Genomic DNA, 144,179 nt, shown 5'->3' with positions numbered 1-144,179 from the left:
GATCCTTTTTCCATGGCAGCATAACAATTGATAACTATGGATGACTCTTTTCCCTAAAAAAGATATTTCCTTCATAGTATTTCTGCTTTCTGATTTTTTTTTCTTTTCATTTTGTGGTGTCAGTTTCTTCCTTACAGTTTATTTGGCCAAAGTTAAGGCCTTTTTTTTTCTGTGTTCTTACCCAGCATATACTCCAATTATCTTTTCATTTATACTGGTGGTTTTATTATTCATTTCAATGCACCATATAATACTATTCCTTGTTCTGAAAAATCACCAGTATTTACACTAACTTTACCCCCAGCAGTGCTCCTGTTTGGCTAAAATTCTCAAAAATATATATTCTGGATAAAACAACTTTATCACACTTTGTTCATTTTTCTTTTTTTTTTATTTTTTTTAACGTTTATTTATTTTTGAGACAGAGAGAGACAGAGCATGAATGGGGGAGGGGCAGAGAGAGAGGGAGACACAGAATCAGAAGCAGCCTCCAGGCTCTGAGCCATCAGCCCAGAGCCCCACACGGGGCTTGAACTCATGGACCGCGAGATCGTGACCCGGGCTGAAGTCGGTCGCTTAACCGACTGAGCCACCCAGGCGCCCCCATTTTCCAAACCAAACATAAATGAGACTATATTGAGGTTTAGTAAAACTATGATTAACTTTCCTTTTAATTATTTTCCATTTTTATGCTACTTTGAGTTTTCTGTTACCAAAAAGGAGTATAAAAATGCCAACATATTAAATGGATTTACTTCTTTAACCCTTATTTAAGTAATAATGGAAGTACCCATAAACTTACTAAAAACACTTCTTCAAGGGATGACACCCTAATTTTTAGTGGCAATAGATCTGGGAAGCAGTGTTAAGCTTAATACCTTGCACATTTGGAGTAGTCACTTAAATTTCAGAATGTATTTTGGAATAAAAAGTTCTAGATTCAGAAGACGAAGGTTTATTGTGCTGGCTCTGCTTTTATCTAGATGTAACTATTTCTATTGGAGACCCAGCTATTACTAAAATAAATATACATATTTTGGAATTTACACACAAATCTCTAAGACCATTATGGAGCCAATATTGTCTATAACATCACAAGAATAATAACAAAATGCATCAACAATTGTAAATTAATGTGCCTTTTTTTAAAGAGTTTTCACATCATCCCTACGAAGTAGCTAAGTTTTGTCACTCTGACAATGAGAAGTGATCTAAATCCCACCAAATTGATATCTGCATTAGGTGTACAACATCCCCACCAAGGAATCATACAAGTTATAACTGAGTAATATAACTTCGGTAATAAGGAGCTCATTAGTCTTTCAATCAGCTGGTTACATCTTGGCACAGCTTGGTGAGTCTAGTAAGCTTTTCTTAAAGCAGGATCCTATATGCTTCAGAGTTACTTAAGGTCTTTTGAAATAGTAAAATAAAAAATTTCATATTTTGGTAGTATTTTTATAAAAAAATCTGTCATATTCTATCATATCTGAACTATGTCAGAGTATGAGCTATTGCTGATAATTTATGTATATTGCTAAATTATCCACAGTCCATCCTGTAATTTGCAAAATTAACTCCTACTTGTAGAGGTATTAAACATTAAACAGTGCAACTGTCAGCCATGTGGACCCCCATGTGAAGAATGGGGTTTAAGAAAATTAACCAAAATTACAGAAAAAGATGTTGACAAAAGACACATCAAAGAGATCTGAGTGCCTCTGCAACAACTAATTATGTATATCATTATTTGCCTTTTTAAATACCTTTTTTAACTTAAGTTTTTTAGAGTTTTTCTTACTGCATATAAAGTAACTAATACTTAAAGCCATTGTATTCAGAAGACATCAAATCGCTACACATAGATGTCAGTAAATATCTATTAAATGAATTAGTAAATGAGTAAATTAATGAATTTATAATTAAGTACATCAAGATAGGATAAAATTATTACTTCATGGCTTGTAACTGATATGAGACTTCCCTCTACTGCCAACTAATCCCTGCCTCTGAAGAAAATGGTGATTTATAATCCCAAATCAAAGTGTGGAGACTTCCACATAAGATATGTTCTTTCTTACTGTTCTGTTTCTGATTACCTCGTTTATTTGGATGGATGATGAAAATGAATGCTGCATATGTTTGATTTTAATATTTAGAGAAAATATTAATGGCTGTAGAGAAACTTCACAAAATCTTTAGAAAACAAAAGACAGGATTTTTTTTTTTTATGTCGCAATATATTTTTTGAGATTTAAAAGGTAAGATTGGTTGCTCTCATGCTAACTCCTCACCTCTTATGGCAAGCTTAAGAGTATAACTAAGACCTTTACTGTCATATACCTACTTTGGTGGTGGACCAGTGAGGAGCACACCCCAGTGCTCAAGACAGGAAGTAGAAACTTTAAAAGAAGGTTATGTCTTGTCATATCCTCTGCTCTTTGAGGGACCCTTTGAAATTTCATTCAGTTTAAGCTATTCTGAAATAAACCACCAAATTTAGGGGCACAGCTCTAGCTAAGCAGTTATCCGTGAAGACTTACTACTACCCACTGCATCTATCACAAGTTATACCCATTGCAAATGGGTATAAGAATATTCTGTTTTGGGTTCTACTATGATATGTCCCAGGCATGGCTCTTTACTTCTCTTCCTTAGTGATGTGTACTATAGCAACCAGTTTGTGTAAACATTCATTTACCATTTTGTTTTTCTACTAGTCACTAAATTCAACATCGTCAGAGATGGAGTATATTATGTACACTATTAAATCTCCTATATCCTATATCCGTGATAATCCTATCCTATATACAGGAAAATGAAAAAATTGAGTAGTGAAAAAATTCAGGCATAAATAGGCTGTTTCTATTCCTTCTTTTCCCACTGCATGCCAGCAAACAGATCTGTTCCATAAAAGCCACAGTGTTTAAAATACTGGATTCAAAACATACCTTTTATTCCTTTTGCCAGTTACTCATTATGCCATGTATTTTGAATAAGACCATAGAGAGAACGGATACAATATAATATTATACTAGCAGTATGGTTAATATTAAAAAAATCATTATATGGCTAGGTAATGTATAATATATAACAATATACTATATCATATAGCATACTGCTGGCCTAATAGGAGTTTTTGCCAGTAACTTAAAATAAATTAGAAATGCATTTTAAAGTAGCAAGTCTATTATTTATATTTTGCTGAAGGTTAGAGTGTGTGAATGCACGATAATTATCAGTACAGATAAAAAGAAAGAAAATTTCAAAATTTGGTAATATTTTTATAAGGGAACTCTATGTCACATTCTGTCACTTGTCTGCATGTGTCTACAGAACACAAGTCAAGCATTATCCTCTTGGGCCATCAGCAATTTTCAATTTTCTCTGTATGTACAAATGTTTGCTTCAACTAGCAGTTCAATTGTTTAAACAGAATTCGTACAGTTGCTTTTTCAATTGTTCTACAAGAAAAACTATCCACTTTTTCCAAATGAAAATACACCAGAGCAAACAATCATCTGCATCAGCGATTATTCTAATTTATAGATCCCAGACTGAACTATTTCTGCTTTGGAAATTTCCACACATTGTATTTCTGTTTTGTGATAATATTTATCAAAGATAGCATCTCCACCTAACATAAATTATTTTATCAGTAAAGGATTATTCCAAAATTGCATTATTTCACTATTTTAATCATATTATTTATTTTATTGTACAAATAATAATGTATACTTTCCTGCTATTTGACAAGCTAGCTCATTCAAATATTAGTTTACTTAGTGGCTACTCTGTCTCATGTCTAGTAGAATTCAAAAGAATAATAACAGATATACAAATGCATCATAGATGGAATTCAAAAGCTGCTTTGTAACCAGTAGTCTCAGCATGTTTTGTTTTAGTGCTCTAAAATAAAAAGCAGAAGTTCTAGCTATTTAGGAAGTAAGAAACTATTACTTAGAGGGACAATCAGATTGATAGTGACACGCAAGCTCCAACTATTGAACCACCACAAACTCTGGCACTTGCAATCAAGGAGGTTTTGAATCAAGAAAATGAATACTTGTATTACAGAGACATAATGTGTGCCTCAGATAAAAGTAATTGCTAAAGACCTAGAGGGATGATTACATAGTTGAATGCAATTTTGTTTTCTAAAACTTAAGATTTTTGTAGGCCAAAAATCTCTCTTCTTTCAAAGTACTAAGCAGACATAACCTAATCATATGAGTAAAATTTAAAAGAAACTTTAGAAATGGAATTCATCAGGGATCTATTGTTTTCTGACTCAATCTTGCACTTAAAAACATTTAAAGTGCACAATGTTCTGCTTTTCCAGTAATTTACTAGCTTCCTTAAAAAAAAAATGGTGTCCCATTATTGTTACCCACGTTCAGAGAGAAAGAGATAATTGAACTCAAGGAATATGGGTATGATTAAAGTGGTAGAGGCCAGAGGATTTGTATTTTTCATTAAACACTAGAATGGTAAATGGTAGACTGAGTTCAACATGGTTATTTTATCATAACATAAACTGTGCAATGTGAACCTCAAGATATTTTATGTTGGCCATTTTCCATATATTTTACGGCATATAGAAATAACAGAAATTTCCTTAATAGCAACAGTTCCAGAAACCTGAAAAAATTCTACAGTTAGTATCTCCTTTCATCACTGCCTGCTTTGTTTTAACAATAATGAATTTTGAAATTCTGTATCTCCTGTCAAATGTCCACATGTTCAGTTCTTTTTATTTTGATGAATAACCTCAGTACAGTGTATATTAAAGGAATAGTTAGATATCAAGATATGTCATTACTTTGTGTTAAGAAATTTACATATAGTCTTAGTCTCAAACTAATTAGTTCTGAGAGACACAGAGTACAAATAATGGGTCACAGATACACATGTGGCTATAAATCTAGAGAAGAAATACTGCTAAAATAGGAGTAATTCAAATTTCAAATCAAAGACAAAAAATACATATTTTTTTAACATGTAAAGAACTTATATGACAAAACTGTGTCTGGGTAAAAGAAAAAACTGTAAGAGAAGCAGTAAGGGAAGTAATGTTCACTGCGGGCTTTCTGATTCAGGCATCAGGCATCTATGAAGATGCCTTACATTGTTTAATTTTCACAACTGCTATGTGGGGAAGAAATTAATATACCCATTATGTAGACAAGTAAATCAGAATCTTGAAAATTGCTTAACATTCATAATTCATGCATGGCACCTGAGATTTGAATACATACCTGTCTGAGTTTTAAATTTTGTTTTCCATTATACATTATGACTTATAATGTATCTAAAATATTTTGCCTCTTAAGAATGAGAGACACTTATTCTAATAAATCAAATTGACTTATTTTGCCTTTCTGCGAAGAGTCAGTCTGTATTGGGGGATGTGAAGGGAGAATGGTAGTAGGAGAGAGCAAGCATGCATTTTTGAATGAGATGTTCATAGTTTAACATCCAATTTCAAAAGTCTCAATACATTTCAGCTATTATAAAATGTACTGGTTTTGTTATCATGCATAGTATTTTTTGGGGAAAAAAATTGTGGCCATAAGCCACCATACTCTCCTTCTATTGCCTCCAGTCTGTTGAATCATATTGATTGGACACTAAGAGTTTAATCTAATTCAGCAAAAGTATAACGTTTTGTACTAGCCTTTGCCATTTGGAGGTGTGCAGGGATGGGCTATCAGTATACCTGGGAAGTAATCATGATATCAAAGTTTTGTTTTTGTTTTTTAATACTCTGGGCAGTTTTCCAAACACCACCTAAATTAGAGAACATTCTCATTTTCTGATTTCAAGTCACTTGTTGAAATATTTTACTTAGAATTATATTGGCCTGAGTTTAAAAATACATCTGGCTTCAAAAAGTCCAATCCTGTCACTTAGAGCCAGAAGTAATTTGATATTTTTAATGTGGAAATAAAATATGAAGATTTCTTAGGAAGCCAAACTGTAGTGCAGATAACATAATGTTTGATGATTTTCTTCATTTACCAGAGAAAGCACTCAATGGCATATCACAGAGCTCACTTAAAAAAAATCCAATTGCTGCAATCCGTGTGAAGAAACATTTTCCAAAGTTAAATTCCACCAAAGGACAGATTAAGAATCTATTATTGCTATCACTCAAATTGAAATTTTCATCTTCTGGTTTTGAAATTGACTTAGTATGATATGGAAAATTGAAAATATTTCTCAGTGAAAAGATGCACTAACATTTCTAGGTTAAATAACAAGATCTCTGTGACTGTTACTTGCACTTTCAACATCTTTATACATCAGAAAATTGTTCCTTATAAAAAGCATTAGTTTTTCAATTCAGTCTAACCATATATTTTTAATTGGAGTATTTATCCCATTTACACTTAATGTGATTGCTCATAAATTTGGACTTAAAATCGAATATGTTACTATTTCTATAACCACATTAGTTATACATATTTTCCTATTTTCTTAGTGGAAATCCTAAAAATTTATATTTTTTTTAAAGTTTATTCACTTATTTTGAGAGACAGAGACAGTATGAAGAGGGGCAGAGAGAGACAGAGAGAATCTAACTAAGCAGGCTCTGTGCTATCACACAGAGCCCAACACGGGGCTTGAACTCACAAAACAGGAAGATCATAATGAGCTGAAACCAAGAGTCAGATGCTTAACCAACTAAGCTACTCAGGCACCTCTCTATATATTTTTAAAGTTTATTTATTTATTTTGAGAGGGAGAGAGCGAGAGAGCGAGAGAGAGAGAGAGAAAGTGAGGGAGGGGCAGAGAAAGAGAGAGAGAGAGAATCCCAAGCAGACTCTATACTGTCAGCACAGAGCCTGATGCAGGGCTCAATCCCACTAAATTGAGATAACGGCTTGAGCCAAGATCAAGAGTCAGATGCTCCACTAACAGAGCCACCCAGCTGCCCCTAAAAATTTCAGTTTTTATCCTTGACCTTAAATCTTGATATATATTAGTATTTTTTACCACTATTTGTGCAATACATTAGAATATATTATCTACATTTACAATCCCCATGAATTCTATAATAATTTGCCACATGTGCTGAATTTATGCAAATTTTAAGTGTCACAAGATATTACTGATATACTTTTATTAAATTAATATTCATTTAGATTTACCCAAATTTGCTATTTTTATTACACTCTCATTACCTCCCACATCTCTGTACTTATATTTGGGAGTATTTTTCCTCTAACCAAAGATCACCCTGTAGTAATTAGTAAATTCGATGCTTACAAATTATCAAAAATTTTTGTTTGTTTGTTTGAATATGTTTGTTTAATTTTCTATTTTTCATATCTATCTATCAGCACATTGTAGGACAGGAGATACTTTAGCATACCAGAATATTCCCTCCTACCCCTAGTCATCTCTTCTATGGATAATCTCTTCAGATTTCTATAACATTTGTTTTACCCTTTTGAAAACTTCGCTATAAATGAAATTATACAGGTTAGGACATTTGAGTTCCTGCCTCTTTTACTTAAGGTTTAAAAGAAGGAAGAAAGAAGGAGGGAGAGAGAGAGGAAAGAATTGTAGGAAGAGAAAGAGAGAGAAGGAAGGAGGCAGGGAGTAAGGAGGAAAAAAGAATCCTAGACCTTTGAAAGTTCTAATGGACCTAAAACATGCTACCAATCAGTCATAATTAAAAGAGACGACGAAATCTGTATTGTATTTATGCTGTTTTCGTGGGATCTCTTAGCCTGTACTCTATTTAATTCATTAAATTTAAAGTTTGTAGTAGGCTAGTGATATATATATTACATTTTAGAAATTTTAATCTAATTCTAAGAGGTAAGTAGAGGCTCTTCTGTTTTATTTTTAATTGCAACATTTGATATAGAGATGAAAGCAATCTTTTGTTATAAAAAGTAGTGTCCCATTCAGGTTCTGTTTTAACTTCCAAATTCCTGTTGATGTTAACACATTTAGTGGATGGTAATGATGTTGACAATGCTATATTTTGTGAAGCTAGGTTATCCGTGTGCTGAAGAATTAATGCACAATGCCACAGGGGAGAGTATGCTGAACCTTCTATTCAAAGACTATGCCTGGACACATCAGGATGGAAACAAAGTGATTTCAAGTGTGGGGTAATTCTCTGTCATTATTCATTTTAGCTTCAGATTTGTTTCAGGTATTCCTAGTATGTTTGCATCAGTATTTCTTAGAAAGTGAATACCTTCTGGAAAATAATGAATATAATTTAATTTAATTTAATTTAATTTAATTTAATTTAATTTGTAGAAATAAAGAGGGCAATGAATAGTACCACATTTCCTTATTCCTCAAATTAATAATTAGGTAAACTGTATATTCCAATAATTTTTGACATGAAAACTTAAAAATTTAAATATACTGAGGTTGAGTTGACATATTGCCTTAAAACAACGTCTCCCAATTGATTTTATTTAAATTATAAATTCAAGGTTAAATCTGGGACTAGTGTACAGGGCCAGCGAAACAACATTTGATTTATATTTGCCATTCAAAAATGAAAACCATATTTCCAAAGCTTTCTGTCATATGAAAGTTTTAGTTAGAGTGTATTCATTCCATATTGTAATTTTAAAATATTGATACCTTCATGTGTTATCAATTGTGTGGATTTTACCCAAATATTTTGTAAAATGGTATCAAGGACTTATTGTGATTTACATGGATATTCAAAATAAAGAAACTTAAGTAGGTACCCATCATTCTCTATAACTGTATCAGAACCGTATTTTATTTATTTCTTGAATTCTATTAGTGTTACAAGTTTCTGATTTACCTAAAATATTCATTAAAAAATAATACCATCTTATTATTTATTTTAATTTTCTCATTATGCAAAATCAAAATAAAATTTAAATTTAATGTTTTTTAGGGTATCACCACTTTCTATTTAGCTATTCAACTTCTATTTAGCTGAAGTATAATCTAATACATCTATGCCTTATTTTAACTCGAATAAATAAATACACATATTTCCTTTTCATCACAAAATAATAAAATATTTTAACATTTTTATTCAAAATGAAACATTTAATTTGGAATAAACAATAATTTTTTAAAGAAACAATAGTCTATGTAGCAGCTGATATATGACATATAGGCTGGTGATATGCAATGTTTTTTGGAATGTTGAAAATATCATAAAGAGAAATATCTTTTTTTATAAAGTGTTTGGAAGATGCAAAAAAACAAAACTATAATTATCTTGTAAATAAATGAAGTTGAATATATTATCCTAACTGAATAAAACACATCTTTTAATATAAGCATTATCATAGAGAATATAATATGGTCACTTTTCTGTAAATTTCAACAAGAAGAATAATATTTGAAAAAAATTTTTGAATACCTCAATAGCAAAACAAAGTACTACTTTTTGTTAGCAAAAATGCAGTTGCTGTTTTAGGAAGGAAAACCATGTAGGGGACATGGATAGAAAATTACTATATCAATCAAAATGTGAAATACTAAAATGTATTAATTAGTCCAGCAGTAGAAACAAAAAAGAAGAAACAAAAGATCTATTTGAAGATGAAAAGTGCAGCATCTAAAACTGGTTAGACATAGAGGGGTGTAGAAATATAGAAAAATGTGAAGGTTTTGAGCCAGCAAGAATGATACTTTAGTTTTCTCTCCATATTGGGGCAATACAACTTGCACAAGAGGGAACTTATGACTAACATTTTCTTCCTTTCTTTCTTAACTGTAAGCAATTAATATATTTTATTTTCAAAATGCCTTTTCAGAGACTCACACAAGAAAATTTGAAGGTAAAGTTGTTGTTAGGCCGTCTATTTGCATCTCATAGAATGGATTGTAATTTTTTATCAGCTACACATAGAAACTTAAAAAAATAATCATCATAGATGCAACACACTACAAGTTCATTTGCCTTCATGAATATGGCCTCCCTTACTATCATGAGATTTTTGTTTACATCCTAATTATTATTTAGTCATCTACAGATATTAACTGAGCAATTGGGTTGCATCACTGAGCCAAGCAGGCCAAAAGCCCTGTCATCATGGGTATCACATGTTAACTGGGAAAGCAGACTGACAATATTATAAAATTTATATTATATAATATATCAGAAGGTGATAAAAGCTTGGGAAAAAATATACTAGGTTTAGGATGAAGGAACTGTTGAAATGGGTGGTAATGAATGGATACAACTTTAAGTATCCCATTTCCATGCTGTTATCTCATTTCACTCTGGCTAACCCCATATAAGGCATCAATTTGTGAGTTAGAGTTATCTGTAACTTGCATAGATTATTACCACCTATTCATCCCATAATGTGGGTTATTCATCCTTATTCTTTAGCTCCTGTTTATTGTCCTTTCCTTATAGTTTTGGGGAGCTCTTTATATATAATAGAGACACTTCCATATTAAGCAGAATGCTGTCTTTTAGTCTGAGATGGATGTATCTGATCATTTTAAAGATGTAACTATCTATTCTGTTATTATTGATATTTGGAAATCAAGAAGATCTATTTTTTCCAAATACTTCTGGTAATTATTGGTATAATCATAGTATTTATTTCCTATGATTTACTAACGATAGTCTGTTTTGGCAGCTTTCCTAATACAGAAACATCCTTGCATCCCTTAAATAAAACCTAATCAGCCCTAACATCTAATTCTTTCAATACACTGCTAATTTATGTTTGTTAATATTATATTTAGGATGTTTACTAGAGGATGATTAGGATATTTATGTTTATGAAAAATTTGAGTGAAGAATTCTCAGTTTGATTAATAAATTATCGAGTTCTGTATTAACGTCTTCAATATTTTCCCAAGTATTCAAAGACCACTGACATCATTTATCTTAAAAATGTTAGCAGAATTACCTTGTAACAACATCTGATTCTACTGCTTTCTTGCAGGAAGGTTTAGAAACTCTCTGACACCTTTTTTTTTTTTTTTTAATTTTTTTTTCAACGTTTTTTATTTATTTTTGGGACAGAGAGAGACAGAGCATGAACGGGGGAGGGGCAGAGAGAGAGAGGGAGACACAGAATTGGAAACAGGCTCCAGGCTCCGAGCCATCAGCCCAGAGCCTGACACGGGGCTCGAACTCACGGACCGCGAGATCGTGACCTGGCTGAAGTCGGACGCTTAACCGACTGCGCCACCCAGGCGCCCCTCTGACACCTTTCTTAATAAGCAACAAAATTGTCTAAACTTTTTATCTCTTCTTATGTCTTTTTTGAGAATTTTTGTAGAAAAGTATTCAATCAATTTGACTGGGATTTCATATTAATTTGTATAAAATTAATCAAAGTTTGTTTTAAATTTATGAGATTACCTCTACCATATCACTTTTTAAATTATTACTGAACATTCATTCTTTTAAAACAAAGGAATAGCAAGTAGCATATACATGTATCACTGGAAGAGTGGTTGTAGAAGAAAACAGATAAATACAGCACCAGCAACAGATTTGCAAATCCACCATTCATTGTAAGGCATCACACAAAGCTCTAAGAGTACTGAATTTCAGTACTCCAAAACCAGAACCTGATTCTTGGCTGTGAAATTTTGAATTTGTATTTAGGACACATCAGTTTTTTCTGGTATGAATAGGAGTCACCACTCAATAACAGTATGATACGGCATAAGCTTTGCTATATACATATGTATATGTGTGGGGTGTGTGTGTGTGTGTGTGTGTGTGTGCGTGTTTGAGGCTGTGGAGATACTGAACTCACTCTTGGTAAGATCATCTGGGAGTTTATGCCTTATAGCTAGAGGAAATGGCAATAAGTGGAAGGATTAGCCATGCATGACATTATTTACGTTTGGGAAAGAGACCTGTCCCTCCCCTTGTCCTCTCAAGGGTTTGAAGAGTAAGTCTGTTAGATGACTAGGATTGAATACCTAAGCACAGGCACATGTTAGGCTTCTGTGAAGCTTTATAGGAGGCCAACTATAGGAGAGTTAACCATTATCTTTCATTCCTTTTACTTGATTTGGCCAAATAGTATTTTATTTTATTTTATTTTATTTTATTTTATTTTATTTTATTTTATTTTAATTTCACTTTACTTCATTTTACTTTATCTCATAAGTAATTTTTTCTTATCTGAGTATTTCTGTCTCTCTTATCTTCCTTGTTTATAACTTCTTAAAAATAATTTGTGTCTGTCTTTTTATGTGTGTATATAGATAACCCTAACACATCTTCACTATAAAATGTAACTTTCAGCATTATAAAGGCTCTTCTCTGTTTTATTTAATGTTTTGGATGTGAATTCTAAAGTGTCTGATGTCATGTTAGCAACACCTGTTTTCTTTTAATTAGCATTTACTTGCCATATGTTTGTCCTTTAATTGTCGATCTTTAGAAATCTCTTCTTTTAAGTTCTGTCTCTGGAATGCAGCATAAATTTTGGATTTTCTGTAACATCTATTTATTTTTCTGTAGGAATTAATATTCCTTTCTATTTGTTTATGAGATTTTAAATTATATATCACTATGACATCAATTTTCTTCTGTTTGTGGTATATGTGAATTTTGTGACACTTGGAGATAGTTGCATTCTTTATGTGGTGGTCACTTTTTAAATTTTAACTCCTTATCTGATATTTCTTTTGATAATAATAGGAGGCTATTAGTAAGCTATGAGCCATGATTAGATCGGTGGATTACCTTTTCTTCCTTTCCTCGCTTCCCTCATTTCCATACCTGTTTACACGTCATAATACAGTATGTAGAATATATATTTTTCTTAGTATTTAGTTTGTACTGAAAATACACTTTCCCCCATATTACTTTACATTTAATCAATGATAGGTTTATTGTGCCCTCCAGATTACTGATGCATAATTGATAAATAAAATTGTGATACATTTAAAATGTACATGATTTTCAATATATGTATGCATTGTGAAACGAGTAACACAGTCAATTACCCACTCATTCATCACATTACACACCTATTTTTTTCTGTAAGAACACCTAAGATCTACTCTCCCAGAGAATCACAAACAAAACACAATACAGTATTATTAACTATAGTCTTCATGCTGTATGTTAGATTCTCAGAACTTATTCATTTTATAATCTAGTTCAACTTTGTACTTTGTTTAGAACCTTTGGCCCATTCTAGGTCCTTTATATTTCTGTATAAAATTTAGGGTCAGATAGACAAATCAAAAGAAAAGAGTCTGCTGAAATACTGATTTGGATGTCATCGAATTTAGAGATCCATTTGGAGAAAATTGATATGTTAAAAATACTGGACTGTCCCTTATTTGTTATCTGGTAGAGATCTCCATTTCTGTATGTCGGTCTTAATTTCTAGCATCAAAATTCTAAAGTTTTCAACCTACAAGTCTTGTATGTATATTGTTAGTTTTATCTCTATTTCATTCTTTAAACAACATTGTAAATTGCCATTTTTTCAGGTCTAAGAGTTTGTTTCTTAGAGTACAATTACTCACTTGATTTTTGTCATGCATATAGGTGCCATCACTGCATCTGATTCTGTTGCCTATCTCCTGATAAAGTGTTTTCTTGTCTCTTCTTGTCTTTTTGTGTATCTAATAGGATTTGATTGAATGTTGGGCAATGTTTTTAGAACAGTGGATACTAACATAAATTGGCTTTATAACCAGAAATGGGCAAATCTATTCTGCATGACTTAAGGTGGGAGGTGAAATCAATCTAGTCTACATAACTAGACTAGAAAGGTTTCTCTTTCATTGTTCCTGTCATCACTGTCACAGTCCACAGAGAGGTAGGTTTCTCCTACCTTTACTTAGTGTAAGACCTGTGGGGCCAAAACTTTTTCTTCAGCATTGCTCTTCTACCTTTAGCTTTCAGCATACCCGCATGTGTGTATAACAGAAGAGGTCTCTCTCCACACTGTACCTCTACCAATTGTCGACTGAAAATGCTTACTACCAGAGTATAGACATGTGGTGGGGAGGGGGAGGGCATTCTCCCTTCTCATGGTCCAGCCTGAGGATTAGTCAGGCTCTCTGTACATGGTTTATTTATTTGTTTGTTTGTTTGTTTGTTTATAATTTGAGAAAGACAGAGACAGGACAAGCAGAGAAAGGAGAGAGAGAGAAAGAGAGAGAGAGAGTACATCCTAAGCAGGCTCTGGTTGCCAGCACAGAGACCAACGTGGAGCTTGAATTCACAAAACTGGGAGATCATGACCTGAGCCAAAACCAAGAGTCGGATGCTTAACTGCCTGAGCCACCCAGGCGCCCCCCTACATGGTTCTTGTAATGAGGCTTTCTCAGTTTATTTGCCCTACTACTATGTCAGCCATATTTGGCGATATGGATTTGATTCTAATTTTACAATGATTCAGGAGCTTTTGTTAATTGTTGAGTGTCCAAATAATACCTCTTTACTTATTTGAAGATTTCATTTGCCAAGAATTTTAAATATTCTACTTCCACTTGATATGTTTCAGGTGTTTATACACTTAAAAAATTCTTTACTTTGTAAATACATATGCTTGAGTCATACTTTTTCCAAAAACTTTTCCATTGTACTCATTACATATATGGCTAAACTTCTCACATTTCTTATACCTCAATATAGTCTAATTCACTCCTTTCTTAAAAGCTTACTTTAGGTGTTCCTTGTCCTAACTATGTAAAAATTACTTTTAAAGATTCTTTAAAAGTTTTCCTTCCTAATTCATTCCCCTTAATTCATTGAAACTGTTTAACTATCAATTAAATAATTGCCAAATTTAGTTACTTTTATATAATCTTCAGCATTTTTTATCACTTACGGCATTTTACATTATGAATCACTACCTCCTTCCTTAAACCTCTTCTTTCTTGATTTCCATGTTATTCTTAAGTTTTATTTATCTCCTGTCTTTCTCCTTGTCTCTAAAATTGCAACATTTCAACCTCATGTCCTCCAGATACATATCTTCCCACAGATTCTTCTTCTCCACTATAAACTACTCTATTGTATTTCCATTGTTTCAAATAATACTACTATGGACTAAATTTTGTCCCCACCTCCAAACAGTCAAATGTTGAAGCCCTAACTCTCAATGTAACTATATTTGGAGATAGGGCTTTTAGGAGGTTAAATGAAGTCATAATGGTGGAGCCCTAATCTGAAAGGGTTGATGTCCTTATAAGAAAAGGAAGAGACACCAGATCCCTCTCACTCTCTCTCTTGGCCCACACACTGGAAAGGCCATGTGTTCCCACAGCAAGAAAGCAGCCATTTGCAAGCCAAGAAGCTTGCTTTCACCAGAAACATAATCTGCCAGGACTTTGATCTGGGATTTCTAGCATCCAGAACTATGAGAAAATGAATTTCACCTGTTAAAGCCACCCCGTCTGTAGCATTTCGTTATGGCATCCCAAGCAGAATAGTAGAAATACCTTAACATAGAGTATTCCATTTCCTTATCAAGAACTCTTCAAGAGTTTCAGTTGTACATACTATCTGCCTTTTTGCTTTGATATGTTTATCTATTTCTAAACATTCTCTATTCTTCCACACAAATATTTTCCTCTTGTCAGTTCTTCATTTAATTTTTTATTATTGGTAATAATACCATTAGCATATCTATTGGAATACTAACCTTAACCTCTGCCCACTCCCTTGTATTTAGTCATCAAATTGTTTATTCTTCCTGCAAAATATCTCTTTTGCCCATAAAATAACTTCCATTTTCATTACAGTCAACAGAAATTAGGGTCCTCCTAGCTATTTATTTGCATTTCTAAATAATCTTTAATAATGTCAGTTGTACTTATTCCTGTTCTCTACTGTCACATGAATTATACTAATGCACTACTCTGTCAAAAATATTTATCGAATTCTTACCAAATATAGAAAATATTCTAAGCCTCTTAGCTTCAGAGTGAACATTTTCCATGATCTCATCATGGCCTGGATTTTGCCTTCTCTTTAACTCTCATCCTCTACACATGCCCTACCTTCTGTTGAATTAGACTACTACTGATTTCCCAAACACGACTTAGACTTTTTCCACATCCCTTATATTTGCTTGTGTTCCTAAGGTTTGGTTTATATACCATTTATTACCTTCTTTACATGTTTCACATCTGTCTAGGTCCAGCACAAATTTTAACTTTTTCATGAAAATCTTTTTATCAGTATCATCAATATTTACTAGGAATCAATATTTACTATTTTAACCCTTAATAACTTTTAATAAATACACTTACGATAATATAATAATATAATTAATATAATGAAATTTATAATATGATATATAATGTATATAATAATATATAATTATATAATACAATATATAATATTTTAATAATAACACAATGACTTTTTAATAATACACATTATTCCTTAGGAAAGAAACCTTACCTAGATAAGTTCTTGGCACAAATTTAGGACTCAATAAATTTAATTGAATTTATATTGATATCTATATTTAACTTATATTAGAATTATTTCTGTACATATTTAAACTCATCAGAATTTTAAGTCCTTGACCCTCTGGAATATGGTATATTCATATTTTGACCCACATTACTTAATAATTCATGACATAAATGCATAGATGAATAATTCATTTCCTTAGTAATTTTTATTTTCATTTCTGTCCATTTTCTGAATATATTTGCCAGCTTGAGTTTGTTTCAATTTAATGTGAAATTTCAGAAATTATCAGTTAAACATTTTGATTCCAAACACAAGTCAACCACTAGTAAAATGTTTGATTTTTTGAATTATATAATTATCTCACCTCTAAACTCATATATTATCTAAGATAATTTGTGAAGTTAAATCAATCCAATATTTGAATAAAAGGAAGGCATAAGTGATTGTCAGGCATATTTTCAAAACACATTTGTATGTATCTATCCTTATTAAAGACTGATCCCAGTGTTTAAAATACAGATCATTATGTGTTTGAAAAATCCTTTATTTTTCATAATCTAATTTGATATCATTGTTAAAAATCAAAATTATACAAATAACCAATTTCAGATTTATTAAATAAGAACAGAGCATCATAGAATTTCCCGTTTTCTGAAAATTTATAACTTAACAAATCATAATCCAAATATTCATTTTAATGTAACCCAATTATTGCAATAATTTGTAAAATAACATTTAGATTTCATTAGTTTAATATTCTTCATCTAATTACTACGGTAAAATTATTTTTAACATTAAAATCTTCACATAATTAAAAATGCCCTTTAATTCTGACAGCAATCTCCTTCAGGATATCAAATTATATGATAAAATCTCCTAACCAATCTAAGTCCCTCCCAAAAAGTGTCCACTTCAAATCACCACTTTCAAGTAAACATTTGGATAAACAGATGGGATTTGTATCATGCCATGAAGGTCAGAACATTTAAAACTCCAAACGAGTGACAGTTTTTTAGAGTTAAGAATCCCCTTCAATGGTTATCCTTCCCCTATTCCTCCTGAACTTTTATTTTAAATTTATAATTAAATATGCTTTAAGGTAATTGTTATTGAAATTTGACACACACAAAAAAAGGTCTATATTAAGGAGAGAAAATCCATAAAAACAAATGCATTAGTGAATATCTATATATTTTAAAAAGTATAATTTTCACAGTGTTGCTAGTAAACCAAGGTATACAGTTCAATCAGTATATTAAGGCTCGAGTTACTAAACAAAACTTCCTGGTAATTAGGCATCCAGTTGACGAATATACATAAATATCATAATAGTGGTCATTACAGAGTATATAAGACACTCTGGACCGTTTATTGGCCCAAATAACTGATTTTTCAGTCATATTAAAACTTTCATCTTATATCATTTCAATGATTAATTTCTAACAATCAAATTTACAATCTTGCTGCTATGCTTTTATTATTAAAATAAATCACACACAACACATTGAATTGACAGTCTCTAAATTTAATATTAATAGGAATGATAAAAATGTTATTTATAATCTGTTCTAAAATTTATAAATCAATTTTATAAGTGAAAAGGGTATAATTAGGAAGCATTTGTTTTTGTAAATAGTTTCATCTTTCTTTGATTTCTTAAATCTTGGTTATTTCCTTTTTCTTGGGCATCATTGAATGAACTTTGCAAACAAGGTAATAATTCTTATTCCCTTTATCAGATACCTGCAGATTTCAAATAGAAGAGTGAGATGGGATAAAGTCTTCGTAAGTTAGCTAATTTGAACATCTGATTTCAGTTAAATGCTTAGGTTTTTTAGGTTAATCCACTTTTCCCACTGTTTTACTCTTCTAAACCTTAATAATAATAGAATCTCAAACAGTTGTTTCAAAATATATTCTGAATTTGTCCAAGGTGAATGAAGTGTGTCTAGCAAAGGATATTGTATTACAACCCACTAATCCAATCCATTTGTCAATATTTTAAAAGTAGATGAGACTCAAAATGTACACTTAGTGTCCAAACTGAATTATTTAAATGAATAAATTTTAACTAAATATTTCTATTCCCCTCAAAAAGTTTGAATAGTATATTTCTATACAACAGCAACTCTTACTTTTTCTTTTAAATAACCACTTATAATAGTTAATATATATTTCTCTTTCACATCCATATTGCTATTATAGCTACAAGAGTAATTTCCAGTTATTGATATAGACAGCATCTCAAACTATCATAAAATTATTTAATAGTAAATGTTTTAATATCTTGTCACAACAGTCACAGCATATGATGTCCAATACTCTCAAGTTTTCTGCTTCCCTTGATAAACAGTGATCATTTTGAAGCACTTAAAATAACTCATGTTTTATAAATAATAGTTCATTTAATCCCTGTAAAGCAAGAAGTATTACTTCACAAAAGAGACAACCTAATGCCAAAAAAAGAGGGAAAAATTGCATAACGTGGTACAGTAATTGACAGAACATAGATTTCCCTTCGTATGATGACAAAGCTGGTGCTTTCGCCTTCAATATGCCTCTTAGAGACACTCCAAAATAAAAATGCAAATGTTACCAAGCCATGTAAGACTCTATTAGAGGTCTGTACTTGAGAGACAGAGCTTGATTCTTCCATATACTGACTTATGAACTCTAATCATTTTCCCAACTAAAAAATATTAAAACATTTAACAAGACTTAAGTTTATCAATGCTCAGGGAAGTTTCAAAAATTCCTAATGTCAACTTAGGCTACGGTTCTAATAGCTAGTCATCTCGTCACTGGAGATGTCTCATACTAGGCATGGTCACGGTCCCACTGCTCTAAAAGACATTCAATCTCGAGCCAAAATCACATATTTGTCTTCAAAAATTATCATGAAGTAACTAATTAAACTAATTAAAATAACTAATTAAACAGGCATATTGTTTTTATAAATAGTATCTAGAAATTAATTTACCTAGCTTTTATTAGTTAGTTACCTACCTTTGTCACGAACTTAGTGTGAAATGTAAAACTACTATATATATTGTGAATACATCAATGAACTGAATGTTTCTTATGACGATGCATTTGTGTGTTTCTTTTTAAAAATACTGATGTACATTTTCAGGAAATGCACATAAGCATCATGAGTTTTAAATTCAATGAATTTTCATAAACTGAATTAAATCCAAGTAAATAAAATCCTGATAAAAATAGGCCACTGTCAGCACATCAGAAACCCTATCCCCTCTGATTCTTTCTATCATTAGCCCTCATCAAAACAGTATGATGCTTATAAAGGCATAGATATTTATCTGATTTTATATAAAAGGAGACATAGTCTTCTGCACCTGGCTTCTTTTACGAAGTACTACGTTTGTGAGATGTGTCATGCAATAAGGTCATGGATGCACACCCCTGGCACCATATGCTACAAATATAACAGATTTTGTGGGGCAGGAGAGGGAAAATTAAAAAGCAGACAAGTAGAAGAGTGCCCAGAATCCTAACTCTGATTATTCCACAGCACCGGTTGGGCAAAGATGATCCTTGTGCACCACAGTCAAGATTCTAGCTAAAAGAGATTTGAGGTGAGAAATATTTCAAGAATGAGAGCAAGCCCCACACAGACACTGGAGTACATTTGTGAATTCCTGGCCAAATAAGGCCTTAGGAAACACCTGGTTTTCTAAGTAACAAGAAATATATCACTGGATCTCTTGCTCAGGAACAGCATGTGGGAGTGTATATAAGGAGTATCAAGGATTGCGTACTAAGGTTAGGGAAAGGACTCCACCAGATAAGAATGCTGACATTAGTTCAGCTGGGCCAGCTCTGCATGAAGCAACCAAAAAGAGAAAGGAAATGAGGCTCTGTGGCCATCTAGGTTTGTCTCTCATTATCAATCTTATTTTGTGTAGTTGTATATTGCTCATTATCGACGCCAGGTACTATACACTCTTGTGTGACTAGAAGACCATTTATTTATCCATTGTACTGTTGATGAACCTTTAGATATTTATAATTTTGGATTTTTTTAAGTTTATTTATTTATTTGAGGGGGGGAGAGACAGGGAGAGGGGGTGAGAGAGAGAATCCCAAGCAGACTCCACGCTGTCAACACACAGCCAGACATGGGGCTCCATCCCACGAACCCAGAGAACACAACATGAGCGGAAATCAAGAGTCGGCCACTTAACCAACTGAGCCACAAGGCACCCCTGTAATTTTGAATTTATAGTGTTGCTAAGAACATTTTAGTACATGTCTTTTGATTATTCAATATTTACATTTATATTGGACTTTTTGGAGTATAATTCAAAGGTCACAGGGTATACACCAATTAAGTTTTGTCAAATAAGGCCAGAATTTCTCCAGAGTAATCTAGATTCCATTAGCAGTTAATGAAAATTTCAGTGAGACCACATCTTTTCTGACCATTGGTATCTCCTCCCTTTTTCATTGTATTCATTGTGATGACTGTGTAGACCAACTGAATTATGATGACTAATGAAGTTCATCACCTTTTTATATTTTTATTGGCCATTTGTATATTCTTTTTTTAATCCAATATACCATTATTTTTTTATTTTTTATGTATTGATTTTTGAAATTTTTTAATACAAATACTGGACATGATCCTTTGCTGAATATCTAGAGCAAATATCTTCAATTCTGATATTTTTCTTTGTGGTCTCTTAATGGCTGATTTTGAGTAATATATTTAAATATATAATTTATATATTTAGGTAAATTTGTATGTGCAACTTAAGTCATATGAAACATATAAATAAGTGCAATTTGACTTATTATTTTACTGTTAGTTTTATATAAGAAATCTTTGTCAGTTCCAAGCAATACAGATACCCTCTTGTCTCCTAAAATTTTGTTTTTTCTATTCTAATTAAGTCTAAAAGTACAGTAAAACCTTGGTTTGCTAGCATAATTCATTCTGGAAACATGCTTATAATCCAAAGCACTTACATATCAAAGTGAATTTCAAGAACCAGTGGATCACTTGGGATCATGTGACATTTGGCGTCACAAACTACTCGTACTGCAAGATATCACTCATTTATCAAGTTAAAATTTATTAAAATGTTTGCTTGTCTTGCAGAACACTCACGGACCAAGTTACTGTATCTGAAATTGATTTTCTTCTTTTTCTTTTTATTTCAGCGTAACTGTGTGTATATGATGTAACGTAATTTGCAAAATTATTATCTCATTATATTTGATAGATATTTCAAAACTATATTTCATAGTCAATTCATCCAGCACTATTTATTAAAAAGGCCATATATCTGATAAATGTACATATCTTAGAGATTAATTCTTAATTCTCAACTTTGTTCTTTTTGTCACCTTTGTTGCAATACATTAATTGCTATACTTATAAAATATTTAAGAATTAATATGTGTTTTTATGATTTCTTCAGCTTTGTTCTTCAAAATTGCCTTGATCATTCTGAATTCTTTTCATTTTTGTATGATTCAAAACCAGGATGTCAATTTCTCCTCAAAAAATTAAGATTTTTACCTGTACTTCCATGAAATTCATGTCTGTTGGGGTTACCTGACATGTTCACAATACTGAGTATTCAAATCCAAGAACATGGTACATTCCTCCATTTATTCAGATCTCCAATTTCTTTCAACATTATATCATGTTTTTCAAAGTAGAAACTGTGCACATCTTCTTTTAGATTTTTTTCATCTTTAATAAACCTAGCATTTCAATATATTTTCTTACTAGCCAACATATAAAGGTAAAATAGATCTTTCTCAAAATTTTGACTTTATAACCTTATCAGTTTTACTTATTAAATATAGTAGTTTCTGTACCTTTTAGGGGATTATGTTATGTATAAGTGAGACAGTTTTGTTTCTTCCTTCCCTTTGAATCCTATTGGTCAGTGTTGAATATAACTAGTATTTATGAATGTATTTTATTTTTTTAACCGAAGATAATATTTCAGTATAAAGTTTAATAGGTATAAATTCTTTCTTCTATCCTTTATTAGATTGAAGAAATTTCCATCTATCTAATTTCTTGAGTTCTAACATTCACTGAATATTATTTTTTTTCAAATAATTTTTTGCAGTGGGGTGCCTGGGTGGCTCACTTGGCTGACTTAGACTCAGGTCATAAGCTCACAATGTGTGAGTTGGAGCCCCACATCAGGCTCTGTGCTCACAGCTCAAAGGCTGCAACCTGCTCTGGATTCTGTGTCTCCCTCTCTCTCTCCCTCTTTCAAAAATAAATAAACATTAATAATGATAATAACAATAACAAATTTTTGCAGCTATTTGAAATGAATGTTTTGTTTTTTTTTTTTTACTTTTGTGTGTGTGTGTTTGCATTGGATTTTTTTAAGTCTTCAAATGTGAAACCAATCTTTTGTTTTTGGAATAAATTACATTTTGTTATTTTTATCACGGTGTATTCACTGAATTTTATTTGTATTGCTTTTTATGAGATTGTGCACACATATTCATGAAAAAAAAATAGGCCTGTAATTTCCTTTCACACAATGTTCTCAGGTTTGGTATCAAATGCTAACTTCACAAAAAAATGTTTCTCCTTTTCAGGTAAAGATTTTATAAGTTGTTAGTACATGTTTCCTTTAATAAGTATGGTAAAGAAAATCATAATAGGGGTTCCTGGGTGGCTCAGTCAGTTAAGCATCTGACTCTTGGTTTCAGCTCAGGTCATGATCTCATGGCTTGTAAGTTTGAGCCCTGTGTCGGGCTCTGTCCTCATAGTGTAGAGCCTGCTTGGGATTCTCTCTCTCTCCTTCTCTATCTTTGTCCCTCCTCCAGCCTCACTCTCTTTCTCCAAATAAATAAATAAACATTTAAAGAAAAAGAAATCACAATAAAATCAGATAGAGTAAAGAACTAATTAGCTCTACCAGTAACATATTTTGCCAGGTCAAGGCAGTGTTTCAGTTTCATTAAGATTCAAACCACTTCTAGGGATAAATCTAACCAAAGATGTAAAAGATTTGTATGCTGAAAACTATAGAAACCTTGTGAAGGAAATTGAAGAAGATATAAAGAAATGGAAAAACATTCCATGCTCATGGATTGGAAGAATAAATATTGTCAAAATGTCAATACTACCCAAAGCTATCTACACATTCAATGCAATCCCAATCAAAATTGCACCAGCATTCTTCTCAAAGCTAGAACAAGCAATCCTAAAATTCATATGGAACCACAAAAGGCCCCGAATAGCCAAAGGAATTTTGAAGAGGAAGACCAAAGCAGGAGGCATCACAATCCCAGACTTTAGGCTCTACTACAAAGCTGTAATCATCAAGACAGCATGGTATTGGCACAAAAATAGACACATAGACCAATGGAATAGAATAGAAACCCCAGAACTAGACCCACAAACGTATGGCCAACTCATCTTTGACAAAGCAGGAAAGAATATCCAATGGAAAAAAGACAGTCTCTTTAACAAATGGTGCTGGGAGAACTGGACAGCAACATGCAGAAGATTGAAACGAGACCACTTTCTCACACCATTCACAAAAATAAACTCAAAATGGATACAGGACCTGAATGTGAGACAGGAAACCATCAAAACCCTAGAGGAAAAAGCAGGAAAAGACCTCTCTGACCTCAGCCGCAGCAATTTCTTACTTGACACATCCCCAAAGGCAAGGGAATTAAAAGCAAAAATGAACTACTGGGACCTTATGAAGATAAAAAGCTTCTGCACAGCAAAGGAAACAACCAACAAAACTAAAAGGCAACCAACAGAATGGGAAAAGATATTTGCAAATGACATATCGGACAAAGGGCTAGTATCCAAAATCTATAAAGAGCTCACCAAATTCCACACCCGAAAAACAAATAACCCAGTGAAGAAATGGGTGGAAAACATGAATAGACACTTCTCTAAAGAAGACATCTGGCTGGCCAACAGGCACATGAAAAGATGCTCAACGTCGCTCCTTATCAGGGAAATACAAATCAAAACCACACTCAGATATCACCTCACACCAGTCAGAGTGGCCAAAATGAACAAATCAGGAGACTATAGATGCTGGAGAGGATGTGGAGAAACGGGAACCCTCTTGCACTGTTGGTGGGAATGCAACTTGGTGCAGCCACTCTGGAAAACAGTGTGGAGGTTCCTCAAAAAATTAAAAATAGACCTACCCTATGACCCAGCAGTAGCACTGCTAGGAATTTACCTAAGGGATATAGGAGTACTGATGCATGGGACACTGTACCCCAATGTTTATAGCAGCACTCTCAACAATAGCCAAATTGTGGAAAGAGCCTAAATGTCCATCAACTGATGAATGGATAAAGAAATTGTGGTTTATATACACAATGGAGTACTACGTGGCAATGAGGAAGAATGAAATATGGTCTTTTGTAGCAACATGGATGGAACTGGAGAGTGTTATGTTAAGTGAAATAAGCCATACAGAGAAAGACAGACACCATATGGTTTCACTCTTATGTGGATCCTGAAAAACTTAACAGAAACCCATGGGGGAGGGGAAGGGAAAAAAAAAAAAAGAGAGAGGTTAGAGTGGGAGAGAGCCAAAGCATAAGAGACTGTTAAAAACTGAGAACAAACTGAGGGTTGATGGGGGGTGGGAGGGAGGGGAGGGTGGGTGATGGGTATTAAGGAGGGCACCTTCTGGTATGAGCACTGGGTGTTGTATGGAAACCAATTTGACAATAAATTTCATATATTGAAAAAAAAAAAAAAGATTCAAACCACCTCTAGCTTTCCCTTGTTCTTGTGCCTGACCCTAATGAGATTTGTTTCTTGTTTGTTTGCTTGTTTTTGATTTTGTTTTTTGTTCTTAACTTTGTTTTATTTTTTTTAATTTCAGCTTTATTGAGATATAATTGACATATATAATTATAAAATATTTAAAGTAGAATATATCATGGTGACTTGATTTTTTATGTGTCAGAGAATGTTTAAGTTCTACTCTCAGAAAATTTCAATCATATATATAGTGTTAACAACTACAGTCACAGATTTTACATTAGATCTTCAGACCTTATTTACCTTACAGCTGAGATTTTGTACCCTTTTACCACTTTCTCCCAATTCTCCAAAACCCCAGCCCCTGGCAATCACTTTTCTACACTCTGTGTCTATGAATTTGACTATTTATGATTGTTTATATTTTTTAAGATTCCATATATAAGAGATACCATACAGTGTTTATCTTTCTCTTTTTGACTTATGAGCTTTTGAAAGAATTCCAGGAAAATAGTTACCTCTTCAGTTCTAAAAACCTATGAAAATAACAAGCATTGTTTCCAATGTTGCCTTGCCTTTCAATCTACAACTCTACTCACCTTCAGCTTTTGTCAAATGTCTTTATAAGGAGATTGGAAAATTCTTGTTTAAGGCCCATGCCACCAAGGTTTTTCTTTCCTTAGCATGATTACACTTGAAAATATTTTGCTCCTCATTTCCAAGCTTTCAGCATAGTTTTTATCCTACCTGGAATTCTTGATAAGCTCCTATTTTTCTTAACGATAATTCTCTTTCTTGAGACAAGAATTATGTTTTTATATTTTTTTCAGAAAAGCATGTTATATCTAAATGTGAATTCCATAGTCTTGTATAAATCTATTCAATTCTATTAAAAAATTAAAAATATGGTAACAAGATGAAGAATGCCTTAGTTAGACTCATCAGTAGAATGAACATAACTGAAGAAAATAATCAATGAACTTGAAGATAGTTAAAAGAAATTTTCCAAAGTGAGTATCATTGAAAAAAACAAAAAAATAAATAAATAAAAAGGATTTGAGGGAAAAAATGAGACTTAAATAGAGCATAGCAGCCAAGGACTATAGGGCAATTTCCAATGGACTGACATAAGTACAACTGAAATCTCATATGATTAGAGACAGAATGTGGTAGAAGAGTACTTTAAAAGATATTGGGTGAGCATTTTTCAAAAGAAATAAAAGACACAAAATCAAAGAGCCAAAAAAGCTCAGACAACACAAAAGAGAATAAATAATAATAACAGCAACAACACCAGCAGCAATAACAATACAACTAGAAAAAATTATAATTAAAACAATAACATACAGGGGCGGCTGGGTGGCTCAGTCAGTTGAGTGTCCAACTTTTGACCTCAGCTCAGGTCACGATATCACATTCGTGAGACTGATCCCCATGTCAAGCATGCTGACAACACAGAGGCTGCTTGGCATTCTCTCCCCCTCTCTTTCTGCCCCTGTGTTGATCGCACGCATGTGTGTACTTTTTCTCTTTCTAAATAAATAAACATTTAAAGAAAACAGTAAAGTAAAATGATGAATAGAGTATCATGAGACAGCTAGAGGAATAAAAGCACATCACCTATAGGCAAACAAAAATAATAATTGAAGCAGACCTGTCATTAGGAAGTATTGTTGAGAGACAAATTCCTTGTCTCTCATATTTCTTCTTCTAATCAAAGGCATTAACAGCTTCTGATTTGGACAATTTTTTCAATATTATTTGTATACTAAATAGCTTTGGAACATAGACAATGTCTCTCTCAATAGCAGAATGCATATATGTTTGTTTTCCAAGATAATAAAAATATACTCCCCCCAGGCACAGTTTGGGCAGGTTTGCTTACAATCCCTTGTAACCATATTACCAGTGAAATAGATGAATGTTTCTATCATGAATGTTCTGGATTATAGTGATTATACCTCATTGTCTTTATCTTATCAAGAATATTTTAGAACTATATTCTGGTAATTTTATGTATTGCATTTTCAATGAGAAAGTCAGTTAAAATAGTTCAACTTGTCATATCCCAGAAAGAGAAGTCTGTATGCTCCTTTTATCTGGATTACTAACAGTACTTGGCACAGTGTATTTCTATCTTAGGCACTTGATAAACACCTATTAAATGCATCAAAGAATGTGTTTAAGTTCAATATGGCAACATAGGAAGATCCTGAACTTATGTCCTCCCACAGTCATACCAAGCCCAGAGTTACATATGAGCAATTTCCTCTGGAAACAATAGAACAATAACTACACACTGAGCAAATAAGAAGAAAACAACACTGAAGCAGGTAGGGACATAATCTCATGATAAAGCCAACCAAGAATGGCAAACCACAATCAGGAGAGGACTCAAGACCAAAGCTTCTCCCTGAGACCTGAACAGTTTGAACCTCATTTTGGGCAACTCAACTTTTAAGAACTCCACCTGAAGGAAATGCCCCCAAAATATCTAGCTTTAAAAACCAATAGAATTCATATCCATAAGACCATGGACTATTGTAAATGAGAAAAGGCCCCTAGATGGCCCCCTAGATGGCTTATACACTAAGACTCACTAAACCCAGGACCCAGCTCAGGGGCAAACAATCATGTTCAAATGTTAAGAGAAACAGGTTCATTTGCTCATGTTAATGTATTGGCCTTAGGGGCAGGCATCTAATTTAATACGAAAATCTAGTAGACTACTGGAATATCTGTCCCAGGGACAGAGACTGGAAGGCACCAACTTCGTGCTCTCCCTACGTCTGGTAGGTGCCAGAATATTTTTTTTATTTTTCTGGTATTTGTAAATATTTATGTACCCAACATAGAAACACTTAAATATATAAAGTAAGTATCAATAGATCTAAAGAGAGAAATAATCAGCAACACAATTTTAGTAGGGGATTTTAATATCCCACTTACACAAATGGATAGATCATCCATACAGAAAATCTATAAGGAAACAACAGTCTTAAATGAAACAATAGACCAGATGGATTCAACAAATACAAAACTTTCAATCCAAAAACAACAGAATACACATTGCTCTCAAATACACCTATAACATTCTTCCAGATGGATCAGAAGAAAAGTATTAAGAAATTTAAGAGGACCGAAATAATCACAACCATCTTTTCTGATCTCAATGGTACAAAAATAAAAATTAATTACAGAAGAAAACTCAGAAATCACTAATATGTGAAAATTAAACAACATGCTACAACAAATGAGTGGGTCAAAGGAGAAATCAGAGACAAATTAAAAACTACTTTGAGACTAGTTAAAATGCAAATACAACATGACAAAATAATGGAATGCAACAGAAGCAGTTCTAAGAGCCATTCATAGAGATAAGGCCTAACTCAAGAGACAAGAAAAAATCTCAAATAAACAACCAAACTTTACACCTCAAATAACTAAAATTGCTGGAACAAAGTCCAACATTTGAAAAAAAAATAACAAAGATCACAGCAGAAATAAATGACATGAAGACTAAAAAGATGATAGAAAAGATCAATGAAACTAAGACCTGGTTCTTTGAAAAAATAAACACAATTGACAACACTTCAGTAAAACCCACCAAGAAAAAAGAAACGACTCAAATAAATAAAATCAGAAATGAAAAAGGAGACATTACAATTGATACCACAGAAACACAAAGGATCATAAGAGACGACTATGAACAATTATACACCAACAACCTGGAAAACCGAGAATTGAAAAAATCCTAAAATACACAACCTACCAAGACCAAATCATGAAGAAACAGAAAACCTTAACAAAAGTCATTGAATCAGTAATCAAAAACCTCCCAACAAACAAAAGTCCAGAACCAGACAGTTTCACTAATGAATTCCACCAAACATTCAGAGAAGAATTGATACTAATTATTTGGTAAACTCTTCTAAAATATAGAAGACAGAATCCTTCCAAACTCATTTTAGAAAGCCAGCATAACTCAGATACCAAAATCAAACAAGGACACCACAAGAAAAGAAAAATACAAGCCAATAACCCTAACACATATGAAAAATCTTCAAAAAAATATTAACAAACCAAATTCAACAAAACATTAGAAAGATCACACACCATGATCAAGTGGGATCTATTCCAGCGATGAAAGAATGTCTTTCAACACTCACAAATTAATCACTGTGACACATCGCATTAACAAAATGAAGAATAAAAAATCATATGATCATCTCAATACATGAATAAAAAGAATCTGACAAAATTCAACATCCATTCATGATTAAAAACTCTTAAGAAAGTGATTGTGGAAAGAACATACCTCAACATAACAAAGATCATATATGACAAGCTCAGAGCTAACATTATACTCAATGGTGAAAAGCTGAAAGCTTTTCCCCTAAGATCAGACATAAGACAAGGATTCCTATACTTACGACTTTTATTCAACATAGTATTGTAAGTCCTAACCAGATCAATTAAGCAAGAAAAAGAAATAAAATTCATCCAAATTGGAAAAGAAAAAGTAAAATTGTTATTATTTGAAGAGGACATGATATTATATATAGAAAATCCTTAAGACATACCATAAAAATGTTAGAATAAAATAATCCAGTACAGTTGTAGGATACAAAATCAATATTAAAAATCTGTTATACTTCTATACATTAATAATAAAATTATCAGAAATAGAAATCAAGAAAAAAATCCCATTTATAATTTCATGAAAAAGAGTAAAATACCTAGAAATAAACTTAACCAAGGATATAAAAGACCGATACATTAAAAACTACAAGGCATTACTGAAAGAAATGGAAGAAGGGGCACCTGGGTGGGTCAGTCAGTTGAGCAGCTCACTCCTGATTTCAGCTCAGGTCATGATCCCAGGGTTGTGAGATTGAGCCCTGCATTCGTTTCTGCATTGAACATGGAGCCTGCTTAAGATTCTCTCTCTCTCTCTCTCTCTCTCTCTCTCTCTCTCTCTCTCTCAGGCCCTCTCCCCCACTCACATTCTCTAAAATAAAATAAGAGAAAATAAAGTAAAATAAAGAAGACACAAATAAATGGAAAGAAGTCCATGCTCATGGATTGGAAGGATTAAAATTGTTAAAATGTGCATACTATCCAAAACAATCTACAGATTCAATATAATTTCTACAAAAATTCACAATACCTTTTCCACAGTAAAAAAAAAATCCTAAAATTTTAGGGAGTCAAGAAGACTCCGAATTGCCAAGTAATCTTGAGAAAGAAGAACACAGCTGGAATTTCCAACTATACCACAAGGCTATAGTAAACAAACAGTATACTACTGGCATAAAAACAGATACGTAGATTAATGTAACAGAATAGACAGCTGAAAAATAAAGGCACACATATATTATCGATTAAATTATGGCAAAGGAACCAAGATATAAGTGTATGAAGAACAGTCTCTTCAAAAAATGGTGCTTATAAAACTGGATAGCTACTTAAAAAAAAATGAAACTGGACCACTAGCTTACACTATACGCAAAAGTATTAAAGATTTGAACATAGGGCGTAAAACTATAAAATACCAATAAGTTCTTTATCACCAAAAGGAAAAGAAACAGTGGGGCGCCTGGGTGGCGCAGTCGGTTAAGCGCCCGACTTCAGCCAGGTCACGATCTCGCGGTCCGTGAGTTCGAGCCCCGCATCGGGCTCTGGGCTGATGGCTCAGAGCCTGGAGCCTGTTTCTGATTCTGTGTCTCCCTCTCTCTCTGCCCCTCCCCCGTTCATGCTCTGTCTCTCTCTGTCCCAAAAATAAATAAACGTTGGAAAGAAAAATTAAAAAAAAAAAAAAAAAGGAAAAGAAACAAAAGCAAAAATAAACAAGTGGGACTAAATCAAACTAAAGATCTTCTGCACAGCAAAGGAAATCATCAACAAAATGAAAAGTCAATATACTGAATGAGAGAACATATCTGCAAATCTTATACCTGATAAGGGGTTAATATCCAAAATACATAAATAACTCTTATAGCTCAATGTAAAAAAACAAACAACCCCATTAAAAATGGGCAGAAAATCTGAGTAGACATTTTCCCAAAGATGTTCAGATAGCCATTAAAAGATATTCAACCATCATTAACAATTAGGGAAATGAAAATGAAAGCCACAATGAGATATCACCTCACACTAGTTAGGATGGGTTTACCAAAAAGACAAGAAATAACAGGTGTTGGCAAGGATGTGGAGAAATGGCAACTCTTGTACACTGTTGATTGGAATATAAACTGGCACAGTCACTATGAAAAGCAGTATTGGAGTTCCTCAAAAAATAATAACTAGAACTATCACATGGTCCAGCAATTCTGCTGCTGAGTATTTATGTGAAGAAAATGGAAACACATAACTCAAAAAGATATATGCACTCCTATGTTCACTGCAGCATTATTTACAACAGTCAAGATATGGAAACAACCTAAGTGTCCATCAACAGATGAATGGATAAATAAACTGTGATACACACACACATGCACATACACACAATGGAATATTATTTATCCATAAAAATGAAATACTGTTATTTGTGACAACAGGGATAGACCTCTAAGGCATTCTGATTATGGACCTCTGAGTGAAATAAGTCAGATAGAGAAAGAAAAAAAAAAACATCTGGATCTCATTTCTATGTGGAATCTAACAAAACAAAAGCATAAACAAAAACAAAAACAGACCAATAAAAACCAATCTCAAATACAGAGAACAGAGGCAGGGTTAGGGAGACAGAATAAATGGGTAAAGAGGATCAAAAGGCACAGACTTCCAGTTATAAAATAAACAGTCATGGGGATGTAATGTACAGAAAGCTGACTATAGAAAACAAACTAGATTGCATACTGAAAGTCGCTAATAAAATTTCTCATCACAAAAAAAAATAATTTTAACTGTGTAAGGTAATGGATGTTAACTTATGGTTATCATTTTTGCAATGTGTACACATCAAATCATGCTGTAAACTGAAACTCTTATAATGTTATATGTCAATTATACCTCAATTTTAAAATATCAAGGGGTGCCTGGGTGGCTCAGTCGGTTAAGCGTCCGACTTCGGCTCAGGTCATGATCTCCCGGTCCGTGAGTTCAAGCCCTGTGTCGGGCTCTGTGCTGACTGCTCAGAGCCTGGAGCCTGTTTCGGATTCTGTGTCTCCCTCTCTCTCTGACCCTCCCCCGTTCATGCTCTGTCTCTCTCTGTCTCAAAAATAAATAAACGTTAAAAAATTTTTTTAAATAAAATATCAAAATAATCAAAGAATGTTTCTCCCTTTCCTTTTTTGATTCTATTAGAGGCAAAATTCCTATTTCATCATGGTGTATGTATGTGTACAAAAGCAACTCACGTTAAAAGAGAGCTGTGGTTTGGTTGTTGGTATAAGTGACATGCTGCTCCCTTAGAGTTAGTATTTAGCTCGCTCATATGAAAACATTATTAATGACTAATAAACTGGCCAGGCTTTATTAAAATTCAGTAGTGTGATATGAATTAACAGGAAAGAACAGTTATGTCTTTCTGGAAGCTTCCCATTTCCCATAAGAAATCATTCTACATCATTATTGAAGATATAATACATTAAACAGAGGTATGATAGGCAGCATTTAAGCAATTAAAAAATAACTCTTATTTATATTGAAAACTGACAATAAACTATGACTAGCCTAATTCAGAAAATACATATGCATATAGTATGCACATATATGTATAAATATGTATATATATTCAAAAACAATCTGCTAAAACTCACTTTAATTGTGTAAAAAAATAATTTTGCAAAGGCTTTCCCTTAATTATGTCTACAGCTGATAGAGATGAAGAAAATAAACAAAGGGGAATTGGAAAGCACACAAGTATGTTTAGTATTTGCCTATTAACACCTGGCAGATCAAATGGTTTAAGTAATAATTTCATCCAAATACACAGCAAATGTCTATTAAATCTAACAGAGTTATTTGCAAAAAAGAAAAATTCACATCTTGGGATAAACTCTATTGCAGACACACAATTTGAAGTTGAAATTCAAGTCAAACACCCATTTATCCTTATTATGGAAATGAATAAATGCATACTAAATAGCTTAAATAGTATAATAGCGCTCTAATGTATTTGAATGTGTTTTGAACAATTTATGATTTTATTAGGAAAAATGGATAGAGTGAGAAGCTGTGCTATAAGGAAACAAGTTATCGTGTATTTATTTAAGTTCTAACAGGTGGGTGACAAAATTCAAACGCAAAATTTATAACAAAATTATAATTTACAGAATAATACAGAAGCTAACTAATTATTTCAAAAGGAGAGAAAAAGTTGTCAGTTAAATAGTAAACATGAATTACTTCTTAATTGATAAAATTGCTTGCTATGTTAAGTGGTCCTTTCTTTTATAGTTAAATGGAAAATAATTAAGTCAAACTTCTGTGGCTAGTCAGTAAATAAATTAGGCTATGTTTGTTTGTTGTAATTTTATCTTTCACACTATAGAATAGTTGCCCAGGTGAAAAAAAAGCTACAAAAGCTTCTTAAGTGAGGTACAAACTAGAATATAAATGGAATCCCCTCTATCTGTTTACCCCCAAGCATTTTTAATAAGGGATTCTAAATAATAATACAACAGTTATTTTTATCATCTAAATAACAAAAACAAAAACAAAATCTATTATGCTTGTTCACTATTAGTATTTAGTAGTAACAATTAGGAAAATCTTCCCAAATTGTCTTTTAAAGCACAATAACTAAAGTAATAAAGGAAAACTACCAAAACATACTTTGTGATAGGCCTTCCTTGACAACTTTAATATTATCATATCTCCAGAACCTATTTAAGTGTTCTGTTGGTATTTAAGAGGAGAATTTTGAAGTGCTTGCCCATTGGGACAGATAATTACCAAAAGCATTTTCATTTTCAATTTGGGTTTATCCCCCTAAAGTAAGAGACTATGAACCCATCATATCAAAATAAGTATGAATCCTTCAGTACCTGAAGCAATAAAGAGTCTTAATTGTGGTATGTTATATTATAAGTGTCAAATTACCATGAAAAATGTATTGTTGTTTATTAAATATTTAAAGCATATATTCCATCATCCTCTAGATTCAGTTATGCTCATTTAAAATTTCACACCTGAATGCTATTTATACTTAAAAATACTTTATAACTAGAAATGATATGCTATTAGAGAACCTATTCATGACTGGTTAAGTTTTCCTTAACCCCCTTATAAACCTAAGCATTTATATATATGCACTTGCAATGAGATTGACTATTTCACATTAAGCTACTTTTTATTGAAAGATCAATATTTATTCAATATTTATTCATCATCAATTCTGGGTCTTTCTATTTAGATTTACTTATTATGATTTAGTAGGAGGCTTAAATATATCATGTATATTACCTGTCACTATTTGTCAATGTTTTCTAAGAATCTGCTCATATTTTTGTACTACTAAAGTTACATAGCAGAAAGTACAGCTGACCACCATGCTCTAAAATGCCACCCCAACTATTTGGAATAAGGTGGAGAAACTATCCCAGATTTCAAGCCTACTGAACTATACACAACAGTTAAATATTAATTTTACATATAAAATTTTCAACAATTCATAAACAATTTCTTTAGTCATTATTCTTGACCAAGCTCTATTATGACATACATGCTTTTTAAATGTAGTCAGAAATGTCCTCGTGTATTTACTCAGATAGCCATGAACCAATGCATCTCAAGGACTACAAAAACAATTTTAAGAATCAATTTTTGAGGAGTAAAAAATAGAAAAGGGAACACTATGAAGAGTTGAAGAGCCATCTTCTAACACAAAAAAAAAACAGAAAAATCATATTTACTGACCTTTGTAAGGAGTATAAATAAGATCAACTGTTCATTATTAATAGATTATGAACACACACATACTCACACATTTGTGTGCACATATACACACCACGACCATGGTTAAGTTAGTATTGTTGACAGTAATGCTATACATACTATTTTTTTTAACATTTATTTTTAGTGAGAGACAGAGAGAGACAGAGCATGAGCAGGGGGAGGGGCAGAGAGGGAGAGACACAGAATCTGAAGCAGGCTCCAGGCTCTGAGCTGTCAGCACTGAGCCCGATGCGGGGCTTGAACTTGTGAACCGTGAGATCATGACCTGAGCCAAAGTCAGATGCTCAACTGACAACCACCCAGGTGCCCCTGTACATACTATTTTAAAGCTGAACCATCTTTTTCACCTACAGGAAAGACTGAACTACAGTATAAAGGGTGAAACTGGATACTCTCTGATTTTGTTTCAATCCCCATGCATTATGACTGAGTTTAGACATCTGTTAAAGAGCCCTCTTAGTCTTTATTGTTACTTATTTTTACTTTTTTTTGTTTTAGGATAGTATTTAAAAAGTATTGTATTTCTTCACATTCTTGGAAATAATTTGGCATTGCCATACATCAATAATCTGCATAGTCCACTAAATAGAACAATTTTGTTGTAGCCAATATTTTCTTGTCATCACATTAGAATTCATTACTAATTAGGGCCATTACAAGTGGACCCAAGAAAATACATATCCTAAGTTATATGTGATCGTGTAATTGTACAACAATTTCTAATGAAAACCTGATGGAAAACCAAGTTGCCCTGTGCACATATGTCAAACAAATATTAGAAAAAGGAATGCTCATGGGGCGCCTGGGTGGCGCAGTCGGTTAGGCGTCCGACTTCAGCCAGGTCACGATCTCACGGTCCGTGAGTTCGAGCCCCGCATCGGGCTCTGGGCTGATGGCTCAGAGCCTGGAGCCTGTTTCCGATTCTGTGTCTCCCTCTCTCTCTGCCCCTCCCCCATTCATGCTCTGTCTCTCTCTGTCCCAAAAATAAATAAACGTTGAAAAAAAAATTAAAAAAAAAAAAAAGAAAAAGGAATGCTCAAATATTCAGGACAGGGAAGCTCAACTCTACCTGTAAAGAGACAAGATGACACTAACCACCAAAGAAACAAAATAAACAGTATTAGCCAAAAATGTCCTATTCACTCACTCAGATATCAATGAACCATGCATGCATCATCACTTCAAGGATTGTAAAAACATACTCTTATGAATCAAATTTTGGGGGAGTAAAATTAAAAACAAGAGACATTATACAGTGAGCTGTAACCATAAGCCATTAACAATCAGAATGTAATTGCAGATGTTTTTGAAGATTGGCTCATGAGACTGAACACTAGTAGAGTAATAGCCTTCACTCTGGGATTATGAGTTGCAAGATGGAAGAGAAAGTTTTCATTGTCCTTCACTCCTCCCCAAAACCTTTAGTTTTGTTCCAAGAGCAATCTTCTAGATAAAATTATGAAACACTGAATAGTGAGTTTCAAGTAGAGAGCATATATGTCTATTACATGTGGATATTTTTTATAATATGTATTATATGTATTTTCATATTACTATACACAGATATAGATAGTCCTGTAGAGGACATATGCTTAACTGTGTTTCCTTTTGAAATGATGCATTCTTAGCTTCTGGTTTAAAATGATACTTACCACCAAAAGGAAAGGTAGCATGAAATAGAGTTCTACATTAGGATATGGAGTCAAAACAATAGCCAATATAAACAGTACAGGCATACTTTGGTGATATTGTGAGTTTGCTCTGGACCACTGCACTAAAGCCAATTTCACATTAAAGCAAGTCAAACAAGCCTTTTGGTTTCTCAGTGCACATAAAAGTCATGTTTATACTATACCATAGTCTACTAAGCATATGTCTAAAAAGCAATGTGTGTACTTAAGTAAAAAACGCTTTATTGCTAAAAAATGCTAATCACCACCTGAACTTTCACAAGTTGTAATGTTTTTGCTAGTGGAGGGTCTTGTCTCCATTCTGATGACTGCCGGGGGTTCAGAGTAGTGCTTGCTGAAGGTTGAAGTGGCTGCAGCAATTTCTTAAAACAAGAGGACAGTGAAGTCTGCCACATCTATGGACTCCTCTTTTCATAAATTATTTCTCTGTAACATTCAATGCTGTTTGATAGCATTTGATCCCACAAGTAGCACTTTCAAAACTGGAGTCTATCCTCTCAAACCCTGCCACTACGTTATCAACTAAGTTTATGTAACTTTTCAAATCCTTTACTGTCCTTTCAAAAACCTTCACAGCACGTTCACCAAGAGTAGGTTCCAGGAAATAGACTCAGCGACAACCAGTGTTTCAGTTCACCTAAGTCAAGGAAAAGATGATGTTTTTTCTTCCTGGAAGAAATCTCTTTTGTTTATCTTCATAATGTTTATTTATTTTGAGAGAGAGAGAGAGAGCGAGAGCGAGCAGGGAATGGGCAGAGAGAGAAGGAAAGAGAGAATTCCAAGCAGACATAGGACTTGAACTCATGAGCTGTAAGACCATGACCTGAGCTAAAATCAAGAGTCAGATGCTTAATTGATTGAGCCAACCAGGCGCCCCTGGAAGAAATCTCTCTTGTTCTTTTTTCTTCTTAAATGTTCCTTTTGAAATGCAACTTCAACATTAAAGCCATAGGGGACTGATGTTTTCCCTGTGGGAAAGTATTTTACAATTGATTGATGGATTAATTCAATTTATAGTATAGGAAGTTCAGTGTTTTCTTGTGTCAGTTTTGCTAGTTTATTTCTCTAGGCATTTTTTCATGTGATTTAAACCTTCATGATAATTTTTAAAAAGATTGTAATATGCACTTTTTCTGGCATTAGTTTTGAGGGTAGATGTCAATTTTTTTATGTTTAATGTAGTTCGTGCTTGCATTATTTATTTTTTTACTTGATGAACTTCACAGCTGTCTATCAGTTATTTTAAGGATTTTGGCTGCCTAATTTTTGTCTTCAATATTTTTTACATTCCTCATTTGTTTGTTCTTGCAATTCATATATCTTTACATGTTTTTCTTAAGTTTTTTTCTTCTGAATTTCAGTTTCATTCATTTTAATGATTTCTTTAAAGGAATGATGTTGTTGATTTTCAACTTTGATTTTTGAATACATTCAATCAAGTCTAAGAATTCTTATCTGAATCTGTCTTTAGTTAAATCCCACAAATGTAAAGTTTTTTCCTTCTCATTCAATTCATTATATTTTCCAATATCCATTGTGATTTCTTCTTTTATCTTTGTGATATTTGTAAGTGTATTTATTATTTTTGAATGGCATGGAGATCTTCTATTTTTCCTTTTAGTTAATGATTCACATCTTAATTCTATTGTGTCACACAATATTCTTTGTATGGTTGCAGTCCTTTGGATGTTTTTGAAACATGTTTTATGGCTCAGCATATGGTCACATTGTAAATGTTTCATGTGTGCTTAAAGATAATGTGTAATCTGCAGTGGTATGGATGCAGTGCCCTCTAGCCTCAATTATGACGGTTTTGTTAATATTGCTTTTCAAATCAAGTATATCTTTATAGATTTTTTACTCGTTTGTTCTATTCATTTCTGAGAAAGATGTGTTAAAATATCCAATTTCCTTTACATGCATATATTCACACTACTGAATATATATATTCTGACTACTCATATTTTTTTCTCTTAAAGTCTAATTTGTCAGATGTTAATATAGCCTGATCATCTTTCTGTTGGTTATTATTTACTAGTACAACTCTGCCTTTCATGATACTGCACATTTAACTTTTCTTTTGTATAATACTCCATAACACATTGTTAATGTATTGTGTAATGAATATTAATTTATGTTTACTTACAGATTTAAAGTTTTAGTCTTCAATCCGTATCTTTGAGCTTCTATCTGTAATCATTTTCTCTCTGCCTAAAGAAAGCATCCAGTGCTTTCTTAATTCAGTCATGTTATCTCTGTATTTGCTTGAAATTATTTTGTTTATTCACTGGCTGTAGAATTCTAGATTGACAGTCTTCTTTTAGCACTTAAAAATTATCCCTTGATCATTTGGCTCTGTCTCTATTGAAAAGTCACACATTAGACCGATCTGCATGGAGGTAACCTATTATTTTATTCTGGCTACTTGAGATTTTTGTCCTTTACTATGTATGTCAATAGTCTTGTTATGAGATTCTAAGTTCTTTTCTTTTTTTTTTTGAACATAGAACAAATAATCGTTTATTGAAAGAAATTATGAGTCCTCCAGATTCCATTGTCCCAGAAAGGTTTACTCATGCAAGTATTTTGGAAGGAAAAATGGAAAGGAAAGTCCGAAGTCCGTATGTTTTGAGTTATTTTCTTTGTAGTATTCCTGCTGGAAGTTCATAGTGCCTCTAAAATGATAGCAGAAAGACTTGATGTTTCAGCAAATTCTCAGCAATCATTTTTGAAGGTTTTGAGTCTGTGCTATTTTCTTCCTTTTATCCTTCTAACACTCCATTGGTGAAAAATTAGAATTACTTTCATTATCTTTTCAGTTGTATCTCATCTGCTCTTAACTCAGGTTTGTTAAGGACTGTTATTCTTGCTTACACTTATTTTGTCACTATATTATTATTTTATTTTGAAATTTAAAATTTACTCTCTGGTTCTACTTTGTAATTTCTAAATATTGGCTGATTTTCAAATTTTATTTAGTTTAATAATAAACAAATATTCTACAATTTTATTTCTCACAATTCAAAGAACTAGAGTCTCATTATTTAGGTGTTTTTTTTTTTTTTTCTTATACAATGCTATGTTACATAATGGAAATGTACCGATAATTGTCTGTGAAAATAATTTGACTTCAGGTGTACTTACATTATTCCAGAGATGTTTTATGTATGTTTCTAGACAGTTAGGAGAGGGAGCAATAACCATCCTGGCCATATTCTAAATAGGGTATGAGATGATTTGGTGTTTGATTTCAATTGCTGTGAAGGATAGTCCTTTCTAGCTTACCATTAATCCTGTACCAAAGGCCTTTGGGCTTTTGCATCCAAAATATTGGGGTCTATCAGATCCTTTTCTTTTAGTTATTGAACTCTAATTTTTTATCCCTTTAGACCTACAAGTCTGCCAAACTTCTACTCACTTATTCCTCTCTGCAGTCTCATTTAAAATTAGAGACATATTGGGGTGCCTGGGTGGCTCAGTAGGTTAAGCGTCCGACTTCGGCTCAGGTCATGATCTCGCGGTTCGTGGGTTCCAGCTCTGCACTGGGCTCTGTGCTGACAGCTCAGAGCCTGAAGCCCACTTCGGATTCTGTGTGTGTGTGTCTCTCTCTCTGACCTTCACCAGCTCACACTCTGTCTGTCTGCCTCTCTCTCTCTTAGAAATAAATAAACATTACAAAAAATTAAAATTAGAAACATATTTGTCAAAGTTGGCATAGAGCCACTGTAGGTTTTCATATTTTCCTGAATCTTGACCTATAATTTTTATATTCCTTGTTAGTTCGACAATTCATCCATCAAGATATTTTATTAATATTATATCCGCCTTTTTTTTTTCCATAAGAGGATGGGTCAAATTTACTTAATCTGCTATTAGGACAAACATATTCAGCAACCTTGAGTTTAAAAAATGTATTACTACTAGATAAACAATTTATAATACCATCATTTTCCTAGTCATAGTGCAGGTTTTAAAATACTGGTCATAAGCCTCTTCCCTCTTATTTTCCTGATACATCCTTGGCAAGTATATATATTCACCCTGTATCTGGCAATGAAGGCAGAGAAAGTGAAAAATTAGAACATGTGAAATCAGAGTTTTGTTGAACTGTTGTGCTTACTCTTTCCCTGGTTTAAGTTTGGCATTACTGGTTTTGTATGATAACATATCAATCTATTCTCCAGAAACCATAGCATTCCCTTATCCCCCATACACCCCAAATAAACCATTATAAGCCTCTTAGAGGATTAGAGAGAGGGTCTGGATAATTTCAACAGTATTGTCCAGCAACACAGAAATCTCTGCCCCGAGGAATTTAGCTATTATAAAATCAGACAGTGACAGGAGTATCCAGAGATCAATTTTTAGCATGTTGAGTTGAGACACTTCTTGGACATCCCAGTGAAAATGTTCAGTAGGTCACTGAATAGCTAATTCAAAAACAGAACGAAGTCTGAGGTTGCAATAAGTACTTCATAATTGTCAGCTCCATAGTTGTAATAAAAGCTGTGCTAGTGAATATGAACACTCATCCAGGGGAAAACTGAAGATTACTCTAGAAGAGTAAGTGAATAAGAATGGCCTGATGGAAAAAGGGTAGGAATAAGAGTGTGATATCTGAAAAAGGATGGTAATAGTAGTCAAAGGAAAAGGAAGGGATCTGTTTATCAAATCCTCTAGAGATGTATACCAATGATTATACACACCTGGACATCTTCTGTGATTGAAAAGGCTTGTACAGTGATATTAGTAGAATCATTGGACAAAAGGCCCTGAATGTAGCTCATCTACACCAACGCCCAAGCAAAATGACAATGATCATCTATCTGATGATCAACAACCAAACTATCTGATAGAAAAATTATTTTTGCCTAATAAATACTGAACATATGACTAGAACTCACTTGCAAAGGTAAAATAAGGTGGAGGAATCCTTTCTGTATATATTCTTCACCTAGCTCATCTCTGGAAAAATATCATAACTAAATTGAATCATACAAGTAAGTTACTGATATAAGAAGTTCGTTTTTCAGAGGACATACAGTTCTTACTAATAAATTTCATCTGTTAGGAACTGTAGAATTCCTTGATGATTCAATATTTTCTAAAGCTGAAAAGTATATCTATAAAGGTAATATCTTATTAATTAGTAAAATCTCTCCAGTTGGAAAGCTTAATTAAAAAATATTTTATAATAGTGATAGATAATAATTTGGAAGAAATCCTGATATACTATGATGTGTACTGTGATGGTGTGATAGTTTTAACATAAGAAAGTCATTTATGTTATTCAACACAGTGTTGGATACTATGCCTCAGCAATCAGACAACGCAAACAAATAAAAGGCATCCAAACTGGAATGGAGGAAGTCAAACTTTCACTCTTTGCAGACAACATGCTACTGTATGGAGAAAACCCAAAGACTCCAAAAAAACTGCTAGAACTGATTCATGAATTCAGCAAAGTCGCAGGATATACAATCAATGTACAGAAATCAGTTGCATTTGTATATCCAATAATGAAGCAGCAGAAAGAGAAATCAAAGAATCAATCCCATTTACAATTGCACCAAAAACCATAAAATACATAGGGATAAATCTAGCCAAAGAATTAAAATATATATACACTGAAAACTATGAAAAGTTTATGAAAGAAATTGAAGAAGAGACAAAAAAAATGGAAAAACATTCCATGCTCATGGATTGGAAGAATAAATATTGTTAAAATGTCAATACTACCCAAAGCAATATAGATATTCAGTGCAATACCTATCGAAATAACACCAGCATTCTTCACAGAGATAGAACAAACAATTAAAAATTTGTATGGAACCAGAAAAGACCCAGATAGCGAAAGTAATGTTGCAAAAGCAAACCAAAGGTAGAGGCATCACAATTTCAGACTTCAAGCTGTATTACAAAACTGTAATCATCAAGTCGGTATGGTAGTGGTGCAAAAACATACACACAGATCAATGGAACAGAATAAAGAACCTATAAATGAACCTACAAACATATGGTCAACTAATCTTTGACAAAGCAAGAAAGAATATCCAATGGAAAAAAGACAGTCTCTTCAGCAAATGGTGTTTGGAAAACTGGACAGCAACAACAGAAGAATGAACATGGACTACTTTCTTACACCAAACATAAAAATAAACACAAAATGGATGAAAAACATAAATGTAAGACAGGAAGGCATGAAAATCCTAGAAGAGAAAACAGGCAACAACCTCTTTGAACTCAGCCACAGCAATTTCTTACTTGACATGTCCCCAGAGGCAAGGGAAACAAAAGCCAAATGAACTACTGGGACCTCATCAAGACAAAACAAAACAAAAAACAAAAAACAAACAAAAAAACACAGTCAACAAAACTAAAAGGCAACTGACAGAATGGGAGAAGATATTTGCAAATGACATATAAGATAAAGGGTTAGTATCCAAAATCTATAACGAATTTACCAATCTCAACACCCCCCCAAAAAAACATATAATCCAGTGAAGAAATGGGCAAAAGACATGACTAGACACTTCTCCAAAGAAAACATCCAGATGGCTAACAGGCATATCAAAAAATGCCCAAATTCCTCATCATCATCAGGGAAACGCAGATCAAAACCATAATGAGATATCACCTCACACCTCTCAGAATGGCCAAAATTAACAACTCAGGCAACAACAGATGTTGGTAAGGATGCGATGAAAGGGGAACCCTTTTGGACACCTGGTGGGAATGCAAACTGGTGCAGCCATTCTGGAAAACAGTATGGAGGTTCCTCAAAAAATTAAAAATAACACTACCCTACGACCCAGTATTGCACTACTAGGTATTGATCCAAAGGACACAGGAGTGCTACTTCAAAGGGGCACATGAACTTCAATGTTTATAGCAGCACTATTGACAATAGACAAAATACGGAAAGAGCCCAAGTGTCCATTGACTGATGAATGGATAAAGAAGCAGTATATGTATACAATGCAGTATTACTGGCTATCAAAAAGAATTAAATCTTGCCATTTGCAACAATGTGGATGGAATTAGAGGGTATTATGCTAAGCGAAATAACAAATATCATATGACTTCACTCATATGTGGAATTTGAGATCAAAACAGATGCACATATGGGAAGGGAAGCAAAAATAATATAAAAACTAAGAAGGGGACAAACCATAAGAGACGCTTAAATACAGAAAACAAACTGAGGGTTGCTGGAGGGGTGTTAGGTGGGGGGGTGGGGGGAAGGGCCAAATGGGCAAAGGGCACTAAGGAGGAAACTTGTTGGGATGATCACTGGGTGTTATATGTAAGTGATGAATCACTAAATTCTACTCTTGAAATCATCATTACACTCTATGTTAACTAACTTGGATGTAAATTTAAAAACAAAAACTTTGAAAATAATTTTAAAAAGTAAGAGTAAATGTGTATGTAAACAACAATAAAGAAATGATACTGTATTGTGCATGTTGATAGGCTACCATTACATTTACTAGTATACCACTTATCAGAGAATCAATTACTTGAGCAAGGAGGGCAAATATGAACAAAAATGATAAATTTGAATTAGTGAACAGAGATTTGTAATTCACATCAAGGCTCAAAATATAATTTCTTCTTCACTAGAAAGGTTGCTATCCCAAGTGGTAGAATTTGGGCATGGCTTAGTGTGTGCTCTTTTTGGGGCTCAAAAAATCTGTGGATGAAGACTTCTGTGAACATTTTGGTTGGTATCATAGGGTGAAATGTGTGGCCCTCAAATTCACATGCTGAAATCCTAATCCCCAGTATGTCAGAATGTGACAGTATTTAGAGAGAGGTTCCTTAAAGAGCTGTTTAAGATGAAGTGTCATTGGGGTGAGTCCTAATCCAATATGACCACTGTCCTTGTAAGAAAAGGAGAATAGGACACATACACAGATGAAAGGACATGTGAGGACACAGGGAGATGATCACCTGCAAGGCAAGGAGAGAGGCCCGAGAAGAAACTGACCTTGCCACATCTCGATCTCAGCTTTCTAGCCTCCAGAACCAGTAGAAAATATATTTCTGTTATTGAAGCCCCCAGGTCATGGTTACTTCATTATGGTAGCCCTAGCAAACTAACACAGTTCATACCTACTACCTTTAGGTTTCATGGTGTGGCTGTTTAACCATCTCTACAGGTCAGTTACAGACCACATGCAACCTCTTTCTGTGTCTTAATACCAAGGTCGTGAATTTAGAGAAGTTACAATCTCCACGGTCATTAATTACTAAAACAATTATTTTTAAAGAAGACTTTCCCAGCCAGCCAGAAATACACGTTAACGCTGAATTCTAGTTCTTCCTTCAATCCTCAAAAAGGAGTGATTGGAATAAATGAAAAAAAATCCTATACTTAATATTAATCCTATTTCACTTGGTCATTGATAAGAAGTTAGGTTCACTCTTTAAAAAAGTCATTTACTGCTAGTTTGGAAAGGCAAAAGTGAAAAAAAAAACAGTGAATATACTATAAAAAATGCAAATACAATTTTGTATGCTTAAGTAACTCAGATGACAGGTAAATTAATGTAATTAAATATATTCATTTTTACATAAATATAGGTTGCTCCTAATATGTGAAGTAAAATTATTATTTTTGAAGTGCAAATTTCAGAAAGACCTCTGAATCTGCTGCCCTTTTTTAACATTCCAAATTAAAAGAAAAATCACTTTATTGATTAAGTTTCAAAAATGGATGAGGAAGGGGCACCTGGGTGGCTCAGGTGGTTAAGCGATTGACTTTGTCTCAGGTCATGATCTCATAGTCATGGGTTCAAGCCCCGCGTTGTGTCAGGCTCTGTGCTAACAACTCAGAGCCTGAAGCTTGCTTCTGGATTCTGTGTCTCCCTCTCTCTCTCTGCCCCGCCCCCACTTGCAGCCTGCCTCTCCTCTCTCTCTCTCAAAAATAAACATTAAAAAAATTTTTAATAAAAAAAAATGAAATGGATGAGGAAGAGACAAATGACTTGAATCACAATTTCAAAATCAATCTTTGCAATGTAAAGAGTTTTTAGATTATTATTTGAACAAACTCATGAGAAATTAGCAACAGAAAGATTTTTTAATCTTTTCAACATTACTGGTGATCTTAAAAATGGTGAACTGATTGTGGGTAGCCAACTATTGTCTCGATGCTTATTGCCATAGATTAATTTGGTCTCTCACCTCAAATATCAGGCAATCCAATTTAATTCCAAGGTCATATGAGGTCAAATTTAGTGTAAGAGGAGTAGCATAAAGCACTGGCAACTACATATTTTCTCAAAAAAATTTTAGTCATGGAAATGTTCATTTGGTTAATCATTGTGACAATTTTAAAGGTTAAAAGTAAAGTAAAAAGTACTCATAGTAACACATGAAAACTGGGAATGTAGAGTAAAACATAACTGCTCAACATTGATTTAATTTTCATCATTGTGTTTCTCTTATTTATAAAGCTGATTTAAACTCTGCAATGGCATTTTAGATACTTAACTCTTAAATCAAGATAAAAGAGTGGTACACAAACCTCCCTACTATATTTACGGTAAGAAAGAATCCTACCAAAACTAGGCATTGACAGACACTGACTTAGGAAGAGAGGCTTTGAGCCTTTACAGATTCATATACAGATTTAGGATTTAGAATTTAGGATTTAGAAACCCCAGATACTACAATCCAACAATCACACTACTAGGTACTTACCCAAAAAATACAAAAACACAAATTCAAAGGGATACATGGACCCCTATGTTTATTGCAGCATTATCTACAATAGCCAAAATATAGAAGTAGCCCAGGTCTCCACTGACAGATGAATGGATAAATAAATAAATTTATTTATAAAAATAAATAAATATTATAAATAACATATACATATATATGTTATTATTCAGCTACAAAAAAGCCGTCAAAAAGAATGAAATCTTGCCATTTGCAAAGACATGGATTGATGGAGCTAGAGAGTATAAATCAGGAAGAGAAAGGCAGATACCATATGATTTCACATGATACCGTATGTTTGAGAAACAAAACATAGGCACCTGGGTTTCTCAGTTGGTTAAGCATCCAACTTCTGCTCAGGTCATGATCTAGAGGTTTATGAGTTTGAGCCCTTCGTTGGGCTCTGTGCTGACAGCTCAGAGCCTGGGACCATCTTCCAATTCTGTTCCCCCTCTTTCTGCCCCTCCCATGTTCATACTCTGTCTCTCTCTGTCTCTCAATAATAAATAAACAAAAAATTTTTTTAAAAAACAAAACAAATAAGCAAAGGAAAAAGAGAGAGAGAGGGAGATCAAGAGAGAGAGAGAGAGAGAGAGAGAGAGAGAGAGAGAGAAATGAAGAAACATTCTTAACTATAGAAAACAGGGGCACCGGGGTGGCTCAGTCAGTTAATCTGACTTCATCTAACTTTGGCTCAGGTCATCATCTTGCAGTTCATGAGTTCAAGCCTCACCTTGGGTTCTGCGCTGACAGCTCAGAGCCTGGAGCCTGCTTCGGATTCTGTGACTCCCCCTCTCCTGCTCACACTCTGTCTCTCTCTGTCTCTCAAAAAATAAGTAAACTTTAATTTTTTTTATTTAACTTTAGAAAACAAACTGATGGCTACCAGAGGTGGGTGGGTGGGGAGGTTGGGTGGGGAGGATGAGTGAAATAGGTGATGGGGATTAAGAGTACACATCATAATAAGCACTGAGTAATGTACGGGATTGTTGAATCACTATATTTTACAACTAAAACTAATATAACACTGTGGTAGCTCTACTGAAATTATTTTTTAATAGTACAAGAATAAATAAATAATTTGGAACTCTATATGTGTTTTCCTGTGGGAGAAAAAAAAAGGAATCCCACATACTGAGTAAAAACAGTATGGAGTAGAGGGTAAAATAAGGATCAAATTAAGATCTATCAAGAGTAGATTACTCCTGCCAACCCTTCCTCATTTGCTGGCTTTGACTTTGACCCCATATATGTAGACAATAGCAACCAAAGTTTCCATATCTGTAGTCTAGCAATAGCTATCCTCCATTGTGGAGGTCTGTTTTCCACTCTACCAGTCTAAATTTAAAAATTCCAAAAAGGCCAACAAACCTATAAAGAACTCATAAGCAGCTGTTTAAAGGTTTTAGACTTAAATTTGAACAATAAACAAGGATTGCCAATGTACTGAACATTTTTCAATCATTTCAGTTTTCCAAGATTTAAATTCTTTCATGCTCTCTGTGTCTCCCTCTCTTTCTCTGTCTCTGTCTCATCAGTGACAGGTTACACTTTAGATGGTCCCTGGGTTAATTTCCTGACAGAGATGTCAGAAATTACAATATAATTGAAATTTTGGATTATTTCTTTTTCGGAGGTACTGTTTCTGATAGCTTAGACCAAAGGTCCTTGGCCCTCAAAAATATATTGAGTTACTCAATATTTAATGAATCACTTAGTTAATAATATATAATAAGCTTTGATCATTTACAATTAAGACTGTTGACTGATATAAAAATTGTAACTGGATTAATTGTGGGTCAGAAAACTTTAGGAACATGATAGGAAGGTGGCATTTGTTTTATGGTTTGTGGCTAAAGGCAGAGAAGATTCCAGTTGGATTAAGACATGGGATTCTGGCAGCCCATGACATTTAGCGGAAAAACAGCTAATTAAATTATTACCTGTGGTCACCTAGAATAAAGTGTCTATTAATGACAAGGCTTTGAGAGATTGAGTCACCTCTAAAAAGAACAGAATGAAGAGTATGAGGAATTCAAGGCTCTAGGGTGGGCTGGTTGCTTTTAATTTTTCTGAATAGCTTAAAGAAAACTGTAACAAGCTCAAGGTTCTAAATTCTCAGCTCAAAACTCAGACAGACAACCAAGGATTTTCAGTATCTCTCATTTCTTTTTGCCTCTAGGCTGAGATAGATGAAAATCAAACTAAAACTTGATCCTAAGGGTTTTCAATTTATGTAGGTTGAATTAACAACCTGACAATGCATCAAATGTGACAAAGCTTTGATAAGGAAAAGAATAAAACCCTGAATGTAGGCATAAGGACCTATTGAGAGATTTGGATGTCTTAAAATACACCAAATATCCAGACTCTAACCTTTATTTCCAACTGAGACATTACCTCTGTCTTATGCGACTATTCCTGTCCTACTCAAAAATCTTAAAATTATTTGACCAAAGCCGTTTCTTCCAAAGAGAATTCAATCCTTCCCATTTTCCATACTCAACAGCTCTCTTATTATCTTTAACTAAAATCAGATTCCAGCAGATGTATGAAATTACATATTCAAATGCCAGAGAAAAAAGCTTGTATCAAAAAAGAATACAGTGTGTGTGTGTGTGTGTGTTATATATATATATATATATATATATATATATATATATATATATAATCTTGCATAGAAACAATCATTTAATTTACTTGCATGGTTACTAAAATCTTGATGAAAGATTATTCACACTAACATAAGTGGACAACCTAAAAATGCCTTTGAATATGTAGATGAAGGAAGAAAAGGACTTAAGGATGCATTTCTCACATATAATATCTTAAACTATTCCCCAAACTAAGGAGACCCAGAAAACATTACACTCACCAAAGCATCGAGAACACCTTTAGTGAGAAGAGTACATGCATCTGTGAAAAGGCAGGAATGGCACTGCTCCTGGGGATGGCTTGTTGATGGGGTGCAACACTTGAAATTTAACCCCAGATACAAAATGGATAGGTCAGAAATGAGATCAGAGAAATCACCAGACTGATTTGATAAACAGGAATTATCAAACAGGAAGGTTGCTAATTTATCATGGAGTCTATAGGACTGAGATTGATATTTCAAATAGATTCTGCCTTATTCACAACCAAAGTTTATGCTAGGTTTGGCAAACAGAGCACTGACATTAAGAATCATTTCTATACCTAATTTCAGTTCCTATACCTGAGTTACTTCATAGACTTTAGAGTATCCAGAAATAGAATAATCGTAGGTAATTTTGAGAAATAACATGCAAATGTGTACTATAAATACTTCTATCACTACAGAAATTCACCTGCAAACATTCACCAGGATCATTAATCACTGCTAAAAGGGAAATAACCAAAATTTAGGAAATTGATTAGATTGGATACCATCTCTAAATTAATGTTTATTTCTGTGGTCCAGGATAACACCGTTGTGCACTGAGGAGGGAAAATTAAATTTTCACCTGACACATAATTGGTATGGTGGGCTGTTAAATCTCTAGTTTCTGAATTTATGGTTGAAGTAGTTACCCATATAAAACAGCATTTATGATAGGAAGAGTCTAATGAAACCCAATGGAACTGCTTTCTTTTTTCAAACAGTAAGCGAAAAGCAATAACATATTCTTGCAGTCATCATAAACATTACTATTGAGCTTTAGATGACCAAGGAAAGATGGTGATTCCTATACGTAACTTATCTGTTTCCCTAAATAGAACACAGATGAGATACTGTTTTTTTAATACATTAAGCTTATTATAAACTTAATTCAATTTTGTCTGTTAATTTAGATGTCTACTTTTACTAAAGAAATCAACACAGCCCTTGACTGGTATGTAGCTATTGATCTAGAATGTCCTCTTGTACCCATCCTAACAAACAGAGATTATTAGAAACTATATTTTCACCTGCCAGTAATATTAGCACACATTCAGCTTATAATGTCAACTCCCTGACTTGGGCCACAGTTTAGTCCACAAGAACTTTGATCATCATCTTATCATGCCATAGGAGGTCCTACTCTCAATTACACTGTGACAGCATTCTACTAACATTTGGAAAACTAGAATCACCAGACATTCTCAAAACACCAAATATCCCAAGTTATGAGTTAATAAAAGAATAACAAAAAGTTAAGATACCCAATTCAATGATGGTCTTAGAGGTCAAGTAGTCTTGGTTTATATTATAATAAATTATCCAAGGTAAAGTACCAAGTACTGCCCTCAGCATATTTTATTATTGCAAAAGATATATCATACCTATTGCATATTTTAACAATTTGGAGACAAATTGATATTTTGGACACAAATGTATATTGGGAAACCTGGAAGCTTTCTACTTTATGTGGAATCTAAAGGAAGTGAAGGTTCTCAATCTTCTCCAGACAGTGGCATACTCGTCTCTACTACTGGACTATTTGAGGCAACAGGTACAATGCTCAGGCTGCATTAGTTCCATTCACTGTGCAACTCCAAGGATACCATTCGAAGCTGACAAAAATGTGGGAGATTCCTTGGAATTAGACAGTGCCCAATCTTCGTGATTATATATAGTGACCCGAACAAGTATATGACAGAGTAGAATTCTCTTTAATCCATAAGAAACTCTTACTGGAAATCCTAAGTAGATGCCCCTAGAGTTCTGGAGATAATCCATGATATCTTGGGGAAATAAGGAAAGATACCTTTTTAAAAAGTTGTTCCTAGCTTTTCTGAGCACTAACATAAACTGAATGGTTTACTCTGAGATACCAGGTGATCACTCCAGTGATCACTTGAGTACCCATCATGAACTGGTGTTGTATGCACAGTGAACAATATTTATTATCGAACATTAGAGATGGGGCTAGGTTCAAATAAGTTTGAAGGCACAAGTAGGTTGCATGAGCACACAGCTCATTAGCCTAAAATATTCACCCTATCACTTTCCTCAATCTACACTTATGGCTTCATAGACATTACAAATATACAGATAATGCAGAAAAAAATTAGTCTTATTTTAAAGACAGACCTCTAAAATTTTCTAGCACCAGCACAACATGCAATATTTTGGTGAGACACTCCTGGGCTGAAAATGTTAATGATATATCTCACTGCCACCTCTATTAGAAAGAAGAGATGGTTAGAGGTAAGGATGTCTAACATTTGGGGCTAATAGACTATATTTTAAGTGAGTTTTTAAGAGCAATATTAGAAATCTAATGATCAGCTTTGGGAAAAAGGGATGCAAATGCTCAGCTTCAAATATTCCAAGAGTGTGATATCTTCGTCCTGTATGAATGCTCAAAAAAGCCTTCAACTGTAGGAAAGCCTATAAATGTCAAGTAACCCTTTACTCTGCCACACTCAGTTTTCCCACAAAGGACTCATGAACCAAGTGATAGTGGCAGCAGGGATAAACACTGTACATAGCCGAATATTGACTTCCCCTTATCAAGGCTGACCTGATTGACAACACTAGTAGATGTAGAATTTTCCAGTGACATGAACCAATTCCATGTGTCATCATCCCCTCAGACAATCAAATAGTATGGTGGATTTTTTTTTTACACTGAATGTTTCCCACCCTGAAAAAGAGACATTACTGATTGGAAATCACCATTATACACACTACACTTTAGAAAGCATTACTTTATGAAAATTACTAAATGTGTTATTTAATATTATGATATAACCAACAATAATACTTATGACCAAAATGATTTTTAAAATTAAAGATACAAGGTTGTACACTATTACTCATGGGACTCACCAATCTTGACATGTATTCCATCTTTCAGAAGTAGTTGCCCTAGAGTACACTGGAATTAATATAAAATACGTATCTAATATTCTAAAGGTGACAACAACTTGAAAGGTTTTTTTTCTTATCCTAAATCATAGCAACTGACTAATATGGGGCATCATTTTTCTTCCCATACAAAATACAAGGATCCAGAGGGTGAAAAATAGAATGAAGAGGTGAATCTTGTGATCATATCCACGACCTACTTGAGAGTATATGATCTACTCCTTGTAATCTAAGACTGTGCGTGCCCACTGATCTTGTGCAAACAAACAAACAAAAAACAAAAAACAAATTACATGCATGAGGTATTTTGGAATAGCTTACCAGATAAAGTATTCTGTGGTGCTGCCTGAGAGCAAAGGAAACATGGCATAGATAAAAGAGAAAAGCAGTTGAAAATACCACCTGTGGCCTTGCAATCAGCTATAGGAATTAGTATATAATAACAACCTCTTCACTCTTATTTTACATTTAAAATTCCCTAGTTTTTTAATAATGTTTGTTCTTACAATCCATAAGCATGGAATGTTTTTTCCATTTTTCTGTGTCCTCTTCAATTTCTTTCATAAGTATTCTATAGTTTTCAGACTACAGATCTTTTACCTCTTTGGTTAGTTTAGTCCTAGGTATCTTATTATTTTTGGTGTCACTGTAAATGGGATTGATTCCCTGATTTCTTTTTCTGCTGTTTCATTATGGTGTATAGAAATGCAACAAATTTCTGTACCTTGATTTTATATCCTGTGACTTTGCTGAATTCACGTATTAGTTCTAGCAAATTTTTTGGTGAAGTCTTTTGGGATTTCTGCATAGAGTTATCATGTCATCGAATACCCAAAGCAATCTATACATTTAATGTAATCCTTATCAAAATACCACCAGCATTTTTCACAGAGCTAGAACAAATAATCCTAAAACTTGTATGGAACAACAAAAGACCCTGAATAGCCAAAGAATTCCTGAGAAAGAAAAAGTAAAGCTGGAGACACCACAATTCCAGAATTCAAGCTACATCACAAACCTTTAGTAATCAAGACAGTATGTTACTGGCACAAACACAGACACATAGATCAATGGAACAGAATAAAAAACCCAGAAACAGGAAACCATCAAAATCCTAGAGGACAACACAGGCAACAACCTCCTTGACCTCAGCCAGCAACTTCTTGCTAGACACATCTCCAGAGGCAAGGGACACAAAACCAAAAATGAACAATCAGGACTTCATCAAGATAAAAATCTGCACAGTGAAGGAACAATAAACAAAAATAAAAAGCAACTGACAGAATGGGAGAAGATATCTGCAAATGACGTATCTGGAAAAGGGTTAGGTATCCAAAAGCTATAATGAACTTATCAAACTCAACACCCAAAAAACAAACAACCCAGGTAAGAAATGGGCAGACAGGAACAGACATTTTTCCAAAGAAGAAGACATACAAATAGTTAACAGACACATGAAAAGATGCCCAACATCACTCATCATCAGGGAAATACAAATCAAAACCACACTGAGATACCACCTCATACTTGTCAGAATGGCTAAAATCAACAACACAAGAAACAACAGATGTTGGTGAGGATGTGGAGAAAGATGAATCCTCTTGCACTGTTGGTGGGAATACAAACTGGTGCAGCCATGTTGGAAAACAGTATGGAGGTTCCTCAAAAAATTAAAACTAGAACTACCCTACATTTGCACCCAGCATTTGCACTACTAGGTATTTTCTCAAAGGATAGAAAAATACTGCTTTGAAGGGGTACATGCACCCCAATGTTTACAGCAGCATTAGCAACAATCACCAAACTGTGGAAAGAGCACAAATGTCCATCTACTAATGAATGGCTAAAGATTATGTATACACACACATACATACATACATACACACAACGGAATATTACTCAGCCATCAAAGAGAATGAAATCTTGCCATTTGCAACAACTTGGATGGAGCTAGAGTGTATTATGCTAAGCGAAATAAGTCAGGCGGAGAAAGACAAATGATTTTCACTCACGTGTGCAATTTAAGAAGCAAAACAGATGAACATATGGAAAAAAAGAGAGACAGACAAACCATTAGAGACTCTGAATGGGGTGCCTGGGTGGCTCAGTTAAGCATCTGAATCTTGGCTTTGGCTCAGGTCATGATTTCATGCCTTTGTGTGTTTGAGCCCCACCTCACACTCTGCACTGGTAGAATGGAGCCTGCTTGGGATTCTCTCTCTCTCCCTCTCCCTCTCTCTCTGCCTCTCCCCCACTCATGCTGTCTCTGTCTCTCTCAAAATAAATAAATAAACTTAAAAAAAAGAGACTCTGAGTGACAGAGAACAACTGAGGGTTGATGGAGGGAGGTGGGTGGGGATGGGCAGATAGGGGATGGGTATTAAGGAGGGCACTTGTGATGGGCACTGGGGGTTGTATGTAAGTGATGAATCATTGAATTCTACTCCTGAAACAAATATTGTACTGTATGTGAACTAACTAGAATTTAAATAAAAATTTGCAAAGAAAAAAAATAAAGTGATCATAAAGGAATAAGATTCCAGAGAAACAACAAAAATGACTTTTTCAATAAATTATATCTAAAACTCCAAAAAAACCCGAAACAAACCCCTAGCTGATAACTTTAAATACCTTTCAAGTATTTTTGATTTTGTAAATGTATTTTTAAATACAAAATATCAGTGTTTAGATAGAGGATAATAATATTATGTTTAAGTACCCAAGCCCTCAGTAAATGAAAACTACATGCTTCCAATTACTCAGACCAAAATAGCAGCCAGTATGTTCCTTTCATAAAGTAAGCCAGTATGCCATTACTCTGTTCAAAATCTTCCATAACTTATTATTACATACATACTATTACATACAGAATTAAATACACAATCATCTAGCTTTTTAGACCAAAGCCTAGACCAAAATTTCTCCACTATCTTGTCTTTTACCAATCTGATCATTTCTCATAGCGCATTCTTCCTTTCTCAATCAGTTACAGAAATATTGGTCACCCTTTAGAATCAATCTGTTTCTAAATTCTTATTAGAAGGGAAAAAGTTGGGGCACCTGGGTGGCTCGGTCGGTTAAGCGCCCGACTTTGGCTTAAGTCATGATCTCATAGTTCATGGGTTCCAGCCCCAGACAGGCTCTGTGCTGAGCTCAGAGCCTGAAGCCTGCTTCAGATTCTGTGTCTCCCTCTCTCTATATCCGTCTCCCTCTCGCACTCTGTCTCTGTCTCTCTCTCTCAAATATAAATTTTTTAAAAAATAAAAGTTTTAAAAACAAGACAAAAGTTATTGTCCACCTTCTACCCCATTTAATCCTAAATGAATCTCAGAATTCTTTTCTCCAACATGCCATCAAAAGTGTTTGAAGAATTGTGGTATATTAATGGCCTCACAATTTTATGCATCCACACAGCTATACTCTTCACTATTTGACTTTGATGTTTATCCCATTTAAAATGTTGAAGATATTTTTCCACCCCCTGACTTTGAATTTTGCAAATAATTGGCTTTAGCCAATTGAATGTTAGCAAGTATAAGTTGACCAATGGCTAGAAAGTGCATGAGCAGTTGGGATTTCTATCCTGCGATACAGCCAACTTCATGAGAAAAATATCCCTGGCCCAGACACCTAGTTCCAAAAGAAGAATTTAGGACATATGGAGAACAGCTGAGACTATCCAGATTCCCCATAAGAAAATGCCTAGAACTGCTGTGTGCCCAAACAAATTGTATTAAATAATTTTTTTCATAAAGACAAATGATACCTTTTTATATATAGGTTATATGACTAAAAACAAGGAGTTCAAAGTTTAAAATACTTTCATTTCTTCTTTGCTATTTATTATAATAGAAAATGAAACAAAAACTTTAAAGGCCATGCTCTAGCTTTGAAAAAGAAATTTTAGTTAAAAACTTCAGTGACAACTGTTTTGAATAAAGGAGCTAAAATGAACAAGAGCCTAATAATAACCAAGGATAATAGTAGAGGAAACTGTGGTCATCTTTGGGAGTGTGAGTGGAAAGGAAAAGGAAGGCAAGTGAAGAGATATTCTGAGAAAGTGAAGAGGCAAGTGAAGAGATATTCTGAGAAAGGTGAAAGAGATCTGTCTCAATATTGACCCATTTTTCCTTTCTCTATCTTCCCGGATATCAGTCTACTCCTATATTCAAAATCTTGGTGCCTATGATTCATTTTCCTCTATAACCTCTGTGCCTGCCCTTGCTAGTCAACATGTAGCCAGGATGGCAGGAGTCAGCAAAAGGAGCTTGAGGGTTTATCAGGGAAAGACCTGTTGGGGATTAGTGATTAATGAGCTACAGAGTGACTATTGTTGCTAAATTTAAGAATATATTTTATCATAGAAAGAAATTCATTCTGGTTGCTTACATTTGAAGGCATACAACACATTACTATGGCTCCAGTTTATTACTGAGGTGAAATAATAACTTTGGTAGGCAAAATAATAAAAATTTCAGCCTCGTATATAACATTGCTAATTTGAGATCATGTGTTCCATGCATTGTTGAAACTTTCACACAATTCAATTTTTTTAGAACCCCACCTATTCTCAATTGAGGATGGTCTGCATATATTAAAATCATAATTTCTAAAAATCCCATCTTGCATAACAGGCTAAGTGCACAAAATCCATAGCCATCAAATTCTGTAGGAGAAATAAAAGAAATAGTTCTATTATTTAATTTTTTAGATGATTTAAAAATATTATGAATTTGAATCAAAATATATACATAGATAAGTAAACCAAAAAGAATACATGGATTATATTTAATGTTTTATTTGCCACCACAAATTGGAAATGGAAAAATTATGTAATAGTAATTTATTATAGTAACTAAACATTGAAATTCAGAGGCAAATAAAATTATGCATTTTTAGTGCCAACATAGAAACTAGATGAGCAACTGTTTACATTTAAATATCTTTATTCATTTGAAATAATCATAATTTGATTCAAATATTATTTGCATTTGTATTTCTCACAAAATATTCATATTTTTAAAACCATCTTTTGGCTAGATATACTATAAAGTTTTGCCATACATAATATAATTTAAGTCATAGATTTGAAAGAGAGAGAATCTGCTTTGATTATTTTACCATTTTTTAACATGACAAAGTTAAATATATTAAGAGGGACTATTATGAAGTGTCTAGACAAACACTAATATTTCTTAAATGGAACCCGAAATAAGGAAAATTCTTTGTGAAGATTTTTGGACTTGAAGATACAACTGTCAAAATTAGAAATTCAGAATGATGCTACCATGTCAAGGCCCATATGCACCAACTGGCTAATATTTTACAGAAGGCTTCTTAAAATTTTTTTTAATGTTTATTTTTGACAGAGAGAGAGAGAGACAGAGCAGGGGAGGGGCAGAGAGAGAGGGAGGCACAGAATCTGAAACGGGCTCCAGGCTCTGACAGAGCCTGATGCGGGGCTCAAACTCGCAGACCATGAGATCATGATCTGAGCCAACGTTGGACGCTCAACTGACTGAGCCACCCAGGCACCCCTTACAGAGGGCTTTCTTGACGGTTGTTGGTATCAGGATCTGAATCATTTAACCAACACACCTGGTGTGATTGCTGAGAGCAATCCTCAGGGCCTGATAGAGAGCCATGCTTGGCTACAGTTGTAGAGTAGCCCATTCCTTTCAAAGAGTATTTTCTCCCGTTAATGTCTTTTCTTCTTTTTCCTCTTTTCTTATTTGGGCCAAGTCCTCTCTTTGGTTGCTAGTGTGGGTGGCTACCCGATCCATGTGCTTGTCACATGCCTAGTCCAAGCCAGGCTTCCTCAGCAGTAAATCCCAACTGCAACAAATTGTGAACTTGTGACAGATCAATACAGGACTGTTTAAAGTGTTGATGTGCCCTATTGAGATACTCACAAGGTTCTTCACCATTTCCATCATGATAATTTCAGACACCTAGAAGCAAGTAAGTCTTAAAAACAGTACCTTCTCTTTCCCACAATTTCCTTTATGTGGTTCAGTCTCTGATAGTTTTTCATCACAGCAATTTTAAAGGAGTTCTAGGATAACTTTATTTTTTTTTCCTGCAATTTCAAAGCATCCCAGTTGTTCCAAGTAGAAGTAGCTCCATGCTGTATCCAGCTGGAGCACTGCATAGTTATTCAGTTCTCTGCAACACTCAGAAATGTGTCAGTGTCCAACAGACACAGCAAGACTACTCCATATTATTTTCTTTTCAGGAAAGCTCTGCCCTACTGATGATATCCCATAGGTAAAATAAGGGCTTTTCTTTCTGATGGAGGAATTCTGGTTGCTCTGCCTGTCTGGTTAGTTGCATGTTGTTTCTGGATTTACCACCTATTCAACCCTCTCTGATAATCTTCATAGTCTATAAATCCTCCAAATTCTTCTTATTCTTTTATGTTGGCTTTATTTTTCTCTTCTTCTCCAACCTGAAGTTTATCTCACATCCTCTTCAGACTGCTTTAGTTAGAGCACTATAGTTTTTACATTGTGTTACTACTCGTTCTTTAAGTGTTTCTCCTAATTGAAGTTCTTTCTCATTTATGACAATTTTGATATAGTTTTATTGAAAGCCAAAGGTTTCAGTTCTGTTAGACTTAAGTTCTCTGCTTTTAATATACAACCAGTCCTCCAACAAGTGGTTTTTTTTTGTTTGTTTTGTTTTGTTTTTTTACCTTTTCTTAGTCTTGGAGGTGAAAATACTCAACTGTGGCAATTCCTATTGTCTTATAATTTTCATTTCCTGTTTCATGCTCAATTGCTTTGTAACATACTTCTTCTATTATCTTTCCTGCTTTACTTTTGCAACCTACTAGCTTGTCAGAGTCCTTAGCAAGGTCCTTCAATGCCAAACCAACTTCTTCATTTTCAACTGTATACAAAGATCCCCAAAGTTGCACTCTGTCTTCCCTTAAAAACTAGGTCAGGTTTTCTTGAATTCCGTGCCACCCTGCACCATCAGGGCTTCTGCAGCAACCCACCAAGTACTTGGATGCAGAGGCAGCCCTGGTTTGATTTCATTACACATGAGGACCCCCGTGTTCAATGTACTTTGATTATATGCCAGTGCCTATAACAGATGTTCCATTCACTTTTGCATTTGTGTCTCATTACCTTAAAAAAATAAAATACAGTGATTTTACCTATTTGGAGAATGAGATTTCTGAAAGTTAGGAAGTTAACTGTGAAAGCTGTAAATCCAGGATTAAAGATGTTCACATACGATTTTCTAATTTCCACCAATAAGATTCTTGACTATGTTTACATTGTGGTGATTTTTCGTATTTGAGGACATATGTTTGCTTTTATATGGGCAATACAAAACCAGCAGAAAGAAAAACAAAAGTTGTCCTTTAACTTCTATGTACTTGGGATTCAACCATTCCTTACTAAGTATACAGTCCTATCTGTTAAGCTTCTCTCAAAGTAGTGGGGCATAATTAAATTGTCATGGTAGCAGGGAGCAAGCATATATGAACAATATGAAATATGTCCAGCAGGGCAATATGGGTACAAAGTAAAGTGACCCAACTGCAAATGTTTTCTCTCAAAGTAGAGCCTTGTAGGTGAGGTTTGGTAGAGGAAGCTGTTAACTTTAGTATCTATTGTCTTTACCACTTGATTGTAATAGCTCCTTGTTAGTAGGGGTTCCATCTTGTTTGCTTTTGTATCAGCAGATCTCTGAGTGTTAAGCTGAGCACTAAATGTTATTTCTCAAATGAGTGAACACTCAATAAGATGGATTGATAATTGACTTGTCAATATTAACAAGATCCAATCTAGGAGCCTAAATATGAGAACAAGCTCTGGTCAATGAAAGAGAGACACAGTATGCTTATCATACTGGTAAAAGTTTCAGGTTAGGTCTCTAAATATAAGGGGTAATAACAGGAACTTGGCAAGGAATAAGGACAAAACACGCGTTTAATCCTAGAAACTCTGTGCCAAAATGTGGATAAGACAGATTGATAAGGTAAAATGTAAATTTGTAATAACAGTGAATAAAAGGTTTTTCTCTAGATTCACTAAAAAATGAGTCACATTAACTAAGGTGTCTCCAAGGTATAGAAGCTTAGAAATTCTGAATAGGCCAAAATATCCCTGTTGGATGGAGGTCTGGGCAATCTGAACTACTTTATAGTTCCATTTATTCAGGGTGACTCTGAATCCAAATCTGGATATAAACATGTTGACTTGACATAATTATCAAAGTTATCAATGGCATAACTTTGTTTTCCAAAGTGTCTCAGTTTGAATGATAAATTAATTTGGACTTTATTGAAACTTTATTTTACTCATGTTTATTTTACTTATAAGACTTTGTCTGTCATATCTCCCATAAAAGAATTCAAATTTCTGGACAATGGCCATGCATTTCCCATGTAAACACAATATGTTATAGTTGATCGCACTGAAAAATCCTTAAAAATCCTAAAAATCCTTAAAAATCCTAAAAAAATCCTCTCTTAAAATCCTGACTCTACTCCTAATGTGAGGTTGGGCAAATTATTTTAACTCTAAACTTTAGTTTTATTGTCTATAAAGTAGAAATAATTATAGTACCTGGTATACAGTTTGAAAATTAAATAATATACAGTTTGACATATATGTAGAAGGCTAGGCATTGTGCTTGGAACATATACTACTTAGTAACTTCAACAGTTTAATTATAATACAAATTAATATAATATACTATAACAGATGTTATGAGTTCACAATAAGTTATAACTTCCCGGGAAAGGGGACAGGATTGAGTTAAAAGGGGAAAGGATTGAGTTAATTAAAATTTATGGATAAAGGAAACATTTATGTCAACGCAGTGGAGGACAATCTCATGAAAATGAAAGAAACATGAATAAAATCACAAAAGAAAATGTATGTTTAATGCAGAAACTGATAGGTGATTCATTTGATAAAATTTCAGAATAAGTAAAAATGAATAAAGGGCAATAAATTGTAATAAATAATATGAGGAGTATTTACTTGGTTTTTCAGCTCTAAATAGGTCCTGCCTGAATTTGAATCTTTTTTTTTTCACTAACTAGATGTATATCTTGAGTAGATAAACTAGACTTTGTATGTATTATTTTTTTCATCTAGAATATGTTTCAGCAGAACATGTTTCACCTAGAATATATTTCATCTAGAATATGAAATAGTCATTAGAATATGTTGACTAATAGCTTCTATTTCATAAGGTTTTTTTGAGAGTTAAATAATTCTCATATATAACACATACATAGTACAAATATACACATACACAAATATATGTAATATTGCTTAAAATAGCTATTGACATGTAGAAAGTGTTCATTAAATGCTAGATACTTCAATATCAAAACTGTTAATAATATAATCAAAAGATATTGTCAAGAAATTGATGGGATGGGTTCATTGGACCTGATGTCTTTAAGCTTTAAAGGAAAGCATGCCATTACCTTAGGAGACATGAGAGGATGTGGATTCAGGCTAAAAAAGATTTACGGAATAGATGGTATTAAATTTAAAGTGCTGCTGGGGTATTCAGTTACTGTTGTTCAGCTGACAAGAGTTTTATGGCTAATGGCCTTCAGAAACGATCAGAGATCGAACTACGGAGTATGCTTTAATGAAGGCTGGGATGCATGGAGACTCACAATAGAAAGCACAGTCATGGATAAAACAACTTGCCCAAAGCCACTGTGCCAATAGGTGGTAAATTGGGGACTCAGGGGTTAGTTTGAGAAGTGCAGAAATTTCTTTGAAACTCCATTACCTATAGAATGGCGGGATAGGGTTAGAGAATTCCTTTCTCCCCCCATCAAGAAAAGTCCCTTAATTTTTACAGAAGCTCTTTAAAAAAAAATTAATGTTTATTTATTTTTTGAGAGAGACAGAGCACGAGCCAGGGAGCAGGGAAAGGAAGAGGAGGGGGGACACACAGAATCTGAAGCAGGCCCCAGGCTCTGAACTGTCAGCACAGAGCCCGACTCCGGGCTCCAACTCATGAACTGTGAGATCAAAGCCAGAGCCAAAGTCTGCCTGAGCCACTTATATACCCCTTTACAGAAGTTCTTAATTTGGTTTTGAGCATGGACACTGGATTCAGCTACAATTTATCTGTTAACACAACCAGAAGGATTTGATTCTGTGGGCCTTATACCACCTTAAAATTATTTTCAAAGACGCTAGATTTTTCTTTAATTGACTGTATTATCAATTTCTCTGAATGGATTCTTTTTTTCCCAAAAGTTTATTGTATTTCTCCCTTTTTCACTCCTTACCAAAGACAAGAAATATTTATTCTAAATGAAGTTACTGAGAGGAAATTATGCAGAATTTAGCAGCTTTCTCTTGGTTTTATGGGGTTCTTACATCCTTATCCAACTAGAAGTCACAGTTATCTAGTTCTGCTTGTGACTGAGTGGTTTCATTACTGAGCTGAATAGTGTGCCCTCCAAAATTCATGTCCACCAGAACCTGTGAATGTGACGTTATTTGTAAATGTGATCTGAGCAGATGTAAGCAAGCTAAATGAAGTCATACTACATTCAGATGGGCTCTAAATCCAATGACTGTGTCCTCATAGGGAGAGGGAGATTTGGAGAGACACAGAGATATGGAAGTAAGAGGATTATGTGAAGATGAAGACAACAATTGGAGTGATGTGGCTATAGTTGAGGAACACCAAGGATTGCTGGCCATCACCATTCACTAGGAAGAGGCAAGAAAGAATTCTTCCCTACAGCCTTCACAGAGGACATGGTCCTGCAGACATCTTGATTTCAGATTACTAGCAACTAGTACTCTACAAGAAGAGATTTCTGCTGTTTTAAGCTACCCAGCTTGTGGTAATTTGTTATGGAAACCTTATGAAACTAATCCTGGAGTGAAATATTGGGAAATTGATGTAGTCCTATGCCAAGTTCTCCAAATAGCTGTAACAGGGATGCATACATATGCTTTTGTCTTCTTTTCAAATATACACTTGGGTAGGAGGATGAGGAGAAGGGGGAGCAGGTGTGTAATTTGTTCTTTCATTAAAATATCAACATAATGTTTCCTCACTAGGGAGGCCAAATTTAGGAAAATAAACTATATCAGCAATTATAAATAAACTCTGGAAAATTTGCTGAAAAGACCTTTCTAAGACTGAACAAAGAAAATTGTCAAATACTTTGGAACTATATCCTCCTAGAATTGCTTTGGTTTCTGGTTTCGAGGCTACTGTTTCAGAGTAGTAATGCCATTTATAAATATATAATGTCACTTCCCCTTAGCCTATGAGTCCCATATTTGGAGGGGCCATATGTATTATGCAGGCTGTTTTATCCCTTATCTCTTGAACAGTGTCAGACACATGAATACTATTCAATAAATACCTATTTATGTTAATGTTTTTGGGACACTAAGACAATGTTTTTTTTTTTCAATATATCATTGGAAAACCCAAACATGTGTAGCCATGACAATGGCAACATATCTAACAGGAGAAAGAAATAGAAAATTAGGGGAAAATAATACAAATGGCCAGTAATCTACATATGTAAAAGATTTTGCTTCAAAACATTCAAAAGAATAAGCTAATAAGTTTCTATTTTCTCCCCTTGATTGTAAAAATAGGAAAAATAATGATACCTAAGAATAGACAGAGCCTGGAGAAAAAGTACTGGCCCAAGTGGTAAAAAGAAGGCCACTACATACACTACATGCTCAAATAAAATTAAAAATAAAAAAAAAAACACAAAGCAAAACACAGCTCTACCATGGCTGTTTCCAGATGGTCGCATTTTATTTTATTTGTTTGTAATGCTAATCTGTTCATCCTAAATATGATTTCATAAATATGTATATGTAGTTTTATCTTAAAACTACAGAAATAAATATGTAATTTTATCTTAAAACAACTAACGGTCCATAATACCTAATGACAATCAATTTAAACATAATAATGTTGAGTCCTAAGCAGTGCCTTACACATAGCCATTGTTTTATAAATAGTAACTGCCATTACTGCCATTGTTGTTATTGGAAAAATGATCACGGGACAGTGTGTGCTATGAGACAACACAGGACTAAAGATGGGATTTGGGGAATAAGAATGTTTACAATCTCAGACAAAAATTACATGTGTGAGAATTTACATATACCCATTAATGAGACTAAGAAAATTTTTCATTGTCTTATGTATTTTATAATTAAACATATAATGACTAAGGGTTGGCTATTCTGTGAGTAAAGTGTGATCTATAAGGAAGAAGTAAATCAACAATCTTCAGAAGGGAAGGATCTGATAAAATGATCCAAATGACTTAGTAGATGAAGTCAAGTTTAGATTATTCTAATTAATGGGATGTAGCTTTAATTAAATGCCTTGAAAGTCAAGTAGCCTCTTTTAAACTAGAATGTTATCGGGGCACCTGGGTGGCTCAGTCGGTTAAGCGGCCGACTTCGGCTCAGGTCATGATCTCACGGTCCGTGGGTTCGAGCCCCGCGTCGGGCTCTGTGCTGACAGCTCAGAGCCCGGAGCCTGTTTCAGATTCTGCATCTCCCTCTCTCTGACCCTCCCCCGTTCATGCTCTGTCTCTCTCTGTCTCAAAAATAAATAAATGTTAAAAAAAAAAATTAAACTAGAATGTTATCGATTTAAGTACTACTTAAATCCAATAAAGATACAGTTGGATGTTCAGGTATCTTGGTTTTACTTTGGAAAATTCTAATGTAAGGGAAAATATATATCTGGCTTAAGACCAAACTGTTAAATATTTTAAAACCTAGAGTTAATTTTAAATTGAATAAAAATATTTGTTATTTAAATAATCAGGTATATAAGTTATGGGGTTGTAAAGTTGGTATCAGTATGCAGAGCCAAAATTAAAAAAACGTTTGGTAAACGACTAATGTTTGGTAAAAAGAGTTTGGTAATCACTCTTCAATTTCACTAACAACCTTTTTACCATAAACTCAATTCAATAGGCATTCATTGAGAAACTTCTACTTATATGTTTTCAGTAGTTTAGTAGGTTCTGAAAGTACAGTGTTGAGGTTAATGAAACAGTATTTTAGATCTTATGACATAAGACTAAAGTAATATCTCACTCCATCCCCCTTTAAATAATTTTTATTAAAAGTTTACAACTGATTTAATAATACATAAATAATAGAAATTCGAGGTTCCTGTTATTATTCAGAATACATTTATTAAGAATTTCTTTTTTGGTTTTCCAATATTATTTAGAGGATAACATGAATATTAAATTATTCCCCCACTACTACTGCCTGCCATGTTCTCATTTTCATAAATCTATTTATCTTTGTATCATGAGTGTATTTACAACAGTTTTCCCATGTCTATGTAATGATAGCATAATGGGAGGAGTTGGGGTAGAAATTTCTTTTCACCTCCCTATTTACATACAGATCAATAAACTTGGATTCAGAGGACCATCACCATGGTAATATTAAGAAGATTAACAGTAAGAGTATATATGTAAGTATTTGCAATTAAACTATCTATTCTAACATTGTGGAAATTGAGGTCATCAGTATAAGTACCAATATTCTCTACACAATTACACTGAAAAGTGAACAAAGAGGAAATTATTTTCCTTTTGTTTTCAAAAGAGAAAATGTGTACCTCATGAAATAAATTATTATCCATTCAAAAGAAGGGCCCTCTAAAACTACTTCAAAATGTGTGCTTTTCTTGGGACAAGTCTAAAGTAGACATTGGGGACACAAATGCAATTTGAAACATTTCATTTCTACATTACGTCTATAGTCTCTGTTATTACAGCTTCTCTCACAGTTAAAGAAGAAATGGAGCACTGAACTTTGTGTCAACAGAAGGGAATAGAAAAACAACCCTCAAACTCAATACTGTTTAGTCCAATTTATGAAGTGATTTAAGGCAGGTAATTCAGATACTGGAAAAACTGTCTTTCACTTAAGTACCAAAAAAATCTAATTTAATGCAGTTGATATCTTCATTTCAGCCAGGAAAGCTGTTTCATCTTCATTTTAGCCTAGATTGCTACTATATGAAGTGACAGTGGCTTTACATGCTCTGGTTGTATATTTATTTTTCGAAAAGAGCTGAGGCACCATCATTTTCAATTTCATTTGCCATTTCATTGCTTATTCTAGGAAGGCTCAAAATGTGAAATGGACATGGTGATCTAATTATTTTAAATTAACTCAACTTCACAAAGAGGAAATGATGATTAGTTAAATAATTAGCACATGTCTAAACATTGAGACTGTTAACATGTCTCCCATTCTGATATTTTAAATAAATTGAAAATATTTATTAAAACCCATTCTATGAACGCCTTCAAGTAATTGCTACTAAGATTTGAATGCCAAGTCTTTTTAATAGGGTTTTTTTCTCTCTTCTCTGTAACTGGGTATTTCTGTTTCTACCTACCTACCTACCATCATTATCTATATCTCTCATTTGAAAAGATCAATTATTGCTAAAATACTGAAACACACAACTAATGAATGGTACTATAAAAAATTTAAATATAATATAGGTAAGCACTTTCTTTCAACAAATATTAGAATCAAAAATGAAACTTCATCTTAGCAAAGAAGTCAGATAATTCAAGTGAAAGGACACAGGAGAATGAGAAATGGACTTTGAAAATACAAGGTGTAGCTGTAAAACAATGATGTGACTATACTTATTACCTGCCTTCTATCAATTTTAGTACATGCACAGCTTGTTCATAAATTATTTACTCGTATCTTTTCTGGCATGAAATGCTAACTTTGTAATATATCTTGCATCTATTCCTTTTTTCCAGATGTGGTCCAGGCCCTCAGTGTCTTGTAGTTATACTAGACTTATCTCAAATTGTTTTCTTGTCAAACAATTCATCTATCCAGAATTAACTTAACTGATTACTCTTCTCTGGAATAATTACATTTTTTTTCCACAAAATCATTACATCCATATCCCACCACCACCTCAAAGTTACTAAAGTGTAAACTACATTGCTTAGAATTAAAGTAATTTTTATCATCAAATCAATCTAGTACTGCTTTAATTTATCAAGAGTCTTCTGTCTTTATTTTCAGATATTACTTTTGAGGGGTCATCTTTCAAATCTAGAAATGTAGATGTATATGAAGTAAATAAAGTCAAAACATTATACCTTCTAAAGAAATGACTCAGAAATTTAAGATAATACATATATGTAACTAGGCACTGACTATCAAAACAAACAAATGACAACAACAGAACTCTACAATCCAGGTATTCTGCTAGAACTCCCTGGTGTTCACTTCCTCTTATAGGATGTTTACTCTCCTATATTACCATTACTATGTTCATTTCACCTATCGCTTTTTTTTTTTTTTTTTTTTTTTTTTACTTTACTCCTGGACATGTGATTCTTATTGAATTAGACAATCTTTGTCAATACCATTACCTGGCAGTGTCAGAAAAACTCCACATTTACTTTCCTTGATGCCTGTCCTATCCAGTTTTAACAAAAGGTGTCCACAACTCCCAAGTGATGAAATCCATCAATGTGGTGATATGACTGTTAAAAACGTACACTATACAGGGGCACCTGGGTGGCTCAATCGGTTGAGCCTCCAACTTCAGCTCAGGTCATGATCTCATGGTTCAAGGGTTCCAGCCCCCCATCGGGCTCTGTCCTGACAGCTCAGAGCCTGCAGCCTGCTTCAGATGATGTGTCTCCCTCTCTCTCTGCCCCTCCCCCACCTCTCAAAAATAAGTAAACATTAAAAAAATATGCTATACATATCAAATATCAAAAGAAAATACATAATATTCCAACAAGTCTGAAGAGTGAGATAAAATACATATTTAAAGAGATTTGTGGGCATGAAAAGTACAGCATAGGGAATATAGTCAATAATTGTGTAATACACTTATCTTGGTGAATATTTCTTAACATATATAACTGTTGAATCACTATGCTATACCTGGAAATGATATATGTCAGCTATGTTTCAATTATTTTTTTTTTAATTTTTAAAAGAGGCTATTAGGACACAGAGAGAAAGACCATGTAAGGACAGGGGTAGAAGGCGGCCATCCACAAGCCAAGGAGAGGGGCCTCAGAAGAAACCAACTCCACTGACATCTCAATCTCAGACTTCTAGCCTCCAGAACTTCAAGAAAATAAAATTTCTTTCTTCTTTCTTTCTTTCTTTCTTTCTTTCTTTCTTTCTTTCTTTCTTTCTCTTTCTCTCTCTCTCTATTGCTCTTTCTTTTTTACAGGGTTAGATTGGCCTCACACTGAAAGAAAATGGAAATGAAGAATTTGAAAGCATTTGACGTCAGCCTGTTAACAGGGCCTAATGCATTATATGGTGAGTATGACATGATCAGGCAGGCCCTACTTGTGCAGACAGCACCACCAAAATACTCTCTCAGATAGAGATTTTATAGAATCCAGTTTTGACAACTGTGGCATGAAGTGAACATAATTTCAAACTCAAATATAAATCAAAGTAAAAATAAGTATTATTTATTGGTAAGAGTGAGCTAGATTCGCTCAAACCCCTTCTGTCAATATCTGAATTGGTCCTGGGCTCAAGATTCATAGTAAAACATCAAAGTTTCAGTGAAAAAAAATATATGTGCAATGACTTAAATTCTCTGAAATATTCACATCCATAAATACTCAGGGGTTTTCTAGTCTCTCCACAGCTCCACCCATAATGTTTACATGGGCCTACCTTTCCTACCTACTTTGAACAAGATGGTAATTTTTTAAAAATGTGATTCTGATTATGAATTTAACTAATCTGGATTTTCTTTCTTTACAATGCAAAGATATTAGACGTGAGCTTTGTCGTACTCTGAGAGGGGGTTGTTATATGCCATGAAAATCTCTAACATCCTTAAATCTAAAGATCATCCCTAAAGTGGGAATGATAGTATCTACCAAATATATTTGCTGTGAGGATTAAATGTCAATTGTTTGTAACATAATAACTGTTCATAATATGAATTCTTTTATTTTCTTGCTTCTATCTCATACTTTGGTTATGTGACTGTTACCATGGATAGTATTTATTAGCAACTTCTCAAATTAATTAAATTCTAGAAACTATAAAGTAAGATGTTAAGTTCTCATCTTTAAAGGTGAATATCCTCCTTGCCTACTTTTGTTTGATTGTTTGTTTGTGGGTTTTTTCTTTCTTTTTTTTTTTTTTTTTTTTTGCATAAAGTGATTATTTTTCAAGCTTACATTGTTTTTTCCATTAAAACTCATGAAATGCACCAAAGAATTGGCTTTTCATCTGCTTGAAAGTCAATTTCTTAATAAGTAAATATGGTTGAGGAGGGGTAAGAGTACCAAACTTCAGGTTTATTGTAAAAGCTACATACAAAGTACAGAGAATAGTGCTTTACCTGGTGTATGTTAAGGAAACCATAGAAACATTATTAAAATCATGAATGACTGTAGCATTTAAAAAGCCTAAATACATATTCTGAGAATATTAAAAGCCCACCAAAAACATATTTGGTTTTCCAAAGACATTTTGCATAAGAAATTCTTACTATATTAAAATATTTGTTCATCAAATACAAAAAAGGAATTAGGAGTTTACAATTAATACTTGTGTGGATAATGGAGACAGAGTTGTCATTTATAGTACAGGGCTGATTTATAACCTCAGATGCTCTGTAAAAATGGTTGCTTCTGCATATTTTAAGAAATTAAAACATTAACATTTGACACTTAAATACATCAACCTTCTCAAAGTTTACCTTACACTAAAATAAAAACATATAAATAATACCTGTAATTGTTTTGAGTATTCATTACTTAAAAACCTCAAGAATACTGACCTTTTAAGAAAATCAAGTAAAAAAGCTAGGTTTACCTACCTAAGAGTTAAGATTAAGTTTAAAATAAAAAATAAACCTGGAAATATTCTTAAATGGCTCTGATTCTCCAAAATGAATATAAGAAATTTGAATGAAGAGTGTATGAGCTTTTTGTGTGTTCCTGATCTGATACCAAAAGATCTCTGGTTAGTATCCATCCGTTTTAACTTATAGTTAGATGATGGGTTGCACCATAATCTGGTCAATACTTAGTTCCCCTGCGGTCTTTTGTGAGCCCTTGTTACTATTACTATTTACAATTTAAAAATAAAGAAATTAGATTCCAATAAAGTAAGTAATTTTTCCTTGATCATCCTAAAGGTAAACAGCAAAACTTGAGTTCAAACCAACATGTTTGAATTCAGAGTTGGTGCTTTTCCTACAATGTATTATAGAATTATTGATGCCATCCTGGCATATTTAGTGTAGAATAACGGAAAAGTAAGTACTTTGAGCTGCAACTTAATACAAAATATGCATTAATTCTTAAAATAAAAGGAGTGGTTGCCTAACAATATTATGCTTAGAATGATTTTGCTTCTTTAATCAAGTGAAGCAAGAAAACATTGATTTGATTTCAGCCTTTAAAAAACAGATTCCTTTCTTCCTATACGCTTGTTTTTCAAATTTTTATTTAAATTCTAGTTAAGTCATCTATAGTGTAATATAGGTTTCTGGAATAGAATTTAGTGATTCATCACTCACATATAATACCCACTGCTCATCATAACATCTTAGTATACACTTTGGTTTCCTAATTAATATGTAGATAAATAAAGATTAGATGTTATAATGTGCTTTTGATAAGAAATATACTACCAGTTTCAAGAAAACTCAAAAGCTAGTATACAAAATAATTATTTACTTATTCCAACTCTTTTCCACTTATTGGAACTCTTTCCACTTATATTTTCAAATAAGAAGTCTTTATTTTTAGACATTTGAGAGAGTGTACTCTTTCAAGATCACTATAAAACTGCTGACTTGGGGTGCCTGCGTGGTTCAGTTGGTTAAGCATCTAAATTTTTTAAAGAGTATTTATTTTGGGGGAGGGAGAAGGGGCAGAGGAAGAGACAATACCAAGCAGGCTCCTTGCTGAGCTTGGAGCCTAACATGGGCTTGATCTCAAGACTGTTGGATCGTGACCTGAGCCAAAATCAAGAGTCACATGCTTAAGGGACTGAGCCACCCAGGAGACCAAAGCATCCAACTCTTGATTTCGACTCAGGTCATGATCCTGTGGTCCTTGATATCCAGCCCTGCATAGGGGCTCTGCACTGACAGCGGGGAGCGTGCTTGGGATTCTCTCTCTCCCTCTTTCTCTCTGCCTTTTTTCCACCGTACTCACTCTCTCTTTCTCTCAAAATAAATAAACTTAAATAAATAAATTAAATTAAAAAATAAAACTGCTGACTCATTTGTGTGATACAAATATGTCACAATCAGAAATACAATTATGAGATCAAAGATCAAATTTTGAGAACTCTTATTAAACCAGTGAGCCTGATGTATTATTGGGATATCCAAAGTACATTTTGTGGACCCTTCACGAAATTTATTTATCCCTCTGAATTTGAATGAAAATAATATGAGTCCTGGGGCTCCTGGGTGGCTCAGTTGGTTAAGCAGCTGACTTCGGCCCAGGTCATGATCTCACAGCTTGTGAGTTGGAGCCCTGCGTTGGCTCTGTGTTGACAGCTCAGAGCCTAGAGGCTGCTTCATGTTCTATGTCTCCCTCTTTCTCTGCCCCGCCCCAACTCATGCTGTCTCTCTCTGTCTCTCAAAAATAAATAAACATTAAAAAAATTTAAAAAAAGAGAAAATAATATGAGTCCCTATATCATACCTTAGAAACACTTCAGAGATGTTCAAAATTTTCCTGAGGTGTCAATGACTGCTTCAGGCTCAAAATGCTTTTTGCCAACTGCTTCTCAAACTTTTAAATTAAAGCTTTGGCGCTATCCTGATAGTGTTCAAGATCAAAAATGAGGCACAGTAGAAAATGATAGAAAGTCACTTTCAGAATACTTTCACCTTGACTTATAATTTTATTATTATAAATTTAAGTCACTACTTAACTAGATGTGTATAAAAAAGTAAATTACAATGTGCTCCAAGGATTGGAGGATTGATTTCAAAAGTAGAATCCCGAGTTTACAACCCAAATAATTTTAAGAAGATTGTTGGGTCTAGCAATGCACATAGATAAAAGCTCACTTCTTGTGGTAAAGTATAACATTAACATAGTCTTCACTCACTGTCATTGCTTTTTGTTCGAAAGTATCTTCAATGATACAATGATGCTAAAAGTCTAATCTCTCTTATACACAACACACACAGACACACAAAACACACTAATGCAATTTCTCTCTTTTAGGAAAATCAAATTTAAATGTGCAAAGTAGTTCTAAATTCATCTTGCAAAAAAATCCATCTTAATATACATGTAAGAAGGATCACCTTGAAAGATTGTGGAGCTAATATTTTCTCATTTTGATTTCTAATAGTGCTTATTTTTCTTCAAAGTTTTCTGCCGTGCTACTTGTGCTTACTGACTAGACATGCATCAGGCACAAACACCATTTTTTTCTTTTTTTTTTTTTTGCTTACTATGTACAAACTCTATATTTAGTTTTGGCAATAGACAAATACGACACGTGGCATCACTGATTGTTGTGTTTCTTGACATGGGGAAATTTTTAAAAAGGTTAATTCTGTAGGGGCACCTGGGTGGCTCAGTCGGTTGAGCGCCCGACTTTGGCACAGGTCATGATTTCGCTGTCCATGAGGTCAAGCCCTGCGTCGGGCTCTGTGCTGACAGCTCAGAGCCTAGAGCCTGCTTCTGATTCTGTGTCTCCCTCTTTCTGCCCCTCCCCTGCTCATGCTCTGTCTCTCAAAAATAAATGTATGTTAAAAAAAACACTTTTTTAAAAAAAAGTTAATTCTGTAAAAGTAGTCAGCTTCTGTTAATCAAAAGGATGCTTCTCAGTTCTCTGTATCTCGTTTTCAAAACCTGAGAAGCACAGTACTGAAAAAATACATTAGACTTTGTGGTGTCTGAAGTGATTGTCTATTTACCCACTGTTTTTCTCAGTCAAAAACTCAGAGGATCTAACAGTGTGACTAATTGTTCAGAGGACTGGGCAGACGCTTGAACAAATAACTCCACTGGGGTACTCTAATGGGATATGTGAATTGCGATGGAGACAGTATACATGTGTCTGAATGTGGTGTTTAGGGAAGTTACTATTAAGGAGATGGCCTTTGGAATGATTCTTCAAAATAAAGACATTAACACTAAAGAAAGACATCCCACACAGTCTAGTCATGAACTTACGTTAAAATAAATTTGGACGTTTGGAGTATAGGATGCATATAGGGTAGGTACAAAGGAGGGCAAGAAAATATATTTGAAGAACAATTACTTCACTGTAACTGGCTAAGTATTGGAAAAATTATTGCTTATTGAAGCATGCATAGATATTACTTTACCCCATGGAACAAAAAAGAAAAGTTCAATACATTTAAAAAACACATTGGATTTACTTTAATTCTAAAACTTGATAAAGAATGAATACAAGAAATAAATGAGAAGGAGACTATATACTACCTGACTTATGGAAAAGTCCTAATTAAATTTTAGAAAATTGATTATTACAATGTCGCAAAAAGAGAAAAACCTTACAAATTCGTCAATATGATTCAATGCATACACCAATCAAAGAAATTAAACATTATGATCCTATCCATGGAGGTTAGCAAAATCCAACTGCAATTTCTAAAAATCAAAATAAAATAAAAAAATAAACAGAGTATGGTTATTTTGCAGTTGTTTTCTCTGAGGACACTGACAATGTTATTCCACTAACTTTTAACTGCTGTTGTTGATGTCTGAGAAGTTACCCATGGGTCTGCCCTTCTTCTAAGTGATCAGTCTTTTCTTTCTGGTTCCCTTTATCTATCTTTGTTTCTCTGAAGTTTCACTATTATGTATGTCCAGGTTTGATTTTCTTTTAATTTATTCTGTTTGAGGTTCATGGGCCTTATTTGGTAAAATTACAGTGCCTTAGATTTTAGAGAACTTCCAGTCATTGCCGGAATACACACTTCTTTCTTTCTCATTATTTGTATTACCTCTAAGGTAACATCAAGCTAAAAGGCATTGGACTTTCCATTCTTTCTATCATCAGTGACTCAGTGTCTTACTGTTTCCTATCTCTGTTGCATTATTACGTGTTCTAGATAATTTCTTAGCACGACTTTCATGTTTTAGTTCTATCGTATGCTCACTTTCATCTGCTCTCTAACTCTTCTATTGAGTTTTACATTTCGATTACTATGACATTTTTTTCCTAAAAGTTTTAAAAGGTTTTTTGTACTCATTATTATCTCTTGTTTCTTGTTCATTTGAACATGCTTATTTTATAACCTTTATTGGACGCTCTATATAACTAAAATCTTACAGGACTCATTCTTCTATCTAATATCTATGGGTTTTTTTTTAATTTTTTTTATGTTTATTTATTTTTGAGACAGAGAGAGACAGAGCATGAATGGGGGAGAGTCAGGGAGAGAGAGAGGGAGACACAGAATCTGAAGCAGGCTCCAGGCTTCGAGCTGTCAGCCCAGAGCCCGACACGGGGTTTGAACTCACAGACCGTGAGATCATGACCTGAGCCGAAGTCGGAGGCTCAACCGACTGAGCCACCCAGGTGCCCCTCTAATATCTAATCATGTTAACTTTCTTGTAGCATGTCTTGTTTCCATGTTGATTTTGTGATTTTGACAGTGAACTGAAAATTTAAAAAAAAATCTATATATCTAGATCTAGATATAGATATCTAGATCTAGATCTAGATCTAGATATAGATGATATAGATATAGATATAGATATAGATATAGATATAGATAGATATATAGATACAGATGCATTCTAATCTGGTTATAAATGTCCAGGAGGATTTTATCTCTAGCATCAGTCCATACAGTACTATCAGAATGGAAAAGTGTAGTTTTTATCATTGTATTGTAGATTTATTTTTTATACTAATTTACACAGGGTGTATCCCATTGAATCCTAAGTTTTTATTAGTTTCCAATTATATTCTCGAACTTGAGTGAGCCCTAGACTTTTTCTTCATCCACAGAAACAAAAACTCAACTTATCTAGGATTTAGCAGACACCAGCGGAGTGAAAGTTGACTTGGGTGCTTAATTGTCTTCCCAAATTTCTAGTTTCATTTTGTTTTTAATTCCTTACAATTTTATTTGTCCCTCAGACTTTCAGATTTTTATTGTTTGTATTAGCTAATCAAATATACTAATGTAAACTGAAGCATGCATTTCAAATAATTCTGATCATAAATATTTAGCTGGATTCTTTGGTGAATATGGCTTTTAATTTTGGGAAGGATAAACTGTCCTTTATTAGTTTATTATTGTACCTTATCTTTAGTGTTTTCAACACAGAATTGGCATGTATGTAAATGGAATGTGTATTTGTTTATTTGTCATTTTCTCTTAATATTTCTTGACCTTCTTTTTGTAAATGTTTCTTTAGCACTTTGTTTCTCACAAATATTCCTTAGTTGGGTTTTATTTTGAGTATCAGAAGCAACTCAAATAATAAAAGTTTCTTATTAGAATTTGATCTTCTCCCTTATCTGAGAAGTGTGGAAAACCAGGGCATCAATTTGGTCAGAATGTCAGGCTTATACATTCATGTTGCTCTACCGTATTTGGCTTCCATCCCCAAGACCAAGTCAGGTTCTAAAATTGTTTTTGGAGCTCGAGAAATTATACTAACATTCAACCAACAGAAAATTAGAAAAAAAAAAGATACTCTAATGTCCCTTTCATTTAAGGTCAGTTCCCCCAAATTTCCCAAATTATATCTTCTTACATTTTTTGGCAAAATTTAGTAACATAGCCACACCCAGCAGGATGTAAGCCAGAAATATTTAATCTTACTAACTGCTAAGTCTTCTGAGTTCCAACCAAAATCTATATAAGTATATGGCTTGGAGTAAAAAAGCCATTTCTTCAATCTGCCAAGGTTCCAAACTACACATTTAGCCACCAATTATGTTTCCTTTAATAAGGCTTCATTCATTCTCTCTCTATGTAAAGACTATCTAATTCTAATAGAGTACTTCTCTCTTGAAGGATTAGAAGTAGAAAAAAATGGACAACTAAGGCTGTTATTGATTTTCAACTATTCCCCCTAGTTCTGCTTGTGACTCTATCCAAAAATGTAATAGGGGCACTTGGGTGGCTCAGTTGGCTAAGCATATTTGGCTCAGGTCATGATCTCATGGTTCATGGGATCGAATACCGCATTGGGCTCTGCTTAGGATTCCCCCTCTCTATTTCTCTCTGCCCCTCCCTTGTTCTCTCTCTCTCTCTCTCTCTCTCAAAATAAATAAATATTTTTAATGTCATAATATGACTTCCATTGTTTAACAAGCATCATCAGATTGCCAACCTATCTTCTATCTTATTCCAAAGCCATGTATAGGTTCTGTCATGTGCAGTATTCTGCTGTGTTCTAATTTTTTTCAGTTTTGTCATTAGAGTCATATGAGAGTTTCAAAACATATTAAATAACAGGAGTTTAAACAGATAGTTAATTCTCCCTGATACTGAGAAAGGCTGGAAGTTGGCATGCTGGTACTGCTATGTCCCTGCAATTCTACAGGGATGCAGACTCTTTTTATCTTGTTTGTCTACTTGGCAAAAAGTTTCCATCGCAAAGGTCTGGCGGATTTCCATCCACTACATCCACACTCTACTTGGAATGAGGAAAGAAGAAGAAAACTCTCTAATGCAAATGATACTGCCTAGGATTTAGGGACTGCTTCTGCTTATACACCTGGGAAGGAAAGAGTTAAGAATGCAATCCACCTTAAAGGAAAGAAAGAAGTCAGTGACCTGTTTTAATGTCCTTTTAGGCATGTTAATCACAGACTTCCTGGCAAGCAAACTAATGATATTTGCAGGCAGCAGAGTCTGTATCTATGGGACACATTTAGCAGGAGATACTTAGCAGGTTGTCTAGGATTGTTTATAAGAAACAAACATAAAATCTATGGATCTATGGGGAATGGTTCCCTGGAAAATGTCACTGAAGCTCTATCACTCACTGAATATAAAATGGAAATGTTTTATAACTGAAATGACTCTCTTCTGTGTAAGATTTGCAGTTGCACACATCACCTGAAAGCTCACATTGAAGTCAGGATAGAACAAGTAGGACGCAATGAGAAGTAGCCTGGGAAGCTCATTGTAAGTCCTCGACCAATTTTTATAACGCCTTGCGATTATCTGAGTACTTTAAATTACTGGTAAAGTTTAATCATGGGTTAGATCTTTGATTTGTCTGAGGCTAATTTGACAAACCAGTATATTATAGTATCTTATCTTTATTGGCCAGTACTTAGGCACATATGAATATAACTTGGGCAAAAGTATACTTATATTTTGAGACACTTATATTTTGAAATATATATCCTATAGAAACTCTCATAATATGCATCAAAAGGCAAGTACGAAAATGTTCACACATTGGAACTGACATGTTTAGAATCCTAAACAATAGTGGAAAGGGTTGCCTCTGTTCTTTTCTCTCGTCACCTGCACAGTTGCATCAGCAACAGTTGCAGAGGTCAAGAGAGTGAACCCTGGTCCTCAGCCTTAGGATCACTGGGAGTATGTCAGCAGGTCTTTCCACAGATATTCACTCAGGCCAGAATGGTTCTTTGTCTTACATCCCTAAGGGCCAAAGTATCTCTAGAAAATGCTGTCTTATTCTTGCTTCAGGGCTTTCCACAGTTGGTCACTAGGTTTTGTCCTCTGGTGTCAACTGTTCCCTCCCAGTCTAGACCAGTGCCCATGATTTTGCTTACATCATAACGATATATCTGAAGGGATGCAGAGGACAGAGAAGGCAGCGGGCATGCAGTCAACATGCTGAGGCTTTCTTACACAAACCCATATCTCTGTTCATCATTTTTAAAAGTAAATATAGTATATATATTTGATTCTGTTTTCATAAAGTAGTTGTTAGTGTATCTAGATCAGTATATTAAAATATGCCTGGTTGACTTAATGCCCAATCTGTTGTTACCTCTGAGCATTAGAATTGGGATTTTCAAATATCATTCTGTTAGTGTCCTACATTGTCTTAATGCTTTAAATAATTACATAACTTTAAAATAAGATATTTTTATGGATCTCTTAAAAAATAAAAGTGTGTACCCTATGAAAACACAGACTGAGGACAACATCCCTGTAGATAACGGCCCTAACCCCATGCCTACAAGACATTCTGGAGATACAATGGTTTGCCTCATACTTTGTCAGAAATTTGACAGAATTAAAGATTATTTTTAAAGAATTTTATGTTTAAAAATATTTGTCTTAATAACATTATGATTTTCTATGCAAAAAGTTTATCATCAAAAAGAATTGCACTTCAAATTAAGCATAGTATGTCACATCGAACCTTTCTTGCAAAATATAAACACTTCTATATCAATATCTACAGATCCTTTCATAAGACAATTTAATGTTACAATCCACAGATACATTCACGAAACAATATAATGTTAAAATCCAATCCTGCTAGCATAAGTTCCGTTTAAATCACAATGAGTGTAAAGTCAATGCAATCCAAATTATCTATTAAATCCGTTTTGCATTCAGCAAGCACCTTTACAATCACTTTGCAAAATGCACCTTGAGAAGAAGGTAAATTTTCTATCAATTAACTACAGATTCTATATGCCTTAAAGTTCAAAGGCTTATCTGCACTTGCACCTAGACAGAACATAACAGCTGAAACTTTATATTCCCTCCCCATGCTTAACCAGTGCCCATGCGTGGCAATGTGCAGTGTCTAATTCTCTGCACACAATTTCTGTAGCTAAGGTGAACTGGCTCTCCTGTTTTCTGTGGCTCAAATTAATAACTAAGAGAGTTCTTCAAAATACAATATGATTAGTCATCTTTAATCAACTGAATAAATTGACTAATAAGAATCTGCCCAGTGATCACTCTCTGGAGAAGCACATTAATCTATGTATACACTCGAGGCTTCCACCCAGAGAGAGGTCACTTACACTGCCTGTGCTGTTGCCATGTTAAGTGCCTCCCAAGCAGGGTAAACATCCATCTTGCTTCAAGAAATGATAGTTCAGGTCCCTGGATAATGTCAGAGATTGCAAGCCCCGTATGAGTATGCAAAAGACTTGCAAAATAAAAGCAAAATAAGCAGGCTATCAAATGCTTCACATTTCTTCATAGTCTGGATACTACCTTATACTGAAATGAACTGTTCCTTTTAAAAAGCAATCGACTAATTATCTAACAAATAAAATGCATTTCTATTAAATTCCCTTTAAGTATTTTATACTATAAAACAATGTTTATAATCTGAAGTACAAAGATATTTAGGCAGGCAATCATGTAATGTGTCAGAGCTAAGCTACCAATTTTTTTTAAGGAGAAAAAAGAGGTTTTACTCTTTTATTTTTTTTTTAATTTTTTTTTTCAACGTTTATTTATTTTTGGGACAGAGAGAGATAGAGCATGAACGGGGGAGGGGCAGAGAGACAGGGAGACACAGAATTGGAAACAGGCTCCAGGCTCTGAGCCATCAGCCCAGAGCCCGACGCGGGGCTCGAACTCAGGGACCGTGAGATCGTGACCTGGCTGAAGTCGGACGCTTAACCGACTGCGCCACCCAGGCGCCCCCTTTTTTTTTTTTTTTTAATTTTTTTTTCAACGTTTATTTATTTTTGGGACAGAGAGAGGAGGTTTTACTCTTTTAAAACATTTGTCACAATATAACAATTTTATAAATATGGTGCCCTCAAGTTTAGAAGCTGTAAGATTTAAATCAGCTCATTTTAAACAATGAGAAAGAAACATAAATCTGGAACCTGGTACTCAGAAATGTATTTAAACCACAATGTCCTTGGGACAACTCATACTGAAAGAAGTGTTGTACATCTCAGTGCCTTGTCTAAAGTCACAGCCACAGCCTGCATATAAGTTTTGTGCCCATTCTACACTATACCTGAAGTCCAGCCCTAGTCCTTGCATTTTTAAAGTAATACATTCTACAGGACCTAGAGGAAGTGAAAGCCATATAGCCCCGATTTCTCGCTGGACTATCAGGCAGCCTTCAAGTATGTTTTTGCATTTTTGAAGTTGGTAGAGAAAGAGAGAAAGAAAGTATTTTTATGATTCTTGCACCTGACTTTGAGCAATTTGCTGCTCCTATTCGGAGATGTTACTAATACCACAATTATATATAAGTCATCACAACATAATAGGTGTCATTTTCCCCAATTTCACAATGAGAAACATAGGATTCAGGTGGAGAACTAATTTCCTTAGGATGATTCAGGTGATAAACAACACAAACATATTTCGTCTATAAAGCTCTTGAACTTATAACTATTACAAGTAGAATTGACCAAAACATGAGTGTGCTTAACATGCCATGACTACACCTGACTGCAGTGGGACAGACTATTTCCATCATCTGTGTACCTGACAAAGTGTTTCATTTCACATCAACAACAGATCTGAGTCTTTGTGTTTTGGAACTCAAATTGGAATGCAATTTTATATTCTCTATGCTGACGTAGTATTTAAATTTTAAGAACAGATGAGAGAGTCAAGAGACAGCTTGCAAGTACATAAAAGAAAGGAACATAAGAGATAACCTTAGAAAATGTCCAGTCTTGAACATAAAGGAGTCAGAGCTGTAAATATCCATGTTAGAACAAAAACCAAGGGATAAAACTATGTCCCACAGAATGAAATTAAGGGAAGTCAAAGTGTTGAAGATGCATTAAAGATAGAAAAGGGAGATGATGCTAGGCCAAATATGGATTACTCAAGTTGAAACTAGAGAGCAAATATGGAGTCAAGAAGGGATTCTTTTGGATAACAGAGACACAAGGGAAAATACGATAGTATTTGTTATATGTAGAAAATATCTCAGGTATCAAATTAAATGGAAATACTGGTAAGGAGAAACTTGGGATACATCAATCTGAAAACAAGCAAACAAAAAAGATTCCAATCACTAAGATGACAGACAATGAATGTCTGACAAAAAAAAACCGATGTAAAGAAGGGAAGCTGGCTTTTATTAAGTATTTTTTCACATCTTTTAAAATTTAAAATATGAATTATTTTAAATTATTCAATGAAATATTTAGTTTGGGCTTTTACTAAATAATATCTCATATTTTTAAATGAAGAGACATGGTTCCTACATCCTAATTTACCCTCTAACATTGATGCAAACACTGATATGATAATGCTTATGCATGTTAGTAGCATAGTGACAAAGGAGACTTAGAAATTAACTTATGTGGACATGACAATAAAGGTTCTGAAATACAATATATGAGGGTGTGCTTGGGTGGCTCAGTCGGTTAAGCGTCCGACTTCAGCTCAGGTCAGGATCTCGTGGTCCGTGAGTTCAAGCCCCACCTCACGCTCTGTGATGACAGCTCAGAACCTGGGGCCTGCTTCAGATTCTGTGTCTCCCTCTCTCTCCTCCCCTCCTCCGCTCATGCTCTGTCTCTCAAAAATTAATAAAAATGTTAAAAAAATTATAAAATACAACATATGAGGACATAAAGAAGAAGGTGATTCAGAAGAGATTAAATTTATGCAAGGCTTATTCTCACATTCCAAAACTAATTACAGACACATACACACACACACACACACACACACACACACACACACATACACACTTTCTCATGTATGATCCTAATATCATTTCTAATGACTTTAAACCAATGGGACCTATTTCTAAGAAGAAATAGGTAGCCTTACAGTAAAATCCTCATAACAGAACATGACAAGATTCCACATTCTTCTGTCTCTTCTTCCAGCTTTGGTCATGGTCACAAATGAAGCAATAATACTATAAATCTAATCAAAAGAATATATGAACCCAGCAATTTTAAGTCTAGTTATATACCTAATATGTATGTATATTATATTTACATTAGCTATATCAGTTATAACTGTGTGTATCTGTTCAGCTTAGGATATATATAAGAATGTTCAAAGAAGGACTATTTGCAATAGTCTCAAACTGAAATGTCCATCAAGAGTAGAATGAATAAATGTATGTATTACATTCATCTAACAGATGGTAAAAGCTAATGAGAATGAGTAAAATATAGGAATTAACAACAATTCAAATGAATTTCAGAAGCACAGTGTTGAGCTAAATAAGTTAGAGATAAAAGAGTACTTATCATAAACTGATATACATATATATATATATATATATATATATATATATAGCGTATAACACAGGTTTTATTTATGTGTGTGTGTATGTGTGTGTATGTGTGTGTGTGTGTGTGTGTGTGTGTGTGCGTGTGTGTGTCCTTTGGTTATGGAGTAAATGGAAAGATACTTTCTGGAGTTTCTGAGGTGCTGATAAATTTATGTAATTTAATATGTGGAGTGGTTTCATGGGTTATGTTCTACATGGAAATTCATTAAGCAATACTTAATCCCATATATGTGTTATACACCTGTTGAATTAGTCCACAAGGGTTGCCCTAACCAAACATCACAGACTAGGTATTTTAAAGCATAGCATATGCTTAATATCTTTATTTTCTCACAATTATGGAAGCTAGTAGTCCAAGATCAAGGTCTCAGCAGGTTTGGTTTCTCCCAAAGCCTCTCTCCTTGGCTTGCAGTAGGCCGCCTTCTCACTGTATTCTGTACATGATCTTTTCTTTATGTGCACATCTCTGGTGTATTTTCCTCCTCTTACAAGGACACCAATCCTATTGGATGAGGGCCTTACCCTTGTGACTATATTTAACCTTAATCACCTCCTTAAAGGCCCTGACTACAAACACAGTCACACTGGGGATAAAGGGCTTCAACATATTAATTTGGGGGGGCACAATTCAATCCATAAAACGGCAACAAGAAAACAACAACAATGTCACAAAAATAATAAAAAATAAAAAACATAACATCCACAATCTGAAAAGTACCTTATTCAGCAATCATTGTCCCTCACTCTTTTACTTTGATATTCTTGTATTTGTTTATACAAGAATGCATAACAAAGTTTAATATTCCTGTCCCTTCCTCACCTCTATGTCTACATTGACTGTATTATGCATTTACCTTTAACCAACAGACCTAGCATCATTGTTCTTGCTTTTGATGGAAAGAGTTGATAATATTTCTCCCCCAAACTTTAAGCAAAACATTGAAAACATAATTATTGTGGGCTATGATTGAGGGTAAGACATTTCCCTTTGTCTGACCTTTATAAAAGAAATATACATTAATAAATTTACCAAATCTCCTCTTTTCAAATCATATTGAAACGTAAATCAAATTTGGAATATGAATTAGGGATACAGCATCATGTTAATGAATGAACACTTGCTATGAAATTAATTAGTAAGAAATTTAGGTGGCATGAGCTGTGTTAAGCCTAAAAATTTTAAAGGACAAATAAGAAAAAAATTAATAATGATAAGATTGCTTTTAGTGATTAAATAAATTATAATTATAAATCTGCATTGTACATAAAAATGCTTACTCTGATACTTAATTTACTGATATTCTATTCTACCCAATTTGTTGTTGGATAATACACAGGAGGCAGTGTCTGATCTGGGATTATACAGCTTGTTGTTAGAACTTGGCAAGCAATTTTAGAAATTTTAGATACCAAGATAACAACTCTGAAGTTGGATGAACTGTAATCCTTGAATAAAATCAATGTAACACCCAAGATTTTCAACACAAATCATATACAATACATTTCAAAAGCATACCAAAAGTAGGGACTGAAATACACAGTAACTAATCCATAGCCCCAGGGGTATGTGAACAGCTAGCTTATTTTTCACTACTCATAAGCCTTTGAATTTAGCTGTTCTGTTTTCTGCATTTAAACATGTGGTGCTTATAACATCCTTAATAATCAAAACTAGATAGCTACCATAAAAACATGCCCCTAGTTATAGCATATTAAACACATAAATAATTATATTAAGTGCACTTAGCTGTTCCAAAGTAAGGAATGTTTTTGCAAATGGTATTATATGTTGGAAAATGATATTTAAAATATTTCTATCAATTTTCATGACCAAAATTATCCTGCATGTATTTTTCTACTTAATAATAAAAAATATAACAAAGGTATAGCCTGAACATGGCATATGAATATGTGCTATATTTACTCTAAATCATACATAAAATGGAAGAAACTCATTTGATACTTTGCCATATCAGTTTGTTTTTCTGAATTATAGCAAACAGGTCAACTTATAGATTCTTTTATAAGCATATTACACACGCTTATGTACAATGACATAAATTTAAAGGGCTATAAACTAAGTTTCATCAATTAATCTTATAGAGAGAGATGTTTATGATATATATTGTATTACTTAATATAATCCTTTAGAAGGCTAAAGGAAATATTTGGTATATTCACTTACTTTCCTATTGATTTAATTTTAAAAATTTCACAGTGCTTTTTAGAAATCCTTATTCCTCCCAGGTTTGTAAAACTATATGAACTTACCAAACTAATATAAGCATTAATTCAATAAAGTTTTGAGGGCACTTTCTCTATAACTGGAACTGCCATAACTTTTATAATGTACAGCAGTCATCCAACTATGGCCTATGGGCCAAATCTGCCCTGCCATCTAATTTTGTAAACAAAGTTAGCTTGGAACTCAGACTTATCCATTCACTTACACTTATTTACTATGAGTGTTTTCTCTCTGCACTTCCAAAGTTGTGTAGTTGCCACAGAGACTACATGTCAAGCAACGTAAGGTTATATATTTATATATACTATCTGACTCTTTACCAGAAAAGTTTGCCAAACCTCTGCACAGAGGATTAGGATTACGTGAACATACAGAAAAGACAGCATCTTCATGGGCAATGAGGAATGAATAGCAATAGAAATTTGCAGGGCTGTTGTGATCATCAGAATAGGCATTATGTGAAAACACCTTAGTGTCAATATTAGTGCATGTTTTGAAATATTCAATAGATATTTACCAAGAAACTGAGCTAAAATTTATCTGTGAATATGCACTGAGCACATATTGATGCAAATCAGTCAGGTGCTTATACAATATGAAAAGAACACTTTTTGAGTTTAATCTATCATCTTACTTAAAGTATAAGAATAAAAAATAAACTTTATGCTGAGTCTGCCCTTTATTTTCTGTCCTTTATTTTTATTTCTGCTCTTTGTAATCTTAGAAATTATACTTTGTTTTCCTATACTGCCCTGTCCGGACGTCTTATTTTTAAGCCTCACTACTTCCTAATAGACTGTGAGATTTTGTTCAGCTAAATATCTTTAGGATGCTAACAGGGTTGCAGGGATGAATATATGTGATGGGTGAAGTGACAGGAAGAGGTCAGATCCAAAAAAAAAGGACATTAGACTGGATATATCTTGAAAGTACCATCAACAATAATTCCTGACTAACACAATATGAAGTAAGAGAGGAGTCAAGAATGAGTTGAACATGTATATATTTCAAAATATTTTTTTCTGAAAACACTGGGAGGATAGAGCTTCTATTGACAAACATGGAAAACACTATGCAGCATAGATTGTAAAGAAAAGAATCAAGAGTTTATTTTCAAATATGTTATTACTGCCTAAGCTATATGTGGGTGATTTTATCTCCTACATATTAAACATGTGAAATTATGTATGTAAATGACCCGGGGTTTGTCAACAGGTGTAGACAGAAATGTTCCTGAATAGGACAGAATAGGCGGGATGACAGAAAACTATGTTCTCTTTTCCTATACAGTAGAAAAAAAAAAAAATTCAGAAGCAAAACTGAACTCATGTGTTAATCTCATGATGCCTCAGTTTCCCATATTAGAACATCAACTAAATTTGAACTATTTCCTGAGGATATTACAATGACAGCAAAATGATTTATATTGGAATAAATTGCTTTTATTAAATGTGTAGAGATGAGATGAATATTTCTGAAAATGCATACATAAATTTAAATATATTTTCAAAACAGCAACTATGTAGCATTTCCCATGATTTCACTATGGAGTTATGAAGTCAATTTGATTTCCCAACTGAATGAACATCCTCACACCTTTTTACTCATAAAATGAAGCAGTGAATGGATTGTAATTTATGGTTCTACTGTGTAGATGACACCAGGGGAAGGAACAGAGGTATACATAAAAATATACATTTCTTATTTCCTTAAACTCCATCCCAGTCACCTTCAATGAGTATTTGATTCATTCCATGTTACTGTTCCTTGGGTTAAATTAATAGACTGTATAACTTTTCTTTATTAGTTATTGCATAAATAGAAAAACTTCCTCTAAAATAAAATTAGAAGAAAATACTTTAGGTTAAATGATGAATTGCAATATTATTTGACAGAAAAAAAATCAAAGTGTCCTGATACATGTTATTTGAAAGTAAGGTTTATGAGCATAAATTTATTTGTATCTTAAATATAGTCAGGAGTAATGAAATTACTAAAAAAGAGTGTGCCTTTATGCCCATGGCACCAGAAATGGGAAAGACTATCTCCCCCGACCGAATGAAATTCTTGGAAGCGCATCACAAACTCTAATTTCCTCACCACCTAGTGGATGATTATTTAAAATATTTAAATGTTAGGTTATCATCTCAAAAATGAAGTAGAAAAAATGTATAGGGAATCACCAAAAAAACCCAAATAGTCAAAGAAATCATGAGAAAGGACTAAGAAGGAGGCACCACACTCCTTGATTTCAAGCTATAATATAAAGCTATAGTAACAGAAAAATTACTTGTATAATAACAAATAGATCAATGTAACATAATCAAGAGCCCAGAAATAAGCAGAAGTATATATGGCCAACTAATATTTGACAAGGGGCCAAGAATACCCAATGCAGAAAAGAGTCTCTTCAATAAACGGTGCTAAGATAGTTGGATGTTCACATGTAAAAGAATGAATCAGAAACACTATCTTACTCAACTCACAAAAATTAACTTGAAATGGATTAGAGACTGAAAATAAGACCTGAAACCCTGAAACCCCTATAAGAAAACATAGGAATAAAACTCAATATGGATATTGGTAATGACTTTTAAGATATGACACCTTAAAGTACAGAGAACAAAAGCATAAACAAGTGGGACTACATCAGAGTAAAAAGCTTCTGAACAGCGAAAGAAACCATGAACACAGTAAAAATAAAACCAATGGAATTGGAAAAATATTTGCAAACCATATATCTGATAAGAGGTTAAAAGCCAAAATATATAAAGGACCCATACAACTCAATAGCAAAAAAAAAAAAAAAAAATCTCAATTTAAAATATGGGCAAAGAATCTTAATAGACATTTTTCAAACAAAGAGATACAAAAGGACAACAGGTACATGAAAAGATGCTCGATATCACTAGTCATTAGGGAAACACAAATTAAAATCACAGTAAGATGTCACCCACCCCAATCCTGCTGGAATGGCCATCATCAAAAAGACAAATGCTGGCATGGATGTGAATAAAAGGAAACCCTTGTGCAGTGTTGGTGGGATTATAAATTGGTACAGGCACTATGGAAAACAGTATGAAGAATCCTAAAATCCTAAAAATATAACTACCATATGATCCAGTAATTCCACTTCTGGGTATACATCCAAAGGAAATGCAAACACTAACTACAAAAAGATATGTGCACCCCCATGTTCACAGTACCATTTTTTACAATTCCCAAGACATGGAAACAACCTCAGTGTCCACTGATGGATGAATGGACTTAAAAAGTTGTGTTACATATACACAATAGAATATTATTCAGCCATAAAAAATGAGGAAAGCCTACTGTTTGCGACATGGGATTCATAGCAGTATATTTCATATGCGTTATATAATTATGAGTGCGTTATATAATTATGAGTGACCCTCACATAGCATGTTGTTTCATTTTCTTCACAAACATAAAATAATGCATCAAGTCTTTTCATCTTGATTTTATTGAAAACACAAATGTTTGTTTTTAAAAGTGTAGAACTAAAACATCACAATGCAAATAGATAATTTATATTTAAACATACATATGACTGAGTTGAAGTTAAGAAGTCAGTTTACATTATTAAAGACAAAAACTGAAACTATCCTTATATATCTAATTAGGATTATATTTGGTTTTAAGGCAGTAAATGTGATGAGTCCATTGGTATTTTCCTCCAATACAAGCTATATAAGTAGCCATTATTTATCCTAAATGTACTAAAATATATATATATACATATATATACATACACAATAATACATATATGCATACATATTTAATTCCATTCAGAAAATAGGAAATGAGAAAGAATGAATTTTAAAAATGAGAAAGAATGAATTTTAAAAAGGTCTAGGGGCACCTGGGTAGGTCAGTTGGTTAAGTGTCCAACTCTTGATTTCAACTCAGGTCAGGATCTCAAGGTTGTGAGATCAAGCCACACATCAGACCCTACGTCCAGCACTTAAGATTATCTTTCTCTCTCTCCCTCTGTACCCCGCTGTCCCTCCCAATCTTTCTCCCTGTCTCAGAAAAAAAAAAAAAAAGAAAAGAAAAGAAAAGAAAAGAAAAGAAAAGAAAAGAAAAATCCAAAATGGTCTAGAAAGCATTCTAAATTATGAAATTAAAGGTTTTAGAGGGCATTTCATATTTTCGTTCATGTTTAGTAAGTCTGTCGAAAAACCGCAGATTTCATCATTTTCATGCCAGAATTACATCCTAACTCTAGTAGACTTTTTTCCTTAAATTGTTTCAATGATATTTTGCTTTGGGGATATTCTTAGGAAGTATTCCTTAAATGACTACCATGTCTGAGATGTTACTGCTCGGATAGCAGTGATGAAAAATGTAGTCTTTATTCTTACGGGAGCTTAAGTTCTTATGGAAATTCTTCAGAACAATCTATCAATAATCTCAGATACTGGTAAAAGTGCATCATGATAAGAAAATATGAAAGAGTAGGAGCCACAGTTACTGCAGAAGAGTAGAGTTATGGAAATCTTGAATGATAAAGAGCTCTGTGATTTGTAAAACTGAACACAAGTAAAGTAGCTATTCAGGATCAAGAGGGAAAATATTCTGAATAGAAGAAACATCATGTGCTTTGAGACCTATAAAATTGCATGCTCATTTGGTTATTCCTATTGACATTGTGTTAGTTTCTTCTTCAACCTTGTTTTAATGCACATGCACAGATTCACAATAAAGGTAATTTCAGTTACGATAAACGATTATGTAAGAAGCATGCACTGGTATTCATATTTATATTATTACACTAAATATGTGAATATATTTTTGATTATTAGAAAACTACAAGGCTCTTGAAAGGAGGGCTTCCAAGTTAATTTCTTACCCCATCCCCAGAATGAGTTTAGATGCTTGCTTCTTCAAGGCCAATAGTAGAGCCTCTCTTTATAGTCTACTATAATGGAGTCTTACACAATGCGATGTACTCATAGGAGTGACGTCCTATCTCCCTTGATTGTAAGCAAGTCAGTTTTCATCTTCACTCAAGGTGAGAGGATGACATAACCCAGTGAATCTTCAGGGTTATATCATTAGGTGTGTTACCTTTCCTATCTTCCCAGTTAACTCACATTTTTTCTTTGACTTTGGCAAAAAAGTTAACTTTTGTTAAAATAGAACAGTGAATCCATGGCTGCCTAATATTAGTTTTCACAGCTTTAAAATGTTTAAATTTTTCATAGGCAAATATTTTTAAAGGTATAAGCAGTATCTGTATTCAGGCACAGTCTTCTTTTTAGAGTTTTGTTAGTTCATCAGGTGGGCTTAATCATGCATTTTTTTCTTCCTTCCATTACTGACTGACAATATATTAAAACACTAACATTTTAAAAGACAAAGGAAAAAAGACTATTTTTCTTTTGTTTTCATATTCCACATTGTTACAGAAAAGACTGAAATTAATTTATACAGAAATTCATATGCAAAAAATAAATTCACACTTTTATTTTCAGTTGACTATACTGACATAACTGTATATTTTCAGTGTTTGTTACATAGAAAGTATTTAAGACATTATTTGTTCACTGAACTGAAAAATTCAAGTGAAATTTTTCCCTCAAGAGAATGAAAGGATAAAATTCTTTTATTTTTATGTATTATGTCCTTCATTGAATATAATTCTGTTTAAATGATTTTAAGTAAAAGAAAAACTAAGATTTACTCTTAATTTATGTGTTTTATCCTTTTGTGGGTGTTTGCTTTTTAATACACCATGAAACCAGTGTGTCTTAAAATGTAGTGTGTTCCTTAGACTTCATTAGACCTACAGGATCAGAAATCTCATGGTATTGGATCTAGAAACTGGCACTATAACAATCTCCCAAATGGGCTACAGAAGCAATAATTTGAAGAACACTTTCTGGGACTTCATACATATGCACTGCATATATATCATATAAACAATAGACTTCTGTTATTACTCTCACCATACTGACAGGAAAGAAAAATTACATTGAAGACCTGATCTGAAATAAGTGGAAAAGACATAACTATTGATACCTTAGTCAATATTTCCAATAAAGTGTGACTCTACAGTGTATAGCTGTCTTAAACTAGGCCTTACGTTGTTTGCAATGACAGTAAAGGAAAATTACTACTTACCTTGTTTGTACTTACATACAAAAATGACTATGTTTATTGAAAGCACTGTCACAATATTTTTACTCTTCATAAATAAAATTTAATTACACAAAGAATAAGTTTAGTTATTGCCTATAATATATATATATGTAAACTATATAAACACAATGTGCATGATTGATTCATCAATGATCATTCACATCTCTAAATTTTAGAAAAGAATTTCACAATCTTTTACACTACAGTATGTTTTCTACTGCACTTATTACAATCTATTACATATTTCTGAAATAAATTATATTGGGAAGTTACAAACTCTCTCCTTTGAAGATACAAAGTACAGAAAATTAACCTATTGGGAAAGGAAAGATTAAAGGAAGACAGAATTTGTGGAAAAATTCTACTTATTATTTAAAAAGATAGATTTTGGTAATAAAATATGCTATTCTAGAAGATACATTCCTATCAACACTAGCTAATAATGTTAACTGAGGAAACATTAAAAATCATCACCATTGATATATCTCTGGTATTCATTTGTGGTCATAAGATACCTGTGAATAAAATAATGTATTTATTTCTAAAATGTATATTTCATAATGAATCTACTAAGGTTATTTATTTAATGTTTATTATTCTCAGAATATATTGATATTATAGTTATATATCCATAAAATATCTATGATGGAGGTCAACTGCTGAGTAATTTGTAAACATGCTAAGTTTATCTGAAATTAAGTATTTCTGAATTTTAGGTGAAAGAAGCAAGCCAAATGTCAACATAGTAAAAAAGCAATATAGTTTCATCTGTTACTCAAATATGGGCTTTATTGACCAAAATAGTAATTCTTTGTATTCTTTATTTGTTTGTGTGTGTCTATGCGTGGGATGAAAGATTCCTGTTAGAATTAGAATTACATGTTTGATTATGTTGTATAAATAAATTAAAAAAAAAGTTTTGCGGTGAAAATTTTAGCAGACATTACAAAGGAATTTTCATAAATATATTCTATTCCCTGATAGATCCCATCCATATTCAATACCTTTTAAATAAAAGTATTCGAAAGTTGGCTTCAATGACACTCTTGCTCTTATGATATGAAACTCTTCCTCAAAGTGGTGATATTTAGGCAATGGCAAGAAAACCTGTGTTTTATTGTTAAAACTTGAAATACTCTTTACTCATTGACTAATGGACACTGTCTTAAATATATGAGTGCCTCTTATGTCATTCACTCTCCTATCCTCTCCTTGACAATCCCCCATTTTTCCCCATGTCCATAATGAAAGGATTATCATTTGTCCCATTGAAGAACCACAAGACTCTGACCTAGTACTTCAGACTTCATTCATTCAAAATGTTTAGTGTCAATGCAATCATTCCTTTTAAATTCCCAACTTTAGGCTATCTAGGGAGACACAAGAGGATCAACTTCATTTCCAAGTACCCTCGCCTCAGGGCTTGGGCAGTTGACAGCCAGATAGGCAAGACCCTCTGTAGACATCCCCTCCTTTCTCCAATTTCTTCAGAGCAAGTCCAGATGCCAGCATGAAAAATGGAATCTCTTTAGGCAAACACCTACCACTAATGCTTATTATATGCTTTGATTAAAACTCCTGACTTCTCTTGCTTGGGCAAATAAATATTTGTCTTTAGATTAGTTGATATCTTCTGTTACAATATAATCTTTACTTCCTCTTCATTCCTATCATCTGTTTTTATATTCCTTCACCTTTGAACTCACTTCTGTCTGTATTCTATAATTTTTTGTATACATATATGCCTCTGCTTTTAGATTATAAGCTTCTCTAAAATAGGTAAGCTTCAAATATGATTTGCTAACGTATACAGCTCCTAAATGTTCAGTATATGTTTCAAGAATAAATGAATCAATGAACTAGTTGAATAGCTGTGTCATTAACAAAGGAGTGTAATGTCTCATTTTTAAATATTCCAATTAAAAAAGGAACCAAAACTAAAGTATCAGACTGTTATTTTATGTGATATTCATATAGACCAAGAAAAAATATGGATATGATTTTGAAATGCATTACTCATTAACAGGAAATATTTAGAGTAATTCAACAATGTGACAGGTGTTTCCCACTCTCTTCAGATTTCAGTTGATTCTTTATCAGCTAATGTGACATTCATAAAACAGGACACACTATCAAGGGACAAGTCAAGGAGAAAGGAGCAAATGTACCAGAAAAGAAGAATCTTGTTAATTGAACTCCATTTCCATCCTTTTATTGCATAATTTAATTATAGAGTTTGATTACTTGTTTGGAAACTTTAGTTGATACACAAGCAAAAATGACTACTATTTATAATCATATAGACTTTTGTTATTTTCAATAATGATATACTTTTTTCGTGTTTTATCTTGCTTTAAGTGGATTCCTTGTGATTGAATCTATAGTGGTCATAAATATGTGAGATTAATCATATTAAAATTACACTATCTTTATATGTTTGTATATGTAAACTGCCAATTAACATTTACACAATATTTTCCTTCCTGGCTAATTTTAAGATGATACAACTTACCAAACTATAACATATATGTGTATACAACACACTCACATACATGCGTGCACACACACACACAGAACTATATACATCACACATGTATAAAATGTTATATCTATTTCAAATCTCTAAAACATAGGGGAATATATTTTTATTTCAAAGATAAGTATGTATATACTTTTAATTAGGTAAAAATAAAATACAAATATCTGGGCAAAATATTTATAGCACCAAAATATAGATGTATATATAATATATATTCAATGTATTTGCTAAATAAAATGGTTTCCTTAGTCTACTCAATAGAAAAAATACCATAAACTGGTTAGTTTAATAAATAACAGATTTATTAATCCAAGGTTATGGCACAAGAAGATTTGATATCCGGTGAGGGCCTCCATCCTCTCTGATGGCTATTGAAGCTAACATTGTGAAGAGCAAGGGAATTTTCTCAGGCCTCTTTTATAAGGACATTAATCCCATTCATGATGGTACAAACATCATAATCCCCACCCTCCCAAAGTCCTCACCTCCTCAGGGCTTGGGATTTCAACATATGAATTTGGGGGATACTAACATTTAATCTATAGCACTTGTTATAGAGGACATTTATTAAATCAACATATATTTACTAGGGGTCTCTTATGTTCTTGGTGCTGCTAGGCACAAATGATGTGGCCAAGAACAAGACAAAGCTGGCACCCCTCCAATGTTCTTTATAACATACAGAGTTTTCTGTAATCTCAGGACCTCCAGTCAATTCAATTATTCAACAATTATGTAGTAAGAATTATGCTAGATGGCGAAGATTCAGCAGGAAACAAACAGATTAAAATGCTTAACATCATAGATCTTACATGTTAGAGAAGACATATGTTAGCGAAGACAAAAAAATAATTAGGTAAGCTAGGCAGTATATTTAAAAGATTGTGTATGGCATGGAAAAACAGAAAACAGAATAAGAGGAGTGGATTATACTAAGTGGATTATACTATTTTAAGAGTAGTCAGATTAGGGGCACGTGGGTGGCTCAGTTGACTAAGCCTCCCACTCTTGGTTCTGTGCTGGCAGCACAGAGACTACTTGAGATTCTCTCTCTCCCTCTCTGTGCCCCATTCCCACTCATGCTATTTCTGTCTCTCTCAAAATAAACAAATAAACTTAAAAAAAAAAAAAAGCAGTCAGACGATGCGTCAATGACCAGTGAAATGTTAGCCAAAATTAAAGGAAATGAAGCAATAAGTCATGGATATTTGAAAAAAAGCCAATAGCCAGTACAAAGGTCAGGAGCCAAGAGGAACCTTTGAAAGGAGGACACTGGAAAACTAAAAAAGGCCAGGATGAATAGAAATAAATCATCAAGGGACAGAGTAGGATAAAATTCTGTCGCAGACATAAAGAATCCCTATATATATAGGCTTTATAGATTATTGTATAGACTTTGATTTTATCTGAATAAAATGCAAAACCATTAGTGACAGACTGATGTATATTTACAAAAGAAAACTCCTACAAGTGTGCCAAGAATTTACTGCAAGAAAAAGGGTTTAAGCAGGAAGGCCATATAGCAGGTTATCGCAACTATCTTGGTCAAAGATAACAGCAGCTTTACCAGGATGGAACCAGTGTAAGAAGTGGAAGATCCATTCTGTTGTATTTTGAAGGAAGAAGAAGCCAGATATTTTGACACATAGGATGCAGTGTGATCAAAAGAGATGACTACAGGTAATTTAAGATGTTTAACCACATCTAAGTTAAAGAAGATGGATGCTGGAATAGGTTGACGGGGCTGGTTGCAAATTTAGATTGGGTAATCCCAATTTTGAAGTGAACAAACTGAAGACACATTTGGGTAAATGAGTCTGAATTTCAAAGGAGAATTATGGGCCTAACATACTTATTGGGAATCAAATAAATTTGCCATGCAAGTGAGTTTGGATGGAAAAGTCCAAGGACCCCTCCTACATTAAGGAATCAAAGAAACAGGAAGGTGAGAAAAAAAAAAAGCGCAGCTAGTGCAGCTAGCTGAAAAAGTGCAGTTAGTGAAAAACAAAGACAAACACGATAGTTTGATTCCTGGAAGTGTGGCAATGAAAGTGTTTCAAAGAGAGAGTGACAAAATACTAAATAACGTTGAGAAGGCAAGTGAGATGAGAACCAAGAACAGAACATTGAACGTAGCAGGCAGAAGTCAGTTCAGACTTTGACAAGAGCAGCGAACATGGAGTGACGTGGGCACAAGGCAGTTCAGTGTTATTGTAGAGAATGAGAAGAGAAAAAGTAGGAAAGAAAAAGTTGACAATTCTTTTAAGGATTCAAAAAATGGCAGATCCTTCTTCCCAATTGTTTAAGAATTGTTCAAGAATAAAAAAATAATATTTTAAAAAAATTATCAGAATATCCTCAGTAATAGGTAAAGTACAGAATTCTCACAAATTCAAATGAGAAACATACATAAAATTAGCTGTGTAAAAAATTTTTGAGCCACGAAGAATTTTGTAAGCAAATAGTCTACTAAAACATTTCACCTCAATTTCCACCACTTCCATAGTAAAATATTTTGTTTCTTCACCTAATTTTACAGTCACAAAATTTTCCTCAGCCTGTACTGTATGTGGTTACTTCTGTTCACATACACACATGTTTATTTCTCAGAATAAATCCTTTCACTGGGTTCTAGGAACACTCGGGGGAAATATTCATAGATTGCCTTTGTTCTCATCCTCTCCTGAACTGCAATTGCACATTGAAATCAGTTCCTTTGAGGACTAGAAAGCAATTCAGCAGGAAAAACTGCCTTTTTATTGGCTTTAAGTCCATGAAAGGTCCATCACTGGACATCAAAATTGTGTGAGTTTTGGTTGTGTGCTTTCCTGAATTTTCTGAATTTTCTCCTCTTTTATAGGTTTTAAGGCAAAAAGAGGGTGTACGTATACACAGGGAAAGAGTAAAGCATTTAGGAAAGTCTTGAAATACAACATAATCATCTAAGAGGCAAGTGGAGGAAGAGAAGCAAAGAAAAAACCACACAGATAATATTGTTTAAGAATAAAAGACATAATATTTTTAAAAATTCTCAGAAAACACAAGAGCATTTCCACAATGTCAAATTCATAGCCATCGAATACTATGAGGACATAAACATACTTCACACATATACTAAGTAGGGTGTCATTAGCAAATACAGTAAGATCAATTTTAACTGAATGGTGTGGAGGAAAAAAAAAACATGATTAAAAAAGGTAGTCAAAGAATAAACAGGGTTTAATGAAGAGAGTCAAAAAAGTGGTGTTGATATGACCTGCATGAAAGTGGGAGCTGTTATCTATTTTATACAGTATTCATACCCAATACCTACCACAAAGACTGGTAAAGTAGGGACATGCATTAAATATTTGTTAATTAAAGGATCCAGAGAAAGAAAACATTCTCAGTAGTCCTTTTATGTTTACTAACATTCCTATTTAATAACCTGAGAAATTGTGGGGCACTAACACCCTGTTTTCCTTCAGAAAAGTATAACTCTTAAAAAAAAAAAAAAGAAAAAAGCAAACAGAAGAAATGTGTAACTCTTCCCTTAAGCCAATCACTGACTATACATTTCAGAAGACAAAATGTCATTGGGTGTTTAACATTAGAAAAGCCTCTTTGACAATATAGCTATTTAACAAATATAATATGCCAGGCTATAAATAAGGGAAAACAAAAAAATAATTAAATGAAATATTTACTGTTAATGTTAATAAAATTTAGCTTCAAATATTGTAATTCATAAATTTTATTTTCAGCTTCTAAGATTAAATACAAGAAGTAGATAGAACACATTACTTTCTTCCTATTAATTTTGAAAGTCAAGTCATGTTTTGAACAATATACATTTAATATTAACCATAATAGTAATAATTAATTTAGATGAGTTATTAACTGAAAACAGCCTGTGTCATTAATATATATTTTCTTTGTTGTTAATTAAACCCCTAGAGTATGCAATTACTTCATAGAGTCCTCAATGTATTTACACTAGTGTTCTAGTAGAGAAAATGTATGAGTAGTAAAATTCTTTAAAATAATAGTGCGAGTAAGTGTAAAATATAGTCAGTGAGCCAAAATACCTTTGCATAAACTCTCCTGAGCCATCTAAATAACAAAGTTTAGTCTCTTCTAGATTTATCAAGATTGCTTGTGAATTTTGTAGCTACTAAAACAACTTCACTTGATTATTTTGAAATAAAATTAAAATACTCTTATTTATGTCATTCATTTGCTTTTTTGAGAGAGATTATATTCACTGATATTAGGTGTGTAGACTAGAGAGCTTTTTAAATTTAGATTTTGCATCGATAGATAATACATCTTCTAGCCAAGATCTGTATTTTTATACTACATTTCTGAAAACATACTTATTCATTACAAATTATAAAGTTAATTACTTCAGTTTAGACCTTATTAATCTGAAATAGATATATTTACTTGGTATACTATGTGGATAACTTTTTAGACGATATTCTGATCACTTCATTCTAAACCACAGAGGCACATGGGCACAAAAATCATCCACAGGTGGGACTTTTCTCCCACTTCCCAACACAAAGAGCAATAGAAAAATGGAAATTCTCTGGCCATCCACAAGTAATGCTGCTATTCTCTCACTCTTTCAGACCTCTTGTTTACACTAGGTGCAATATTCAGATCCTTGAGGTATTATTGGACACTGATTGTGAGATAATACTAATTCCTAAAGATTTAAGAATAATCCTGTGACCCATAGGTAAGAGTAGGCGTAATGGAACCAGAAGATAAACTTCATTTCGTTCTAAATCCACGTCATGGTAATTTAACTCATAGCTATCACCCATACTATATTTATTCCTATCCCCAATATGTATTACTATAATAAATATTTTTACCCACTGGAAGAACACCCACAATGTTTGCTTGATATAGATATAATAGTTATGATGGTAGAACAGTCAAGTGGAAAGATGTGGAACTCCCACTAACAAAATAGTGAATAGCAACTTAATACCAATATTATAACTTCAAGGGGAATAGAAGAATTAGTGTCATATTGAAGGATTGTAGGGTTCAAGAATATTGATTCTTATCACATCCACATTTGTACTTTCTAGTACAGGGATAGATTATATTTGAGAATGGCAGTGGATTCTCTTACAATTAATCACCTGCAAATGTAATTACAGCTATTGTTCCTGATAGGAACTTATCGCCTGAACAAATCAAACAGTCCCTGGCAATCAGTATACACTTATTAGGATAAAAACACTTTTATCTCTTGTCCAAAATGGAGAATAGCATAACTAGCTGCCTTTTATCTGTAAGAGACAGAAATATACATTTCCTACTTTGCTCTAAAATTTATTGGCTTTAAACCATTACAAATTCAAGGTATCCTTGTCATATAAAAATTACACAAAATATTACTATAAATGATTATTTAAGTTAAATAATACTATATAAATCTGTAGAGCTGTTCCTAAATGCTTTGACAAGATAGATGCATGCTAGAGGTTCAAGACAACACCCATGACCTGCTACCCTAACAAATTTTCTGGTTATTTGCCAGAGAAATATTACATATCCCCTCCAAAGTGAAGAACTATTCTGCATCTTACACCCTCGACTACTAGTAAAGTTGTAATATAGGTGACTTTGCTTCATTTTTGAATGCTAAGCATTCTGATGTTCTCATTTATTCCTTAAATGACATAAGAGATTCGTAGCTTTGGGTGGCTTTCAGTGCAAGGTTTCCCAGCTGGTTTGGGCAAACCTATAAAAAAGCAGCATTGCTATTCAGTACTTAAATATCAACAATTAAATATCAAATATCAAAATTTTCTGAATATCAAAATGTCTCCGATGGATAGGGATACTGTAAAGATGCAGAAATCCCTGCTAATAGGCTTACAATGGAGTCCACTAGTTTTGGAGCCAAGATATTCCCTCTTTATAATGTTCTTCTTTTGAAAAACAGATCTTGGTCTAGTGACAGAACTTAAGTTGCATCCTTAGTCTCCCACATATGATTTCAAGGGTAATTGCCTATGACCAGTTGACTCTAAACAAACAAACAAACAAACTAGAATCTGGTTCACAAATAACTCTTAATGACATACTGAAACCATTTGGAAGGAGATTGTTGCTATGGTTCAATTCAATTCAAGATCTGTAAATGAGGAAAACATAAATCTGAGCAGAATATTGCTAATTTTTCTGGAAATAAAGAGAAGGATCTACACTATCAGGATCTTGAGATAAGGATCTATATTAATGTATAGGAAGTAATGAATGATTTTGAACTGGGACTTAGAAGATAAAAGGTTAGAAGACTGGAGAGAGGAGACTTGAACAATGTTTTGAGGGATAACTATTAAACATAGGCTCAGGGCACATGGGTAGCTCAGTCAGTTAATCATCTGACTTTGGTTTCAGCTCGGGTCATGATCTCACGGTTCGTGAGTTCAAGCCCTGCATCAGGCTCCATGCTGACAGCCTGGAGCCTGCTTCGGATTCTCCCTCTCTGCTGCTCCCTCTCTCGCTCTCTCTGTCTCTGTCTCTTTCTCAAAATAAAATAAAATAAAATAAAATAAAATAAAATATAAAAATACGCTTGATCTTTAAGAAAATCTTTGTCCCATGGAATCCCTTGCATAGATCTCCATTATGGACATGCTCACTGATTGAGTGTAAAGGTGATGTCAGTCACCCTTAACTCCCAGCTTGTTTGGTATACCCATAAACAAAGTAAAATGGCAACAATGGAGACTATGCATGAGGTCAAAAACATGGATTCTCTAGGTCAGGCCAATCTAGCCACTACTGCTTCTCAGTGCTCAGTGGCAAGGAGCAACCCAAGCACCTGATATGGTGCTATAAACCTGAGTGGACAAGCCATTTGTTGGCAGCTTGATTATACTGAACTTTTTCCTTCAGGGAAGGACTAGAAATATGTTCTCATGAGAAGAGATACTATATTTGGATTGAACTTCCTTATCTATCACTTATCTAATTATCTGTTCCTACATAACAAATTCCTCAAAACTGGGCTGTTCATTTCTAAATCAAATAGCATCAGCTGAGGTGAGTTTATGTTGGAGAATCCACTGCCAAATTGGCTTCTTCATTCACATGTCTGACTCCTGAGTGTTCCTTAGTGAGTCTGTGCCCCTCGCCTCTTTCTCTCCATATGGTATTTCTCCTTCAGATTCTATTTGCCTTGGGCTTATCATAGTATAACTGTTTCTGGGTATTTGGTCTTCTTAAAAGGTGGCCAATGCCCCAAGTCAATTATTTCAGTGTTCTAAAAGCACTTCAATGAATCTGAGCAAAAGTGGCAAGGCTTAATATCACCAACCTTTAGCAGTTTGAACTATCACCTCAGTGCAATTTACTGGCCAATCAAGTCACTAAGGAAATCCTGATTTAAGTAGAAGGAAGAAATCTTTTCACAAATACCACTTCTCACTGGCAAAAAGGCACATACGTGCCAGGGGGCGCAGTGGGGGGAAGTGTCTGGAGTCATCTTAAAGAGGACCAACTACATCTATTTTTTTTCTGCCAACCATAATATATATTATTCACCATCATGGCCCCCATACAACCTATTTCTGATGAAGATATTCTTTTAATTATTTATAAAATATTCAGATGTTAGCTTTATTGATGTATGGAATAACTTATTGAAGATACTGCTACAGTTTCAGAAGTATAAAATTCCTTCCAAGTTTGAGGATTCTGTCCCTCCAGAAGTGGTACAGCACCCAAACCAGACATCATAAAATGGTAAGCTCACTTATCTAACTAGAAGGTATGCATTCTAAAGTCAAAGGATGGAAATTAGAATGATACCTCTCACAATGATGCCTACCGATCTTTTCACAAAGACTGCCTCCTTTCCTTGCAACTATGGGTTCTTCAGTTTTGGAAGATGCAACACCCAAAGAAAAAATGTTTCCATCAGGAGATACATAATAATATCATTTTAAATGGAGATTGAGATTACCTCCCAATCTTTTGGTTTCCTCTTACCTCTGAGTCAGCAGAAATCAGTGGGGTTACAGTATTGATTGGGATGACTGATCTTGACCATCCAGGGGAGATAAGGTTGTTTCTATAGAACAGAGCCAGGGAGGGAAGAAATGGAATCCAGGTAATTCCCTGGAATGCTCTATGTACTGCCACATCCAGAGGAAAATATCAATGAAAGTTCACTCTACTTCTATACAAATTCAACAACTAAGAGCTTATAATTGCTGAAAAATAAAAGTTCAGGCAGTTTATTTATTTATCTTATGGTTTATTTGTGAGAGAGAGAGACAGAGAGAGAGGGAGAGAATGAGTGGGGTAGGGGCAACGAGATTGGGAGACACAGAATCTGAAGCAGGCTCCAGGCTCTGAGCTCTCAGCAGAGAGCCCAACGCGGGGCTCAAACCCAAACCCACAAACCATGAGATCATGACCTGAGTTGAAGTCAGATACTTAACTGACTAAGCCACCCAGGTGCCCCAAAGTTCAGGCATTTTAAATAATTTCTCTTTCTTTCTCTTCTCTTAACATTTTTGCCTATAGGTTGCAGAATACCATGACAGTATAAGGACTAAAACCAGAGGGGAAATATACATCACCGAGAGATTCTGAACTTGGACCTGAATGCAGCCAAGAGATACACATTTACATATTTTGTATTTGATTGATGGTCTCCCTTCCTTTTTTCCTTCCTTCCTTCCTTCCTTCCTTCCTTAATCTTCTTTGGAGAGGGAATTAATTTTATTTATTTTTGAGACAAAGAAAAAGCATGAACAGGAGAGGGGCAGAGAGAGAGGGAGACACAGAATCGGAAACAGGCTCCAGGCTCTGAGGTGTCAACACAGAGCCCGACGCGGGGCTCGAACTCACCGACTATGAGATCATGACCTGAGCCGAAGTCAGACGCTTAACCGACTGACCCACCCAGGCGCCCCGGAAAGGGAATTAATTTTAAACTAGCTATGTGAGGCTTAATTGAGAAGATATCATTGCATTTTTTTTTTAGGAATACATTTTGCTGCTTTTTTTTTTTATTGGAATTACCCTCTGGGGGAAAAATCGTGTATATCGGTTGTGGCATACCGTAGCATGAAATGTACTGGGATGTTTCTACTTGTTTTATTGTCAAGCAATTTAATACCATTCTTATATATGGGAAATTCCCCACTGTATAAAATTTTCCCAATCAGACATGTTTATGTGGATCTTTTAATCTGGACTAGTGATTAAAATAAGCAGAGACAAAAAATTCAATAACGACATCAATGGAAGCCATATCAGTTTTCAGGGTCATCCATAGCAAAAATGGCAGCAAAGTCAATTTATGGTTGGTGACATTGGTAGTTGTGGTTGTGGTAGTACAAGCTGAAACAATCTGTGTCCACTGGAAGAAAAATGGTCCTCACAGATTGCTTCTGTGAAATGATTTAGACAGCAGTCCTTATTCTCTAGATTCCCTTTTTCCTTCCTCATTTGCTAAGCCTTGTCCTTTTATTTTGCTGGTGAATTTATGGGCTACCTAATAATCAATCAGTAAATTCTCCTAATGCTTAAATTACTCAGAATCAATTTCTGTTGCATGCAACTGCAAATTCTGTCTTATGAACATATATCTACAAAGACAAATACCTTTTAAGTACATTCTGCATGATATATGAAGAAAGTAAATGTGTATTAAAATTTTTTAATGTCTTTTAAAAAAATTCCATATCAATGTGATTGATATTTGCCTCATACAAAATATGCAATCCATCATATGCATACTCCATCAAAAAGTAAGAATTACAAGTCTGCCTGAGGATAGTGAAATCATATCAATTTTCTATAAAATATAACTGAACACTCACTTCTCCACTGTGGAAAAACAGACATTCATCAGCATATCCTGTGAAAGAAATGCAGGTGTTTTACAGAATACCAAACAAATATTGATCTCTAGTAGTATTACAAAGAATGCAAACATTGGCATTATACCAGTGTTGCTTTACCTATTGGTATTGGCATTATGTTTAGCTAAAAAAATCAGATAGTCCTGAAGTGTCATTTTCTTGTTGTTTAAGGATAACTGTATCTGCTGAACACTCATACACACAAATTGATAAAGATGTCCCTTAAGATAATACAGGATTCAAAATGTTTCCCAAGTACTTGACTTAATCAGTATTTATCATAACAGAAAAACTAAATAAATATATTAAGAGGTAGAAACTTCTGGTTATAAAATAAAGAAGTCACAGGGATGAAAAGCACAGCATCAGGAATATAGTCAGTAATATGGTAATAACTTTGTATGGTGAAAAATGGTAAGTACCATAGTGAGCACTGATGAGCACAAATAATTGCTCATCAGTGAAATATAAGAATTGTTGAATCACTATGCTGTACACCTGAAATTAATGTAACGTTATATGTCAACTATACTCAAATTTTAATTTTTTTAATGTTTATTTGTTATTTTGAGAGAGAGAGACAGACAGCCAGACAGAATGTGAGCAGGGGAGGGGCAGAGAGACAGGGAGACACAGAATCCGAAGCAGACTCCAGGTTCTGAGCTGTCGGCCCAGAGCCCAACGCGGGGCTCGAACTCCCAGACGGCGAGATCAAGACATGAGCTGAAGTCAGACGCTCAACCATCTGAGCCACCCAGGCGCCACAGTTATATTCAAATTTTAAAAGAACTAAATAAATATAAAATTAGGGATTGTAAATGAAAAGAGCTCAACCGTTAAATTTATTACTATTTTTTTTTTAATTTCAAATTTTGTGTGTAGGTAAAATTTTTATATACTTTTATATATGTAGTCCAAAATATTTAAGATGATACTTTGCATATTCTTGCAACCAGGACATTGCTAGAGTTGATAACTGAGTTTCATGAACTTGACATAAAATAATTTGAGAGTAATCTAATGAGAATATACTATTTTTTTCAACAAGATTTGGAAAGAACCTTGGTAAAAACAGATGATGTATATACCTATAGGTACTATCCTTTTTTTTAATATGAAATTTATTGTCAAATTGGTTTCCATACAACACCCAGTGCTCATCCCAACAGGTGCCCTCCTCAATGCCCATCACCCACCCACCCCTCCCTGCCACCCCCCATTAATGCTCAGTTTATTCTCAGTTTTTAAGAGTTTCTTATGGTTTGGCTCTCTCCCTCTCTAACTTTTTTCTTCCTTCCCCTCCCCCCTGGTCTTCTCTTAAGTTTCTCAGGATCCACATAAGAGTGAAAACATATGGTATCTGTCTTTCTCCGTATGACTTGTACCCCAATGTTTATAGCAGCACTTTCAACAATTGCCAAATTATGGAAAGAGCCTAAATGTCCCTCAACTGATGAATGGATAAAGAAATTTCAGTTTATATACACAATGGAATACTACTTGGCAATGAGAAATAATGAAATATGGCCTTTTGTAGCAACATGGATGGAACTGGAGAGTGTTATGCTAAGTGAAATATGTCCTTTTTTTTTTTACATTAAACTTATTCATTCGAAGAAAGCTTAATGCCTAGGTTTTAAATACCATGTTTATTATAATATTGTTATTTCTTCATATTAGTTTGTCTTCATCTATTTCAGGGTCATTATTGTATATATATTTAACACCATAGCAGTGCTTTATGGCAGTGTGATATTTGGATCATTTCATTTCTACTTCAGGAGAGACAGAGGGGAGGGGCAGACAGATAGGGGGACAGAAGATACTAGGCAGGCTCTGCGTTGACAGTAGCATGCCCAGTGCAGGTCTGGAACTCACAAACTGAACCATGAGACCATGACCTGAGCCAAAGTCAAATGCTCAATGGACTGAGCCACCCACGCACACCTATAGCTCCTCTTCTTGACTATGCTGTCAATTTGTTTATAATCTCAACCTGGAGTAATTGTCCCTCTATCTGGTCAACTTCACTTTTGGTGAATAAGCAGATTGTTAAATTCTGCTGACATATATGCTAATATAATGCTGTGAATTGGCAACTGGTCTACTGGACCACATGGTGTGTATTCAGATCCATTTGGATATACAGTAGCTATACTTGTATCTGGTGTGGTATAACTGCTCATTATGTATATATGAATGTATCAACCTATGAATGAATGCCACCTTTATAAGGCTACGGCTTTTATTTTTTCTCCTTTGATGATCCAGTAAAGTTAAGCAGCGTGATGTCTGACTCGGTAGTTTCTCTAAATGCTTGATGAATGAACAAATAATTGCTCATCAGTGAAATATAAGAGGGATATCCTAGACTCATTTTTTGTGTGTTCAATAAGCTCATGCATAATACACAAAAAAGTGTAAAATAAATGCAATCATTTGAAAGAGTCATATGATTATAGTTTGTTATATATAGACATTATACATTTACTATATCTTAACCCTCCTTCAGCTACCCTATGGTCTTTGTTCTAGCAAAGCATTTAAATAAGACTTTGAAATATTCTGTAGTATTTTTCCTTTAGTTTGCTATGATTCATTGTGACAGTGATTACAAACAGTGGTAGTCATTTTACTGACAGAAGGTGATTTACAGAACATGCTTTATTCCTTTGGAAGTTTACCAGCTTCCAAGGGACAGCAACACCCTATGATAACTCATATTTATTGAATAATAACAATGTTTGGAGAGTTCTACCTGTAATAACCCATTTAATCAATCAAGTAAGACTATTGCACAGGGATTATTATTTTCTTTGTTTACATATTAGGAAACTGGGGCAGAGAAAGTAAATAACTTGCCTAAGATCACAGAGTTAAAAGTACTAAATCTAGAATTTACAAGGTAGTGTAGCTCTGGAGTTAATATTTATGATTGCTACCCTCAAATGATGAAGGAATACAGCTCTATTTGGTAAATGAGGAAAGTTGAGCTTTCATGATCTAGTCTTAGCCATTCCTGAAACAACACTATCTTCAAAAACTAAAATAATGATGCTTTCCAGTGATCCCCAATTTTCCTTTGTCTTTGTTCCATTTCTTTCTGCTCTCCATCAGGCGTGTGTCACCACAGAATGAAGGTCTTACCTAGGTAGATGCTGTAGCCTAATGGGTAAGAGGCTGTGCTTATTTAGTAGGTAAGGCTATATTTCCCAGCTAGAAGTGTTCACTCATCTTGGAAGAATGACACATAAGAACATGCTTTCCTGCCAAAAACATGTTTTCCTCTGGTACTGGGCATTGAAGGATTCACAGACCTGGACAAGAAGTATATCAGGACCCAAAAAACACACACTCAGCCTGAAGACAGAACAGGTGTAATAATGATATGGTTATCTGTCTCTAACAGACTGAACTTTGCTTCTGCTTCTACAGTATATTATGGGATGTTTAGCTGTATCTCCACAAATCTCTTCAAAAAACATTCCCCTTAGTTAGCTTTCAAAGACAAATAAAAGTCATAAATTTAATCACATGAAATAGTTCCTGAATTTACCTCAACAATTAACTGAGCAATGAACTGGAGGAAAATATTTATTGTACTAAGAAACACACATCTAAAAGAGTTAAACCAAAACTAAAAGGTATATATTTACTGGGCTCACTGAACCTTACAAATAAAAAGTAAATATCCAACAGATGCAAAAATGAACTAATACTTCATTTAAAGATACTTGATTTAAAGATAAAATGTAATATTATTTTACATATTACATTGTAAAGTACCTTCAAAGAAAGAAACATACTTCACATCTTTTAAAACTTATTCAATTTTATCATTGCTTTTTGCCAATTTATTTATTATGTATCTTGGTGTGGACCTCCTTGGTTTGAATTTCTGGGGAGATTTCTGTGCCTCCCAGATCTCTGTGCCTTTGTACCTGCCTCTGTTTCCTTCCCCAGATTATGGAAGTTTCAACTATTTCTTCAAATAACTTTTCTGCCCCCTTTTTTTTTTCTTCTTCTTCTGATATTCCTATAATGCAAATGTTATTACACTTGATGGAGTCTCTGAGTTCCCTAAGACTACTCTATTTGCATGATTCTCTTTCCTTTCCTTTGCTCAAGTTGGTTACTTTCCATTATTTTGTCTTCTGGGTCATTATTTCACTCCCCTGCTTCATCTAGCCTGCTATTTATTCCATCATATATATTTTTAATTTCATTTATTGTGGTCTTGACGTCTGATTGGTTGCTTTTTGTTTTTGTTTTTGTTTTTTTTGTTTTTTTGTTTTTTTGTCTTTTTTGTTTTTTTTATCTCTGTGTTAAGGATCTTACCGATGTCCTCCACTCTTTTCTCTGGTCAAGTGAGTTTCTTTAGGATCAGTACTTTAACTTTTCTCTCAAGCATATTATTTCTAACCATTTTGTTTTAGTCCCATGATGTGGTTTGGTCCTGTACTTTCATCTGGGATATGTTTCTCTGTCTCCTCATTTTGTCTGACTTTCTGTGTCTGTTTCTGTGTGTTAGGAAGGTCAGCTGTTTCTCTTTCTCTTAACAATAATAGTGTTATGAAGAGGTCCTGTAGTGCCCTGCAGTTCAGTGTCAGCTGTTCCCCCAGGCCTATGTGTGTCGCGTATGCTCTGATTTTGAGACTTGGCCTCTTTTTCTTTCAGTCCAGTTGTCTGCAGAGACTCTCTTTGCCTATTGTGGACAGGGTTCAGCCTCCAGCATGGGTGAGGTATGTTTTACCAAGGTGTGCAGTGGTCTACTTATAGACCACTCATAACACTATTATTGTTAAGAGAAAGAGAAACCGCTGACCTTCCTAACATGCAGAAACAGACACAGAAAGTCAGACAAAATGAGGAGACAGAGAAATGGGGCCTGCCTCCACCACTGCTGAAACTGAGTTCCTGCACATCTTGAAGCAATTAAATGTTTCTAATTCCTCTCAGCCAAGTAAGATTCATATCTAAAGTTCTGGGACTACTATTTTTTTTTTTCTTCAGAAACCCATCGCTCATATACTGTAGGAAAATCAGGATGACTATAAATATAAATTATAATATTATGTACTATAATATTAACTGCATACTTGAATTGTTATATGGTAGGTGTTAGACAAATATATAAAATATAAAGTTCGGGGAGTGAATATTTCCATTAGCAAAGCATTAAAATAATTTCTGGCATAGTTTGCTCAGGAAAACTACTTCTAAACAAGTTTCTTTTAAGTTATTATTTAGGCTCTTTGTTAGATTTTTTTTATTTACTGCTTCCCAAAAGTTCCAGCCTTTTATGATTTTATAATTCTTCCAACAGCCTCATCATAACAATTGCATTAACTAAAACATGCTCATATACCTTATCTGCATGTCAGAAATATATCTAACCACTGAGACAAAACTCTCTTCACACCATCCATCAGAAGCATCAGAGGTATAATCAAGAAATGATTTGCAGTACATTTAACAATAGGTCTTCAAAATAAGATATCCAGAGTTTATAGGACAATATGTTATGCCTTCATGTAACATGACTCATTTTGAAATGGACTTTGTGTCTGATGAGAGAACTAATGAGTAAATCTGATTCTACATTTAGAGATGAATGTAATGTACAATAAATATTACTACTCCATATTATGGGTTAGCAATAATGAATTGACAGCTGGGAAAGGTGTTATTCATATGCATAATTCCGAATTCACCAACCCAAAAGGTGATGTAGAAGTGTGGATAACAGTAAACTAATATATAGAGCAATTCCCTTCTTATAGATTCACTTATTTCATTGGAATTGGATTACTCATTTATCATTACTGGGAATTTTCAACAAGAATGCTTTTTGTACAACCTGCTACATTGTCTTCTCAAGCTGAATAAATTGAAATATGGGAAGAAAAATAAAGATAGACAGGCTTAGAAGTTAAACATTAACTAAAATAAAACATTTTAAATTCACCTTATAATTAGAAAAGAAAGAGTCTGCAGAGTGAATATAAATTTACTACAATATAGATTGTGTTAAAGAATATATAAAATACACTTACATGACATTAAGTTAGAAACATATTTCAGTGGTCACTATACAAAAGACTGCAAATGAAACAGAAAAATGGAAAGAATAAAAAAAATGACCGTATGACAGGCTAACAAATATAAATTATACTAAATAAGTAGACCTTTTTACAAAGAACAATTGCTATGCCAACAAATCCAGATAATGTAGAATTATTTGGTGTTAATTTTTAAACATGAAACTATTCTTTGTACTATGACATATATGACTGAAAATAGCAAGAATCTTGGATTATCATTTTGTAGCTTTGTTTAAGGGTGAGAGTTCTGTTTAACCATGTGACACATTTACCTGTGCTGGAATGGAACCGGTAAACCACTTTTATAGGTCTTTGCTCCCCAAACTGAGCACAGAATGGTATTCAATTTAAAAGTAAGCAGCTGTCTTGCTACACTGAACAACTATTTTGATTCTCTCTGAAAAAAAAATATTCATCTATTTTAGAAGCTAGTTTTAGCTGAATAGACAACTAAATTATACCTTGGACTCTTGGTTGACTTTTGAATTTCCCCTTCTATATCATCCCTTCCCTCATGTATTTAGGAAAGGCTCCAGTGAATTAACTTATACAAATTAAAACAAATTGTGAAAAATCTTAAAATGTGACTTATGTCTAAAGTCTTTCCATTTCAGTGGAGTTGAATTACCAAGCTCAGGACTCAGTAGTCAAGAAGAGGATAATATCATAATCAACTAAATATCATAATCAACTTCTTGGAAGCTCAGAAAGTATCTCAAGGCAACTGGATATACCAAAACTTGAAGAGGTAGTCCACAAAGATGAGATACAAAGGGTAGGTGGAGTGGATAAATACGTGTTTTTTTTCAAAACCTAAGACAAGAATGACAAATAGAAAACAAGACTAAATTTAAGTGTGTAAGAGTAAATTATATTGGAAAAAAAAGAAAAACACAAAATTCTTAAAAATGGGAGAATTCATTTAAGTCGTACCAATAATTTATACCCATTAATTGTTTATTGGACATATTCTTAGTTGAACATCTACTGTGTTTGGGGCATTCTGATATTCCCTAGAGATACAAATATGAATACATTAGTGTGAATAAACCCCTGCCCTCATGCAGTTTCTATACTGTAGTTGAGAAGGCAAATAATAATGCTGCCTCTAGTCTCACTGTGTCTTTGAATCTTTGTGGTTTTCCTCCCACGATACTTTCTTTCACAGAATATTCACTAACACCCATATCTACTTTCATTATTTAGGGTACCTATTATTCTTGGTATATATCTTTCAACTACTCTTTTTTAAAAATTTATTTATTTTGAGAGAAAGATAGAGAGAGAGCCATGAGCAAGGAAGAGTCAAAGACAGAGTGGGAGGTGGGGAGAGAGAGAGAGAGAGAGAGAGAGAGAGAGAGAGAGAGACAATCTCAAGCCGGCTCCGTGCTGTTAGCACAGAGCCCAAGCCCAAAACAAGGCTCAATCTCACAAACCATGAGATTATGACCTGAGCCAAAATCAAGAGTCAGATGCTTAACTGACTGAGCTACCCAGGTGCCCCTCTTCCAACTACTCTAACTGAGGTTCTAACCATGCGAAGTATGTTCCCCAAAGAGACAGGTCTAGGTATTTTAGTTTGTCAATATAAATGGAAAGGGGGTCACTATTGGCATTTAGTGGAGTAGGAGCTGATAAAGGTAAATAATCTGCAATATGGGACAGTTAAAATTGCAAAGAACAGTCTTACCCCAAAGCTAATAGTGTGTTTGTGGAGAATTATATGCATGTTCTCAGTTCTTCTTGATATACACTTTGTTCTCCCTTGGAAAACCATCCTTCTAGGTGCCCCACTTTCTGGAAAGGTCTCTTCCTCAGTCTATACCTCAACACGTCAAACTATCAAGATTGTCCGAATTTTAAGGCAAGGAAATGTCTCAGATGACTTTCCACTAGCCCCAGATACAGTGTTTGATGTGGAAATGAATATAACCTAAGGTTTTCTAGCATTAGGTCCACAGATCATTCCATTATACCACACACTACTTCTGGTAAATAAAATTTTAGATGCTGAAGAAAAATAGTTGAGATATTTTTGGTAAAGGATGCTATTTAGTGTTTTTCAAAATACACTGGTAAGTAGATATCTAAGTTTATGGACAGGAAGGTCAGACTTGCACCTAGCAGTTCCTGAAGCAAGGACAAGTAAAATTTTCAGAGGAGGTTGCCATTAAATCTAGCAGTTTTATAGCACATCCTTCGTATCCATTCATCAACCAGTGGACACTTGGGCTGTTTCCATATCTTGCTATAAACACAGGGATGCATGTATCCCTTTGAATTAATGTTTTTGTATTCTACCCAGTACTGTGATTGCTGGTTTGTAAGGTAGTTCTATTTTTAATTTCTTGAGGAATTTCCATACCGTTTTTCAGAGTGGCTATACCAGTTTAGATTTCCACCAAGAGTGCAAGAGTTTGTCAATATAAACTTTCTACGTTTCCTTGCCAACACCTGCTGTTTCTTGTGTTGTTGATTTTAGCCATTCTATCAGGTGTAAGGTGATTTTTCACTGTAGTTTTGATTTTCATTTCCCTGACGGTAAGTCATGAACATCTTTTCATGTGTCTGTTGGCTATCTGGATGTCTTCTTTGGAAGACATTTATATATACAATGGAATATTATTCAGCCATTAAAAATAATGAAATCTTGCCATTTGCAATGATGTGGATGGAGCTAGGATGTATAATGCTAAGTGAAATAAGTCAGAGAAAGACAAATACCATATTATTTCACTCATATGCATAATTTAAGACATTGTTGAATTACTATATTATATATCTGAAATTAATATAACACTACAAAGAAATAAAAATAAAGTTATACTTACACCAAATAAATAAAGTGTTTCTACATGAAAAAAATAAATCTAGCTGTTTTAAAAATATTATGCTAAGTGAAATAAGTCCTACAGAGAAATACAGATACCATATGTTTAACTCTTATGTGGATCCTGAGAAACTTAACAGAAGACCATGGGGGAGGGGAAGGCAGAAAAAAAGTTAGAGAGGGAGGGAGCCAAACCATAAGAGACTCTTAAAAACGGAGAATAGGGGCGCCTGAGTGGCGCAGTCGGTTAAGCGTCCGACTTCAGCCAGGTCACGATCTCACGGTCCGTGAGTTCGAGCCCCGCGTCGGGCTCTGGGCTGATGGCTCAGAGCCTGGAGCCTGTTTCCAATTCTGTGTCTCCCTCTCTCTCTGCCCCTCCCCGGTTCATGCTCTGTCTCTCTCTGTCCCAAAAATAAATAAACGTGGAAAAAAAAAATTTAAAAAAAAAAAAAACGGAGAATAAACTGAGGTTTGATGGGTGGGGGGGTTGGAGGGAGGGGAAAGTGAGTGATGGGCATTGAGGAGGGCACCTGTTGGGATAAGCACTGGGTGTTGTATGGAAACACATTTGACAATAAATTTCATATTTTTTTTAAATTTTTTTTTCAACGTTTTTTATTTATTTTTGGGACAGAGAGAGACAGAGCATGAACGGGGAGGGGCAGAGAGAGAGGGAGACACAGAATCGGAAACAGGCTCCAGGCTCTGAGCCATCAGCCCAGAGCCTGACGCGGGGCTCGAACTCACGGACCGCGAGATCGTGACCTGGCTGAAGTCGGACGCTTAACCGACTGCGCCACCCAGGCGCCCCAATAAATTTCATATTAAAAAAATAAAATAAATAAATGTTGCTGATGATGGTAACACTACAACTACTACTAATAACGACAGACAGAGAGAGAGAGATTGAGTGAAGAACATATACAAATTGATGCTAGAGAATTAAACTAGCCCAACTTTGTTTCCAGGGTCCATTAAAAAAAAAGACTATGGAACGAGGACACTACATGACACAGCACAGTTTCCCACAGGCAGAGATTGGAGACCAACAATAACTGTTAAAGAAAATCACTGAATTTGGTCTTTCTTTAGGTTTATATCAAATATTCTTAGAGTCTCAAATTAGATGAATGAATGTCAACTATACATTAATATCCAAGATTAACTAAGAGTATAGTCAATGAACGTGTGAAGACATGAGAAATTGACTCTCCATCTTAAGAAGTTCCATGAGAACTAAGAACTTAATAGTCATGTAAGTTGGGGTCAATTTAGAATCACTTTCATTTGGACAATGATAAAGGTATAAGCTAAGAAACTAACAATGGTGGATATTACCCTAAGTGACTTAAATAAGAAGATCCTCTCATGTGGACATTATTTATCTACACTTTACAGACATGGACACTTAGAATGGTGTTGGAAAGTATAAAATATGTTTAGTCCTTTATAATATCAATGTATTTCATTTGATAACTAAATATATAGAGCATGGTTTCCTACAGTTCATGCAGATATGTGTAGCCTCTAGTTTTTAGAAATTCATGCAATCAGCCATGCGATTAGGTTCAGTCAGCAACAAAAAGTGGCAATCTTCAAAAGAGCTCATGTTTACAATGCCATCATACAACAGGACCTTACCTTTTATCTCTCCATTACCCTGTTCACACCACACTTAACTTTATGCTTAATCAACTGCCTTGCAAAATAACACTGAAAGTTAACAATATATTTTATAAGTGGCTCATGCACGGTCAGAATGAGTACAGTAGCATTTATCATAATAAACATTTATATCTCATATTTATTGAATTGAAAATTATATAAATATAGTATGCATCTGAAAATTATATAAATATAGTATACATCTGATAATAGTTACAGAACAAAACAAAGCTATCTACAATATTTTTCATAAAATATCTAGTCATCTGTTTAATTTTTATGAAAAAAATAATTGGTAAGAAATTGCATCTAGTTATATGTTTAACTGTTGGCAAGAAATTGCATCTACTTATATGTTTAACTATCTACTGGACATTTCTACCAAAACCTGAAACGATTTACACTCACACAGTTAACTCTCTGTGTAATTTAACACAACTTTACTATTTCTTTGTATTTATCAACATGAATTTATTATTCCTGAAAACACTTTAATAGAATGTTCAAATTGTAAATAACTGTATTTTTCGATTTGGGAAAAAGAAAACATTTAAATGTTTATGAAACCACTCAAATTTTGGTAAACAACATCAAAGACTGTTCTGTTTGTTTGTTTGTTTGTTTTAACTGTAAGTCTTTGAATATTTGAGTTCAAAATGAAAAGATGGGGGGGACATCATACCAAAAATATTGTCTATTTTTATTTGCATAAAACTCATTCTCCAAAAAATTCAATCCAAAAATTGCTTCCTAAATCTATTCCTTGGCCAAGCTGAGAAAAATTCTGAAACATATATATAATAAAAAACTTAAAACTATCTTTCTTTTAGATCCTCTACATCATAACTAGAATCTAAATGCTTTATCTAACTAATAACTTCCCTCACTCTTTGCTTCTTCATTTCCTTCTGCACCTAATTCTATCTGCACCCCTCTCCTTTCCCCTAGGCCTGCCAAAGCCCCAAATCTCAACTACTTCTTAAAGTAAAATAACTCTCAAAACAAAGAAGGACCATGTAAGACTCGGTGTTTTACTTAATTGACAGCCATCATCAAAGACTTTGAAAAGATAGAAAGAAATCTGCAGAAGAACATATATTAATTAAAAGAATATATAATCCAGGGCTTCTAGACATATACCAACTAATTTGTGTTAGTGGAAATCTCAGTTGCAAAACCTTGTATGGAAAATGAAGAATGCGGAGATTCCAAGGGTGACTTAACAAGACTCTAAACTGAATAGGAATTAAGAAGTGTTTGGATAAAACTGTAGATGTTGGACAAGATATTTTGAAGTCTGTCTTCAAAATCTTTCCTGTGAAATAGCTTTGTCACGATTTAGTCCTCTAAGCAATCAAAGGTTGAATCATTGGGACTTTAGGAATAGTTCTTTAACACTTTTAAATAGACAACATTCAGAAGTAAAACCTAAAATACATGTAATCTTAGCTCTTTCCTCAAGTTTTATTAATATTATGTCAAAAGTGGGAAACTTAATATGCAATAAAAACTAGAATCAGAAATTACCCCACAGGCAAACCTCCAATACTTTGCTGAAACTTTTCAGAATCTTAGAACCAAAGCAGACTAAAACTCTGATAAATTGATGGTATTACAGATAAGAATAAAACAAACAATGGATACCTGGATGGCTCAGTTGGTTGAGCACCTAACTTTGGCTCAGGTCATGATCTCACTGTTCGTGAGTTCAAGAACAACACCAGCCTTTCTGCTGCTGGCACAGAGCCTGCTTTGGATCTTGTCCCCGCCCCCTCTCTGCACCTCCCCCAGTCGTGCTCTCTCTCTCTCTCAAAAATTAATAAACATTAAAAAAAATTAAAACAAACAAAAATCAAAATAAAAATTTCTACCCTTGTTTATTTAAACAGGGTCTCTAGATACTGTATACAGGAGAAAAAAATTTTTTTAAAGTTTCCTGTGTTAGCCAAGAAAATAAAATAAGTTAGTGATCAGTGAAGTTGTTACTAAAAAATTAAGCACCAACTTCCTATTGTTCTCTTAACCTCAAAAAGAGAATTTTCTCAAAATATTCAAAGACAACCTTAAGAAAATGACTTTCAGAACAGATTAGGGAGTACCTCAGTGAACTTGTTATAAGAACAAATATATGGGCAAGACAACTAAAATCAACCATATCAGAACTCTGGCCATTACTCAAAGCCACAGAATGAGTTGAAAATCATCTAGCCAATAAAAATCACTAAACCAAAACAGTAGGTTTGGAGATGTTTAACTTGGAACTATTTCCTTATCTCCCACCTCCTCAGCTCATTGATGTGATACCAAAGACCAGTAGCACTGCAAACAACAGAGAGAGCACACCTTTTCTGATGGTCTGTTAAAAGCATTATAATCTGAATACAGTCAATAAATTTATCTTAACTTATAGCCCGTAGGAAAATCTCTACCATAAAAGGAGCCTCGGAAAATTGAAACATTAACATATTTATTATGTGTTCTGATCACAATAAAATTAAGTAAAACATCAACAGGAGTAACTTTGAGAATTCCCAAATACATGGAATGAAAAACATTCTCCTAAGTAACTAATGGTCAAAGAAGAAATAACAAGAGAAATTGAAAAAGTACTTTGACTTGAAAGAAAATAAAACTACAACATATCAAATTTTATGGGATGCAGCAAAAGCAGTGCTTACAGAGGAATTTATAATTGTAAATATCTATACTGAAAGAAGAAGAAAGATATAAAGTCATTAATCAACCTTCTACCACAAAAATTAGAAAATGAACAAAAAGTTAAATCTAAAGCATAAAAATAAAGATTAAAATTTAAATTATTAAAATAGAAAGCAGTAAGAAGAATCAATGAAATAAAAATCATATATTTAAAAAGGTCAAAACTGGGGCACCTGATTGGCTTAGTCAGTTAAGCATCTGACTTTTGATTTTGGCTCAGGTAATGATCTCACGGTTTGTGAGATTGAGCCCAAGCGGGGCTCTGCACTGACAGCATGGAGCATGCTTGGGATTCTCTCTCTCTCTCTCTCTCTCTCTCTTTCTCTCTCTGCCCCTCCCCACCTCGCACAAGTGCATAGGCACTCTCTGTCTCTCAAAATAAACAAACATTTAAAAAAGTAAAAAGGTTGAAAACTGAAATGAAAACATGTAATTCAATGTGCCATGAAAAGAGAAAAGACTCATATTACTAAAATTGAGAATGGAAGAGGGAACATTATTACTGTTCTTAGAGAAATTTTAAAACAGGATTATAAAATAACACTATGAACAATTGTGTGTTAACAGATTAGATAACTTGGGTGCAGTGGCCAAATTGCTAGTCACAAACTACCAAAACTGAACCCAAAAACATAGATAATCTAAACAGATTTATACAAAGTAAAAATATTGAACTAATAATTTTAAAAAATTCAACAAAATCAAGCACCAGATGGCTTCAATGGTAAAAATCAATGAAATTGATTCTCATTTAGAGAATTAATATCACAATTTCTTTCAAAATATAGAAGAGGAGTGAACACTTCCCAGCTCATTATATGAAGTCATTACTATGGTGATACCAAGAGTAGAAAATCCATCACAAGAAAACCACATCCCTTAAGGACAATAGGGCAACATCCCTTAAGAACATAGACATACAATCATCAACAAATTACAAACTTAACCCAACAACAATTAAAATGGGATATACACCATGACCAAGTGGTATTTCTCCTAGACAGGAGAGAGTCATTTACCATCCAAAAATCAATGTAATATACCATATTTATAGGATAAAGGATTAAAAAAAACATAATCATCTCAACAGACACAGCAAAATCATTTCACAAAAATCCAACACCTTTTAATGATTAACAACAACAACAACAACAAAAAAAAACAAACACTTAGACTGGGAATAAAAGGGAACCATCTTAACCTGACAAAACATCTACAAATAACCTATAACTAGCCTCGAGCTTAATGGTGAAAGATTAAATGATTTATACCTAAAATCAGGAACCAAACAAGGATGTATCCTATCTTGCCACCTATATTCAACAATAACATGGAAGTTTCAGGTAGGGAAATTAGGCAAAAACAGAATTAGAAAGCATCCATATTGGAAAGGAAGAAGTAAATTATCCCTATTTACAGATGACATGATCTTATATACTGAACACCATAATGAACATACCATAATTATTAGAACTAATAAACAAATTTAGCAATGTGACAGGATACAAGATTAATACAAACTTTACTGCATTTCTATCTACTAACAATAAAAAAAATCCAAAAGTCAAACTAAGAAAGCAATTTTACTTATAATAACATCTACAAGATTAAAATATGAAGAATAAATTTAACAAAAATATGTAAGATTGGTACACTGAAAACTATAAATCATTGAAAGAGACTTAAAAAGATCTAAATAAATGAAAGAGTTCATGTCCATGAACTGAATGAATGAACACTGTTAAGAGGATAATACTACCCAAATTGAGGTACAGATTCAACACTATACCTATTAAATCCCAGCTATTTTTTTTTTATTTTTAGCAAAATGGCAAGCTATACCTAAAATTCATATGGAAATGCAAAGCACCTAGAATAGTCAAAACACTCTTAAAAAGAACAAATTTAGATGACTCATCCTTCTTGGTTTCAAAACAAACTAAAAAGTTTCAGTAACTAAGACAATGCATTCTTACACGTAGACATAAGATCAACAAATTACAATTGGGAATCCAGCAGTAAACCCTAGATATACAGTCAGCTGATTTTCAACAAGGGTGCCAAGATAATTTAATAAGGAAATAATTGTCTTTTCAAGAAATTAGGTTGAATCAAATACATATCCATAGGCAAAACACTGAATTTAGACCCTGTTCTCACATGACACACAAAGATTACCTCAAAATGGATCATTTACTTTCATGTAATAGCTAAAAGAATAAAACTTCTAAAATAAAACACAGAAGTAACACTTTGTGATCTTTACAAACTTAGGCAGTAATTTCTTAGGTATGACACCAAAACCCAAGCAAAGAAATAATACACAGACTGGACTTCATCAAAATTAAAAAAAAAAAGTGTTTTAAAAGACATTATCAAGAAAGTAAAAAGACAACTCATGTATTAGAATATATTTGCAAATCATATACTTAACAAGATATTTTTCTACAGAATATATAAAGGACTCTTACAACTTAACAATAGATAAAAAATCCAATTAAAATACGAGCAAGTGATTTGAAGACATTTCCCCAAAGAAAAATATACAAATGGCCAATAAACACATGAACAGTTGCTCAACATAATTATCAGAGAAATGCAAATCAAAACCACAATGAGATGTCACTTTACACCCACTAGGTGGCTAAAAAAGATGACAGTAAAGAACAAATGTCGGTAAGAATGTGGAGAATTTGGAACCATCATATAAGTTCCTAGTGTGAATGCAAAATTGGTACAGACACTTTGTCAGTGTGTCAGAAAACAGTTTTTCAGTTCCCCAACATCTTGAATACAGTTACAAATGACCCAGCAATTCTACTCTTAGATTTATATCCAAAAGAAACAAAAACATATCCAGGCAAAAACCTGTACATGTACAAGTTTTTTTGTATGTGCAAAAGCACACAGCATTATTCATAACAGCTAAAAAAAGTGGAAACAAACTAAGTGCTCAACAACTGATGAATGGATTTTTTTTTAAATGTAGTATATTGATACAACGGAATATCGGCTGGAAATGAATAAAAGGGTTTATACACGCCACACCACAACACGGATAAAGCTTCAAGTATTATGTTAAGTCAAAGAAGACAGTTTAAAGGCCACATATTACATCATTTCATTTATATAAAGCATCTAGAATAGGAAAATCCATTGAAACTAAAAATAGATCCTAGTTCCTGGTGCTGGGTAGGAAAGAGGTGGGAATTTGGAATGGCATCTAATATGTACAAGGTTTTTTGTTTTTTATTTTGTTTTTTGTTTTTTGGTGGGGGGTGTTGAAAAACTGTTCTAGAATTACATTTTGGTGATATGTATTTTTTTTCCTGTGAATTCACAAAAACCACTGAACTGTTTACCCTAAATATGTGAATTTAATGGTATGTGAAACGTATCTCAACAAGGCTATAAAATAAAAGTAAAAACAAAAATTCCTTTGTTTTTTTTTTTAAAGGCAGTTTTGAAAAAGTTTCACTGATAGAGGCACTACATTATCACCTTAAACCCAAACAGTGTTACATAATCTCTCTCTCTCTCTCAGACTCAGTAAGCTCTTAGATTGTGGGTATCTCTGATAAACATAATCCTCAGACATTCCCTGTGTTCTAGTCCCAACCTGTTACCTCATCGTTATAAACAAGAAACATTCTTCTTTCCTTTTGGCCCTACACCCACCAACCTAATTATGAGACTTTTACCTGGTAGGTGGAATTACCAGTGTAAATGCTCTCCTTGTGATCTTGAAATTCCTGAGGCTATCCCTTTTCATAATGAGATAATAGCTATTTTGGTCACTGACTTGCCAATACCCTTGTGCCTAAACTAAGTCCAAACTGAGGACTTCAAGGAGGTGCTGACCACTTGAGGGGGGGAAAAAGTTTACTTTTTTGGGGGTTGGATTTTGGGTGCTGAATCCATTTATGTTCCTATTGACCCATGTAAACCTCTGGCCAACCTAACAAAATTAGCTCTTAAACCAGAAGGTAAAAGGAGACTAAAACCAACAGTCAAAATCCAAATAATGGAGAAGAACTCAACCTACCTTTACTAGATCTTAGAGTACTCCTATCCTCCCTATCAAAACCAGTAAGCAAGGATCTCTGTTTAGTTAGGAACTGAGAGCTATAAATAAATATAATAGTCTTAGTTTTTCATTGTATTATAGAGTTGAGATTTGTTTTACCTTCAGTACCTCCTGATTCTGCATATTTTGCAGTTGTTGATCTGTGTGCTGCTTTCTTTAGTGTCCCTCTAGAGTTAGATCAATATAGGCAATAATTGCCTTCTCCTGGAAAAAAAAAAAAAGCAAAAAGCAAAAAATACCTGGACTGTAATATCCCAAGGATTTAGTAAGGAACTTTACTGCTTTTCACAAGTCCTCAACTAAGACCTTAAGGAAACATTACATTTCCTTGTGATTCTACTCGTATTCAATATGTGTATGACTATTTTTGTGTGTTTTAAAGATAAGGAAAATTCTAAGATTGATTGTATATATCTACTTACTATTACAGTTTAGAAAGGGCAAAAGATTTCCAAAGAGTATTTAAATGTTTTCTTAAATAAAGTTTACCGCCAAGAGTATGATTTATTCCAAGGAGATAGATCTCTTATTCCTGAGTCACTACAACCATTCAAACTATCCCAGATCAATTAAAAAAAGAAAAAGATAAAGGAATTCCTGGATTTTATTGACTCCTCCCATCAAAGTACTAACCAGGTCCAACCCTGCTTAGTTTCCAGGATCAGACACTTTCAAGATAGACTTATTGACTTCTACAGGTAATAGGCCTTAACTTTTCTGAAATCACCAAAACACTATATGACTTAACCAAATTTATGGCAAGGGAGACTCTTCCCTGAAAACCTAAGAAGTGAAATATTTGTGTGTGTGTGTGTGTGTGTGTGTGTGTGTGTGTGTATGAAATTAGCTCTTCAACACTGATGTAGGCTTACTTAATTATCATGAACCTTTCTACTTATTCATTATGTCAGAGTTATGGACAAGCCCTCAACATTCTTGATTAATGTTTTGAGAATGACCACAGACAAGTAGGTAACTATAGACTCCTTCTTGACTCCCTGCCAAAGCCTATCCACTTTGTCTACAGGTAATAGTCATGACAGATAATTAAGCAAACGCTTCCGCCAATTTTATTTTAGCATCTCCTTTACACTTGATGATCCCTCGTGTTTTATAATGGTTGCTCAATAAAAATACACATTTCTTAGCAAACAGGCTTACTTCTATGAAATTCTATTATTTTCTATTCATCATTGTAATGTTTTTAATCCTGCCACTTTTATTTCATTACATAGAGAAGGGAAAATCATAATTGTCTAACCTCTTATTCATGAGCTATATTTCAGGGAGATTTATTGGAAAACCCTTTATAATATACAGACTTAATTTGGTTGATTATATTAAGACTTGGTTATATCTTGAGACCAAAACAGAAAAACACCCTTAGTATGTCCCCAATAGATTTGACTTTACCCCAAGAATATGACTTCCTGTCCGAGGCAGAGTCTACGCAGAAAGTAGAAATCAATGTTCTCACCACAGCTTGTCAGTTAGCTGGAGATAGGAGAATTAATGTAATGTATACAATAAGTTTTTGGGAATTGACCATAATTTTGGAATGCTTTAAAAAGAAGAGAGGGTTTTTGACCATATCTACGAGTAGCCAATACATTAAAGAACTTTTGTGCGCCCTCATGATTCACTAAAAGGTGGAATTAAGGGGATAACCTAAAAACTACAGAAAATGCCCATGATGTTCATTTTGCTAGACAGACTGCATTCACTAACATCCTGGTTACATACCCAAAGAGAAAAATCCTTTAAAAGTTTCAAAAGGCTATTGTACCAGAGTCATTGCACCAGAGTCAGAAACAAAGGTACTGGGAAAAATATGAATGCAGGCTACATGAGAATAATCTTCAAAGATGGCTGCTTAGGAGCACTGGGGTACCACAAATGAAAGCATGCAACTACACATGAAATTGTCTACCACAACAAGACTACTGTATTCAATCAACACTGGGGGGAACATCACTAAACTGAGTTTAGTGGCTCACCAACTGAGCCACTAAAATTTCTGAGGGTGTCTATAGTGTTTGTCTCATCTGTCACCAGCATAATTTTGGTAAAACTCTAAAGGTGAGTACAAGGTTCAAGAGCCCTCAGTCGGTTAAGTGTCTGACTTAGGCTCAGGTCTTTATCTCACAGTTTACCAGTTCAAGCCTTGCGTCAGGGTCTGTGCTGACAGCCCAGAGCCTGGAGCCTGCTTCAGATTGTGTGTGTGTGTGTGTGTGTGTGTGTGTGTGTGTGTGTGTGTCTGCCTTCCCCTGTTCACACTCTGTCTCTCTCTGTCTCTTTCTCTCTCTCAGAAATAAAATAAAAACATTAAAAAAATGTTTTTTAAAGGTTCAAGAGCCCAAACCTCAGCAACCCCCTGATTAGTTCTTTTTCACATAACTATCACCTGAATGGCTATTGTATATGTGTCTACAATTGTTTTCTTACTCTCAGAATTGAGTAACACACTTCTTGTTGCCTAAGAGTGTGATAATTACTTGAAAATATATATATATATGTATGATTTAATTTTATAAAAATAAATTTCATTCATTTAATTTTTCATAAGTAACAATGACTGTACTTTGTGTTACCAATCCAAGAAATCTCATTCAGTCTCTCTAGCATCCTTTAGTGACAGATGTACCCATTTTACTGAAGTGTCATATCAAAAATTTTACAAAGTTTTACAATTTTGAGAAAAGTAGAAATATCAAATGTAATTATGAAAGGAAAAGTAGCAAAACCCTCGGAGATTCTCCAACTTAGATGCATTTAAAGTATTACCACTGGATTGTGGTGCCTGGGTGCCTCAGTCAATTGATCGTCTGACTTTGTCTCAGGTCATGATGTCACGATTCATGGTTTCGAGCCCCATGTGGGGCTTGTTGTTATCGGCATGGAGCCCGCTTTGATCTTCTGTCCCCTTCTCTCTGTCCCTCCCCTGCTTACGCTCTCTCAAAAATAAATAATCACATAAATAAATAAATTAATTAATTAAAAAATTTTAATGATTATTTGCTATTGAGAGACAGAGGGAGACAGAGCATGAGCATGGGAGGGTCAGAGACCAGGGGAGACACAGAATCTGACGCAGGCTCCAGGCTCTGAGCCATCAGCACAAAGCCCAACTCAGGGGTTGAACTCATAAACTGCAATATCATGACCTGAGCCAAAGTTGAACGCTTAACCAACTGAGCCACTCAGGCACCCCAGTAAATAAACATTTTTTTAAAATGATTTTAAAAAATTGGGGCGCCTGGGTGGCTCAGTCGGTTAAGCGGCCGACTTCGGCTCAGGTCATGATCTCATGGTCCGTGAGTTCGAGCCCCGCATCAGGCTCTGTGCTGACAGCTCAGAGCCTGGAGCCTGCTTCTGTTTCTGTGTCTCCCTCTCTCTCTGCCCCTCCCCCATTCACGCTCTCTCTCTGCCTTTCAAAAATGAATAAATGTTAAAAAAATTTTTTTTAATTATTTAAAAAAATAAAAAAAAATAAGTATTACTCTCGATTAATGACAATGAGATCAGCTCCTTCTGGGTATCATCAATTCTCCCTTTATGTGATAGTAACAGGCAGCAACATGTGTTTGGATGTATCATCTCCATTTATAAACACCATATTATTGCAAAAACACATTGCTCGAATTACAGGTGACTTAGCAATGCACCCAGGGCTGTCATCAACAATTATGAGAGCCTTTCTTCACTTTGTTTCAAACGAAATTTTGCATTAATTAAAACCTAGAGATCTGCCTTGGAATCTGTTGGAAACTGGTCCACATCTCCCAATTAAAGAGGCATATAATATCCTTGAATCACTAGAAGACAATTCCTTCTGGAGTCTTCAAGTTGAGGATTATTAGGGAAACTCCAGAAGCCTATGACCTCTGTAAGGAGACAGATTCCACCCAACACTTTCCAGACCAAATCAACTACATGAGGTATAGATAGTCTTCACTGAAGATTCAGAAAACAAAACCAAGAGTCGTTACATTTTGATTTTCATTCTTTTGTTCTTCATTTTTTCTTTTTTTTAATGTATATTTATTTATTTTTGAGAGAGAGAGCGGGGGGGGGGACAGAGAGAGATGGAGAGAGGGAGAACCACAAGTGCTGACAGCACAGAACTAATATGGAGCTCGATCTCACAAATCATGAGATCATGACATGAGCCAAAACCAGGAGTCAGATGCTTAACAAACTGAGCCACGTAGGCACCCCGGTTCTTCATTTTTCTAGTAATCTTCTTTCCCTTTTGGTTGGCTTAAGGCTACTTTTAATTCTGTTAACTATAGAGTAAGTCTCTATTATTAACATTGTTACTTCTTTATACATTTTTTGTTATGAGTTCAATAGTTGACTACAGTTGGCTGGTGAACTGGCTAAATCATAACAATAAACTGTCGAATTTGTACACACAGTTTTTTGACAACCACTCAGCTTCTCTTAATACTGGTTATTTGTAAAGAGTCAGTTCATTTCCTGGTTAACTGGATTCAACCTACGTGGGACTTTTATAGATGACAAACACAACAGGACAGACATCCCAATGTCTAAGCATCTAAAAGACAAATTTTCATAGAAAAGTAGATTACTTTCTTCAATAAAATATGACTTGAAGACCTTATGTGGGAACTAGTTTTTAATTGAACTGTTAAGAAATAGAACTTGGAAGAAAAAAAGGAAACAGATGGTGTGTATTTGGAGTTTCTCAACTTCACAGATCTTACAAGGAAGACAAACTTCTCTTTTGCTTTAGATCTACCTAACGATCTCACCATTATAAGTTAATTTCTTGGCAGTGGACAATTCTAAAGGAGTCGTGCCATAACACTTTAACACTGTTTACACTGTTCAGAAATCCTACTGGAGTATCTTGGTCCTTAACAGATCATTATATGACTTTCTATGCCCGGTGTTATATTTGTGACACAAAAGCCATCTGCTGACTAAATACAAACTTGTTCAACTAATTCCTTCTTTCAAGATATTTACTGACATGGTTGATAGAGGGAGGTGGGTGGAGAATGAGCTAAATGCGTGTTTGGTATTAAGGAGGGCACTTGTTATGATGAGCACTGGATGTTATGTGTAAGTGATGAATCACTAAATTCTACTCCTGAAACCAGTATCACACTATATGTTAAGTAAATGCAATTTAAATTAAAATTTGGAAGTAAAAAAAAAAAAAATTTACTGACATGGCGACCAGGGTCCAATTTTTACCATCAGTTTACCCTCTTTGATAAAAAGATAATAGATAATAATTTAAGAAGAATAAAAAATGGGCTCTGAGTTGAGAGCCAACATCTTAATTATTCAAGGGAAATTTTTGATTGATTTCTTTTCTCCTTACACACTTTACCCACAAAGTAGGATCCCAGGCGCTGTGGATTAGAGAATATCAGAGTTAGATAATGCCAACCGGACTATAGAACCTGGGAGATTCATGAAGTTGGATAAGCAGTGGTTCAGAGGAAAATCAATTTAGATATAATTTTGGCCTTTCAGGGGAACAGAATGTTGTGCTTATATTCCCGCAATGTTCACTAGGATTTTCACTATTACAAAAAGACCTGCTAATCAAAGAAAATAATAAAAAAAAATAGATTATTTGGTGAATAATACCATATCTGGTGTTATGGTGTTATTCTACAGGATTTTTATTCTATTCTCCTGGTTTATTTCAGACACCCATGGCACCTGAGAAGTGGACTATAAATTCTGATGATAATCCTTCTCTCAGTTGACTATGTTGAAATTTTCAACTTGTGATCTTCAACATGTTCACTGCTGTACTGGACTATAATAGAATATATATATGTATATGTATATATATATACACACACACACATATATATATATACACATACACACATATATATACATATACATATATATCCATTATATAAATATATATTATATATAAATATATTAAATATACATTATATATAAATAATAGAACTACATATAGTTATATAGTCATATAGTGTATATATAATATATACAGTGTATATATACTATATACAGTATATATAGTATATACATAGTTATATATCATATATATTTATATGTAGCATATATATAGTCATATATATTTTTATATATAGGTATATATATAAATATAAATATACATAAGAAATAAATAAGAAAGGTTGGCACATATAGAGGTTTAAACAACCATTAACAGGAAACTTGAGAGTATGATACCTCATGTTGTCATTATCTGGATTAATCATACCCCTATATATTAATGATATATCATTTAGCTTAGGCTGAAAAATGACCACAAAGGAAGACAACGAGACCTCAAACCACCCTAAAACAAAGATTTTACTATTTACATTAATACAACATTGTTAGGGGCGTCTGGGTGGCTCAGTCAGTTAAGCAGCCAACTTCAGCCCAAGTCATGATCTCACAGTCCATGAGTTTGAACTCCATGTAGGGTTCTGTGCTGGCAGCTCAGAGCCTGGACCATACTTCAGATTCTGTGTCTTTCTCTCTCTGTCCCTCCTCTGCTCACACTCTAAATCAATCTCTCTCTTGCACTCTCTCTCTCTCAAAAATAAATTAATTAATTAAATAAAATAAACAGTAAAAAACAACTATATAAAAAAATACAGCATTGTTTTCCACTGTCTCTATTAATACAATTTTATTAATATAGTAAAGTCGTGTCCAAGATGGAAAATGTTGAGAGTAATTTTGGTATTCCTTTCGGTAATTATTCTTTTCTCCTAAAATGAACATCAAACTGTTCAACTCTGCAAACGATGTCATCAAACAATTATTTTCTTTTCAGGACTCTTTAAAGACATCAAAACAAAATCCTCACCTTGATGTGCCCCTTAGTTCTAAACCACTATAGTATGACCCCTTATACAGTCAAATACCTGGGTCGAAGACTTCAAAACCTCATAATACCAAATTTACTTTCCCTCTCTCTGAGATGCTATTAAGATCTTATAAAGCAGGGGCACCTGGGTGGCTCGGTCGGTTAAGTGTCCAACTTTAGCTCAGGTCATGATCTTGCAGTTCTTGAGTTTGAGCCCCACCTTGGGGTCTGTGCTAACAGTTCAGAGCCTGGAGCCAGCTTCAAATTCTGTGTCTCCCTCTCTCTGTCCCTCCCCTGCTCGCACTCTGTCTCTCTCTCTCTCTTTCTCTCTCTCAAAAATAAAGAAACTTATTTTTTTTTAATCTGATAAAGCAATTATTTCTTTTATTCTATAAGAATAAATTCAGTGCTTTCTTATCAACTTGTTATTTTGGCTGGCACTCAACATCACTTAGATTCAAGATCAAGATCAAGATAAACACATTCCTTATCACAGCTTATTTAGGATATATTACTATGTTGTTTTTTTACTAAGTTAGACCATTTGCCTTATATGTAGAGTAACAGAAGAGGAAAATAACATGAGTTGAGCACTTACTATGCATAAGATTTTATCCTAGGCACTGTTTAGCACATTCACTCTATACCTCACAAGTATCCCTATAACACAGTTAATATTTTACTCATTTTATAGATGAAGAAACTGAGGCTTAGGAACATTAAGTCAGTAGTTCAATGTAAGTCTGATGTGGAGAGTTGAAATTGCAACCTTTCATCTCTAAATTTCCATGGATCTATAATTTGAATTTCCTGAATAGAAAATAAATTAATAAATGTCCCTCAAAAGTGGTTTCTTATTCATCAGGAGAAAGAAAAATTGAGAAATCCTACAGAGAACACTGTTTTGAAGAGAGATTCTGTATGAAAAATAAAAAGTGCCAGGGTATGTTAGAAATATCAGCTGTTCTCCTTAGAATATGACATCCAAAGAGCCCTATTGGGAAGACTTCATATGTAAATCATTAGGATTCCACCTTCCAAGTCCATGGATATGATATATTTGAAATAGATAACTAATAGATAGATAGATAGATAGATAGATCGATCGATCGATACCATGAACCAATTTGGACATTTTTCTATGTCTATAATGGCAATTAGCCCAGTATTGGGTTAACTGGAAATATTCAACTTACATTTGTATTATATTAAACTTAAGCATGTTCAATATTTTAAAAATGTTTATTGGAAAATAATCTGAAATATAATTATTGACATATTTGATTCTTAAGGATAATCATAACTTCGAAGAAACGGATCCAGAAACAGTGTTTATTCTTCCAATATATCACATGATGAAATCCTTATTAATATGTCTCACCTTTACCCAATGTGAAAGTAAAAGACAGTTTTAAAAACTTAATTTTGAAGGATTTAGGGGGAGGTGGGAAACAACCATAGACTGAAAAGTAATTAAATTAAATGCACATTGCCCAAATAAAGATTATTTTTAATGACTTTTCCATATGATTAAGAACATAAGACATGAAACTAGGAAGTGATATATTGCCATAGGAATGTAAAGACTTATAGAAAATAACCAAATATAAGATAGTATTGATAGTTACATATGAACTGTAAATATTAAAACAGCATACACTTAAAAGTAGAATAAGCTTTCTCTACTGCCTCCTGGCAGACCACAGCCCTTGCAAATACTCCTCTAAAGTTTTTTTAACCAGAGAGAATTGAGTTGATCCCAAACACTGAACAGGGACAGCAGCTAACGAAATGTTCAACAGCCTAATTCAGTATTTCTCCAGAGTGTGCTTAAGTCAATACTGGCAAATCTCTCCTCCTTGACTCCCACTTCCTACAAGCCCTGCAGATCCCAAGCACATTTGGAGAAAAGTCAAAGTCTTCTTCTGTCAGTTGCCAACATAAATGGCTGTAGTTCAACTTGAAAGAGATTAGACTCTTCATGGCTAGAAGGCATCCAGAGACTGATACCTCCAAAATATTGAATTATCCATATTTATGTTATAAAATATTGATCTGTTAAATACTATTCACAGAGAAGCAACTTTTTGCATTTTCGGTGAACTTCCTCCAAGTTGACCATTGCAAAGAACATATAAAAATAAATGTTATACTGGAAATTTGTACCCTTCACCTATTATTGTCAATAATATTTAATAACATATGGTGATAGGTGGTAACTACACTTATTATGGCAAGCACAGCACAAGGTACAGAATTACCAAATCACTGTGTTGTACACATGAAATGAATATAACATTGTATGTAAATTAAACTTCAATTAAAAAATAAAAATTAAAAAGAATAAAAATAAATGTTAAAGCCTTATTTTTTTTACATTGAAGCGGCTTTCATATGCTAAGATATATGGTAAGAACCAAGCAAACAGATGGAATAAACAGTAGGCAGATAAAGTTTTTAAATCACATTTGATTAGCCTAAGTAATGCCATCTGACTTCCAGTTATGAAATTGTAGTAAATTACATATTCTTGATATATCCATATGAAATCTATTGGTAAAGAAAGGCAATAACATATTGAGCAATGAAATTTTCTTCCTGATTCTGTCAGTTCTATAGCATTTTGGTCTATACTTACTTCTCTTCTCCAGAGATTAAGTCCAACAATGCAAAATGTCTTACATGGCAACCCTCTGTTAAAAATATACTTAAGAAAATAATGCTAATGTGTTGGCATAAATCAACTCGACAGAGAGTAAAGAGTGAAACTCCCATATGGTTACACAGACAATAATAAAACCATACCATCTTAGGCATCCTTTCCAATGGTTCCAATCTGATTCTAATCATTAAAAGAAGCCCAGCCATAAATTTCATTTCTGCAATTCCAGTTGAAGATCAAAGTCGAAAGCAAGACTATCAATAGGGTGTGTGTTTCCAGTGTCATGTTTATTATTCTCTTTAAATTTAGTAGAAGTTGAATGAATGGCAGATTATATTTTAGGAGTAAACTATATGGTTTGTGTGCTATGCTGAAATAATATAGTGAAATTTTTTAGGATTTAAGAGTTACTTGAAGACTTCTTAATTCACATCTCTACATTATAATAATACCACACTTATTTTTTTAAAAAAATCTATAACTCACCTGAATATTTCCATCTTTATAAGATTCAAAGTCTTTAGCTTGACATTCAAGGCCGATTAACTTCGTCTCACCTTTACTCTTCAAACACAATTTTCAACATTATGTTTCATAAACCCATCAGTGAAAGAACCTGGGGATATTAATTTTTCAATTAATAAGGAATATGATTATCACAGGAGTTATATATGTGATTCACTGTATCTGGTCTTTGGGTTCGTGTACCATCCTACCAATCCAGAACGAATTAATTAATTAAGAAGTTACTTCTTCGAAGAAACTTATAATATCTTCACTTCCTAATGCCCACTTCACCACAAACAAAGCCCCACAAAACAAACCTGGGAATTACTGCATTAATTCTCTGAATTTCAAGTATTGCTTGTATATGTTTCTTTCACAGCACTTAAATATTCTATTAAACTTACTTGTTCATATATCCAAAGCCTCAATACACTATGAACTCCTTGAGATTTATATTTCTTTTATTCCTTGCATAACACTATATATTACAGATTTCCAGGAAAATTACTTCCTCTTTACTACTTAAACACTGAAATGGCGTTAAAATGTTATTTAAACTGAGATGATTATCAGCTACACATTTCCTACAAGTTTATATGTAGATATACATCTTTAATAGTATAACAGAGATAATTTTTAGTTTAGGCTACATATACTTATTCTAGGTCTGTCAGAAGCACTTTATTTTAATTGAATTTTTAGGAAACTTTTTTTCATATAAAGAGCAAGAGTTAATGTTCTCAGAGTTAGAAAAGGATAGAAGGAAGATTTATGAGGGATGAAAATAATCTGAGCTTATTATCTGGGTATTTTCATTTCTCCTGCAAAACCCTTTGGAGAAAGGACTACTAACAGTTTTCTACAATGCAGCCAGTTACCTTTTTATTTTTATTTTATTTTTATTTTTTTATTTTACTTAATCCAATTTCGTTAACATATAGTGTATGTAATAAAGGTTTCAGGAGTATAATTTAGTGATTCATCACTTACATATAAGACCCAATGCTCATCCCAACAAGTACCCTCTTAATGCCCATCACCCATTTAACCCATATTCCCATCCTAAACCCTTCCAGCAAACTTCAGTTTGTTCTCTGTAACTTAAGAGTCTCTTATGGTTTGTTTCTCTCTCTATCTCTCTCTCTCTTTTTATCTATTTTTCCTTCCCTCCCCCTATGTTCATCTCTTTTGTTTCTTGAATTCCACATGAGTGAAATCATATGATATTCACTGATTTATTTCACTTAGCATAATACACTCTAATTCCATCCACTTTGTTTCAAGATTTCATTATTTTTGATCACTGATTAATATTCCATATATATATGTATATGTATATATATATGTATATATACATATATATATACATATATGTGTGTGTGTGTGTATATATATATATATATATATATATATATATATATACCACTTCTTTATCCACTCAACAGTCAATGGACATTTGGGCTCTTTCCACAGTTTGGCTACTGTTCATAGTGCTGCTATAAACATTGCGGTGCATGTGCCCCTTTGAATCGGCACTTTTGTTTCCTTTGGATAATACCTAGTAGTGCAATTGCTGGGTCATAGGATAGTTCCATTTTTAATTTTTTGAAGAATCTCCATACTGTCTTTCAGAGTGCCTGCATAACTTTGCATTCCTACCAACAGTGCAAGAAGGTTCCCATTTCTCTATATCCTCGCCAACATCTGTTGTTGCCCAAGTTGTTAATGTTAGCCATTCTGACTGCGGTGAGGTGGTATCTCATTGTGGTTTTGATTTGTATTTCCCTGATGATGAGCAATGTTGAGTATCTTTTCATGTGTCTCTTAGACATCTGGATGTCTTCTTTGGAAAAGTGTATGTTCATGTATTTTGCTCATTTCTTCACTGGATATTTTGTTGTTTGGGTGTTGAGTTTGATAAGTTCTTTATAGATTTTGGATACTAACCATTTATCAGATATGTCATTTGCAAATATCTTCTCCCATTCCGTAGGCTGACTTTTAGTTTTGTTGATTGTTTCCTCTGCTGTGCAGAAGCTTTTTATCTTGATGAAGTCCTAAGAGTTCATTTTTACTTTTGTTTCCCTTGCCTCTAGAGACACTCCTAGAAAGAAGTTGTTGTGACCAAGCACAAAGAAATTGTTGCCTGTCTCTAGGATGTTGATGGTTTCCTGTCTTACATTTAGGTCTTTCATCCATTTTGAGATTATTTTTGTGTATGGTGTAAGAAAGTCCCATTTTGTTCTTTTGCATGTTGCTGTCCAGTTTTCCCAATACCATTTTTGAAGAGATTTTCTTTTTTCTTTAAGAAAATAATGTTTATTTATTTTTGAGAGAGAGAAAGAGACAGAGACAGAGCATGAACAGGGGAGAGGCAGAGAGAGAGGAAGAATCAGAATCTGAAGCCGGCTCCAGGCTCTGTGCTGTCAGGCAGAGCCTGATGCAGGCCTCGAATTCGAACTTCAAGATCATGACCTGAGCCAAAGTCTGACATTTAACCAACTGAGCCACCCAGCTTCCCCAAGACTATCTTGTTTCCACTGGATATTCTTTCCTGTTTTGTCAAAGATGAGTTGACCATACAATTAGGGGTCCATTTCTGGGTTCTCTATTTTGTTCCATTGATCTATGTGTCTCTTTTTGTGCCAGTACCATACTGTCTTGATGATTACAGCTTTGTAATACAGCTTGAAGTTTGGAATTGTGATGCCTCCAGCTTCGGTCTTCTTTTTCAACATCACTTTGGCTATTTGGGATCTTTCCTGGTTACATATAAAATTTAGGATTGTTCTAGCTCTAGAACAATCTAGAAGAATCTCTAGAAGAATGCTGGTTTTATTTTGATAGTGATTGCATTGAATGTTTAGATTGCTTTGGGCAGTATGGACATTTTAACGATATTTGTTCTTCCAGTTCATGAACATGGGATGTTTTTCCATTTCTTTGTGTCTTCTTCAATTTCTTTCATAAGCTTTCTATAGTTCTCAGCGTACAGTTCTTTTACCTCTTTGGTTTGTTTATTCCTAGGTATTTTATCATTTCCAGTGGCCATTTACATTCTTAAAGCACAAATTTGATCATGTCTATCACCAATTAGTTAAATCTCCTGGAAGTGAGACAAATAGTCAATAATACTTAATGATACTAAAAAACAATGTATGTAGAACACAATCTATCTGGTATAACAATCTATAAATAGATAGGTTTGGGAAAGAAAAAAAAAGCAAGGAAAAAAATAGGAGGAGCAAATACCAAAGATATAATACAAAATAATTTCACAGAAACAAAAGATGAAATTCTATAGCTGAAAAGAGATCAATGAGTTCACAGAACACACACACACACACACACACACACACACAAATGCACAAACAAAATTCAACATATGCACTGTGGCATTATAGAACACTAATAGAGCGATGATTATTAAAGCTTCTTGGAAGGAAAAATAAAAAATAAAAACAAACAAAATATCACCCAAATTACCTAAAACAAAACAGATTATAAATGATAATTAAATTGAAATTAGACTTCCCATCAGCAGCACCGATGCCAGAAAGCAGTTTAAAAAATAAACAAGACATTTTTTTTAAATTTTTTTTTTCAACGTTTATTTATTTTTGGGACAGAGAGAGACAGAGCATGAACGGGGGAGGAGCAGAGAGAGAGGGAGACACAGAATCGGAAACAGGCTCCAGGCTCTGAGCCATCAGCCCAGAGCCTGACGCGGGGCTCGAACTCCCGGACCGCGAGATCGTGACCTGGCTGAAGTCGGACGCTTAACCGACTGCGCCACCCAGGCGCCCCTTAAATCTTGTTTTTAATAATATTTGTGCATCAATTTCATAAAAACTAAAATACATTAATTTAAAATGAATATAAATACACATCAATACACATAACAATTAAAATTCTTTGGTGGCTTCAATTTGCCATCCAAACTTAATAGAAGTACCTAGCCTTTTATCACCTGATTCTTACAGATGTTCCCTCCTTATCATTTGTTGCCACTCACTTAAATTTCTAGTGAACAAATTGCTAAACAGACTGATGCAGCTTTGGTAGGAACTGGTTACACTAATGTCAGTTTCATCATTTTATTAAAGAGATTTCAACTCTTCTAAACCCCTTTGCTCCTTATATCTCCTTCCCATGGACACTTCTCACCTTATGTATTTAAATTCGTTAAAACTATTTAATCTCAGGTTGTTTCCTTGATTTGGTAGACTTTTATGTATCTCAAACCTTCATTTCATTTTTCCTTTGGCTTTTGAATCCGCTCTCATTCCCACTTTATGTTCTTTTCCTGAGGTTGCCTTCCATGGGTGAACATAACTTGTGCCATAACTTGTAATTGAGCCTGCAATGCTCTTTATAGCTCAGTTGTAAGCCTATCATAAGCAGGATGAAATCAAAAGAAGTTGTTGTGCCAACTTCTGAGTTAATTTGTTGTTAAGGACTAGTGATGTCATTTACCCATAAAAAAGTTTTTAAAGTAAGGAAAACTTTTAAGAGGTAAAGTAGTATATTTCTATCTTACTCAGAAATGCAACTGTATATTCATTTCAAATAAAAAGAATGTCATTGTCTTGTTCAGAGGTTATCTGGAATTTTTATTATTCAAAATGCTTTTTTTAAATACTGTTAAATATATTAACTGAGTTTTAAATGTATCAAGTGAACACATTAATTCCAGTTTAATGAAACTGCATCTTATACTTCTTAAATAAACTTTATGGAAAATATTTCATCTTGCTCAACCAACAAGTACAATTTGAAAACTGTTAGCTGTTAAAGAAACCTAGTATCCAACATAAAAACAAATGAGGTACTTTTCTTGAAACCAAATACACTGGGGAAGGAGTCAACATGGCAAACAAGTGGGGGGAGGGGGCAAAGATCCCTCTTTCCTCAAACACAATAGTATGGAAGCTAGAAGCCTTGGAATCCCAAGAATCTGGGCTACCAAGTGACTGAAACATCATCACCAGGAGTCCACGGGGGAACAGCTCGGCAGGCCATAAGTTCATGATTACAAATTGGGAGAGAGAAAATGAGCAGCATAGGCACGGAGGGAAGGTTTCTCCTTCTGTGGAGAGACAAAAGAAAGAAAAAGAGAGGCTGTGGAAGTGTAGGATTCTATTTGGACAAGAGAAAAACCTCTCTGGACCATGGACTAGGAAACAGAAAAAATGGAGAGAGAGCCAGTGTCTAGTTTGCAAACAACCTTAGGAGTGATGATACAGGGTTGCAGGACTTCCTCCAGACTGGGAAGTGCCGCCCTATGCACAGGTCTGGGGAGGAGGGGAGCCAGGCCCAGGCTTGGTAGTGAGCTAGCTCAGAGGTGCACGGGGAGAGCAGTCCCCTCCCTTGAGTTCTGTTTGAAGAAGGTATATAGTGTCTCCAAGGACAAAAGACCCTGCAAGTGCCCACCAGCCAGAGGCCCTTTGTCAGCTGAGCAGAGTGGCACTGCCCTGGAACCAGGGCGTTTGGAGCAGGATCCTTTAAGACATTGGGGTTTGAATCCCAGCCAAGCACTTGGCAGTTGCAGTGGGCTGTGGAGTGGTACAAACTGGCCCGCTTGCACCCTTGGGGCACTGTGAGGATGGCCTGAACAGAGTGGTTTGGGACACCCAGTCTGGGAAGGAGTGACAGGGGTGTCACGATTTCTCTCATCATCACCAACCCAGTGGGGCTACAGGGAATAGGACAGTGGGCTCCCAATGAAGGTAGGAACTGCTTACACCAAACCCCACCCTGTACGTGTCTAGTAACTGCCTATCTACCAGAGCGAGCTTGATTCACCAAACAAGAGGGCCCCTCCTCCAGAACAGGACAGTGACCAGTTCCAAGGCACCATCAGATACAGGTCCACCGGTTTTGCATTTTCTGATTTGGTTTTTGGTCAATTATTGTTATATTCTTTCTTTTCTTCCTCTTATATCTTCCCTTCTCTATTCTGGTTATTGGTTTGTTTAAGCAGACATTTTTTAATCTATTATTTTTACACTTCTTCTGTATCTCTTTCTTCTTTATTTCCCTCTTTCTCTCTCTCTCTCTGGATTAAGCCGTATAGCTTCTCTGATTCTCTGCCTGATCAATTTTTTTCTTTTTATTTCCTTTTTCCCTGCCCCTATCATTTCTCTTTTTGTATGGGATAAGCCTTCTTCTACCGCTACCCCCTTTTAAAGTTTTTCCAGGATTACTTCAATGAAGAAATCAAAGCATACCTAATAGAAGGTCCAAACCACCACTCTAAGTAGGGAGATAAAGCAACCAGCAGAGAGCATTCAGCACACTCCAAAAACACCTGAAGTGCCAGGCCCTAGACAGTGTATGACCCCTCTTTAATATAATAGTGCTCCCAGGTGCACGATATATAACAAGCTATTAAAACACATAAAGGACAGAAAACTAGCCAAAATAATGAAATGGAAGAATTCTCCTCAAATGAAATTCCAGGAAGAAATGACAGCTAGCAAATTGCTCAAAACATATATAAACAATATATATGGTCAAGAATTTAGAAGAATAGTCATAAAATTAATAGCTGGACTTGAAAAAAGCATAGAAGACAGCAGAGAATCTACTGCTGTAGAGATCAAGGAACTAATAGTCACAACAAATTAAGAAATGTTGTAAATGAGATGCAAAATAAACTAGATGCAGTGACAGCAAGGATGCAGGAAGCACAGGGGAGAATAAGTAAAACAGAAGATAAAATTTTGGAAAATGATGAAGCTGAGAAAAAGAGAAAGAAAATACTAGAAGACAAGGGGAGAATTAGACAACTAAGTTATTCATGAAATGCAAGCATATCTGTACCATAAGAGTTCCAGAAGAAGAAGAGAGAGAGAGAAAGGGGCATAAGGCTTATTTAAACAAATTATAACTGAGAACTTCCCTAATCCAAGGAAGGAAGCAGACATCCAAATCCAGCAGACACAGAAAAATCCCTTCAGAATCAACAAAATAGATCTTCACCACAACATATTATAGTAAAAATAGCAAAATACAGAGATAAAGAAAGAATTCTGAAAGCAGCTAAGGACAACCGGGCCCTAACCTACAAGAGTAGACACATTAGGGTAGTAGCAGACCTGTCCCCTGAAACTTGGCAGGCCAGAAGGAAGTGGCAGGAAATATTCAATGTGCTGAATAGGAAAAATATACAGCCAAGAATCCTTTATCCAGCAAGGCTGTCATTCAGAATAGGAGACATAAAGGCTTTCCCACACAAACAAAAACTGAAGGAGTTCATGACCACTAAACCAGCCCTGCAGGAGATCCTAAGGGGGACTCTGTGAGTGGAACACTGCAAAGACTACAAAGGACTAGAGACATCAGCACAAGCATAAAACCAACAGATAACACAATGACACTGAATCCATATCTTTCAATAATTACTCTGAATTTGAATGGATTAAATTCCCTCAAGAAAGTTGGGATAGAAGGAACATACCTTAACATCATAAATGCCATATATGAAAGGCCCACAGCTAACATCATCCTCAATGGGGAAAAACTTAGAGATTTCCACCTGAGATCAAGAACACAACAGGGATGTATATTGTTTAATATAGTGTTGGAAGTCCTAACCTCAGTAATCAGAAAACAAAGTGAAATAAAAGGCATCCAAATTAGCAAAGAATAAATCAAACTTTCACTTTTCACAGATGACAAGATACTCTACATGGAAAATCCGAAAAACTCCACCAAAAAGCTGCTAGAACTGATACATGAATTCAGCAAAGTCTCAAGATATAAATTCAATGTACAGAAATCAGCTGCATTTCTATGCACCAATAATGAAGCAACAGAAAGAAAGCAAGAAATTGATCCCATTTACAATTGCACCAAGAACCATAAAATACCTAGGAATAAATGTAGCCAAAGATGTAAAAGATCTATAGGCTGAAAACTATAGAAAATTTATGAAAGAAATTGAAGACACAAAGAAATGGACAAATATTACATGCTCATGAACCAGAAGAACAAATATTGTTAAAATGTCAATACTACCTAAAGTCTTCTACCCATTCAATGCACTCCCAATCAAAATTGCACCAACATTCTTCTCAGAGCTAGGACAAACAATCCTAAAATCTGTATGTAGCCACAAAAGACCCCGAATAGCCAAAGTAAAGTTGAAAAAGAAAAACAAAGCCGGAGGCATCACAATTCCAGACTTCAAGCTATACTACAAAGCTATAATCATCAAGACAGTATGATAGTGGCACAAAAACAGACACATAGACCAACAGAATAGAATAGAGAATCCAGAACTGGACCCACAAATGTATGGCCAACTAATCTTTGACAAAACAGTAAAGAATATCCAATGGAAAAAAGACCATCTCTTCAGCAAAAGGTGTTGGGAAAACTGGACAGTGACAGAAAAATGAACCTGGACCACTTTTTTACATCATACACAAAAATAAATTCTAAATGGATGAAATACCTAAATTTAAGACAGGAAGTCATCAAATTCCTAAAGGAGAAAACAGGCAACAACCTCTTTGACCTCAGTCGCAGCAACTTCTTACTTGACACATCTCCAAAGGCAAGGGAAATACAAGCAAAAATGAACTACTGGAATCTCATAAAGATAAAAAGCTTCTGCACAGTGAAGGAAACAATCAACAAAAAGCAACGGACAAAAAGGGAGAAAATATTTGCAAATGACATATCCACTAAAGGGTTAGTATCCAAAATCTATAAAGAACTTACCAAACTCAATGCCCAAAAAACAAATAATCCAGGGAAGAAATGAGCAAAGACATAAATAGACACTTTTCCAAAGAAGACCTCCAGATGGCCAATAGACACAGAAGAAGATGCTCAACATTGCTTATCATCAGGGAAATACAAATCTAAACCACATTGAGATATTACCTCACACTGGTCAGGTTGCCTAAAATCAACAACTCAGGAAACAACAAATGTTGGCAAGGATGTGGAGAAAGGGGAACCCTTTTGCACTGTTGGTGGGAATGAAAAGTGATGCAGGCACTCTGGAAAACAGTATGGAGGTTCCTCAAAAAATTAGAAATAGAATTACCCTACAATCCAGCAATAGCACTACTAGGAATTTATCCAAAAGATACAGGAGTGCTGATTCATAGGGGCACATGTACCCCAATGTTTATAACAGCATTATCAACAATAGCTAAACTATGGAAAGAACCCAAATGTTCATCAGCTGATGAATGGATAAAGAAGATGTGGTTTATACATACAACAGAATACTACTTATCAATGAGAAAGAATGAAATCTTAACATTTGCAACAATGTGGGTAGAACTGGAGGGTACAATTCTAAGTGAACTAAGTCAGAGAAAGATAGATATCATATGTTTTCACTCACATGTGGAATTTGACTTAACAGAGTACCATGGGGAAATGGAAGGCGAAAATAGTTTCAAACAGAGAGGGAGGCAAACCACAAGACACTCTTAAATACTGAGAACAAACTAAGGTTTGATGGGGGGGGGAAGGGGGGATGGGTGATGGGCATTGATGGGGCGGGTGGGGGGAATGGGTGATAGGCATTGAGGAAGGAACTTGTTGGGATGAGCACTGGGTGTTGTATGTAAGCAATGAATCATGGAAATCTACTCCTGAAGCCAAGAGCACACTGTATACATTGTACGTTAGCTGACTTGACAATAAATTATATTTTAAAAAAAAAGAAACCTAATACACTATGAGTGGTCATCACTCTTTATATCCGTTACCCACTGATTTGTGTACATTGGAGCTAGATACTCCTGAATCTGCTCTGTAATAAGCATTTTAAACAGGGAATCAAACATGACAATTACAAGTTAAGGGCATAAATAAGTAGCAAATATTGCCATATCTCCTGGGGAAATATTAATTTGTATCAAATTGATATTAAGTATAAAAGAAAAAATAAGCAGAAAGAAAATAGAAAATGCTCTTTCACTTTAAGGAAAATGCATTGCATTGTAAGGTACCTAAGAGTAGGTATCTTCTTGTTATTTTATTTCATGTGGTCTAAATAGCTCTATTTTGGCTCCAGTAGGCAACAAAAAATATATATATAAATTGTTTATTGTGGTCTCAGCTCAGGAAAAAATAGGACTTGTGGGTTCTAAATAACAATAGGGTTTCACTTTTTATTTGTGTATTATGAAGGAAAATATGGTTTCTTTCTAAGAAAGGGAAGTTTTACTAACTTAGTAAAAGGTTACCACAACTCTCCATAAATCATCAAGGATGTAAAAACATCAGGAGATATAAAATATCTAAGTGAAAATTAAGGAATTGAGACTCATGACGTAGTTATTATTTATTAGCAGAACTTAACCCATGCCTTGAACCATTTCCAATAAGTACGTAAGATTGTTATTCAGTCTGACATTTTTTATAACACCAACTTCAAACTCTGACACCATAATAAATGTAGTAGTTGCAGTGCTTTCCTGCTTTTTAAAGTCTATAATTTATAGTGTTTACAGTCTATAGGTTATAGTTTTTTGTGGAAACATGTTTTGGAAATTAAATATAAAGTAACATGATGGAACCCATATTTTCAAATAACAAGATTACTGAAAATTCTAATATCCATGAATTCCATCGATGGTTGTGTTCTCTGGATTGGCTACAAATGCCTACATCACACAGGGTCTTTCTAAGACTCTTCATGTTTTTTTTTTAATATCGAATGGTGTTGCCCACTAACATGATGAGGTATTTATCTCTCATTCTTCATATGCAATTGAATATATTGCCAGTTGATGGTATTAAGTTACTTGTGAATCATTTTACTTTTTATCATTTCCTAATAATAATTCCATATAAAATAATATATACAACAGTATGTATTAGGAAGAAATATATGAGTGAAAAGTTTGTTTTTAGGATTAGATATGATAATAATTCTGTAAATGACTTCATAAAACTCCTGGAACTTCTCCAGGATTCAATTTTATAATGAGCTTTAAGGGATCTTTCATATCTGAAGGTAAAATACGGCTGTAATAAAACAAATACTTTTAAAATTTTTGCTGAAGTAAACTTCGTTTGGAAAATTGATTTCAAACCTTTCAGAAAAGGCACAATTTAAAACTCATTTTAAAAATAGAAAAATTTGGCCTAAATCAAATTACAAATGTATTCTAAAAAATTAATTTCACTTGTAATTGATGTGCATGTATAATATATCACTAGGAAAATTTGTTGAATCAAATATCAGTAGTTTTTAGGGATTCTATAACAAAATAGCCTGCAATTTTGGATTTTCCCTTTTAACCTGATAAGTTATATAAACTGTATATCCTATATTTTATAAATTATCACTTAATAATTATGACAGTTTTGATGAACCAATAAATACATAACTATTATAATTCCTGTTTAGTGAGTATCTTCTCAGTGGTATAAATTAACCTTCTCATTAATTAATGAAGTTTACGACATGATGGCTTTACATGACCCTTGAAATTTAAATTTTTTTTTCTCAACGTTTTTTATTTATTTTTGGGACAGAGAGAGACAGAGCATGAACGGGGGAGGGGCAGAGAGAGAGGGAGACACAGAATCGGAAACAGGCTCCAGGCTCTGAGCCATCAGCCCAGAGCCTGACGCGGGGCTCGAACTCACGGACCGCGAGATCGTGACCTGGCTGAAGTCGGACGCTTAACCGACTGCGCCACCCAGGCGCCCCGTCCCTTGAAATTTAAAATCAACTTTTTCTTTTTATCTCTTTTTCGAGTATAGTTGACACACAATGTTACACTGGTGTCAAGTGTACAAAATAGTGATTCAACAATTTGTTACCTTATGCTATGGTCACCACAATTGTAGTTACCATCTGTCACTGAACAAAGCTATTACAATACCATTGACTAGATTCCCTATGCTGCACCTTCTATTCCTGTGACTTATTCATTCCACAGCTGGAATTAACTAAATTCCATAGCTAGAATAATAGTCTGTACCCCCCTCGCCCCTTGATCCATTTTGCCCATCCTCCCATCTGCCTCCCTTCTAGCAATGATCAGTTTGTTCTCTGTATGTATAGGTCTGATTCCGTTTTTTGATTGTTTATTCATTTGTTTTGTTTTTTAGTTTCTACATAGAAGGAAAGCATACAGTATTTGTCTTTTTCTGTCTGACTTATTTCACTTAGCCTAATACCCTCTACATACATTCATGTTGTCACAAATACCAATGGAATATTACTCAACCATAAAATCAGTTTTTTTTTCTATGATATGAAGACATTCTTTATTCCTTAGTATATTGGAAGCTAAACTCATATTCTAGGCCTTTAGTTTATGAAAATGTTTTGGTTTTTGTTTGTTTGTTTGTTTGTTTGTTTGTTTTTTCAGAATCTAAGTAAACCTTTACTTAAATTGGAACCACAGATTAAATTTCTATGTCAACATTCACTGGATATTATGGGGAACATAGTAACCATGTGTGGATGTGCAGACACTCTAACAGGCTCACACTGAAGATTTCAGAGATTTTTCCCTTTGATCACATCATACCCTTTCCCATATAATTAGAAGCATCCCATGATACAGTCATTTTCCAGATTTATCATATAGGACTGGAATAAAAATTTAAAAAACAATAGCTATAGAGAAACACACACAGGGCGAGAGGAACTTAAAACAATGTGTGTGGTCCAGCTCACCAGCATAATGAGGAAAAAAGATTGGAAAATGAGTGATTTGAGTTTTATAGCCTTAAGAGTTCCAGAATGTTTTCAAAAACAATGAAATAGTAAATAGCAGAGAATTTGTGGAGTTTTCCCTAATTTACTAATCCTTACCTTTTGATGGAAGATAAATGCTTTTCATATGTCAGTGCTACTAAAATTAGTTTATAAAATAAGCTTTTATAATCAAAATTATAATAAGATTATGGTAGACAGCCTTTAAGACGGCCCTTCAAAGCTCCCCAAGTCCCAATTTTTGTGCATGTTTACAATCCACTCTCCTTGAATATGGGCTGGACTTATTGACACACTTTTAAGTGGTAGAATATGATAGAAGTGATCTCATATTTTATGCTCCTTCCAATGTTAGGTTACAATAAACTGTGGCTTCCACCTTGAACATACTCTCTAGCTCTATCTGGGTCACTCATCCTGGCAGAAGCCAGTTGCCATTTTTTAAAGAAGCCGTGTGGAGACTTGTGTGACAAAATACTGTGAGCTGCAGTAAAAAACCATATAAATGATCTTGGAAAAGGATTCTCATCCTCAGATTAGAGGCTTCAGGAGAGCCACAGCCCAAGCTGACAAGAGTCCTCAAGCCAGAAGCTATCAGATAAGGTAAACCAGATAATTAAGTGTGAGAAAATAAATGTGTATTGTTTTGATGTAATGTTTTGATGAAGCTAAGTTTTAGAGGCAATTTATTACAAAAAGTCACTATGTATTGTCAGAAAGTCACTG

General features: G+C 34.1%; 1 pseudogene; it reads right to left on the bottom strand.

The window, feature by feature from the left end:
• Positions 1-57,827: 57,827 nt before the first annotated feature.
• On the bottom strand, positions 57,828-136,420 carry LOC115524276 (annotated as a pseudogene).
• Positions 136,421-144,179: the final 7,759 nt, after the last annotated feature.

This window comes from Lynx canadensis, chromosome A1 (assembly GCF_007474595.2).
Source record: "Lynx canadensis isolate LIC74 chromosome A1, mLynCan4.pri.v2, whole genome shotgun sequence".
In the NCBI taxonomy this organism is placed as follows: Eukaryota; Metazoa; Chordata; class Mammalia; order Carnivora; family Felidae; genus Lynx; species Lynx canadensis.
This window is presented reverse-complemented; position numbering and strand designations above follow the sequence as displayed.